The sequence below is a fragment of a genome, unplaced genomic scaffold, assembly GCF_019419815.1.
Source record: "Pyrus x bretschneideri cultivar Hongxiangsu unplaced genomic scaffold, Pyrus_bretschneideri_v1 Contig19, whole genome shotgun sequence".
In the NCBI taxonomy this organism is placed as follows: Eukaryota; Viridiplantae; Streptophyta; class Magnoliopsida; order Rosales; family Rosaceae; genus Pyrus; species Pyrus x bretschneideri.
Window position 1 is genome coordinate 7,143,444 of NW_025999490.1, and position 104,585 is coordinate 7,248,028.

At 37.5% G+C, this 104,585-nt stretch overlaps 14 protein-coding genes, 2 non-coding genes and 2 pseudogenes across 19 annotated transcripts; 10 read left to right on the forward strand and 8 right to left on the reverse strand.

Annotated features, from left to right (window-relative positions):
* The first annotated feature begins 501 nt into the window (after nt 1-501).
* On the forward strand, nt 502-4,759 carry LOC103963131 (oligopeptide transporter 3). The gene is made up of 6 exons (XM_048582462.1): nt 502-1,182; nt 1,703-1,800; nt 2,541-3,110; nt 3,232-3,487; nt 3,594-3,776; nt 3,877-4,759. Exons 1-6 carry the CDS (start codon nt 655-657, stop codon nt 4,489-4,491), a joined length of 2,250 nt encoding a protein of 749 aa, XP_048438419.1. The 5' UTR covers nt 502-654; the 3' UTR covers nt 4,492-4,759.
* A 512-nt stretch (nt 4,760-5,271) lies between these two features.
* LOC125476390 (SNF1-related protein kinase regulatory subunit beta-2-like) lies at nt 5,272-8,727 on the reverse strand. The gene is made up of 4 exons (XM_048582463.1): nt 8,504-8,727; nt 7,697-7,872; nt 7,429-7,591; nt 5,272-5,776 (listed from the first exon to the last, which is right to left on the reverse strand). Exons 2-4 carry the CDS (start codon nt 7,813-7,815, stop codon nt 5,450-5,452), a joined length of 609 nt encoding a protein of 202 aa, XP_048438420.1. The 5' UTR covers nt 7,816-7,872; nt 8,504-8,727; the 3' UTR covers nt 5,272-5,449.
* A 5,961-nt stretch (nt 8,728-14,688) lies between these two features.
* LOC125476391 lies at nt 14,689-18,897 on the forward strand (annotated as a pseudogene).
* Nucleotides 18,898-19,454: 557 nt separating this feature from the next.
* LOC103962232 (SNF1-related protein kinase regulatory subunit beta-2) lies at nt 19,455-23,095 on the reverse strand. The gene is given in 5 exon segments (XM_048582539.1): nt 19,455-19,958; nt 21,604-21,791; nt 21,872-22,046; nt 22,677-22,723; nt 22,726-23,095. Coding segments are annotated over 5 exon segments (882 nt in total). The 5' UTR covers nt 22,871-23,095; the 3' UTR covers nt 19,455-19,631.
* Nucleotides 23,096-28,841: 5,746 nt separating this feature from the next.
* LOC125476392 (oligopeptide transporter 3-like) lies at nt 28,842-33,062 on the forward strand. The gene is made up of 6 exons (XM_048582464.1): nt 28,842-29,480; nt 30,000-30,091; nt 30,844-31,413; nt 31,535-31,790; nt 31,897-32,079; nt 32,180-33,062. The coding sequence occupies exons 1-6, from the start codon at nt 28,953-28,955 to the stop codon at nt 32,792-32,794; spliced, it is 2,244 nt and encodes a 747-aa protein (XP_048438421.1). The 5' UTR covers nt 28,842-28,952; the 3' UTR covers nt 32,795-33,062.
* A 545-nt stretch (nt 33,063-33,607) lies between these two features.
* LOC125476393 lies at nt 33,608-37,061 on the reverse strand (annotated as a pseudogene).
* Nucleotides 37,062-43,002: 5,941 nt separating this feature from the next.
* On the forward strand, nt 43,003-47,224 carry LOC125476394 (oligopeptide transporter 3-like). The gene is made up of 6 exons (XM_048582465.1): nt 43,003-43,642; nt 44,162-44,253; nt 45,006-45,575; nt 45,697-45,952; nt 46,059-46,241; nt 46,342-47,224. The coding sequence occupies exons 1-6, from the start codon at nt 43,115-43,117 to the stop codon at nt 46,954-46,956; spliced, it is 2,244 nt and encodes a 747-aa protein (XP_048438422.1). The 5' UTR covers nt 43,003-43,114; the 3' UTR covers nt 46,957-47,224.
* A 542-nt stretch (nt 47,225-47,766) lies between these two features.
* Nucleotides 47,767-51,219, reverse strand: LOC125476395 (SNF1-related protein kinase regulatory subunit beta-2-like). The gene is made up of 4 exons (XM_048582466.1): nt 50,996-51,219; nt 50,189-50,364; nt 49,921-50,083; nt 47,767-48,271 (listed from the first exon to the last, which is right to left on the reverse strand). The coding sequence occupies exons 1-4, from the start codon at nt 51,188-51,190 to the stop codon at nt 47,945-47,947; spliced, it is 861 nt and encodes a 286-aa protein (XP_048438423.1). The 5' UTR covers nt 51,191-51,219; the 3' UTR covers nt 47,767-47,944.
* A 1,398-nt stretch (nt 51,220-52,617) lies between these two features.
* On the reverse strand, nt 52,618-54,667 carry LOC103961353. The gene is made up of 2 exons (XM_009374231.2): nt 54,217-54,667; nt 52,618-53,139 (listed from the first exon to the last, which is right to left on the reverse strand). The coding sequence occupies exons 1-2, from the start codon at nt 54,650-54,652 to the stop codon at nt 52,805-52,807; spliced, it is 771 nt and encodes a 256-aa protein (XP_009372506.2). The 5' UTR covers nt 54,653-54,667; the 3' UTR covers nt 52,618-52,804.
* Nucleotides 54,668-58,487: 3,820 nt separating this feature from the next.
* On the forward strand, nt 58,488-59,623 carry LOC103943792 (nuclear transcription factor Y subunit B-3-like). The gene has a single exon (XM_009354149.3). The coding sequence runs from the start codon at nt 58,788-58,790 to the stop codon at nt 59,406-59,408; it is 621 nt and encodes a 206-aa protein (XP_009352424.2). The 5' UTR covers nt 58,488-58,787; the 3' UTR covers nt 59,409-59,623.
* A 184-nt stretch (nt 59,624-59,807) lies between these two features.
* Nucleotides 59,808-59,881, forward strand: TRNAI-AAU. The gene has a single exon. It is a non-coding gene; the product is annotated as a tRNA-Ile (tRNA).
* Nucleotides 59,882-60,005: 124 nt separating this feature from the next.
* LOC103959552 (nudix hydrolase 2) lies at nt 60,006-62,582 on the reverse strand. Its single transcript, XM_009372229.3, has 8 exons — nt 62,311-62,582; nt 62,155-62,220; nt 61,848-61,988; nt 61,513-61,590; nt 61,366-61,416; nt 61,236-61,270; nt 60,717-60,825; nt 60,006-60,388 (listed from the first exon to the last, which is right to left on the reverse strand). The coding sequence occupies exons 1-8, from the start codon at nt 62,467-62,469 to the stop codon at nt 60,182-60,184; spliced, it is 846 nt and encodes a 281-aa protein (XP_009370504.1). The 5' UTR covers nt 62,470-62,582; the 3' UTR covers nt 60,006-60,181.
* Nucleotides 62,583-62,732: 150 nt separating this feature from the next.
* LOC103960444 (nudix hydrolase 2-like) lies at nt 62,733-64,418 on the reverse strand. 3 transcript variants are annotated; one of them, XM_048582467.1, is made up of 3 exons: nt 64,235-64,418; nt 63,887-63,952; nt 62,733-63,355 (listed from the first exon to the last, which is right to left on the reverse strand). In XM_048582467.1, the coding sequence occupies exons 1-3, from the start codon at nt 64,400-64,402 to the stop codon at nt 63,110-63,112; spliced, it is 480 nt and encodes a 159-aa protein (XP_048438424.1). In that variant the 5' UTR covers nt 64,403-64,418; the 3' UTR covers nt 62,733-63,109. The 3 variants fall into 3 exon arrangements, with proteins under 3 accessions (XP_048438424.1, XP_048438426.1, XP_048438425.1); XM_048582469.1 differs by lacking the exon at nt 62,733-63,355 and adding an exon at nt 63,512-63,772; XM_048582468.1 differs by lacking the exon at nt 62,733-63,355 and adding an exon at nt 63,512-63,808.
* A 160-nt stretch (nt 64,419-64,578) lies between these two features.
* LOC103958332 (trihelix transcription factor GTL1) lies at nt 64,579-66,847 on the forward strand. The gene is made up of 2 exons (XM_009370922.3): nt 64,579-65,069; nt 65,665-66,847. Exons 1-2 carry the CDS (start codon nt 64,579-64,581, stop codon nt 66,410-66,412), a joined length of 1,239 nt encoding a protein of 412 aa, XP_009369197.2. The 3' UTR covers nt 66,413-66,847.
* A 691-nt stretch (nt 66,848-67,538) lies between these two features.
* On the forward strand, nt 67,539-69,938 carry LOC103957446 (nuclear transcription factor Y subunit B-3). The gene is made up of 2 exons (XM_009369941.2): nt 67,539-67,681; nt 68,919-69,938. Exons 1-2 carry the CDS (start codon nt 67,612-67,614, stop codon nt 69,704-69,706), a joined length of 858 nt encoding a protein of 285 aa, XP_009368216.2. The 5' UTR covers nt 67,539-67,611; the 3' UTR covers nt 69,707-69,938.
* A 17-nt stretch (nt 69,939-69,955) lies between these two features.
* On the reverse strand, nt 69,956-70,027 carry TRNAT-CGU. Its single transcript has one exon. It is a non-coding gene; the product is annotated as a tRNA-Thr (tRNA).
* Nucleotides 70,028-72,177: 2,150 nt separating this feature from the next.
* LOC103956009 (sister chromatid cohesion protein PDS5 homolog A) lies at nt 72,178-85,060 on the forward strand. The gene is made up of 34 exons (XM_009368262.2): nt 72,178-72,511; nt 73,631-73,834; nt 73,937-74,118; nt 74,638-74,764; nt 74,863-75,081; nt 75,186-75,402; nt 75,491-75,636; nt 75,732-75,877; nt 76,477-76,626; nt 76,747-76,795; nt 76,876-77,067; nt 77,985-78,167; nt 78,513-78,667; nt 78,747-78,873; nt 78,977-79,126; nt 79,222-79,281; nt 79,500-79,636; nt 79,754-79,871; nt 80,025-80,159; nt 80,250-80,449; nt 80,623-80,779; nt 80,883-81,029; nt 81,441-81,521; nt 81,627-82,064; nt 82,142-82,288; nt 82,389-82,496; nt 82,623-82,702; nt 82,903-82,954; nt 83,053-83,139; nt 83,266-83,303; nt 83,458-83,520; nt 83,616-83,764; nt 83,981-84,396; nt 84,513-85,060. Exons 1-34 carry the CDS (start codon nt 72,419-72,421, stop codon nt 84,561-84,563), a joined length of 5,004 nt encoding a protein of 1,667 aa, XP_009366537.2. The 5' UTR covers nt 72,178-72,418; the 3' UTR covers nt 84,564-85,060.
* Nucleotides 85,061-85,799: 739 nt separating this feature from the next.
* On the forward strand, nt 85,800-88,604 carry LOC103954479 (protein C2-DOMAIN ABA-RELATED 11). 2 transcript variants are annotated; one of them, XM_048582471.1, is made up of 4 exons: nt 85,800-85,947; nt 86,561-86,705; nt 87,596-87,691; nt 88,021-88,604. In XM_048582471.1, the coding sequence occupies exons 2-4, from the start codon at nt 86,595-86,597 to the stop codon at nt 88,306-88,308; spliced, it is 495 nt and encodes a 164-aa protein (XP_048438428.1). In that variant the 5' UTR covers nt 85,800-85,947; nt 86,561-86,594; the 3' UTR covers nt 88,309-88,604. The 2 variants fall into 2 exon arrangements, with proteins under 2 accessions (XP_048438428.1, XP_048438427.1); XM_048582470.1 differs by lacking the exon at nt 85,800-85,947 and having other exon boundaries at nt 86,541-86,705.
* Nucleotides 88,605-104,585: the final 15,981 nt, after the last annotated feature.

Sequence of the window (104,585 nt, forward strand, 5' to 3'; positions counted from 1 at the left end):
GTCGGGATGTGACAATCTATTTGTATCATTTGTTCAATATAGTAATAAGAAATATTATTATTTTCATCTATTTGTATCTCTCTAACATAAATGGAATTTAAAAGTGTGAGTGGACTTTGTCTTTATTAAATTAATAATACAAATAGATAATAAATGCAACATTATTAATAATAAAAAAAACAGTATCCTAGGACGAGAACACTAACATTACAAGGATTTGGATCCTCTTCTGAATTTAGGAGGCTGAGCTTCCTGAGCAAAGCATAAGGCAGTTGGATCAAAATCCAATGATTATAATTATTATAACGTTTAGAGAACCTTATGTTTATAATCATTAGATTAAAATCTAACGATTCGTGTGATTTGCTTAGAAAGCTTAGCCTCCGAAGTTCAGGAGGAGAGGATCCAAATCCACGTTACTGGACAAAAATGTCAGGAAGGACACAAAATCTTGTAGCCATGGATTATATATCTTATAAATATGAGTGCATATCTAGTCTCTTGGTCTTACTGTCGATACTTAAATTCCAAGCAACCACCGCAGAAACAAACAGAAACACACGTCAACTAGTCCACTATACTTCACATCTACTTCAGAACCACAACTAGTCCACTGAGAGAAAACAGAGGGAGAGAACTTTCAACTTTGTTTCAATGGCGTCCAAGAACCACAGCGACCCAGAGAAGGGGCCTAACGGCACTAACGGCGCCGGCGACCATTACCCACATCAATCGGACGGTCACGAGCCATGCAAAATAGAAGAGGTGGCGCTGGTGGTGCCGGAGACCGACGACCCGACGATGCCGGTGATGACATTCAGGGCATGGTTCTTGGGGCTGACTTCCTGCACTATCCTAATCTTCCTCAACACCTTCTTCACCTACCGCACGCAGCCGCTGGCGATCTCCGCCATTCTTATGCAGATTACTACTCTGCCCATCGGGAAGTTCATGGCCTCCGCCCTCCCCCGCCGCGAGCACAGCCTCCTTGGGTGGCGGTTCAGCCTCAACCCCGGGCCCTTCAACATAAAGGAGCATGTTATTATTACCATTTTTGCGAATTGTGGGATTTCTTACGGTGGGGGTGATGCCTACTCGATCGGCGCAATCACCATTATGAAGGCTTATTACAAGCAGAGCTTGAGCTTTATCCTTAGCCTCGTTCTCGTCCTCACCACTCAGGTTCCACCACCACTCGTCCCTTTTTCGGCTTTCATTCTTTATATTTTATTAACGCTTTCTGAATTTCATATTTGTCGGGTAGAGATTTTGGAAAATTATGATTTTACCATGCATAGATTATAGTCTAATGCCTACTTTTTGTTCATAAAGAATGGATAATAATTGGATCCACTTAATTGCACTCCACTCTCATCATCTTTGCTATTAACGTATTTTCACTTTACGAATTTTATAATCGAAATTGTTTTTTTTTTTAACCATCATTTTAAAAATCGTCTCTATAAAAATCAAATCGTTTATAGTTGTATACATGTATCAAATATATTGCCCTTTAAATTTAGAAAAAGGTTCATTATTTGTAATTTGATATGAAAAGAAAAGAATCATGTTTGTGGGTAGATGCTAGAAAATCAAGAAGCCAAATTGTTGGGCTTCTTCTCCAATTCGAAGTGATTTTACTCTTTGAACTAATGTTTTTGTGAATAAATTTTAAATTCTGGGGTTTGGTGATCTGTTGCAGATAATTGGGTATGGATGGGCTGGGATTCTCAGGAGGTACTTGGTCGACCCGGTGGAAATGTGGTGGCCTTCCAACCTTGCTCAGGTTTCTCTGTTTAGGTAAAGACTTGGTTATTGTCATGCGTCGTATCTTAATCAATTTTCGTTCCCTTTGGTGGTTCTTGAGAATAAAGGCTCAAGATAAAGTTGAATTCTTTGGTCCTCAGTGAACTAGGATAACTAAACTGACTGGTGATAACTCAAAAGAACATAGTATTTCATTCCTCGATTCTTGGCCAACCAAATGGAGTGTAATAGTTTCAACAATTTCACCATTTCTTGTCCAAACTTGCTTTTTTTCTTTTGTAAACGAATATGTTTTTGGATGAACAGGATTAGGAAAGAAAGTAGGTAAAACAAACTGCAGTCATATTCTAATTTCCCTTTTACATCTTTATGGTAAAGTGTTGTTGGTTTCCCTGCCAGTTTCCAATGAAATCATAAGCCATGTGTTGTTGCATGTTCAATGGTTGAGTTTCTTGGGAACAATGTTTCATCATGCTCTGTCTCTTGAAAGATTGGAATAATATTTGTCACAACGTATAACCGCTCCAATTGTAAAGTTATAATAATAAAGGTCCATTTTAAGATGAACGACTTTCTCAAATTGTGAATCTTGCTTTGATGGGGAATTTTCTTGTAGGAAAAGCAAAACTTTTGCTGTAAAAGTAATCCTTCAATGGGCATAAAGTATAGAATTTGAATGTGTGTCTGTTGTTACTGGTTTGGTGCTATGGTTTTGTTCACATCAATGACTTTGTTGCTGTTTCTGTTTTGCTGTTGTTGTAACTTGTCCACAGAGCACTCCATGAAAAAGACCATAAAGCGAAAGGCCTTACCCGGATGCAGTTTTTCCTTATTGCCTTGACAGCAAGCTTTCTCTACTATGCACTCCCTGGCTATCTTTTCCCCATCTTGACGTTCTTCTCATGGGTCTGCTGGGCTTGGCCACACAGTATCACAGCTCAGCAGATTGGCTCAGGTTACTATGGACTTGGTGTTGGTGCCTTCACCCTCGATTGGGCTGGGATTTCTGCTTATCACGGCAGCCCCCTCGTCACGCCATGGACTTCCATTCTCAATGTTGGGGTTGGATTTGTCATCTTCATCTACATCATTATGCCTCTTTGTTACTGGAAGTTTAACACTTTCGATGCTCAGAAGTTCCCTATATTTTCCAGCAAGCTATTCACTTCTACTGGGCATAAATACGACACTACCAAGATCTTAACACCCCAGTTTGATCTTAATATTGATGCCTATAATAGTTACGGCAAGCTTTATCTTAGCCCCCTTTTCGCTTTGTCCATTGGATCAGGATTTGCAAGATTTAGTGCAACCCTCGTTCATGTGGCACTGTTTCACGGAAGGTACTTTCAATTCTTAAATGACATAGCTTCTCTTAGTCTCTACATATTGTTAGATCTGCATAGCACGCTAGATAGATATATTGAATTAACTGACAAAGTGATCCTTTATTCCTTTTCCTAGTGCTATTTTGAAGCAAAGCAAATCGGCAATGAAGAATGCGAAAATGGATATCCATGAGAAATTGATGAAAAATTACAAACAAGTGCCTGAGTGTTGGTTCCTTGTTTTGTTAGCGGTGAGCATCATCCTGTCCTTGGTGATGTCTTTTGTGTGGAAAGAAACTGTGCAGCTGCCATGGTGGGGTTTGCTGTTTGCCTTTGTCTTGTCTTTTATCGTGACCCTCCCTGTTGGAGTCATTCAAGCTACCACTAACCAAGTAATCTTTCGATTTCTTGAATTTCAACCACCTTTGTTCTTGCATGTACTAACAAGCTGTGAAATATCATTCTAAACTCCGAATCATTTGTGTGACTTCTGTGTAGCAACCTGGATTTGATATCATAGCACAATTCATGATTGGGTATGTTCTACCAGGAAAACCAATTGCAAACTTACTTTTCAAAATTTATGGACGAATCAGCACTGTCCACGCTCTTTCTTTCCTGTCTGACCTCAAACTTGGGCACTATATGAAGATTCCACCTCGGTGCATGTACACTGCTCAGGTATTTGATTCAGCACAGAAAATTGTGCTTAACCTTTCTGTTCTTGTTAAAGGTGGTTTTTCACCTTATTAAACTGACATTTAATGATGTTTGTTCCCAGCTGGTGGGAACTCTAGTTTCCGGTATTGTGAACCTCGCAGTTGCATGGTGGATGCTGGAAAGCATCGAGAACATATGCGATGTTGAATCCCAAAATCCAAACAGCCCGTGGACTTGTCCTAAATACAGAGTCACCTTTGATGCTTCTGTTATATGGGGTCTGATTGGACCAAGGCGACTATTTGGACCCGGAGGATTGTATAGGAACTTGGTGTGGCTATTCCTTGTTGGAGCTTTCTTGCCGGTTCCAATCTGGGTAATGAGCAAAATCTTCCCAGACAAGAAATGGATTCCCTTGATCAACATGCCAGTCATCCTTTATGGCTTTGCGGGGATGCCGCCTGCAACTCCCACTAACATAGCAAGCTGGCTTATCACTGGAGGTATCTTCAACTACTTTGTGTTCAAATACCACAAACGCTGGTGGCAGAAATACAACTACGTCCTGTCTGCAGCGTTGGATGCTGGTACAGCTTTCATGGGCGTCCTCCTCTTCTTCGCCTTGCAGAATCCAAAGCACGAATTGAAATGGTGGGGGACTGAACTCGATCATTGTCCTCTAGCGACATGCCCCATTGCACCAGGTATTCACGTCGACGGATGTCCAGTTTTTTAAATAGCCAAAAAATAGTGGACACCAAGACATATATTTGAAGGATCAAACCTATGAGGAGGACGGATCTCGTCGTAGTTGTGGAGGAAGAGGAGATTGTACGTACACTCTTAGCAACTGTGGATTTCAGGGTTGGGAGTTGGTTCTAGTTTTTATTGCTCTCTAGAATAACTAGAAATGTATCATTCAGATGAAATGTATGGGTGTTATTGTTAATTACATAAGAATCAATTTAATCTGAATGAATGGGTAATACATATGTTTCTGTGCACTTTTAGCCAAAGGTAAATAAATCCAACCGCATGGGAAAGACTCAATGCACCTTCGTAATTTATTGGGTACATGTAAGTCTTTCTCCAATCGAGTAACAGAAGTAGCGTGATATTTCTAAGACATTGTATGGGAAAGGATGTTAACTTGCAAATGAATTAGACACAAAGAAAACGTATCCCTTCCACGTAGGTTTGGAAGGGAGAAGTTTTCTTCCTTTTCGATCCATCTTGTACCTTCGATCCGTTTCGAAGTTCAATATGTATTGAATTTGGTAAATTATCCACTTCAGTCTAATACAAGCCACCAAAGGGTAATTAAATCTTCCAAAATACGTACTTTTTTTAAAGCAAATATTATACGAGAGAGAGAGAGAGAGGGTGGAAGTAGAAAATTTGAAGAGAATGCAGATAGGGTGATAAGGGTAGTCAACAAAATTCATTCTTTCACCCTTTTTCTTGTACAACTGAAGAGAAACAAACAGCCAATAAGCGCGAGTGAAAGAATTAAGTATGCAAAAGAAGATGGATCAATGGTCATTAAGCAATGGAATTGTGTGAAAATACAAATCCTTCCTCAACATAACCGATGCCACGAAAATGGCATTTGACTTTGAAATTCATATAAAGCTAACTACATAATGGGATCCGTGGAGTCCAGGCAGACACTTAGTGTATGTTTTTTTTCTCTTTTATCTCTGCAAGGACTTGTAGAGAACCACTGTAACATACTTCGCTATAAACCTCTCTGTTGTCCCGAGTGCCACCACAGATGGTCCACTCTTCCCTCTCTGCATGTAAAGATGGTTGAGTACCACATGTTGAGGTCTTGACAAAGGAGGCGGCATCTCCATGTAAGATGAAGGTGCATTCAACAGTGTCATTTGTAGGTGTGGAGGAACCGATGGGGGCTCCTTCGCAAAATCTTCAGATCCAAGCTGCAGGTTGTTGTAACTTGAGTCCGGCGACTGGGGAGGTTCAAAGCCGGAAATGCTTCCGATGTCTTCTGGAACATAATCCTGCAGAAGAACCAACAATATCAAACAGCTTACAGAACTTGCGCATCCAAGCCCAGTTTTCAAACAATTTCAACACTAATACTTAAAACTATAGGTCAAGACCCAGGCAACCAATAAATGAGAAAATACGAGTGCATTCTGTTTACATCTGTCATGCCACTATAGAGATTTAGAACTGATGGCAGTAATTTAGAAAATATAAAAGAAAAGGGTAACACAACATATTGATTAAAAATCCTCATAAAAAATGTGCAATTTCAAAAATCACACACACACACATAATGAAAAAGTGCTAAATTACATCAACTGAATGTCATTTTGTCTGATCCATAAGCTCGCGCTCTTCGCCAACATTTAAACAATAACAAAATTATCATTTCAAGCACTTTTTTTTAATCACGGCATATAAATTTCTCATCATCTCCAAGTTTGACTAAAAGTAGAGCGGTGCAACAGAAAGAAGTTTTAATCGGTTGTAATTTGATCCTTCTCTTATTAGTCCTGTAGACGAAAGCTATAACTACCAACTGACACGGGATCCCCAATCCTGATGTCCTCGGGACATCGGGATGGGGGCGTGTCACCTACTCTCTATGTAATATCCAAACGAACACATGAAGGAAAGGGATAATTACAGCTCACCGGAAAAGACAAAGATTTCCATGAACAGGACCATATGAAATATCATTTTGTCGTTTGACAGAGACCTAGTCTTCCCCATCTCGAGTAGAGTTGAAAATAAGTTTCAGGAGGTTTTAACAATTTGGTAGGAGTTATACAAGATATAGGAAATCCCTGGTGTTTGTCTTGTATCAATGTGTTTCAAGTTAGAAGCCAACCCCAAGTCCAACCTGATCTACTTAATTGGGCTCAACGTGATTTTCCTCTTTTGCAGACAGCTTTGTGCAGGCTTAAAAACAGAAATTTGGATAGAGAGCTTTACGAACAGAAAGTAGATACACAATGGTGGCGAAAAAGCAGTCTACTTAAAAGGTAAACATGAATTTAACAGCTAAGCTATGTTGAAGGTATTAATTATTGAGGCTTTCAAAGCACATATATAACAACACAAATTGTTACTAAAGAAATTAGACTCTAATGACGTGAAACTTGAATGGAACGTATAAAAGGAAAGTTTATATGCATGGACTATGGTATATGATATATCGGTTGTATGAATATGAGAAATATCGTCAACACAATATAACTGATATTCCCTAGTCCATACAGCCTAATATCATCATTGAATAGTTAAAGGAAATCAAAATCCTGAAAAGTAGGATTTGCATAAACAGAATTAAGTTGAGACTGGAAAAAAAAAAACATAAATAGATTAAGCTAAAAAAGGGGTACTTAAATGCTTTAACAAATTCGTATGAATGCAGTTTCTGAATGATGATATTACAATAAACATCAAGCAATCCCTAACTCTGAAATGAGCTTTTCCCTGCTAAAGAATAGAGGACATTTCAAAAAAAGGTTATACTCATTATTCCCTTATTCAATCCTACAAGAAGGTTACACTACTTATAAGATCTGACTAGGAGTTTCCTTTATCTGGTTTAGATTATGAACAGTTATAAGCAATTATAATGGGGTTGTTACACTCATCCAAAACACGTATCAACCTAAGAAGAGATGACAACCATTACCTGCAAGTCCAAAAGGTTGTAAGAATTCCCAGCATCATCTTGGGCCAAGGGCAAGTCAGGGGAACACCTCCACTGCCCATCAACAATAAACCTATATTGGTAAACACCAGATGGCAGTACTTTCAAAATAGTGAAGTCCTTCCCTGATCTCTGTAAAGCCCATCTGAAAACCAAGATAGAATAAAGAACTCAAGTAAGAGTTCACATAGTGCAAAAACTATATTCACAATCTAAACCACTTATTATTCTTTCTATTATTTTCGAAAACCTTGTCTTCCAATTATCCCATGATCCCTCCACAGCTACATCCTTCCCACCATAGCTCCATGTAATCATAGTCGGAATTCCTTGCTCACAGCACATGTCTTCAAACCCCGATGTTTGCATTCACGAGTTGTTTGGGATTTGTATCTCATCTGGTCTTTGTAAGGGAACCACAGGGACCTGGAAAAAGAATAATAATAATAATAATTGAACAAGAGGAAAAATATTATGGATCGCCGTAGATCAAATACATCAGTGTGAGTAACAGGCAAGGGTACAAGTAAGATAAACATATTTCAGGGCATTGACTGAGAGTATCATATATACTGGAGCAGAAGCAGATTACCAATGGTATTTCTAAAGGATCTTAGCATTAAAAACTTTTAGTGCTAGTATCTGGTAGTGCACCAAGAGACAGATTCATGTAAAACGGATATTCCAATTCAGAATTGGAGGAGGAGGAAGGATGTTGGTATCAAAATTATTACTTGGTTCGCGCAATCAGTTCCCCAACGATTAACCACTCATGTTTCAGTTTCTGCTACAACAATGATCCAAAATACAGACTTGTCACAAAGAAACAAGAAATTGTATGATTTGGGCCGCCTCTTAGCAAGTTATCAATAAAAAGGAATGAAGAATTGGACAGCATAATTCACAGAGCCAGTTCTAAGCTGAATCACAAAAGCCCCCAATTCTAGGAAAAAAAAGCAATTCGATGGCAGTTGGGTAAAATTGAATCTCGGTGGAAAAATTAAGAAAAGCAAAAACCTTGAAAACAAGTAAGATGAGGAGAGAAAAAGGAACTGACTTGGGGAGTGAACATCAAAGGGGAGTGAGTGGCCCTAGGGCTATGAGGAGGTGATTGACCCATCAACTCAGCGGAGCCATGAACAAGACGGCCGCCGTGGGCAGGGCCCTCCTGCAAGATGCCGACGGCACCGCTGTCTTCCTCGGCCGCAGAGGGGCTTCCACCACCATCTTCTCTCCCATTCACATTCCCCATCCCAATTGCTTGGATATGACCTCTGCTAGCAACAAGCACCAAGCACCAAGCCAAGAAAATAAAACTACAGATGCATAATAAATACCCACTTTGCAGAATTGGAATCCAATCTCATACGATGCAACCTTAAATCCCACAAAGCTCACGAATTTAGATTGATTGGGCGTCAAAACGAAAAGAAAGAGCCCAGCAAAGAGAACCCCCCCGTTTAATATAAATAGAGAGAGAGAGAGAGAGAGAGAGAGAAAGAGAGCAAAAGAGAGATTTATTAGATTAAGAAGAGGGAGCATTAAGCAACAACAAACACAAAGGAAAAAGGTGGGGGCGGGTAGGGGTAGGGGGTAGGGGTAGGGGTAGGGGCAGGGGGGGCAGAATCGGCAGATGGAAAGAAGAAAAGTGAAAAAAGGGAGGGGAATGGAGGATGGAGGACGGAGGGTAAGTAGTAAGTAGTAAATTAATTGATGGGTGAGTAATAATCGCAATCGTAATAATGATATTAAAGAAAGAATAATAATGGATGGAGAAAGAGGAAGTAATAATCTCCGATGAGTTTGGAAGATGGAAATGGAATGGTAGCCCAATGCCCAATCATTTTGTTGGTTTGATGGGGAAATGCCCTTGCTCCTCACGTCATCACATTTTGACAGAGTCCTTCTTTTCCCTTTTATCCAACCCTTTCTCTGCCTCCCACTTCTCACTCCCCCAAGACACTTCATTTTGTGGTTTCTTCCCTTTTGGGTTTGGGGAATGGACTTTTCCCATTGGAGTAATTACTAATGCATATATTATGTAGGCAATTATATGGTTGCTCAAAAGTAAAAAAGAGAATGCACAAACGTGAATAAGGTCAGTTGATTAGGATAACATAATCATACATTTCTACTTAAGTTGGAATTCCGTATATTAGAATAATTTCGAGTTGCCTTGTGAAAATGAAAGAAGAAATAGAGTTTTGTTTCTTAGCAAAAAAGGAATAAAGGTGAGAGTGCGTGTTGGGTTGGGTTGGGTCGGGCCTTTTGATATTAGATTAACTAGGTTCCAAAAGGGCATACAGGATTGGTCCAATCACCCTCACGCACTCATTGGCCGGCAGACCTATCTCATCGTCCCCTATATTTTCAGACAAAAGGCCTCTACCCCGTAAAGCGATCTGAAAAACGGGAAAAGCGGCGAGAGCTTTAATTCGAGAATTTGTTTTTCAGTGCGGCATTTAATCAAACAGATAGCGAACTACAGCGGCAGCCTCGTGAGTGACCAATCTCTGCTTTGTTTCATCGTATGATCTAAATCCTTTGCTGCTGTTGGGTTTTTTTTTTTTGTCAACACCTACCGATGATGACCGATGATGTCGTTTTCTGTTTTCCTTGATAAAATTCCTTGATAAAAAAGCAGTCTTAATTTTTTTTTTCTTTGATAAAATTCCTTGCTTTGTCTTATAAAATATGATATTTATCTTCCGAAGCATTTACACACATGATATCTGTCGTCACACTTTTCCTATAAAGGTATATACTTTATATCTGATAAGTACGATGTGTACAAAGCCTTGCATATCAATGCTGTGACTGAAGCGCCATCCAGGATCCCTGTCTAATATGCAATGGATCTGTACGATCATATCTTATTGTTGTTGCTTGCTTCCTCAACGCATGCTTGTGAAGGTTTAGAGGTCAAATGCTGGAACCTTATCGTGCCGGCGGTGTAGGTTCGGATGCCATTACCAACGGACGATAGTTTGAGTCCTTTGTGCCTCCTGACGGAAGCGGGTCGGCATTGTGCATTCTTTGGTATTCCAAGTACTCGAACACAACACGTTTTGTCCAAGTTGGGAATTGCATGTAGATTGGAAGGAAGATCGATCATGAAATCCCCAAATTCGTCTGTGACGCCTTGTGCCAAACTGGATTTTCTTCTCCCACTGACACGGCAATTGACGGACACCAAAGCACCTGCAGATTTTGACCAAATAAAAACAGATGGTGAATATACACATCGATTGATTGAACAATGGTTTTGTAGTTAATTGGAAATTAATATTATGATTAATTGAATTTGTAAATTAAATGATCATAACATGACTTAATTATATATATGATTCTGTCTTATTGGGCCAAATATATCGCTAGCTCATTTTGAATGTTATTTTCGATGAAATTATTTCGACGAATTAATTAAAAAAAAAACACCACAAAATGTGTAAAACGGTGTTTTTGCTTTTCATCCAAGTCAAATAAAATAAGAATTCACTAATAAATAAGTTGAAGTCCACCAACAATTTTTATTTTCTATCCTACATTAATATATATAATCATCTATTAGAAACTGTAACCCATCGGACTCAATGTGTATGTTGCCGCATGGAACACTCTCTCCCCCTTACTGATGCACTCCTAACCAAATGAGTCTTCATAATTTTTATTTTTAGTTATTCATTTGTACCAGTGAGCCAACATATGGTTCTTACTCCAGCCAACCTCAGTGATCCAAAATAGTAAGAGCATATTGAGCTATGCAATGTGTCATCTTATTAATTAAAATTAGTGGTTTTCTAAGCTCAGAAATAACATGATTCGTAGATTGGATACGCCTTTTTGCCTCATCTACAACTATTACTAGTTTCTTTCCAAGGGGAGATCATCACTACTTATATATAGAGTCTATAGACTATATAAACTAATTCCTCTAATTCCATAACACACAATACAAAATACATATATCTTTTAAATACAAAATTATTGTAATAAATATGATTCACGTGAATTAACTATGACAAGGCGTCCGTTACCTAGTTTGCATACGAATTCAAATATTTGTATTCGCTTATTTGCGCTCGTTAGACCATTTTTAATATATATATATATATATATATATATATATATATGTATATATATATATATGTATGTATATAGTAGCTTAAAATTTAATTTTAATAGAAAAATATAAAGTTTGTGTTTTTTATATATACCGAGTAAAATGTTAAGTATCAACTATTTGAATTTCATGCCAGCAGGCAGCAGGCCACACAAACACAATTCCATAACACGTCAGATACTACAATGCCTTTGTGGGCCCCAGTGTCCTCCACGTAGTAGGTATTCTGTGAACTCTATTTCTGACAGATCACTTGTAAAGCCAAGCTGGCTTTTTGTCGCCACAAGCCCACCTGTGCAAGACGTTCGAGTACACCCATCCAGGATCTCTCTCTCTCTCTCCTTCTCATTTAAAAAAAAAAATACACACAAGTATGTAGACAAATGCTAGTAATAAATAAATAGATCATTTTTAACTATAAATTTTTATGCAGTTTAAAGACTAAATAATTTTATATTTAATTATTTTTTACAAAAGTTAACTTTACATTTAGACTTACAATGCCTACAATTCCATAAGAAGTTTGTGCCAAATGAATATTTTGACTAAAAAAAATTCTAAAGCCAAGAGGATGGTCCAACATTTGCCAGGTGGATGCCATTATATTTGTCTTCGAACTGGAACAAACACGAGCACAACACAAGTCTTTGTCCTGCATGGCAACATGGACACATTTTATGTGGGTCCTGTGGAACCCATGTGCCATGTGGTAAGAACGAGACGTTTGGGTGTGGATAAGCTTCAGGGTAATTGGATAAATTTTTAGCTGTGACGGGAATACAGATAGTGTATCATTATTTTTATGTAAATGGTGAAAAATTTTAATTTTTAAGTTATTAACTTTTTAACACACATAATCTACAATTTCTATAGAGACACGTGGTATACCACATCGTATGACGGTCACACTGAAAAATCTCTCAGGTAAGTGATGCCCACACGCGCCGGTAAAATTTGCAACTTGCGACCATGTGTATTTTGCAAATTTAGACATAAAACTGCATGTCTATCTTACTTGGAAGAACCTTTTAACAATTGGAACCTCACGGTAGAGGTATTTAAAGTTCAAAAGATCGTACGAAAAAATCTAAATACATAACAATATGTGATTGATAATTAAAATGTCACAATAAAGATATTTAAGTCAATAAAATTGTATAATAAAGTCAAAACAAATAATAATACGTGATCAATTAATTATGACATTTTATGCAAAATAAGGCACGAAAGCTACGTGGGCATAAATTATTAAGAAATTATTGTGTAATTCAACAAGCTAAAAAACAATTATAAAATAATTTGGTATTGAAAGTTACGCCACGTGACTTTGATACCCGATATCAAACATGTATGCCATAAAAAGTTTTAAATTCAACTCATTTGGATTTTTGGACACACATAATTGGCATACAAACATAACGCTAAGACATTTTGTTATTGGGCACACGTATTACAGAGACTAAACACGAATAGTCTAGCGTACCTACCATTCAACGAGGGAATATATAACAATTCTATATTAGATATGCCATTTGAAGTCGATAAAACAAAAGATATGTCCTATGAAGTATGAACATTCTCCGATTAAAAATATACTATACAATTAATACAATATAATGTATTACTTTTGTTTAAAATTAGGGTGTAATATCTACACCCTTCTAATTTTCGACTGTTTGATCAAATGAATCGAAAAAAATCAAATGACAAAAAATAACAAAGGATGTTTAAATAGCACACCCCTAAAGTCAAAGCAAAAGTAGTGAAGTTAATTGTTAATGAATTTGACACGTAATAGTAATAGTACTAAAAAAATGTTATTCTTACTATCTATGTAACATTCCACATTGTTCAGGGGAGTAGATCATGTAAGCCTTATATGTATATTCTCATCTCTACCTAGCACGAGGTTTTTTGGGAGTTCACTGGCTTCGGGTTCCGTAGGAACTCCAAAGTTAAGCGAGTTTGCGAGAGCAATTCCAGGATGGGTGACCCACTGGGAAATGCTCGTGTGAGTTCCCAAAAACAAAACTGTGAGGGCGTGGTCAGGGCCCAAAGCAAACAATATCGTGCTACAGTGGAGTCGTGCCCGACATGTGGTAGGGGCCCGGGCCGGGATGTGATAATTTGGTATCAGAGTCAATCCCTGGCCAGAAGTGTGCTGACGAGGACATCGGGTCCCTGAGGTGGGTGGATTGTAACATCCCACATCGTCCAGTGAGATGTGATAATTTGGTATCAGAGTCAATCCCTGGCCGGAAGTGTGTCGACGAGGACGTCGGGCCCCTAAAGTGGGTGGATTGTAACATCCCACATTGCCCAGGGGAGTGGATCCTGTAAGTCTTATATGTATATTCTCATCTCTACCTAGCACGATGCCTTTTGGGAGTTCACTGGCTTCGGGTTCCGTAGGAACTCCAAAGTTAAGCGAGTTCGCGAGAGCAATCCCAAGATGGATGACCCATTGGGAAATACTCGTGTGAGTTCCCAAAAATAAAACCGTAAGGGTGTGGTTGGGGCTCAAAGCGAACAATATCGTATTACGGTGGGGTCGAGCCCAAAATGTGGTGGGGGCTTGGGTCGGGATGTGAGAATCTATTTGTATCATTTGTTCAATATAGTAATAAGAAATATTATTATTTTCATCTATTTGTATCTCTCTAACATAAATGGAATTTAAAAGTTTGAGTGGACCATGCATTTATTAAATTAATAATACAAATAGATAATAAATGCAACATTATTAATAATAATAAAACAGTATCCTAGGACGAGAACAGAAACATTACAGGGATTTGGATTCTTTCCTGAACTTAGGAAGCTAAGCCTCCTGATCAAAGCACACATGCTGTTAGATTTTGATCCAACGACTATAATTATCATAACGTTTAGAGGATCCTCATGTTTATAACCATTAGATTAAAATTCAACGACCCGTGTGATTTGCTCAGAAAGCTTAGCCTCCTAAGCTCATAAGAGAATCCAAATCCACGTTACTGGACACAAATGTCAGGAAGGACACAAAATCTTGTAGCCATGGATTATATATCTTATAAATATGAGTGCGTAACTAGTCTCTTGGTCTTACTGTCGATACTTCAATTCCAAGCAACCACCGCAGAAACAAACAGACACACACGTCAACGAGTCCACTATACTTCACATCTACTTCAGAACCACAACTAGTCCACTGAGAGAAAACAGAGGGAGAGAACTTTCAACTTTGTTTCAATGGCGTCCAAGAACCACAGCGACCCAGAGAAGGGGCCTAACGGCACTAACGGCGCCGGCGACCATTACCCGCATCAATCGGACGGTCACGAGCCATGCAAAATAGAAGAGGTGGCGCTGGTGGTGCCGGAGACCGACGACCCGACGATGCCGGTGATGACATTCAGGGCATGGTTCTTGGGGCTGACTTCCTGCACTATCCTAATCTTCCTCAACACCTTCTTCACCTACCGCACGCAGCCGCTGGCGATCTCCGCCATTCTTATGCAGATTACTACTCTGCCCATCGGGAAGTTCATGGCCTCCGCCCTCCCCCGCCGCGAGCACAGCCTCCTTGGGTGGCGGTTCAGCCTCAACCCCGGGCCCTTCAACATAAAGGAGCATGTTATTATTACCATTTTTGCGAATTGTGGGATTTCTTCCGGTGGGGGTGATGCCTACTCGATCGGCGCAATCACCATTATGAAGGCTTACTACAAGCAGAGCTTGAGCTTTATCCTTAGCCTCGTTCTCGTCCTCACCATTCAGGTTCCATCACCACTCGTCCCTTTTTCAGCTTTCATTCTTTATATTTTATTATCGCTTTCTGAATTTCATTTTTGTCGGGTAGAGATTTTGGAAAATTATGATTTTACCATGCATAGATTATAGTCTAATGCCTACTTTTTGTTCATAAAGAATGTATAATAATTGGATCCACTTAATTGCATTCCACTCTCATCATCTTTGCTATTAACGTATTTTCACTTTATGAATTTTATAATCGAAATTGTTTATTTTTTTAACCATCATTTTAAAAATCGTCTCTATAAAAATCAAATCGTTTATAGTTGTATGCATATATCAAATATATTGCCCTTTAAATTTAGAAAAAGGTTCATTATTTGTAATTTGATATGAAAAGAAAAGAATCATGTTTGTGGGTAGATGCTAGAAAATCAAGAAGCCAAATTGTTGGGCTTGTTCTCCAATTCGAAGTGATTTTACTCTTTGAACTAATGTTTTTGTGAATAAATTTTAAATTCTGGGGTTTGGTGATCTGTTGCAGGTAATTGGATGGGCTGGGATTCTCAGGAGGTACTTGGTCGACCCGGTGGAAATGTGGTGGCCTTCCAACCTTGCTCAGGTTTCTCTGTTTAGGTAAAGGCTTGGTTATTGTCATGCGTCGTATCTTAATCAATGTTCGTTCCCTTTGGTGGTTCTTGAGAATAAAAGCTCAAGATAAAGTTGAATTCTTTGGTCCTCAGTGAACTAGGATAGCTAAACTGACTGGTGATAACTCAAAAGAACATAGTATTTCATTCCTCGATTTCACCATTTCTTGGCCAACCAAATGGAGTGTAATAGTTTCAACAATTTCACCATTTCTTGTCCAAATTTGCTTTTTTTCTTTTGTAAACGAATATGTTTTTGGATGAACAGGATTAGGAAAGAAAGTAGGTAAAACAAACTGCAGTCATATTCTAATTTCCCTTTTACATCTTTATGGTAAAGTGTTGTTGGTTTCCCTGCCAGTTTCCAATGAAATCATAAGCCATGTGTTGTTGCATGTTCAATGGTTGAGTTTCTTGGGAACAATGTTTCATCATGCTCTGTCTCTTGAAAGATTGGAATAATATTTGTCACAACGTATAACCGCTCCAATTGTAAAGTTATAATAATAATAAAGGTCCATTTTAAGATGAACGACTTTCTCAAATTGTGAATCTTGCTTTGATGGGGAATTTTCTTGTAGGAAAAGCAAAACTTTTGCTGTAAAAGTAATCCTTCAATGGGCATAAAGTATAGAATTTGAATGTGTGTCTGTTGTTACTGGTTTGGTGCTATGGTTTTGTTCACATCAATGACTTTGTTGCTGTTTCTGTTTTGCTGTTGTTGTAACTTGTCCACAGAGCACTCCACGAAAAAGACCATAAAGCGAAAGGCCTTACCCGGATGCAGTTTTTCCTTATTGCCTTGACAGCAAGCTTTCTCTACTATGCACTCCCTGGCTATCTTTTCCCCATCTTGACGTTCTTCTCATGGGTCTGCTGGGCTTGGCCACACAGTATCACAGCTCAGCAGATTGGCTCAGGTTACAATGGACTTGGTGTTGGTGCCTTCACCCTTGATTGGGCTGGGATTTCTGTTTATCACGGCAGCCCCCTCGTCACGCCATGGACTTCCATTCTCAATGTTGGGGTTGGATTTGTCATCTTCATCTACATCATTATGCCTCTTTGTTACTGGAAGTTTAACACTTTCGATGCTCAGAAGTTCCCTATATTTTCCAGCAAGCTCTTCACTTCTACTGGGCATAAATACGACACTACCAAGATCTTAACACCCCAGTTTGATCTTAATATTGATGCCTATAATAGTTACGGCAAGCTTTATCTTAGCCCCCTTTTCGCTTTGTCCATTGGATCAGGATTTGCAAGATTTAGTGCAACCCTCGTTCATGTGGCACTGTTTCACGGAAGGTACTTTCAATTCTTAAATGCCATAGCTTCTCTTAGTCTCTACATATTGTTAGATCTGCATAGCACGCTAGATAGATATATTGATTTAACTGACAAAGTGATCCTTTATTCCTTTTCCTAGTGCTATTTTGAAGCAAAGCAAATCGGCAATGAAGAATGCGAAAATGGATATCCATGAGAAATTGATGAAAAATTACAAACAAGTGCCTGGGTGGTGGTTCCTTGTTTTGTTAGCGGTGAGCCTCATCCTGTCCTTGGTGATGTCTTTGTGTGGAAAGAAACTGTGCAGCTGCCATGGTGGGGTTTGCTGTTTGCCTTTGTCTTGTCTTTTATCGTGACCCTCCCTGTTGGAGTCATTCAAGCTACCACTAACCAAGTAATCTTTCGATTTCTTGAATTTCAACCACCTTTGTTCTTGCATGTACTAACAAGCTGTGAAATATCATTCTAAACTTCGAATCATTTGTGTGACTTCTGTGTAGCAACCTCGATTTGATATCATAGCACAATTCATGATTGGGTATGTTCTACCAGGAAAACCAATTGCAAACTTGCTTTTCAAAATTTATGGACGAATCAGCACTGTCCACGCTCTTTCTTTCCTGTCTGACCTCAAACTTGGGCACTATATGAAGATTCCACCTCGGTGCATGTACACTGCTCAGGTATTTGATTCAGCACAGAAAATTGTGCTTAACCTTTCTGTTCTTGTTAAAGGTGGTTATTCACCTTATTAAACTGACATTTAATTATGTTTGTTCCCAGCTGGTGGGAACTCTAGTTTCCGGTATTGTGAACCTCGCAGTTGCATGGTGGATGCTGGAAAGCATCGAGAACATATGCGATTTTGAATCCCAAAATCCAAACAGCCCGTGGACTTGTCCTAAATACAGAGTCACCTTTGATGATTCTGTTATATGGGGTCTGATTGGACCAAGGCGACTATTTGGACCCGGAGGATTGTATAGGAACTTGGTGTGGCTATTCCTTGTTGGAGCTTTCTTGCCGGTTCCAATCTGGGTAATGAGCAAAATCTTCCCAGACAAGAAATGGATTCCCTTGATCAACATGCCAGTCATCCTTTATGGCTTTGCGGGGATGCCGCCTGCAACTCCCACTAACATAGCAAGCTGGCTTATCACTGGAGGTATCTTCAACTACTTTGTGTTCAAATACCACAAACGCTGGTGGCAGAAATACAACTACGTCCTGTCTGCAGCGTTGGATGCTGGTACAGCTTTCATGGGCGTCCTCCTCTTCTTCGCCTTGCAGAATCCAAAGCACGAATTGAAATGGTGGGGGACTGAACTCGATCATTGTCCTCTAGCGACATGCCCCATTGCACCAGGTATTCACGTCGACGGATGTCCAGTTTTTTAAATAGCCAAAAAATAGTGGACACCAAGACATATATTTGAAGGATCAAACCTATGAGGAGGACGGATCTCGTCGTAGTTGTGGAGGAAGAGGAGATTGTACGTACACTCTTAGCAACTGTGGATTTCAGGGTTGGGAGTTGGTTCTAGTTTTATTGCTCTCTAGAATAACTAGAAATGTATCATTCAGATGAAATGTATGGGTGTTATTGTTAATTACATAAGAATCAATTTAATCCGAATGAATGGGTAATACATATGTTTCTGTGCACTTTTAGCCAAGGTAAATAAATCCAACCGCATGGGAAAGACTCAATGCACCTTCGCAATTTATCGGGTACATGTAAGTCTTTCTCCAATCGAGTAACAGAAGTAGTGTGATATTTCTAAGACATTGTATGGGAATGGATGTTTAACTTGCAAATGAATTAGACACAAAGAAAACTTATCCCTTCCACATTGGTAGGTTTGGAAGGGAGAAGTTTTCTTCCTTTTCGATCCATCTTGTACCTTCGATCCGTTTCGAAGTTCAATATGTATTGAATTTGGTAAATTATCCACTTCAGTCTAATACAAGCCACCAAAGGGTAATTAAATCTTCCAAAATACGTACTTTTTAAAGCAAATATTATACGAGAGAGAGAGAGAGAGAGAGAGAGAGAGAGAGAGAGAGAGAGAGAGAGGGTGGAAGTAGAAAATTTGAAGAGAAGGCAGATAGGGTGATAAGGGTAGTCAACAAAATTCATTCTTTCACCCTTTTTCTTGTACAACTGAAGAGAAACAACAGCCAATAAGCGCGAGTGAAAGAATTAAGTATGCAAAAGAAGATGGATCAATGGTCATTAAGCAATGGAATTGTGTGAAAATACAAATCCTTCCTCAACATAACCGATGCCACGAAATGGCATTTGACTTTGAAATTCATATAAAGCTAACTACATAATGGGATCCGTGGAGTCCAGGCAGACACTAAGTGTATGTTTTTTCTCTCTTTTATCTCTGCAAGGACTTGTAGAGAACCACTGTAACATACTTCGCTATAAACCTCTCTGTTGTCCCGAGTGCCACCACAGATGGTCCACTCTTCCCTCTCTGCATGTAAAGATGGTTGAGTACCACATGTTGAGGTCTTGACAAAGGAGGCGGCATCTCCATGTAAGATGAAGGTGCATTCAACAGTGTCATTTGTAGGTGTGGAGGAACCGATGGGGGCTCCTTCGCAAAATCTTCAGATCCAAGCTGCAGGTTGTTGTAACTTGAGTCCGGCGACTGGGGAGGTTCAAAGCCGGAAATGCTTCCGATGTCTTCTGGAACATAATCCTGCAGAAGAACCAACAATATCAAACAGCTTACAGAACTTGCGCATCCAAGCCCAGTTTTCAAACAATTTCAACACTAATACTTAAAACTATAGGTCAAGACCCAGGCAACCAATAAGTGAGAAAATACGAGTGCATTCTGTTTACATCTGTCATACCACTATAGAGATTTAGAACTGATGGCAGTAATTTAGAAATATAAAAGAAAAGGGTAACACAACATATTGATTAAAAATCCTCATAAAAAATGTGCAATTTCAAAATCACACACACACACATAATGAAAAAGTGCTAAATTACATCAACTGAATGTCATTTTGTCTGATCCATAAGCTCGCGCTCTTCGCCAACATTTAAACAATAACAAAATTATCATTTCAAGCACTTTTTTTTAATCACGGCATATAAATTTCTCATCATCTCCAAGTTTGACTAAAAGTAGAGCGGTGCAACAGAAAGAAGTTTTAATCGGCTGTAATTTGATCCTTCTTTTATTAGTCCTGTAGACGAAAGCTATAACTACCAACTGACACGGGATCCCCAATCCTGACGTCCTCGGGACATCGGGATGGGGGCGTGTCACCTACTCTCTATGTAATATCCAAACGAACACATGAAAGAAAGGGATAATTACAGCTCACCGGAAAAGACAAAGATTTCCATGAACAGGACCATATGAAATATCATTTTGTCTTTGACAGAGACCTAGTCTTCCCCATCTCGAGTAGAGTTGAAAATAAGTTTCAGGAGGTTTTAACAATTTGGTAGGAGTTATACAAGATATAGGAAATCCCTGGTGTTTGTCTTGTATCAATGTGTTTCAAGTTAGAAGCCAACCCCAAGTCCAACCTGATCTATTTAATGGGCTCAACGTGATTTTCCTCTTTTGCAGACAGCTTTGTGCAGGCTTAAAACAGAAATTTGGATAGAGAGCTTTACGAACAGAAAGTAGATACACAATGGTGGCGAAAAAGCAGTCTACTTAAAAGGTAAACATGAATTTAACAGCTAAGCTATGTTGAAGGTATTAATTATTGAGGCTTTCAAAGCACATATAACAACACAAATTGTTACTAAAGAAATTAGACTCTAATGACGTGAAACTTGAATGGAACGTATAAAAGGAAAGTTTATATGCATGGACTATGGTATATGATATATCGGTTGTATGAATATGAGAAATATCGTCAACACAATATAACTGATATTCCCTAGTCCATACAGCCTAATATCATCATTGAATAGTTAAAGGAAATCAAAATCCTGAAAAGTAGGATTTGCATAAACAGAATTAAGTTGAGACTGGAAAAAAAAAAACATAAATAGATTAAGCTAAAAAAGGGGTACTTAAATGCTTTAACAAATTCGTATGAATGCAGTTTCTGAATGATGATATTACAATAAACATCAAGCAATCCCTAACTCTGAAATGAGCTTTTCCCTGCTAAAGAATAGAGGACATTTCAAAAAAAGGTTATACTCATTATTCCCTTATTCAATCCTACAAGAAGGTTACACTACTTATAAGATCTGACTAGGAGTTTCCTTTATCTGGTTTAGATTATGAACAGTTATAAGCAATTATAATGGGGTTGTTACACTCATCCAAAACACGTATCAACCTAAGAAGAGATGACAACCATTACCTGCAAGTCCAAAAGGTTGTAAGAATTCCCAGCATCATCTTGGGCCAAGGGCAAGTCAGGGGAACACCTCCACTGCCCATCAACAATAAACCTATATTGGTAAACACCAGATGGCAGTACTTTCAAAATAGTGAAGTCCTTCCCTGATCTCTGTAAAGCCCATCTGAAAACCAAGATAGAATAAAGAACTCAAGTAAGAGTTCACATAGTGCAAAAACTATATTCACAATCTAAACCACTTATTATTCTTTCTATTATTTTCGAAAACCTGTCTTCCAATTATCCCATGATCCCTCCACAGCTACATCCTTCCCACCATAGCTCCATGTAATCATAGTCGGAATTCCTTGCTCACAGCACATGTCTTCAAACCCCGATGTTTGCATTCACGAGTTGTTTGGGATTTGTATCTCATCTGGTCTTTGTAAGGGAACCACAGGGACCTGGAAAAAGAATAATAATAATAATAATTGAACAAGAGGAAAAATATTATGGATCGCCGTAGATCAAATACATCAGTGTGAGTAACAGGCAAGGGTACAAGTAAGATAAACATATTCAGGGCATTGACTGAGAGTATCATATATACTGGAGCAGAAGCAGATTACCAATGGTATTTCTAAAGGATCTTAGCATTAAAAACTTTTAGTGCTAGTATCTGGTAGTGCACCAAGAGACAGATTCATGTAAAACGGATATTCCAATTCAGAATTGGAGGAGGAGGAAGGATGTTGGTATCAAAATTATTACTTGGTTCGCGCAATCAGTTCCCCAACGATTAACCACTCATGTTTCAGTTTCTGCTACAACAATGATCCAAAATACAGACTTGTCACAAAGAAACAAGAAATTGTATGATTTGGGCCGCCTCTTAGCAAGTTATCAATAAAAAGGAATGAAGAATTGGACAGCATAATTCACAGAGCCAGTTCTAAGCTGAATCACAAAAGCCCCCAATTCTAGGAAAAAAAAGCAATTCGATGGCAGTTGGGTAAAATTGAATCTCGGTGGAAAAATTAAGAAAAGCAAAAACCTTGAAAACAAGTAAGATGAGGAGAGAAAAAGGAACTGACTTGGGGAGTGAACATCAAAGGGGAGTGAGTGGCCCTAGGGCTATGAGAGGTGATTGACCCATCAACTCAGCGGAGCCATGAACAAGACGGCCGCCGTGGGCAGGGCCCTCCTGCAAGATGCCGACGGCACCGCTGTCTTCCTCGGCCGCAGAGGGGCTTCCACCACCATCTTCTCTCCCATTCACATTCCCCATCCCAATTGCTTGGATATGACCTCTGCTAGCAACAAGCACCAAGCACCAAGCCAAGAAAATAAAACTACAGATGCATAATAAATACCCACTTTGCAGAATTGGAATCCAATCTCATACGATGCAACCTTAAATCCCACAAAGCTCACGAATTTAGATTGATTGGGCGTCAAAACGAAAAGAAAGAGCCCAGCAAAGAGAACCCCCCCCGTTTAATATAAATAGAGAGAGAGAGAGAGAGAGAGAGAAAGAGAGCAAAAGAGAGATTTATTAGATTAAGAAGAGGGAGCATTAAGCAACAACAAACACAAAGGAAAAAGGTGGGGGCGGGTAGGGGTAGGGGGGTAGGGGTAGGGGTAGGGGCAGGGGGGGCAGAATCGGCAGATGGAAAGAAGAAAAGTGGAAAAAGGGAGGGGAATGGAGGATGGAGGACGGAGGGTAAGTAGTAAGTAGTAAATTAATTGATGGGTGAGTAATAATCGCAATCGTAATAATGATATTAAAGAAAGAATAATAATGGATGGAGAAAGAGGAAGTAATAATCTCCGATGAGTTTGGAAGATGGAAATGGAATGGTAGCCCAATGCCCAATCATTTTGTTGGTTTGATGGGGAAATGCCCTTGCTCCTCACGTCATCACATTTTGACAGAGTCCTTCTTTTCCCTTTATCCAACCCTTTCTCTGCCTCCCACTTCTCAACTCCCCCAAGACACTTCATTTTGTGGTTTCTTCCCTTTTGGGTTTGGGGAATGGACTTTTCCCATTGGAGTAATTACTAATGCATATATTATGTAGGCAATTATATGGTTGCTCAAAAGTAAAAAAAGAGAATGCACAAACGTGAATAAGGTCAGTTGATTAGGATAACATAATCATACATTTCTACTTAAGTTGGAATTCCGTATATTAGAATAATTTCGAGTTGCCTTGTGAAAATGAAAGAAGAAATAGAGTTTTGTTTCTTAGCAAAAAAGGAATAAAGGTGAGAGTGCGTGTTGGGTTGGGTTGGGTCGGGCCTTTTGATATTAGATTAACTAGGTTCCAAAAGGGCATACAGGATTGGTCCAATCACCCTCACGCACTCATTGGCCGGCAGACCTATCTCATCGTCCCCTATATTTTCAGACAAAAGGCCTCTACCCCGTAAAGCGATCTGAAAAACGGGAAAAGCAGCGAGAGCTTTAATTCGAGAATTTGTTTTTCAGTGCGGCATTTAATCAAACAGATAGCGAACTACAGCGGCAGCCTCGTGAGTGACCAATCTCTGCTTTGTTTCATCGTATGATCTAAATCCTTTGCTGCTGTTGGGTTTTTTTTTTTTGTCAACACCTACCGATGATGACCGATGATGTCGTTTTCTGTTTTCCTTGATAAAATTCCTTGATAAAAAAGCAGTCTTAATTTTTTTTTTCTTTGATAAAATTCCTTGCTTTGTCTTATAAATATGATATTTATCTTCCGAAGCATTTACACACATGATATCTGTCGTCACACTTTTCCTATAAAGGTATATACTTTATATCTGATAAGTACGATGTGTACAAAGCCTTGCATATCAATGCTGTGACTGAAGCGCCATCCAGGATCCCTGTCTAATATGCAATGGATCTGTACGATCATATCTTATTGTTGTTGCTTGCTTCCTCAACGCATGCTTGTGAAGGTTTAGAGGTCAAATGCTGGAACCTTATCGTGCCGGCGGTGTAGGTTCGGATGCCATTACCAACGGACGATAGTTTGAGTCCTTTGTGCCTCCTGACGGAAGCGGGTCGGCATTGTGCATTCTTTGGTATTCCAAGTACTCGAACACAACACGTTTTGTCCAAGTTGGGAATTGCATGTAGATTGGAAGGAAGATCGATCATGAAATCCCCAAATTCGTCTGTGACGCCTTGTGCCAAACTGGATTTTCTTCTCCCACTGACACGGCAATTGACGGACACCAAAGCACCTGCAGATTTTGACCAAATAAAAACAGATGGTGAATATACACATCGATTGATTGAACAATGGTTTTGTAGTTAATTGGAAATTAATATTATGATTAATTGAATTTGTAAATTAAATGATCATAACATGACTTAATTATATATATGATTCTGTCTTATTGGGCCAAATATATCGCTAGCTCATTTTGAATGTTATTTTCGATGAAATTATTTCGACGAATTAATTAAAAAAAAAACACCACAAAATGTGTAAAACGGTGTTTTTGCTTTTCATCCAAGTCAAATAAAATAAGAATTCACTAATAAATAAGTTGAAGTCCACCAACAATTTTTATTTTCTATCCTACATTAATATATATAATCATCTATTAGAAACTGTAACCCATCGGACTCAATGTGTATGTTGCCGCATGGAACACTCTCTCCCCCTTACTGATGCACTCCTAACCAAATGAGTCTTCATAATTTTTATTTTTAGTTATTCATTTGTACCAGTGAGCCAACATATGGTTCTTACTCCAGCCAACCTCAGTGATCCAAAATAGTAAGAGCATATTGAGCTATGCAATGTGTCATCTTATTAATTAAAATTAGTGGTTTTCTAAGCTCAGAAATAACATGATTCGTAGATTGGATACGCCTTTTTGCCTCATCTACAACTATTACTAGTTTCTTTCCAAGGGGAGATCATCACTACTTATATATAGAGTCTATAGACTATATAAACTAATTCCTCTAATTCCATAACACACAATACAAAATACATATATCTTTTAAATACAAAATTATTGTAATAAATATGATTCACGTGAATTAACTATGACAAGGCGTCCGTTACCTAGTTTGCATACGAATTCAAATATTTGTATTCGCTTATTTGCGCTCGTTAGACCATTTTTAATATATATATATATATATATATATATATATGTATGTATATAGTAGCTTAAAATTTAATTTTTAATAGAAAAATATAAAGTTTGTGTTTTTTATATATACCGAGTAAAATGTTAAGTATCAACTATTTGAATTTCATGCCAGCAGGCAGCAGGCCACACAAACACAATTCCATAACACGTCAGATACTACAATGCCTTTGTGGGCCCCAGTGTCCTCCACGTAGTAGGTATTCTGTGAACTCTATTTCTGACAGATCACTTGTAAAGCCAAGCTGGCTTTTTGTCGCCACAAGCCCACCTGTGCAAGACGTTCGAGTACACCCATCCAGGATCTCTCTCTCTCTCTCCTTCTCATTTAAAAAAAAAAATACACACAAGTATGTAGACAAATGCTAGTAATAAATAAATAGATCATTTTTAACTATAAATTTTTATGCAGTTTAAAGACTAAATAATTTTATATTTAATTATTTTTTACAAAAGTTAACTTTACATTTAGACTTACAATGCCTACAATTCCATAAGAAGTTTGTGCCAAATGAATATTTTGACTAAAAAAAATTCTAAAGCCAAGAGGATGGTCCAACATTTGCCAGGTGGATGCCATTATATTTGTCTTCGAACTGGAACAAACACGAGCACAACACAAGTCTTTGTCCTGCATGGCAACATGGACACATTTTATGTGGGTCCTGTGGAACCCATGTGCCATGTGGTAAGAACGAGACGTTTGGGTGTGGATAAGCTTCAGGGTAATTGGATAAATTTTTAGCTGTGACGGGAATACAGATAGTGTATCATTATTTTTATGTAAATGGTGAAAAATTTTAATTTTTAAGTTATTAACTTTTTAACACACATAATCTACAATTTCTATAGAGACACGTGGTATACCACATCGTATGACGGTCACACTGAAAAATCTCTCAGGTAAGTGATGCCCACACGCGCCGGTAAAATTTGCAACTTGCGACCATGTGTATTTTGCAAATTTAGACATAAAACTGCATGTCTATCTTACTTGGAAGAACCTTTTAACAATTGGAACCTCACGGTAGAGGTATTTAAAGTTCAAAAGATCGTACGAAAAAATCTAAATACATAACAATATGTGATTGATAATTAAAATGTCACAATAAAGATATTTAAGTCAATAAAATTGTATAATAAAGTCAAAACAAATAATAATACGTGATCAATTAATTATGACATTTTATGCAAAATAAGGCACGAAAGCTACGTGGGCATAAATTATTAAGAAATTATTGTGTAATTCAACAAGCTAAAAAACAATTATAAAATAATTTGGTATTGAAAGTTACGCCACGTGACTTTGATACCCGATATCAAACATGTATGCCATAAAAAGTTTTAAATTCAACTCATTTGGATTTTTGGACACACATAATTGGCATACAAACATAACGCTAAGACATTTTGTTATTGGGCACACGTATTACAGAGACTAAACACGAATAGTCTAGCGTACCTACCATTCAACGAGGGAATATATAACAATTCTATATTAGATATGCCATTTGAAGTCGATAAAACAAAAGATATGTCCTATGAAGTATGAACATTCTCCGATTAAAAATATACTATACAATTAATACAATATAATGTATTACTTTTGTTTAAAATTAGGGTGTAATATCTACACCCTTCTAATTTTCGACTGTTTGATCAAATGAATCGAAAAAAATCAAATGACAAAAAATAACAAAGGATGTTTAAATAGCACACCCCTAAAGTCAAAGCAAAAGTAGTGAAGTTAATTGTTAATGAATTTGACACGTAATAGTAATAGTACTAAAAAAATGTTATTCTTACTATCTATGTAACATTCCACATTGTTCAGGGGAGTAGATCATGTAAGCCTTATATGTATATTCTCATCTCTACCTAGCACGAGGTTTTTTGGGAGTTCACTGGCTTCGGGTTCCGTAGGAACTCCAAAGTTAAGCGAGTTTGCGAGAGCAATTCCAGGATGGGTGACCCACTGGGAAATGCTCGTGTGAGTTCCCAAAAACAAAACTGTGAGGGCGTGGTCAGGGCCCAAAGCAAACAATATCGTGCTACAGTGGAGTCGTGCCCGACATGTGGTAGGGGCCCGGGCCGGGATGTGATAATTTGGTATCAGAGTCAATCCCTGCCAGAAGTGTGCTGACGAGGACATCGGGTCCCTGAGGTGGGTGGATTGTAACATCCCACATCGTCCAGTGAGATGTGATAATTTGGTATCAGAGTCAATCCCTGGCCGGAAGTGTGTCGACGAGGACGTCGGGCCCCTAAAGTGGGTGGATTGTAACATCCCACATTGCCCAGGGGAGTGGATCCTGTAAGTCTTATATGTATATTCTCATCTCTACCTAGCACGATGCCTTTTGGGAGTTCACTGGCTTCGGGTTCCGTAGGAACTCCAAAGTTAAGCGAGTTCGCGAGAGCAATCCCAAGATGGATGACCCATTGGGAAATACTCGTGTGAGTTCCCAAAAATAAAACCGTAAGGGTGTGGTTGGGGCTCAAAGCGAACAATATCGTATTACGGTGGGGTCGAGCCCAAAATGTGGTGGGGGCTTGGGTCGGGATGTGAGAATCTATTTGTATCATTTGTTCAATATAGTAATAAGAAATATTATTATTTTCATCTATTTGTATCTCTCTAACATAAATGGAATTTAAAAGTTTGAGTGGACCATGCATTTATTAAATTAATAATACAAATAGATAATAAATGCAACATTATTAATAATAATAAAACAGTATCCTAGGACGAGAACAGAAACATTACAGGGATTTGGATTCTTTCCTGAACTTAGGAAGCTAAGCCTCCTGATCAAAGCACACATGCTGTTAGATTTTGATCCAACGACTATAATTATCATAACGTTTAGAGGATCCTCATGTTTATAACCATTAGATTAAAATTCAACGACCCGTGTGATTTGCTCAGAAAGCTTAGCCTCCTAAGCTCATAAGAGAATCCAAATCCACGTTACTGGACACAAATGTCAGGAAGGACACAAAATCTTGTAGCCATGGATTATATATCTTATAAATATGAGTGCGTAACTAGTCTCTTGGTCTTACTGTCGATACTTCAATTCCAAGCAACCACCGCAGAAACAAACAGACACACACGTCAACGAGTCCACTATACTTCACATCTACTTCAGAACCACAACTAGTCCACTGAGAGAAAACAGAGGGAGAGAACTTTCAACTTTGTTTCAATGGCGTCCAAGAACCACAGCGACCCAGAGAAGGGGCCTAACGGCACTAACGGCGCCGGCGACCATTACCCGCATCAATCGGACGGTCACGAGCCATGCAAAATAGAAGAGGTGGCGCTGGTGGTGCCGGAGACCGACGACCCGACGATGCCGGTGATGACATTCAGGGCATGGTTCTTGGGGCTGACTTCCTGCACTATCCTAATCTTCCTCAACACCTTCTTCACCTACCGCACGCAGCCGCTGGCGATCTCCGCCATTCTTATGCAGATTACTACTCTGCCCATCGGGAAGTTCATGGCCTCCGCCCTCCCCCGCCGCGAGCACAGCCTCCTTGGGTGGCGGTTCAGCCTCAACCCCGGGCCCTTCAACATAAAGGAGCATGTTATTATTACCATTTTTGCGAATTGTGGGATTTCTTCCGGTGGGGGTGATGCCTACTCGATCGGCGCAATCACCATTATGAAGGCTTACTACAAGCAGAGCTTGAGCTTTATCCTTAGCCTCGTTCTCGTCCTCACCATTCAGGTTCCATCACCACTCGTCCCTTTTTCAGCTTTCATTCTTTATATTTTATTATCGCTTTCTGAATTTCATTTTTGTCGGGTAGAGATTTTGGAAAATTATGATTTTACCATGCATAGATTATAGTCTAATGCCTACTTTTTGTTCATAAAGAATGTATAATAATTGGATCCACTTAATTGCATTCCACTCTCATCATCTTTGCTATTAACGTATTTTCACTTTATGAATTTTATAATCGAAATTGTTTATTTTTTTAACCATCATTTTAAAAATCGTCTCTATAAAAATCAAATCGTTTATAGTTGTATGCATATATCAAATATATTGCCCTTTAAATTTAGAAAAAGGTTCATTATTTGTAATTTGATATGAAAAGAAAAGAATCATGTTTGTGGGTAGATGCTAGAAAATCAAGAAGCCAAATTGTTGGGCTTGTTCTCCAATTCGAAGTGATTTTACTCTTTGAACTAATGTTTTTGTGAATAAATTTAAATTCTGGGGTTTGGTGATCTGTTGCAGGTAATTGGATGGGCTGGGATTCTCAGGAGGTACTTGGTCGACCCGGTGGAAATGTGGTGGCCTTCCAACCTTGCTCAGGTTTCTCTGTTTAGGTAAAGGCTTGGTTATTGTCATGCGTCGTATCTTAATCAATGTTCGTTCCCTTTGGTGGTTCTTGAGAATAAAAGCTCAAGATAAAGTTGAATTCTTTGGTCCTCAGTGAACTAGGATAGCTAAACTGACTGGTGATAACTCAAAAGAACATAGTATTTCATTCCTCGATTTCACCATTTCTTGGCCAACCAAATGGAGTGTAATAGTTTCAACAATTTCACCATTTCTTGTCCAAATTTGCTTTTTTTCTTTTGTAAACGAATATGTTTTTGGATGAACAGGATTAGGAAAGAAAGTAGGTAAAACAAACTGCAGTCATATTCTAATTTCCCTTTTACATCTTTATGGTAAAGTGTTGTTGGTTTCCCTGCCAGTTTCCAATGAAATCATAAGCCATGTGTTGTTGCATGTTCAATGGTTGAGTTTCTTGGGAACAATGTTTCATCATGCTCTGTCTCTTGAAAGATTGGAATAATATTTGTCACAACGTATAACCGCTCCAATTGTAAAGTTATAATAATAATAAAGGTCCATTTTAAGATGAACGACTTTCTCAAATTGTGAATCTTGCTTTGATGGGGAATTTTCTTGTAGGAAAAGCAAAACTTTTGCTGTAAAAGTAATCCTTCAATGGGCATAAAGTATAGAATTTGAATGTGTGTCTGTTGTTACTGGTTTGGTGCTATGGTTTTGTTCACATCAATGACTTTGTTGCTGTTTCTGTTTTGCTGTTGTTGTAACTTGTCCACAGAGCACTCCACGAAAAAGACCATAAAGCGAAAGGCCTTACCCGGATGCAGTTTTTCCTTATTGCCTTGACAGCAAGCTTTCTCTACTATGCACTCCCTGGCTATCTTTTCCCCATCTTGACGTTCTTCTCATGGGTCTGCTGGGCTTGGCCACACAGTATCACAGCTCAGCAGATTGGCTCAGGTTACAATGGACTTGGTGTTGGTGCCTTCACCCTTGATTGGGCTGGGATTTCTGTTTATCACGGCAGCCCCCTCGTCACGCCATGGACTTCCATTCTCAATGTTGGGGTTGGATTTGTCATCTTCATCTACATCATTATGCCTCTTTGTTACTGGAAGTTTAACACTTTCGATGCTCAGAAGTTCCCTATATTTTCCAGCAAGCTCTTCACTTCTACTGGGCATAAATACGACACTACCAAGATCTTAACACCCCAGTTTGATCTTAATATTGATGCCTATAATAGTTACGGCAAGCTTTATCTTAGCCCCCTTTTCGCTTTGTCCATTGGATCAGGATTTGCAAGATTTAGTGCAACCCTCGTTCATGTGGCACTGTTTCACGGAAGGTACTTTCAATTCTTAAATGCCATAGCTTCTCTTAGTCTCTACATATTGTTAGATCTGCATAGCACGCTAGATAGATATATTGATTTAACTGACAAAGTGATCCTTTATTCCTTTTCCTAGTGCTATTTTGAAGCAAAGCAAATCGGCAATGAAGAATGCGAAAATGGATATCCATGAGAAATTGATGAAAAATTACAAACAAGTGCCTGGGTGGTGGTTCCTTGTTTTGTTAGCGGTGAGCCTCATCCTGTCCTTGGTGATGTCTTTTGTGTGGAAAGAAACTGTGCAGCTGCCATGGTGGGGTTTGCTGTTTGCCTTTGTCTTGTCTTTTATCGTGACCCTCCCTGTTGGAGTCATTCAAGCTACCACTAACCAAGTAATCTTTCGATTTCTTGAATTTCAACCACCTTTGTTCTTGCATGTACTAACAAGCTGTGAAATATCATTCTAAACTTCGAATCATTTGTGTGACTTCTGTGTAGCAACCTCGATTTGATATCATAGCACAATTCATGATTGGGTATGTTCTACCAGGAAAACCAATTGCAAACTTGCTTTTCAAAATTTATGGACGAATCAGCACTGTCCACGCTCTTTCTTTCCTGTCTGACCTCAAACTTGGGCACTATATGAAGATTCCACCTCGGTGCATGTACACTGCTCAGGTATTTGATTCAGCACAGAAAATTGTGCTTAACCTTTCTGTTCTTGTTAAAGGTGGTTATTCACCTTATTAAACTGACATTTAATTATGTTTGTTCCCAGCTGGTGGGAACTCTAGTTTCCGGTATTGTGAACCTCGCAGTTGCATGGTGGATGCTGGAAAGCATCGAGAACATATGCGATTTTGAATCCCAAAATCCAAACAGCCCGTGGACTTGTCCTAAATACAGAGTCACCTTTGATGATTCTGTTATATGGGGTCTGATTGGACCAAGGCGACTATTTGGACCCGGAGGATTGTATAGGAACTTGGTGTGGCTATTCCTTGTTGGAGCTTTCTTGCCGGTTCCAATCTGGGTAATGAGCAAAATCTTCCCAGACAAGAAATGGATTCCCTTGATCAACATGCCAGTCATCCTTTATGGCTTTGCGGGGATGCCGCCTGCAACTCCCACTAACATAGCAAGCTGGCTTATCACTGGAGGTATCTTCAACTACTTTGTGTTCAAATACCACAAACGCTGGTGGCAGAAATACAACTACGTCCTGTCTGCAGCGTTGGATGCTGGTACAGCTTTCATGGGCGTCCTCCTCTTCTTCGCCTTGCAGAATCCAAAGCACGAATTGAAATGGTGGGGGACTGAACTCGATCATTGTCCTCTAGCGACATGCCCCATTGCACCAGGTATTCACGTCGACGGATGTCCAGTTTTTTAAATAGCCAAAAAATAGTGGACACCAAGACATATATTTGAAGGATCAAACCTATGAGGAGGACGGATCTCGTCGTAGTTGTGGAGGAAGAGGAGATTGTACGTACACTCTTAGCAACTGTGGATTTCAGGGTTGGGAGTTGGTTCTAGTTTTTATTGCTCTCTAGAATAACTAGAAATGTATCATTCAGATGAAATGTATGGGTGTTATTGTTAATTACATAAGAATCAATTTAATCCGAATGAATGGGTAATACATATGTTTCTGTGCACTTTTAGCCAAAGGTAAATAAATCCAACCGCATGGGAAAGACTCAATGCACCTTCGCAATTTATCGGGTACATGTAAGTCTTTCTCCAATCGAGTAACAGAAGTAGTGTGATATTTCTAAGACATTGTATGGGAATGGATGTTTAACTTGCAAATGAATTAGACACAAAGAAAACTTATCCCTTCCACATTGGTAGGTTTGGAAGGGAGAAGTTTTCTTCCTTTTCGATCCATCTTGTACCTTCGATCCGTTTCGAAGTTCAATATGTATTGAATTTGGTAAATTATCCACTTCAGTCTAATACAAGCCACCAAAGGGTAATTAAATCTTCCAAAATACGTACTTTTTTAAAGCAAATATTATACGAGAGAGAGAGAGAGAGAGAGAGAGAGAGAGAGAGAGAGAGAGAGAGGGTGGAAGTAGAAAATTTGAAGAGAAGGCAGATAGGGTGATAAGGGTAGTCAACAAAATTCATTCTTTCACCCTTTTTCTTGTACAACTGAAGAGAAACAACAGCCAATAAGCGCGAGTGAAAGAATTAAGTATGCAAAAGAAGATGGATCAATGGTCATTAAGCAATGGAATTGTGTGAAAATACAAATCCTTCCTCAACATAACCGATGCCACGAAAATGGCATTTGACTTTGAAATTCATATAAAGCTAACTACATAATGGGATCCGTGGAGTCCAGGCAGACACTAAGTGTATGTTTTTTCTCTCTTTTATCTCTGCAAGGACTTGTAGAGAACCACTGTAACATACTTCGCTATAAACCTCTCTGTTGTCCCGAGTGCCACCACAGATGGTCCACTCTTCCCTCTCTGCATGTAAAGATGGTTGAGTACCACATGTTGAGGTCTTGACAAAGGAGGCGGCATCTCCATGTAAGATGAAGGTGCATTCAACAGTGTCATTTGTAGGTGTGGAGGAACCGATGGGGGCTCCTTCGCAAAATCTTCAGATCCAAGCTGCAGGTTGTTGTAACTTGAGTCCGGCGACTGGGGAGGTTCAAAGCCGGAAATGCTTCCGATGTCTTCTGGAACATAATCCTGCAGAAGAACCAACAATATCAAACAGCTTACAGAACTTGCGCATCCAAGCCCAGTTTTCAAACAATTTCAACACTAATACTTAAAACTATAGGTCAAGACCCAGGCAACCAATAAGTGAGAAAATACGAGTGCATTCTGTTTACATCTGTCATACCACTATAGAGATTTAGAACTGATGGCAGTAATTTAGAAAATATAAAAGAAAAGGGTAACACAACATATTGATTAAAAATCCTCATAAAAAATGTGCAATTTCAAAAATCACACACACACACATAATGAAAAAGTGCTAAATTACATCAACTGAATGTCATTTTGTCTGATCCATAAGCTCGCGCTCTTCGCCAACATTTAAACAATAACAAAATTATCATTTCAAGCACTTTTTTTTAATCACGGCATATAAATTTCTCATCATCTCCAAGTTTGACTAAAAGTAGAGCGGTGCAACAGAAAGAAGTTTTAATCGGCTGTAATTTGATCCTTCTTTTATTAGTCCTGTAGACGAAAGCTATAACTACCAACTGACACGGGATCCCCAATCCTGACGTCCTCGGGACATCGGGATGGGGGCGTGTCACCTACTCTCTATGTAATATCCAAACGAACACATGAAAGAAAGGGATAATTACAGCTCACCGGAAAAGACAAAGATTTCCATGAACAGGACCATATGAAATATCATTTTGTCTTTTGACAGAGACCTAGTCTTCCCCATCTCGAGTAGAGTTGAAAATAAGTTTCAGGAGGTTTTAACAATTTGGTAGGAGTTATACAAGATATAGGAAATCCCTGGTGTTTGTCTTGTATCAATGTGTTTCAAGTTAGAAGCCAACCCCAAGTCCAACCTGATCTATTTAATTGGGCTCAACGTGATTTTCCTCTTTTGCAGACAGCTTTGTGCAGGCTTAAAACAGAAATTTGGATAGAGAGCTTTACGAACAGAAAGTAGATACACAATGGTGGCGAAAAAGCAGTCTACTTAAAAGGTAAACATGAATTTAACAGCTAAGCTATGTTGAAGGTATTAATTATTGAGGCTTTCAAAGCACATATATAACAACACAAATTGTTACTAAAGAAATTAGACTCTAATGACGTGAAACTTGAATGGAACGTATAAAAGGAAAGTTTATATGCATGGACTATGGTATATGATATATCGGTTGTATGAATATGAGAAATATCGTCAACACAATATAACTGATATTCCCTAGTCCATACAGCCTAATATCATCATTGAATAGTTAAAGGAAATCAAAATCCTGAAAAGTAGGATTTGCATAAACAGAATTAAGTTGAGACTGGAAAAAAAAAAACATAAATAGATTAAGCTAAAAAAGGGGTACTTAAATGCTTTAACAAATTCGTATGAATGCAGTTTCTGAATGATGATATTACAATAAACATCAAGCAATCCCTAACTCTGAAATGAGCTTTTCCCTGCTAAAGAATAGAGGACATTTCAAAAAAAGGTTATACTCATTATTCCCTTATTCAATCCTACAAGAAGGTTACACTACTTATAAGATCTGACTAGGAGTTTCCTTTATCTGGTTTAGATTATGAACAGTTATAAGCAATTATAATGGGGTTGTTACACTCATCCAAAACACGTATCAACCTAAGAAGAGATGACAACCATTACCTGCAAGTCCAAAGGTTGTAAGAATTCCCAGCATCATCTTGGGCCAAGGGCAAGTCAGGGGAACACCTCCACTGCCCATCAACAATAAACCTATATTGGTAAACACCAGATGGCAGTACTTTCAAAATAGTGAAGTCCTTCCCTGATCTCTGTAAAGCCCATCTGAAAACCAAGATAGAATAAAGAACTCAAGTAAGAGTTCACATAGTGCAAAAACTATATTCACAATCTAAACCACTTATTATTCTTTCTATTATTTTCGAAAACCTTGTCTTCCAATTATCCCATGATCCCTCCACAGCTACATCCTTCCCACCATAGCTCCATGTAATCATAGTCGGAATTCCTTGCTCACAGCACATGTCTTCAAACCCCGATGTTTGCATTCACGAGTTGTTTGGGATTTGTATCTCATCTGGTCTTTGTAAGGGAACCACAGGGACCTGGAAAAAGAATAATAATAATAATAATTGAACAAGAGGAAAAATATTATGGATCGCCGTAGATCAAATACATCAGTGTGAGTAACAGGCAAGGGTACAAGTAAGATAAACATATTTCAGGGCATTGACTGAGAGTATCATATATACTGGAGCAGAAGCAGATTACCAATGGTATTTCTAAAGGATCTTAGCATTAAAAACTTTTAGTGCTAGTATCTGGTAGTGCACCAAGAGACAGATTCATGTAAAACGGATATTCCAATTCAGAATTGGAGGAGGAGGAAGGATGTTGGTATCAAAATTATTACTTGGTTCGCGCAATCAGTTCCCCAACGATTAACCACTCATGTTTCAGTTTCTGCTACAACAATGATCCAAAATACAGACTTGTCACAAAGAAACAAGAAATTGTATGATTTGGGCCGCCTCTTAGCAAGTTATCAATAAAAAGGAATGAAGAATTGGACAGCATAATTCACAGAGCCAGTTCTAAGCTGAATCACAAAAGCCCCCAATTCTAGGAAAAAAAAGCAATTCGATGGCAGTTGGGTAAAATTGAATCTCGGTGGAAAAATTAAGAAAAGCAAAAACCTTGAAAACAAGTAAGATGAGGAGAGAAAAAGGAACTGACTTGGGGAGTGAACATCAAAGGGGAGTGAGTGGCCCTAGGGCTATGAGGAGGTGATTGACCCATCAACTCAGCGGAGCCATGAACAAGACGGCCGCCGTGGGCAGGGCCCTCCTGCAAGATGCCGACGGCACCGCTGTCTTCCTCGGCCGCAGAGGGGCTTCCACCACCATCTTCTCTCCCATTCACATTCCCCATCCCAATTGCTTGGATATGACCTCTGCTAGCAACAAGCACCAAGCACCAAGCCAAGAAAATAAAACTACAGATGCATAATAAATACCCACTTTGCAGAATTGGAATCCAATCTCATACGATGCAACCTTAAATCCCACAAAGCTCACGAATTTAGATTGATTGGGCGTCAAAACGAAAAGAAAGAGCCCAGCAAAGAGAACCCCCCCGTTTAATATAAATAGAGAGAGAGAGAGAGAGAGAGAGAAAGAGAGCAAAAGAGAGATTTATTAGATTAAGAAGAGGGAGCATTAAGCAACAACAAACACAAAGGAAAAAGGTGGGGGCGGGTAGGGGTAGGGGGTAGGGGTAGGGGTAGGGGCAGGGGGGGCAGAATCGGCAGATGGAAAGAAGAAAAGTGGAAAAAGGGAGGGGAATGGAGGATGGAGGACGGAGGGTAAGTAGTAAGTAGTAAATTAATTGATGGGTGAGTAATAATCGCAATCGTAATAATGATATTAAAGAAAGAATAATAATGGATGGAGAAAGAGGAAGTAATAATCTCCGATGAGTTTGGAAGATGGAAATGGAATGGTAGCCCAATGCCCAATCATTTTGTTGGTTTGATGGGGAAATGCCCTTGCTCCTCACGTCATCACATTTTGACAGAGTCCTTCTTTTCCCTTTTATCCAACCCTTTCTCTGCCTCCCACTTCTCACTCCCCCAAGACACTTCATTTTGTGGTTTCTTCCCTTTTGGGTTTGGGGAATGGACTTTTCCCATTGGAGTAATTACTAATGCATATATTATGTAGGCAATTATATGGTTGCTCAAAAGTAAAAAAAGAGAATGCACAAACGTGAATAAGGTCAGTTGATTAGGATAACATAATCATACATTTCTACTTAAGTTGGAATTCCGTATATTAGAATAATTTCGAGTTGCCTTGTGAAAATGAAAAGAAGAAATAGAGTTTTGTTTCTTAGCAAAAAAGGAATAAAGGTGAGAGTGCGTGTTGGGTTGGGTTGGGTCGGGCCTTTTGATATTAGATTAACTAGGTTCCAAAAGGGCATACAGGATTGGTCCAATCACCCTCACGCACTCATTGGCCGGCAGACCTATCTCATCGTCCCCTATATTTTCAGACAAAAGGCCTCTACCCCGTAAAGCGATCTGAAAAACGGGAAAAGCAGCGAGAGCTTTAATTCGAGAATTTGTTTTTCAGTGCGGCATTTAATCAAACAGATAGCGAACTACAGCGGCAGCCTCGTGAGTGACCAATCTCTGCTTTGTTTCATCGTATGATCTAAATCCTTTGCTGCTGTTGGGTTTTTTTTTTTGTCAACACCTACCGATGATGACCGATGATGTCGTTTTCTGTTTTCCTTGATAAAATTCCTTGATAAAAAAGCAGTCTTAATTTTTTTTTTTCTTTGATAAAATTCCTTGCTTTGTCTTATAAAATATGATATTTATCTTCCGAAGCATTTACACACATGATATCTGTCGTCACACTTTTCCTATAAAGGTATATACTTTATATCTGATAAGTACGATGTGTACAAAGCCTTGCATATCAATGCTGTGACTGAAGCGCCATCCAGGATCCCTGTCTAATATGCAATGGATCTGTACGATCATATCTTATTGTTGTTGCTTGCTTCCTCAACGCATGCTTGTGAAGGTTTAGAGGTCAAATGCTGGAACCTTATCGTGCCGGCGGTGTAGGTTCGGATGCCATTACCAACGGACGATAGTTTGAGTCCTTTGTGCCTCCTGACGGAAGCGGGTCGGCATTGTGCATTCTTTGGTATTCCAAGTACTCGAACACAACACGTTTTGTCCAAGTTGGGAATTGCATGTAGATTGGAAGGAAGATCGATCATGAAATCCCCAAATTCGTCTGTGACGCCTTGTGCCAAACTGGATTTTCTTCTCCCACTGACACGGCAATTGACGGACACCAAAGCACCTGCAGATTTTGACCAAATAAAAACAGATGGTGAATATACACATCGATTGATTGAACAATGGTTTTGTAGTTAATTGGAAATTAATATTATGATTAATTGAATTTGTAAATTAAATGATCATAACATGACTTAATTATATATATGATTCTGTCTTATTGGGCCAAATATATCGCTAGCTCATTTTGAATGTTATTTTCGATGAAATTATTTCGACGAATTAATTAAAAAAAAAACACCACAAAATGTGTAAAACGGTGTTTTTGCTTTTCATCCAAGTCAAATAAAATAAGAATTCACTAATAAATAAGTTGAAGTCCACCAACAATTTTTATTTTCTATCCTACATTAATATATATAATCATCTATTAGAAACTGTAACCCATCGGACTCAATGTGTATGTTGCCGCATGGAACACTCTCTCCCCCTTACTGATGCACTCCTAACCAAATGAGTCTTCATAATTTTTATTTTTAGTTATTCATTTGTACCAGTGAGCCAACATATGGTTCTTACTCCAGCCAACCTCAGTGATCCAAAATAGTAAGAGCATATTGAGCTATGCAATGTGTCATCTTATTAATTAAAATTAGTGGTTTTCTAAGCTCAGAAATAACATGATTCGTAGATTGGATACGCCTTTTTGCCTCATCTACAACTATTACTAGTTTCTTTCCAAGGGGAGATCATCACTACTTATATATAGAGTCTATAGACTATATAAACTAATTCCTCTAATTCCATAACACACAATACAAAATACATATATCTTTTAAATACAAAATTATTGTAATAAATATGATTCACGTGAATTAACTATGACAAGGCGTCCGTTACCTAGTTTGCATACGAATTCAAATATTTGTATTCGCTTATTTGCGCTCGTTAGACCATTTTTAATATATATATATATATATATATATATATATGTATGTATATAGTAGCTTAAAATTTAATTTTTAATAGAAAAATATAAAGTTTGTGTTTTTTATATATACCGAGTAAAATGTTAAGTATCAACTATTTGAATTTCATGCCAGCAGGCAGCAGGCCACACAAACACAATTCCATAACACGTCAGATACTACAATGCCTTTGTGGGCCCCAGTGTCCTCCACGTAGTAGGTATTCTGTGAACTCTATTTCTGACAGATCACTTGTAAAGCCAAGCTGGCTTTTTGTCGCCACAAGCCCACCTGTGCAAGACGTTCGAGTACACCCATCCAGGATCTCTCTCTCTCTCTCCTTCTCATTTAAAAAAAAAAATACACACAAGTATGTAGACAAATGCTAGTAATAAATAAATAGATCATTTTTAACTATAAATTTTTATGCAGTTTAAAGACTAAATAATTTTATATTTAATTATTTTTTACAAAAGTTAACTTTACATTTAGACTTACAATGCCTACAATTCCATAAGAAGTTTGTGCCAAATGAATATTTTGACTAAAAAAAATTCTAAAGCCAAGAGGATGGTCCAACATTTGCCAGGTGGATGCCATTATATTTGTCTTCGAACTGGAACAAACACGAGCACAACACAAGTCTTTGTCCTGCATGGCAACATGGACACATTTTATGTGGGTCCTGTGGAACCCATGTGCCATGTGGTAAGAACGAGACGTTTGGGTGTGGATAAGCTTCAGGGTAATTGGATAAATTTTTAGCTGTGACGGGAATACAGATAGTGTATCATTATTTTTATGTAAATGGTGAAAAATTTTAATTTTTAAGTTATTAACTTTTTAACACACATAATCTACAATTTCTATAGAGACACGTGGTATACCACATCGTATGACGGTCACACTGAAAAATCTCTCAGGTAAGTGATGCCCACACGCGCCGGTAAAATTTGCAACTTGCGACCATGTGTATTTTGCAAATTTAGACATAAAACTGCATGTCTATCTTACTTGGAAGAACCTTTTAACAATTGGAACCTCACGGTAGAGGTATTTAAAGTTCAAAAGATCGTACGAAAAAATCTAAATACATAACAATATGTGATTGATAATTAAAATGTCACAATAAAGATATTTAAGTCAATAAAATTGTATAATAAAGTCAAAACAAATAATAATACGTGATCAATTAATTATGACATTTTATGCAAAATAAGGCACGAAAGCTACGTGGGCATAAATTATTAAGAAATTATTGTGTAATTCAACAAGCTAAAAAACAATTATAAAATAATTTGGTATTGAAAGTTACGCCACGTGACTTTGATACCCGATATCAAACATGTATGCCATAAAAAGTTTTAAATTCAACTCATTTGGATTTTTGGACACACATAATTGGCATACAAACATAACGCTAAGACATTTTGTTATTGGGCACACGTATTACAGAGACTAAACACGAATAGTCTAGCGTACCTACCATTCAACGAGGGAATATATAACAATTCTATATTAGATATGCCATTTGAAGTCGATAAAACAAAAGATATGTCCTATGAAGTATGAACATTCTCCGATTAAAAATATACTATACAATTAATACAATATAATGTATTACTTTTGTTTAAAATTAGGGTGTAATATCTACACCCTTCTAATTTTCGACTGTTTGATCAAATGAATCGAAAAAAATCAAATGACAAAAAATAACAAAGGATGTTTAAATAGCACACCCCTAAAGTCAAAGCAAAAGTAGTGAAGTTAATTGTTAATGAATTTGACACGTAATAGTAATAGTACTAAAAAAATGTTATTCTTACTATCTATGTAACATTCCACATTGTTCAGGGGAGTAGATCATGTAAGCCTTATATGTATATTCTCATCTCTACCTAGCACGAGGTTTTTTGGGAGTTCACTGGCTTCGGGTTCCGTAGGAACTCCAAAGTTAAGCGAGTTTGCGAGAGCAATTCCAGGATGGGTGACCCACTGGGAAATGCTCGTGTGAGTTCCCAAAAACAAAACTGTGAGGGCGTGGTCAGGGCCCAAAGCAAACAATATCGTGCTACAGTGGAGTCGTGCCCGACATGTGGTAGGGGCCCGGGCCGGGATGTGATAATTTGGTATCAGAGTCAATCCCTGCCAGAAGTGTGCTGACGAGGACATCGGGTCCCTGAGGTGGGTGGATTGTAACATCCCACATCGTCCAGTGAGATGTGATAATTTGGTATCAGAGTCAATCCCTGGCCGGAAGTGTGTCGACGAGGACGTCGGGCCCCTAAAGTGGGTGGATTGTAACATCCCACATTGCCCAGGGGAGTGGATCCTGTAAGTCTTATATGTATATTCTCATCTCTACCTAGCACGATGCCTTTTGGGAGTTCACTGGCTTCGGGTTCCGTAGGAACTCCAAAGTTAAGCGAGTTCGCGAGAGCAATCCCAAGATGGATGACCCATTGGGAAATACTCGTGTGAGTTCCCAAAAATAAAACCGTAAGGGTGTGGTTGGGGCTCAAAGCGAACAATATCGTATTACGGTGGGGTCGAGCCCAAAATGTGGTGGGGGCTTGGGTCGGAATGTGAGAATCTATTTGTATCATTTGTTCAATATAGTAATAAGAAATATTATTATTTTCATCTATTTGTATCTCTCTAACATAAATGGAATTTAAAAGTTTGAGTGGACCATGCATTTATTAAATTAATAATACAAATAGATAATAAATGCAACATTATTAATAATAATAAAACAGTATCCTAGGACGAGAACAGAAACATTACAGGGATTTGGATTCTTTCCTGAACTTAGGAAGCTAAGCCTCCTGATCAAAGCACACATGCTGTTAGATTTTGATCCAACGACTATAATTATCATAACGTTTAGAGGATCCTCATGTTTATAACCATTAGATTAAAATTCAACGACCCGTGTGATTTGCTCAGAAAGCTTAGCCTCCTAAGCTCATAAGAGAATCCAAATCCACGTTACTGGACACAAATGTCAGGAAGGACACAAAATCTTGTAGCCATGGATTATATATCTTATAAATATGAGTGCGTAACTAGTCTCTTGGTCTTACTGTCGATACTTCAATTCCAAGCAACCACCGCAGAAACAAACAGACACACACGTCAACGAGTCCACTATACTTCACATCTACTTCAGAACCACAACTAGTCCACTGAGAGAAAACAGAGGGAGAGAACTTTCAACTTTGTTTCAATGGCGTCCAAGAACCACAGCGACCCAGAGAAGGGGCCTAACGGCACTAACGGCGCCGGCGACCATTACCCGCATCAATCGGACGGTCACGAGCCATGCAAAATAGAAGAGGTGGCGCTGGTGGTGCCGGAGACCGACGACCCGACGATGCCGGTGATGACATTCAGGGCATGGTTCTTGGGGCTGACTTCCTGCACTATCCTAATCTTCCTCAACACCTTCTTCACCTACCGCACGCAGCCGCTGGCGATCTCCGCCATTCTTATGCAGATTACTACTCTGCCCATCGGGAAGTTCATGGCCTCCGCCCTCCCCCGCCGCGAGCACAGCCTCCTTGGGTGGCGGTTCAGCCTCAACCCCGGGCCCTTCAACATAAAGGAGCATGTTATTATTACCATTTTTGCGAATTGTGGGATTTCTTCCGGTGGGGGTGATGCCTACTCGATCGGCGCAATCACCATTATGAAGGCTTACTACAAGCAGAGCTTGAGCTTTATCCTTAGCCTCGTTCTCGTCCTCACCATTCAGGTTCCATCACCACTCGTCCCTTTTTCAGCTTTCATTCTTTATATTTTATTATCGCTTTCTGAATTTCATTTTGTCGGGTAGAGATTTTGGAAAATTATGATTTTACCATGCATAGATTATAGTCTAATGCCTACTTTTTGTTCATAAAGAATGTATAATAATTGGATCCACTTAATTGCATTCCACTCTCATCATCTTTGCTATTAACGTATTTTCACTTTATGAATTTTATAATCGAAATTGTTTATTTTTTTAACCATCATTTTAAAAATCGTCTCTATAAAAATCAAATCGTTTATAGTTGTATGCATATATCAAATATATTGCCCTTTAAATTTAGAAAAAGGTTCATTATTTGTAATTTGATATGAAAAGAAAAGAATCATGTTTGTGGGTAGATGCTAGAAAATCAAGAAGCCAAATTGTTGGGCTTGTTCTCCAATTCGAAGTGATTTTACTCTTTGAACTAATGTTTTTGTGAATAAATTTTAAATTCTGGGGTTTGGTGATCTGTTGCAGGTAATTGGATGGGCTGGGATTCTCAGGAGGTACTTGGTCGACCCGGTGGAAATGTGGTGGCCTTCCAACCTTGCTCAGGTTTCTCTGTTTAGGTAAAGGCTTGGTTATTGTCATGCGTCGTATCTTAATCAATGTTCGTTCCCTTTGGTGGTTCTTGAGAATAAAAGCTCAAGATAAAGTTGAATTCTTTGGTCCTCAGTGAACTAGGATAGCTAAACTGACTGGTGATAACTCAAAAGAACATAGTATTTCATTCCTCGATTTCACCATTTCTTGGCCAACCAAATGGAGTGTAATAGTTTCAACAATTTCACCATTTCTTGTCCAAATTTGCTTTTTTTCTTTTGTAAACGAATATGTTTTTGGATGAACAGGATTAGGAAAGAAAGTAGGTAAAACAAACTGCAGTCATATTCTAATTTCCCTTTTACATCTTTATGGTAAAGTGTTGTTGGTTTCCCTGCCAGTTTCCAATGAAATCATAAGCCATGTGTTGTTGCATGTTCAATGGTTGAGTTTCTTGGGAACAATGTTTCATCATGCTCTGTCTCTTGAAAGATTGGAATAATATTTGTCACAACGTATAACCGCTCCAATTGTAAAGTTATAATAATAATAAAGGTCCATTTTAAGATGAACGACTTTCTCAAATTGTGAATCTTGCTTTGATGGGGAATTTTCTTGTAGGAAAAGCAAAACTTTTGCTGTAAAAGTAATCCTTCAATGGGCATAAAGTATAGAATTTGAATGTGTGTCTGTTGTTACTGGTTTGGTGCTATGGTTTTGTTCACATCAATGACTTTGTTGCTGTTTCTGTTTTGCTGTTGTTGTAACTTGTCCACAGAGCACTCCACGAAAAAGACCATAAAGCGAAAGGCCTTACCCGGATGCAGTTTTTCCTTATTGCCTTGACAGCAAGCTTTCTCTACTATGCACTCCCTGGCTATCTTTTCCCCATCTTGACGTTCTTCTCATGGGTCTGCTGGGCTTGGCCACACAGTATCACAGCTCAGCAGATTGGCTCAGGTTACAATGGACTTGGTGTTGGTGCCTTCACCCTTGATTGGGCTGGGATTTCTGTTTATCACGGCAGCCCCCTCGTCACGCCATGGACTTCCATTCTCAATGTTGGGGTTGGATTTGTCATCTTCATCTACATCATTATGCCTCTTTGTTACTGGAAGTTTAACACTTTCGATGCTCAGAAGTTCCCTATATTTTCCAGCAAGCTCTTCACTTCTACTGGGCATAAATACGACACTACCAAGATCTTAACACCCCAGTTTGATCTTAATATTGATGCCTATAATAGTTACGGCAAGCTTTATCTTAGCCCCCTTTTCGCTTTGTCCATTGGATCAGGATTTGCAAGATTTAGTGCAACCCTCGTTCATGTGGCACTGTTTCACGGAAGGTACTTTCAATTCTTAAATGCCATAGCTTCTCTTAGTCTCTACATATTGTTAGATCTGCATAGCACGCTAGATAGATATATTGATTTAACTGACAAAGTGATCCTTTATTCCTTTTCCTAGTGCTATTTTGAAGCAAAGCAAATCGGCAATGAAGAATGCGAAAATGGATATCCATGAGAAATTGATGAAAAATTACAAACAAGTGCCTGGGTGGTGGTTCCTTGTTTTGTTAGCGGTGAGCCTCATCCTGTCCTTGGTGATGTCTTTTGTGTGGAAAGAAACTGTGCAGCTGCCATGGTGGGGTTTGCTGTTTGCCTTTGTCTTGTCTTTTATCGTGACCCTCCCTGTTGGAGTCATTCAAGCTACCACTAACCAAGTAATCTTTCGATTTCTTGAATTTCAACCACCTTTGTTCTTGCATGTACTAACAAGCTGTGAAATATCATTCTAAACTTCGAATCATTTGTGTGACTTCTGTGTAGCAACCTCGATTTGATATCATAGCACAATTCATGATTGGGTATGTTCTACCAGGAAAACCAATTGCAAACTTGCTTTTCAAAATTTATGGACGAATCAGCACTGTCCACGCTCTTTCTTTCCTGTCTGACCTCAAACTTGGGCACTATATGAAGATTCCACCTCGGTGCATGTACACTGCTCAGGTATTTGATTCAGCACAGAAAATTGTGCTTAACCTTTCTGTTCTTGTTAAAGGTGGTTATTCACCTTATTAAACTGACATTTAATTATGTTTGTTCCCAGCTGGTGGGAACTCTAGTTTCCGGTATTGTGAACCTCGCAGTTGCATGGTGGATGCTGGAAAGCATCGAGAACATATGCGATTTTGAATCCCAAAATCCAAACAGCCCGTGGACTTGTCCTAAATACAGAGTCACCTTTGATGATTCTGTTATATGGGGTCTGATTGGACCAAGGCGACTATTTGGACCCGGAGGATTGTATAGGAACTTGGTGTGGCTATTCCTTGTTGGAGCTTTCTTGCCGGTTCCAATCTGGGTAATGAGCAAAATCTTCCCAGACAAGAAATGGATTCCCTTGATCAACATGCCAGTCATCCTTTATGGCTTTGCGGGGATGCCGCCTGCAACTCCCACTAACATAGCAAGCTGGCTTATCACTGGAGGTATCTTCAACTACTTTGTGTTCAAATACCACAAACGCTGGTGGCAGAAATACAACTACGTCCTGTCTGCAGCGTTGGATGCTGGTACAGCTTTCATGGGCGTCCTCCTCTTCTTCGCCTTGCAGAATCCAAAGCACGAATTGAAATGGTGGGGGACTGAACTCGATCATTGTCCTCTAGCGACATGCCCCATTGCACCAGGTATTCACGTCGACGGATGTCCAGTTTTTTAAATAGCCAAAAAATAGTGGACACCAAGACATATATTTGAAGGATCAAACCTATGAGGAGGACGGATCTCGTCGTAGTTGTGGAGGAAGAGGAGATTGTACGTACACTCTTAGCAACTGTGGATTTCAGGGTTGGGAGTTGGTTCTAGTTTTTATTGCTCTCTAGAATAACTAGAAATGTATCATTCAGATGAAATGTATGGGTGTTATTGTTAATTACATAAGAATCAATTTAATCCGAATGAATGGGTAATACATATGTTTCTGTGCACTTTTAGCCAAAGGTAAATAAATCCAACCGCATGGGAAAGACTCAATGCACCTTCGCAATTTATCGGGTACATGTAAGTCTTTCTCCAATCGAGTAACAGAAGTAGTGTGATATTTCTAAGACATTGTATGGGAATGGATGTTTAACTTGCAAATGAATTAGACACAAAGAAAACTTATCCCTTCCACATTGGTAGGTTTGGAAGGGAGAAGTTTTCTTCCTTTTCGATCCATCTTGTACCTTCGATCCGTTTCGAAGTTCAATATGTATTGAATTTGGTAAATTATCCACTTCAGTCTAATACAAGCCACCAAAGGGTAATTAAATCTTCCAAAATACGTACTTTTTTTAAAGCAAATATTATACGAGAGAGAGAGAGAGAGAGAGAGAGAGAGAGAGAGAGAGAGAGGGTGGAAGTAGAAAATTTGAAGAGAAGGCAGATAGGGTGATAAGGGTAGTCAACAAAATTCATTCTTTCACCCTTTTTCTTGTACAACTGAAGAGAAACAACAGCCAATAAGCGCGAGTGAAAGAATTAAGTATGCAAAAGAAGATGGATCAATGGTCATTAAGCAATGGAATTGTGTGAAAATACAAATCCTTCCTCAACATAACCGATGCCACGAAAATGGCATTTGACTTTGAAATTCATATAAAGCTAACTACATAATGGGATCCGTGGAGTCCAGGCAGACACTAAGTGTATGTTTTTTCTCTCTTTTATCTCTGCAAGGACTTGTAGAGAACCACTGTAACATACTTCGCTATAAACCTCTCTGTTGTCCCGAGTGCCACCACAGATGGTCCACTCTTCCCTCTCTGCATGTAAAGATGGTTGAGTACCACATGTTGAGGTCTTGACAAAGGAGGCGGCATCTCCATGTAAGATGAAGGTGCATTCAACAGTGTCATTTGTAGGTGTGGAGGAACCGATGGGGGCTCCTTCGCAAAATCTTCAGATCCAAGCTGCAGGTTGTTGTAACTTGAGTCCGGCGACTGGGGAGGTTCAAAGCCGGAAATGCTTCCGATGTCTTCTGGAACATAATCCTGCAGAAGAACCAACAATATCAAACAGCTTACAGAACTTGCGCATCCAAGCCCAGTTTTCAAACAATTTCAACACTAATACTTAAAACTATAGGTCAAGACCCAGGCAACCAATAAGTGAGAAAATACGAGTGCATTCTGTTTACATCTGTCATACCACTATAGAGATTTAGAACTGATGGCAGTAATTTAGAAAATATAAAAGAAAAGGGTAACACAACATATTGATTAAAAATCCTCATAAAAAATGTGCAATTTCAAAAATCACACACACACACATAATGAAAAAGTGCTAAATTACATCAACTGAATGTCATTTTGTCTGATCCATAAGCTCGCGCTCTTCGCCAACATTTAAACAATAACAAAATTATCATTTCAAGCACTTTTTTTTAATCACGGCATATAAATTTCTCATCATCTCCAAGTTTGACTAAAAGTAGAGCGGTGCAACAGAAAGAAGTTTTAATCGGCTGTAATTTGATCCTTCTTTTATTAGTCCTGTAGACGAAAGCTATAACTACCAACTGACACGGGATCCCCAATCCTGACGTCCTCGGGACATCGGGATGGGGGCGTGTCACCTACTCTCTATGTAATATCCAAACGAACACATGAAAGAAAGGGATACTTACAGCTCACCGGAAAAGACAAAGATTTCCATGAACAGGACCATATGAAATATCATTTTGTCTTTTGACAGAGACCTAGTCTTCCCCATCTCGAGTAGAGTTGAAAATAAGTTTCAGGAGGTTTTAACAATTTGGTAGGAGTTATACAAGATATAGGAAATCCCTGGTGTTTGTCTTGTATCAATGTGTTTCAAGTTAGAAGCCAACCCCAAGTCCAACCTGATCTATTTAATTGGGCTCAACGTGATTTTCCTCTTTTGCAGACAGCTTTGTGCAGGCTTAAAACAGAAATTTGGATAGAGAGCTTTACGAACAGAAAGTAGATACACAATGGTGGCGAAAAAGCAGTCTACTTAAAAGGTAAACATGAATTTAACAGCTAAGCTATGTTGAAGGTATTAATTATTGAGGCTTTCAAAGCACATATATAACAACACAAATTGTTACTAAAGAAATTAGACTCTAATGACGTGAAACTTGAATGGAACGTATAAAAGGAAAGTTTATATGTATGGACTATGGTATATGATATATCGGTTGTATGAATATGAGAAATATCGTCAACACAATAAACTGATATTCCCTAGTCCATACAGCCTAATATCATCATTGAATAGTTAAAGGAAATCAAAATCCTGAAAAGTAGGATTTGCATAAACAGAATTAAGTTGAGACTGGAAAAAAAAACATAAATAGATTAAGCTAAAAAAAGGGGTACTTAAATGCTTTAACAAATTCGTATGAATACAGTTTCTGAATGATGACATTACAATAAACATCAAGCAATCCCTAACTCTGAAATGAGCTTTTCCCTGCTAAAGAATAGAGGACATTTCAAAAAAAGGTTATACTCATTATTCCCTTATTCAATCCTACAAGAAGGTTATACTACTTATAAGATCTGACTAGGAGTTTCCCTTATCTGGTTTAGATTATGAACAGTTATAAGCGATTATAATGGGGTTGTTACACTCATCCAAAACACGTATCAACCTAAGAAGAGATGACAACCATTACCTGCAAGTCCAAAAGGTTGTAAGAATTGCCAGCATCATCTTGGGCCAAGGGCAAGTCAGGGGAACACCTCCACTGCCCATCAACAATAAACCTATATTGGTAAACACCGGATGGCAGTACTTTCATAATAGTGAAGTCCTTCCCTGATCTCTGTAAAGCCCATCTGAAAACCAAGATAGAATAAAGAACTCAAGTAAGAGTTCACATAGTGCAAAAACTATATTCACAATCTAAACCACTTATTATTCTTTCTATTATTTTCGAAAACCTTGTCTTCCAATTATCCCATGATCCCTCCACAGCTACATCCTTCCCACCATAGCTCCATGTAATCATAGTCGGAATTCCTTGCTCACAGCACATGTCTTCAAACCCCGACGTTTGCATCCACGAGTTGTTTGGGATTTGTATCTCATCTGGTCTTTGTAAGGGAACCACAGGGACCTGGAAAAAGAATAATAATAATAATAATTGAACAAGAGGAAAAATATTATGGATCGCCGTAGATCAAATACATCAGTGTGAGTAACAGGCAAGGGTACAAGTAAGATAAACATATTTCAGGGCATTGACTGAGAGTATCATATATACTGGAGCAGAAGCAGATTACCAATGGTATTTCTAAAGGATCTTAGCATTAAAAACTTTTAGTGCTAGTATCTGGTAGTGCACCAAGAGACAGATTCATGTAAAACGGATATTCCAATTCAGAATTGGAGGAGGAGGAAGGATGTTGGTATCAAAATTATTACTTGGTTCGCGCAATCAGTTCCCCAACGATTAACCACTCATGTTTCAGTTTCTGCTACAACAATGATCCAAAATACAGACTTGTCACAAAGAAACAAGAAATTGTATGATTTGGGCCGCCTCTTAGCAAGTTATCAATAAAAAGGAATGAAGAATTGGACAGCATAATTCACAGAGCCAGTTCTAAGCTGAATCACAAAAGCCCCCAATTCTAGGAAAAAAAAGCAATTCGATGGCAGTTGGGTAAAATTGAATCTCGGTGGAAAAATTAAGAAAAGCAAAAACCTTGAAAACAAGTAAGATGAGGAGAGAAAAAGGAACTGACTTGGGGAGTGAACATCAAAGGGGAGTGAGTGGCCCTAGGGCTATGAGGAGGTGATTGACCCATCAACTCAGCGGAGCCATGAACAAGACGGCCGCCGTGGGCAGGGCCCTCCTGCAAGATGCCGACGGCACCGCTGTCTTCCTCGGCCGCAGAGGGGCTTCCACCACCATCTTCTCTCCCATTCACATTCCCCATCCCAATTGCTTGGATATGACCTCTGCTAGCAACAAGCACCAAGCACCAAGCCAAGAAAATAAAACTACAGATGCATAATAAATACCCACTTTGCAGAATTGGAATCCAATCTCATACGATGCAACCTTAAATCCCACAAAGCTCACGAATTTAGATTGATTGGGCGTCAAAACGAAAAGAAAGAGCCCAGCAAAGAGAACCCCCCCGTTTAATATAAATAGAGAGAGAGAGAGAGAGAGAGAGAAAGAGAGCAAAAGAGAGATTTATTAGATTAAGAAGAGGGAGCATTAAGCAACAACAAACACAAAGGAAAAAGGTGGGGGCGGGTAGGGGTAGGGGGTAGGGGTAGGGGTAGGGGCAGGGGGGGCAGAATCGGCAGATGGAAAGAAGAAAAGTGGAAAAAGGGAGGGGAATGGAGGATGGAGGACGGAGGGTAAGTAGTAAGTAGTAAATTAATTGATGGGTGAGTAATAATCGCAATCGTAATAATGATATTAAAGAAAGAATAATAATGGATGGAGAAAGAGGAAGTAATAATCTCCGATGAGTTTGGAAGATGGAAATGGAATGGTAGCCCAATGCCCAATCATTTTGTTGGTTTGATGGGGAAATGCCCTTGCTCCTCACGTCATCACATTTTGACAGAGTCCTTCTTTTCCCTTTTATCCAACCCTTTCTCTGCCTCCCACTTCTCACTCCCCCAAGACACTTCATTTTGTGGTTTCTTCCCTTTTGGGTTTGGGGAATGGACTTTTCCCATTGGAGTAATTACTAATGCATATATTATGTAGGCAATTATATGGTTGCTCAAAAGTTAAAAAAGAGAATGCACAAACGTGAATAAGGTCAGTTGATTAGGATAACATAATCATACATTTCTACTTGAGTTGGAATTCCGTAGATTAGAATAATTTCGAGTTACCTTGTGAAAATGAAAGAAGAAATAGAATTTTGTTTCTTAGCAAAAAAGGAATAAAGATGAGAGTGTGTGTTGTGTTGAGTTGGGTCGGGCCTTTTGTTATTAGATTAACTAGGTTCCAAAAGGGCATACAGGATTGGTCCAATCACCCTCACGCACTCATTGGCCGGCAGACCTATCTCATCGTCCCCTATATTTTCAGACAAAAGGCCTCTACCCCGTAAAGCGATCTGAAAAACGGGAAAAGCAGCGAGAGCTTTAATTCGAGAATTTGTTTTTCAGTGCGGCATTTAATCAAACAGATAGCGAACTACAGCGGCAGCCTCGTGAGTGACCAATCTCTGCTTTGTTTCATCGTATGATCTAAATCCTTTGCTGCTGTTGGGTTTTTTTTTTTTGTCAACACCTACCGATGATGACCGATGATGTCGTTTTCTGTTTTCCTTGATAAAATTCCTTGATAAAAAAGCAGTCTTAATTTTTTTTTTTCTTTGATAAAATTCCTTGCTTTGTCTTATAAAATATGATATTTATCTTCCGAAGCATTTACACACATGATATCTGTCGTCACACTTTTCCTATAAAGGTATATACTTTATATCTGATAAGTACGATGTGTACAAAGCCTTGCATATCAATGCTGTGACTGAAGCGCCATCCAGGATCCCTGTCTAATATGCAATGGATCTGTACGATCATATCTTATTGTTGTTGCTTGCTTCCTCAACGCATGCTTGTGAAGGTTTAGAGGTCAAATGCTGGAACCTTATCGTGCCGGCGGTGTAGGTTCGGATGCCATTACCAACGGACGATAGTTTGAGTCCTTTGTGCCTCCTGACGGAAGCGGGTCGGCATTGTGCATTCTTTGGTATTCCAAGTACTCGAACACAACACGTTTTGTCCAAGTTGGGAATTGTATGTAGATTGGAAGGAAGATCGATCATGAAATCCCCAAATTCGTCTGTGACGCCTTGTGCCAAACTGGATTTTCTTCTCCCACTGACACGGCAATTGACGGACACCAAAGCACCTGCAGATTTTGACCAAATAAAAACAGATGGTGAATATACACATCGATTGATTGAACAATGGTTTTGTAGTTAATTGGAAATTAATATTCTGATTAATTGAATTTGTAAATTAAATGATCATAACATGACTTAATTATATATATGATTCTGTCTTATTGGGCCAAATATATCGCTAGCTCATTTTTTTTTTCCCTTGAATGTTATTTTCGATGAAATTATTTCGACGAATTAATTAAAAAAAAAACACCACAAAATGTGTAAAACGGTGTTTTTGCTTTTCATCCAAGTCAAATAAAGTGTAGCTTAATTAGCAGTATAAAGTCGATCGTGAATTGCTTTCTGTAAGGTGCAATGATCCATAGTTAATGGATGATAATACTAATACCGGTCTGCCTTGAACCCCATTTAATATGTCCAAATCAATTAGGAGAAGTTGATTTTCGCTGGTCCAACGTGAACATCAAAATGTCAGCTGATTGCTTTAAGGAGCAGTTATTCACAAAGACACAGAATATGTGTCTTCATAAAATATTCATAAAAAATAACGAAGGTGGTGGCTAAGAGTATATCATGTTTGATATATGAAGAAGAACAACTCCTTGGAGCTGGAGGAGACCACTTAATTCAAGTTTTAGTTTCATAACCCTAAAATTCAAACTTATAAACTTATAAATTATTGGCACGCTGAGCATGGATTCCTCAGCTCTTATATAATCTAAGATTATGATAAGGATACATCTAAGAGGAAAAATTAAAGGAAGAAAGACGAAAATGGAGTAGTGGTTTTATATTGTTGAAGTAGGTAGTCTAAATTGTTGCTATATGTATATAGTTGGTTATACTGCGTAAATGAAGTTTATCAATGATGAAACTACATGACAAATAATTAAAGGTATAAAGTTTGCCACAGAATGGATGAGACATAAACAACAACAACTCAACAAGTGAACGCGTACACAACTAATTGCATGATGTAGGAGATTAATCTATAAATGCCGTAAACATATATATGCAGATTCGTATCTAGATATATCAGGATTGTTGTAGCATTCAAGTATATAAATTAAACTACACACCTGATAGAGGCCATGCATGAAGATGAAGCTGATCACGATCAGTTTGATCAGGATGCAAAATATTCAAATTATTATGATTAATACAAGCCTCCTCGCAATGGACGGAGCCTGTAATAAGGACGGTGGAAAGCTTTTCTTCTCCATATCCAGCAACCTGCATCATATCTTCTTGGCTGGACATCAGCTGCTCTAACGGGTTATTATTAATTTCATCCTGTTGTACTTGTACCACTCCTCCTCCCCTTCCTCCTCCTCCTTGTCCTCCGTGATCATTAATAATATCCGCCATCGCCATTGAAATCGATCTTGTGACGAGGCTGCTGCCGATGATTAATAAGTTGAATAAAATGATGCAGCTCATCTTCAGAAGCTTGTTGGAGGCGCAAATATTGTAGTAGCTCATCTTCTTTGTGTTACCTCTACGTGAGTTGATCATCAGTACTCCTCCTTTGGTTTTGGTTTTGGTTTTATAGTAAGTTAATGCCCTCGCGATGGTCCCATTTAAATTCCACATAATACCCTCAATCACTGGTTAATATTACGTACCTTCGCAGTCCTTGTCTCCCACCTACATCCTGATAGAGTTACCCTTTTGCCCTTTAAATATATAGATGGATCTCTATGCATGCGCAGTGCGTATTGCATAAACCTCGTGGTCGTGGACATACCAACACCCAAAAAGGTTGTGGTTTTTGGTCATTTGATTAATGAAGTTACTGCCAACTAAACAGAACAAAAGGTTATTCAAAACAAGACGAAATGGAGGGTATATCTGTCTTAACGACCTTTAAAAGGCAGAAGAAGTAGGAGAGGTGGAGGGGAAGTTAATTTGTTGGTTGGTAGCCTACTCTTGTCTTCTACGTATTCTTTTGTTAATCAGATTTTAAGCGCAAAACACAAGCCGTTTACCAAGATTAAATTAATTAATTAACTAATGACGCACACACGTACGTCTCGATCGGCAGTTATACATATTGGATAGGTTTGATCCAAAACATGAACAAATATAATTTAACCTGAAAAGGATCAAAAGGTTGGAGAACTTTAGCCTCAGTTTAATCGATCGGTTAATCCTAAACCCAATGCATAAACTTGTATTCGTTTAGCAAAGAAAGAAGAAGTTTCTGTTTGGGTGGGTGAACTGACCATTACACTTACTTTGCAACCCTGCATTGTGTTATTGTTCTGTGTATATACTATAGCTACATTAGTTTCGCAATCACATATTGCACTTATGAAAATAAATAACGTTGAGACATGCACGTTGATATTATATATAACATTAATATTCTTAGAATATTGTTGGGGAAAATTGTTAACTGAAATTGTCAGTTGCTTGTTATCGTTGAACAACCTTCCCAAGCAGCCACACACACACACACACCAAATTTCCAAAAACTGAAAGTGATTTCTTATATTCAGTGAAAGAAAGTAACCTAGAGATTAGAGAATGAAGCAAAGCCTAAGAATACAACGTATTTATTTGTAATTCATGTATTACCTCTTGATGTTGATGATGCTGATGTAATTAACATCAAGATTGCGTAAGTTCTAAAATATTAATTTAGATGCGTTTTGGAAATTAACATGTTAGTTTCTAACTCAAAATATATTTATAAAACTTTGAACACAACTAAATTTGTATTTTTTTTCTTTCAAAATATGTAAATATTATGGCATCTGAACAATTCTTGAAAGTGACCCCTTAATTATTGCAAGTTGCACGAAATTTATGAATAAAAATGTCTGTGTCATGAATTGCATTTCTTGCATCACTTTAGTCGTACTTATTGTTACTTTAGATCATTTGTTTTCCTTTGCAGGTTTTAAACAAATATAAAAGGTCTTGCACCCGCAATTATTATATAGATTATAATTATTATTTTTTGAGAAATAAATCTTCAAAAATCTAATTATACACTACAATTTTTTTATATTTAATGCATAATTAACTTTTTAAAATGTCGAAAATAATATTTTTTTTTCTACTTAATAATACGATATTTAAATGTGAAAATGGCGCCAAACAACCATTAAGCAGCTTCATTTTGCTTGTTGAGTCAGACATATAAACTTGGAAGTGACAGCGCATCCCATTATTTTGTTGATGTTTAACCAAATTAATGTGCAATTTGGGCTGCGATGGTTATGATGGTTAACCAAAATGAGAATTGTGATTAGGACATAAATTATGAATAAGACATGAACATGATGCTCCACTTTGTTTTACCATTTAATTTATACCTTTAAAATTTAAAACTGTCTCCTCAAAGAAATAAATCATACGTTTAATACTGATATAGATCGTGATTAGCACAAATGAAAAGAAAAATATCAGATAAATAAATGCATGCAGTGTGCATATCCTTAATTAGTGCTTTGGGTCTGGAGAAGTGTTACTTGTAGCTCTAGCTCTATAACTTCATGGGCTTATTAGTAGGCCCTGAACCTATTGGATCAGGTAACTAATTCGGGTAGAGAATCTTGATAATTGGATGCATGTAAGCAGGGGATCCATGACTGAGGATAACCTTTAGATCTTTTTTGTGAGGATTTTAAAGATTCTTTAATCGTGTTTGTTTATTGTACATCGTACAATCAGTTTTCGTTAGGTACTATTTATATTTAATTTTAAATAAAATAATTTATAACCACACGATATACGATAAACACACATTATTAAAGAATCTTAAAATCCTCACAAAGAAGATCTGGAAATAATCCTCATTCGGAATCCATGATCATCAATTCATCATATTGTGCATATTACGTAGTGGAGTGGGGGTCCCTTGTCCTACTACTTGCATTTGCATGATGAAATATATATAACTCACTTTAACACTACGGATCGAAAAAAAATTAACACTCCGACTCTTTGAAGCTTTGTAAAGTGGAAGTGTGGAACCAATCTTTAAACACCAACAATTAACAAATAAAATTTAGAGTGATTACTTATGTTGATTAATAACATGTCCAAAGGCGCACCTTCCCATTCAAAAATTGCATGTGGATCATCAGAACCGTCTGAAGTGGACAATAAAGTACAATAGTGTCATCTGATCTTATTTTTATTGGAAAGGAATCTCCTTCGAATCTTTTCCTTATAATTCATAAAGTTCAGTAATTCAAATCATTGAAATTTGATTCAATAACTACAAATAGAAAGCTATTTTAAAAGTTATAATAATTTTAATCATTAAATGTATTAGAATAAAGGAATCCGGAGAAGATGATTTTTCATTTTTATTGGCCACTAATGCATGGTTGGTCCCACGCAACGAAATGAATTGGAAAGTCGTTCAAATCTGACGCAAAAAAAAGTCTCTAAGCCTAAAGTTGATGTATAAGAATAGGGATCTCTTCCGATCTTTTCCACCAAATTCATTCATTCGGATTATTGAAATTTGATCAAACGGTTATAAATAAGAAACTTCTTTAAAAATTATAATAACTTTAACTGTTAGATTAAATTTCCATGATTCTCATAAGTGAAGTTGGTGAACTTGATAAAAAGGATCCGGAGAGGGTCTCTTTCCAATGTACAATGCCCAACACAATTGAAATTGATGATGGAAAGAGGTGGTGGAATAAGGCTTTATGCTATAACCAACTTTAGTTTGTTTTTATTTTGATTTGCATGTCTCGTCTCTAATATTGGAATGCAGTAATCAAGTCGGATGAGGATAAGTACCGTTCCACAAGACATATGTAAAACAAATAATGTTATTTATATCATATTTTTATACTATATTTTTATATCATTTTAAATGATATTGAACAATTATACCATTTGAAAAAATTGTAAAACCCAAGAAAATGAAGGAAAAAGACTCCTCGTATACCACAATCATCATTTAATTAACTAGTTGTTCTTAATTATTAGTTTATTAAATAATGAACTAAATTTAAAAATCTAATTAATTCAAATAATGTGGCTATCTACATCAAATGTCACCTAAAATGGTATGAATAATATTACTCATATAAACAATTGTTATAGGGGTGAGACTTTTCTCCACTTCGATTATTACTTAACTGTAGCATCTTAAACCAATAATTACAAATAAGGCAACATTATATTATTACAGTCGCAACTCAAAGTTGTAGGATATCTCCTTCCCTGTGCTTTAGACGAGTGATGAGTCACGATGCATCATCTATATATCATGAATACGTGTGAGATCCTGAGCACAGGCCAGGTGTCAAAATCTTATCGATAAACGAACGGCCCAAGACCATCCCACATGTCACAGACAAAGCATTATAATCTCCCACACCACAACATCTAACACCAAACCAAGATTAGCCAGTACTACTCCAGTCTGAAAGCGTAGTCCACCCTCTCCAAGGGGCAAGAGCAGCAAATTTAGCAAATTATATTACCATCCTCCTTTGTCAATTCACTTTCATAATTTCTTAATAGCCTGATATCCTAATAGCTAGTCAAATTAAGAATAAAGATCGAGCACTTGTCTCTCGCTCTGCCCTCTCATAGGGCTCATACCTAGCCAGTATATTGTCACGTAAGGAAAGTGAACATTATATATACATATATACATATATATATATATATGGCTGACTCGGACAACGACTCTGGAGGAGGAGGAGGAGGAACGAGAGAACAGCAGAGAGAGCAGGACAGGTTTTTGCCGATTGCAAACGTGAGCAGGATCATGAAGAAAGGTCTGCCGGCCAACGGCAAGATTTCAAAGGACGCCAAAGAGACGGTGCAGGAGTGCGTCTCCGAGTTCATCAGCTTCATCACCGGAGAAGCCTCCGACAAGTGTCAGAGAGAGAAGAGGAAGACCATCAACGGCGAGGACCTGTTGTGGGCCATGACAACGCTGGGCTTCGAGGAGTACGTGGAGCCTCTCAAGGTTTACCTGCACAAGTTTAGAGAGATGGAGGGTGAAAAGATGACTGGTAGTACCAATACTAGTGCTGGAACGGGAACTGGAATGTCCGCAGGCCATGGAAGGCACGCTGATCGATATCATCGCGATCATGAGAGAGAGCAGCTGTATGTGCATGGTCATGGTGCTGCACGCGATAGTATAAATGGAATGTATGGTGTGATGTCAACGCAGTCCACGACCATGATGACGATGGGTCATCAACAACATCACCATCGTGGAGGTCATTTGTATGGATCTGGTGGTAAACCCTCCACAGGGCATGGGAGACCAAGGTAGGGTTAATTAAGTATATATAATGTTAATTTGGATATATATTCACAGTACTAATCGTGTTTTGTATGCAACGAACGCGCTTTCATAGGGGACCGATTAACACTTCGAACTGTTGCATACAAAACAGCTATAATTCATTGATCTGAGAAGTTTGTCTAGTTCAGGGATACCTGTAAACTGGATAATATTGGTATAACCGTACAGACATTCAGTTCGCTCGTTCTCTCTTTCTCTTGTTTCCTTTGGAGGATGAAAAAGTAGGTGTGCTATTCACCGGTAAGAATAATGTTTTAATGGATCACATCCCCGCAAATTCGTGACCATAATTCCAAGTTTGCAATGACCACATTTCGTATATTCGAACGCCGTTATGTATTGTTGTTCTAAATCATCCAATTGTCTGGCCTATTAGCTCAGCTGGTTAGAGCGTCGTGCTAATAACGCGAAGGTTGCAGGTTCGAGACCTGCATGGACCAACATCTTATCAACAGATTTTCTTTTTAACATTCATTTTAGCATGAATATGCGTGCCAGTTGTTTTTTATGTAATTTTTTTTATCCTCAACGGACAATGGCTAACACAAGTTAATCAATATAACCTTGACAAAGACTGGAGATAATTTGTTATTAAACCATGGTTCTTATTACATGGTGGTTGTTACACTGCATCAGTGTAGTGTATACTTCAGAAAGGCGAAAGGCATAAATTCGTCCATTAATTTTCTGGATTACAAAATAAATTGCCTTGCTCCGAAATTTCAAGGACCGATAGATGATCAAACTCCACCGTCTCTCTTGGGCGCCTTACTAGTATTATTCAAGTACAAGTAGCTCGCCTTTTGGTCATAAAAACTTGATGCAAGTAGTGGAGAAAATCCTGAATACTGCCCATCCATCTTTGTTTTGCATACGTCATTGATGTATTTCAGAAGCTCGTTATTCTGGACAAACGGTTGGGCTGCATACTCATCAAATGGCATCCACTGCAAAGCCATATTACACCACACGACTGTAAATACAATTCAAGAGCTTCTATAGGTGCTGTATTTCTTCATTTTCTCTAATTCACAGTCAAGATGGATACAGCACATCAATTAAATTTACAACACCACCAGACTTGTACGGAGTCACGAACGTAGAAATGTTTATCAGTAAATATACTTTATTCACAGGGGAAATTGGGAAAGAAAATGACAAGGACTTGAAGAGGTATGCACAGTTTAGATTCGTCCTATCTATCTGTAAAAGGGAGTTAATCACTGTCAAGATGGAAATAAATTTATGTCTTATCCTCCCTTAACTAAAAATTACCTGGGCTGCTTCAATCTCATGTTCCTGCGTTTGGATATCAAAGGAAAGGGGTCGCATCATGCACACAAAAAATAAATCTGACTTCTCAAAGAATGACTTGTGGCTTTGCCTGCAAATTGTAACAGTAATGGTATGAATACTATAACCATTCCAAAGAGCTAGAGGAACTACAAAGTAAACATGCAAAACTAGCGATGAGAATCATATAATAAGCTCAAGATAAAAGGAGTAGATTAATCGTTCAACGTTCTTAACATAATTGAGCCTGGAATATTGAGATTTATTTAAACCCAATAACAGTCATGGTAGCATGGTGCCATGCCCTAATTTATAAAATAAGTTTGAACTTTGTAGTCATGTATTAGTTTCATAATCATAGAATAATGTCTTATATGATTGTAAATTATTCACCAAAACTACATATTTTTAGTTAAGTAACTTGCGAGTCCCTCAATCAGACTGGATTTGATGATTAAACATACACCAACACAGTTTCTCTGAAGAAAACACGATAAGTACCTGAATGCTAGAACTTCTACAAACTCCGAGTCAATCTGAAACCACGGGAAACACAGAAGAATAAATTCGTTTAGGAAGCCAATATTTACACTCATATGTAAGGAAGTGTAAATTCAATGTAAATACTAACTCCAGTTTCTTCTTTGACTTCTCTCACAGCAGCTACACAGATATCTTCTCCCTTCACAAGAGAATGTTTTATATATTGGTTAGACTTGAACCACACTCCATTGCTGTGACAATCAAAAACAAAACTTCCAGGAACGCAGACACACACCTCGTCTACAACTCCAGTAGGGAACTTCCACACACCTGTCCCCTGTAAAACCCCGCTCTTTTCTTGGACTGCTAGCACCTACCATTGAATGTTTACAAAACCCAAAAGTTCCAGTCATTAAAGCAGAGTCATGGAGAATAACAAATGTTGTGAAAGGTTCCAAACATCCCATCGTCTCGGAAATAAAACAAATGGATCTCACATAAAATCTTAAAGACTAGAGTAACTCAAACTTGGGAGTTTTGAGAAGCAAAATACTTGAAATTGACATGAGAGGGATAAAATGAGAAATTGATAAAGGGGTTGGTACCATAGAATTGGGAATGTATGTATACCTGTCTGGTGGTAGGGTTGAGGACGAAAGCGCCAATTCCGACACGGTGGGTGGCATTGGAAGGAAGAGTGTGAGAGGATTGTGGAATCCAATACACGAGCATCAAATACTTAGGCTCTGCATGATGGTACCAGAATCCCTCCTGCAATTCCCAATCCGTTCCTGCCCAACATCTATTAACTACTAGTTGTACTTTTACACACACGTATATGTATGTAATGTAAGGAACACCACCTTAATTAATTAAATAATCAATTAATCAAATATTGAGCATGAATAAATCACAGAAGTTAGAATGGGAGATTGACCTTGACTGCAACTTCAACAAGATTGACTCGTTCTATAGGCAACTTGATCCAAACACCCTTTTTCCCCTGCACCCAACAATCAATCAGAACTATAGTTATAAATCGTTCAACTGGATATATGAGAAATTGAAATTCCTAGTAAAATTAATTAATTACCTGAAGCTTCCAGTGGGCAATAGAGGAGGTAAGCAATGAAAGGAAGGTGGCAGGATCAATGGGATCATTGTCGTTGATGTGGACGATGACACCTCCGTAATGGTCATGCATACCACTTAGAACAAGACTTTCTGAACTAGTTTCACCTTCAGCGGCCATTGATAATGTTGTTGTTCGATGTCTACGACGAAGCTGAGCCTCAGCCCTCGGCCCTCAACCAACACCAAACTCGAATAATGTTTTTAATGACTAAAATAGCCTTCTTATTTTCCTTCTCATTTATTTTCAATAAAATTAAATAAAAACGGAAGTAAAAAGAAAAAAAAAAGCAACACACATGGCTGTTGATTGTGAGCCTGTTTTAATTCCATTCCGGTAACAAATTTTCCTTCTATTTTGCCCCTTTGCCCCACTCCCAACTATGGAAAAATTTGGATACAATACAAACACGTATTCGGTACAAAATAGGCATCATTGTAAATACTCTAGACAATGCAGTTATCCATTTAACTAGGACTCTCTTCCGATGTTTTCATTGAATTTATCGGTATATTTTACAAATGATGAAATACACACAGTATAAAATCTTGCTTTCGTCGTGCAGTGCATAAGAGTGAACGACATGCTTCCCCCTAAATACCAGTTTGAATGTAGCTTCATGCTCGCAGGTAAAGATTGCAACTCATTGTACAAAGTAGTCAGATTTAAGTTTATAAGCTTACACATGGCTCCACCCAATTGATAGACAAGGACTTCATACAATTCATACCTGACGGTAACAACTTCCACAAACTCTGAGTCAATCTGAAACAACATAATTAATAACAAAAAAAAGTGAAATGAGAAATCGCATTAATAAGCTAATATGTACACTCACTAAATGGTAAGTCGGAAAACTAGTTACTCCGGTTTCTTCCTTCACTTCTCGGACAGCAGCTGCAAAGATATCTTCTCCCACCCAACTCTGAAGATCTGAGAATGGAAAACAATGCTTGTTGGAATGCACACACCTCATCAACGACTCCAGTGGGGAGCTTCCACACACCTGTCCCACGATATGTAGGAGTATGCAAGTCCAGAAAATTAATGTAGACATGAAAAATTCACTTATTCAGATGATTGTTCGATGGAAGGAACATAAACACACACACACACACAAATGAAGCGAGCAAGATGGAAACTACAGATTTATAACTACATAAAGATTAAGAAGTTCCCTTACTTTGAGTAAATTAAATGAAAATGAAAGAAAGAAGCGCTATGTGAACATTTGAGATAAAAGTGATAGTGGCGGCTGGGGCGTTAGAAATAGAAAATGCATATATCTCTCTGTTTTGATTGATGATAAAGGCACCAATTCCCACACGGTGTGTTGCATTTGTGGGAAGAGTATGAGGGGACTGAGGAATCCAATACACGAGCATCAAATCATCAGGCTCTGCATGGTATACCAGAATCCTTCCTGCAATTCACTCCTCCCCAATATATCGTAAGTAATCTATACATATACAGAACAAATTTGAATTATCAACATTAGCAAGAAGAAAGAAAAGCATGAACAGAATAGGAGCTTGACCTTGACCGCAGCTTCAACAAGATTGACTCGCTCTATTGCCAATCTGATCGAAACACCCTTCTTTCCCTGTACAAATATTAAGTTTGGCATATTTTTTTTTTCTTAAACTTGGTATTACTAAGGCTTTGTTAAAACTTAAAATTACTATAAGAATCCCAATGAACAGGGGCTACGCCGACCTAAGGGTAAGCCCAGATGCTTATGAGTTATGAATACTACTAGGCTTTCAGCAAAATAAAAAAGATAAGTACTTTAGTCTTTCTAATAAAAGTACTTATAACTGCAAAATTCTCTCCAATCGATCCAAGAAAGATTGGCGATGAAATTATGAAAGATTGAAGTAAATACCTGCAGCTTCCAATGTGCAATCGAAGAGGTAAGAGAGGATACGAAGGTAGCAGGATCCATGTGCTGAGTGACGTGGACGATCACACATCCGTAATGGTCATTCACTGCGCTAAGCAGCTTCTTCACCTCCCCTCCACCACCACCACGACTTTCAGTTTGGGCAGCCATTGATGATGATCGGCAAGCAGAGAGCTGACCAAATGTTTGGTAGTTTTCTTACCATATTAGCAGGAGAGAGTCAGTGGCCATTGTTGACCAAAATTAAAAAAAGAAGAGAGGAATGGGCACACGCGTGGCATGTGAGATGATCACGCAGTAGGCACGTGACTCCACTGACAAAATTGATGACCTCCGTAAATTCAAGTTTTAAAAGGGCCTTTTACCTCAATTTTACTTTCCATTTACCAAAATTCATTGCGTTTTCACCCACCGCTCTCAAGTTGTCGGCCCAAAAACCCTCGCTCGCGCCGCTGTTATCTTTCCCTGGCTTTACCTCCTTTTTATTTTTTCTTTGGTTTTTAAATAAATATGTAAAAGAAATTGAATTTCTCATTTTTACCGTGGTCGTCCCCGGGGGCGTGAGGTTTATGGCAGAGTTAACCGGCGGGCGGCACTTACCGAACTCGGACGCCTTTGGAGAGCAGATATCCCCGTTCCCTGAGAGCACGTACGACCTTGTGTTCGAGAATCCGACGCCCGCGGTTCCCTCGCCGCCCCAGAAGCTGCGTCCTGTCAGGGGCGGTGGCGGCAGGTCTCCGATGGACAGCGGAGGAAAGCTGGAGGATGTTGGTCCGGCTAAAGTTGGGTCGGGAGACGAGCTGGAGGACGAGTCCAGGTCAGTCTTTGTTTTCTTTTAACTCCAATCCAAAGCTTGAATCTTTTTGTTAACCAAACAAATAAAGATTGTTTCTTTATCTTTTTATTTATTTTTATCATAATTGTGTGAGCAATGGGGTAATTAGATTAATGGATTATGGTCCGTTAAATTATTTGATGTACTGCTGGTTTTTGTATACGGCATGTCGTGTTATATAAGCACATGATGATGGTTTGGTTTAGTGACTTACTCTCATCGATAAATAAGTGTATTGTTTTCCTAAACCCTGACCCATAAAATTAAAAGATAATTGGTGGTCTGTATATTCCTACATATAATGGTTGGTTGGTCTTTAGATTGTGGAGTGTGGAAACTAGGAGACGTGAGATTCTGACTTGTTGGCCATTTGAAGGTTGATTAGTGTTTATTTATTTGTTTATTTTACTAATCATAATTTGAAGTTTGATCAGTCTCCTAAACAGTTCAATAAAGACATTGCTTTTTTAACTAGTACCAGCTTAACAGAGTGTTGAAATGTATGTTGTTTTAATCAACCAAGTTAGCATTCCCTTACCATTTTAACTTTAACAGAGTGTTGTCCATTTTCGTTCAGTTCATCGGCGGATGATGATGATGATCGTGATAAGTGTTTGAAAGCACAAGGTGAAGAACCCATGAAACGGAAGAGAAAGACAAATGTGAGGACCGGAAACAGACTTGAAATTGAAAGGGTCGAGCTTTTTCTGGAAAGTCTGGTGAAGAAAGTGATGGAGCAGCAAGAGCAGATGCATAAGCAGTTGATAGAGGTGATAGAAAAGAATGAGCAAGAGAGATTAGCAAGAGAAGAAGCCTGGAAGCAGCAGGTGTTAGACAGACTGAAAAGGGATAAGGAGATAAGAGCCCAAGAGACATCTCGCAGCCTTGCGCTCATTTCCTTTATCCAGAATTATTTGGGCTCTGAAAATCAAGTCCCCCAACCATCACCATCACCATCACCAGTACCGGAACAAGCACCCGCACCAGCACCAGCACCAATACCATTATCGGTAGTACCTAATTATGATCTTCAACGGATGGAAGGAAATGGGAAGGCAGACAATGGCATGCAGAGAGACCTGATGTTGGTGAGTAGTGATGCAACGAATAGAAGATGGCCAGAAGCTGAAGTACAAGCCCTTATAACGCTGTGGGCTTCTTTCGAACACAAGTTTCACGTTGCAGGTACTCCAAAAGGACGCATATGGGAGGAGATATCTGTTAAGATGGGAGAAATGGGCTACTGTCCGGTCAGGAAGGAAGTGCAGGGAGAAATGGGAAAACATCAACAAGTATTTCAGAAGGTGCATGGGACCAGACAGTAAGCGTTCGGCAAATGCCAAGCTTTGTCCATATTTTCATGAATTGGAGTTGCTCCACAAAAGCGGACTCGTAAGTTTCGGGAATGGCTTTAACCGCACAAGCAACCAGAATGAGGCCAAGATTGAAAAACAGGAGCAAAAGAGTGAAAAAAGGAGTGATGACGGTATTCAAACCTCTCCTGCTTTTGATAACGGGGATGCAAGTGAAGGCAAGTTTCACAGAGAGAGAGAGAGAGGGATGAGTTGAGATGAATGCTGGGGCTCCCCCGCTCTGCTCTTTGATGGATGGCTAATATTATACGATTAGTGGTTTGATTGATGTTTGGGTCGGTCATTTTCTTCTTGAGAATTATCTTACATCTCTCTGGTGAAGGTTAATTTTGTTGTATCTTGATTGAACTTTTTATATGCTATTGAGTATTGACAATTAACTTTCTACTGCGACTGTCTGAAGGGCATGCATTTCGCAGAGGCGTGGTGTTTGCTTTGCTAATCGAAAGAGGGAGACGAACATAATGGCAGCCACCAAAATAGACCCAATTCCTTGATCCATATTTTCTTCAAGTGTTTAATTATGATACCAACACTCGAATAGTGATGAATGTTGAGGAATGGTGGCGGTGCTGTCATTTGCCATGCTGGTGTGTATGTAATGTGCATGATGTTTGTCCGTGTAGGGAAACAAAACCATGCCCTGCCTGACCAGAGTGTAAAGGAAATCGTCGCCTTGCCGGCCGTGGGGTTAAGAGTTAAGACGTACTCTTTCACGAAATTAAATTATTAAGTTCACTGTATATCTTTTCTTTAATAAATAAATCACATTATATATTTGAAGAACGGGTCCTGGACTGATGAACGTAAGCCCACAACTTTTTTACATTTGGGTCAAAAGAAAAAAATGAAAAGAAAGGCCCATGTAAGAATCACGCGATCCGGTTTCGACAGAGCGATCCGTCTCAAGTGTTGGACCATTTTACCGAACTCTAAAAATAAATAAATATAAATAAAATGAATACGCGGCGCTAGGATTGCCACGTGGATTATGTTTTAAAGCAGTATAAAGGTGGACCCTGGCCAAGTAATGGCTGGTTCAAACTTGACTCGAGTCTTCTCCTCTTTCAAAAACTGTTGAGAGAGAGAGAGAGAGAGAGAGAGTGAGACTGAGAGTGTGAGAGAAAGGCAGATCAGGGCAGGAAAATACAATGAAACGATCAGGAGGTTTCCATGGCTACCAAAAGACCGCGACCACCCCAAACACAACCTCTGCTTCTGGTAAAAACTATTCTTCCTTTTCCTATACTATATATAGTTTCCCTATTCCCTTCCCTACGTATTATTTCACATTTCCTACAATATATCTACACACACACACACACACTCTCTTCTTTGACATATATGTGTGTGTGGCACTATTTTTATATATCTATTGCATTGCATGTCGTTAGATGTATATATCTTGGTTAGTTTATAGCCTGTCGTTTGTCTGTCTCTTAAATCTATCTATAGGTGTACACTCTTATAAGGAAACACATGCATTTGTGTAGATCTTGCACCAATTTGATGATCATTTGTTTCACAAGTTAATTTTTAATTAGTTCTAATTCCATTTTAATACAGTTGAGAGGTTTCAGCTCTTTTTGTACTCATCCTTCGATATATCGCAGCTCCATTCTTGAAGATTTAATTATCATTTCATTCTGTTTTCAATTAATTGATCAGTGATCACACACAGACATCCTACCTGCTCCCTCTCTTCCAAAGTCGATCTATACATAGATCTGTTCAGATTCCTCGATATCTTGATATATATGATCACGATCTGATAATTATGCATTGTGGTTTAGAGTATTTATGAATCCCAACTTTGAGAAAGAATGAACAATATATGAGCTTGTAATTAATTGAGTTACTTTTATTATTACTAATTAGTTTTACGATGAAAACTCAATTTTTTTCATTTGAAAAAGATATTGCTGATCTGTCCTCTTAGGCTCGTAGCTAGAGAAGAGAAGACAGTTTACAAGTGGCAACCATCTTACATGCAATCTGTGACTCCATACCGAACAAGTGGCCTCCATGCATGCATATACATATACGATCACACATCCCCCGGCCCCACTCCACTTCACTCTCCATCCGTCCGCCTTAGACTTCTTGTCTCTGCCTGTATTCCACAATATTATTCTAATTTCCCATGAGTTTTAATTATTCTTATATCGATTCAGGAAAGACAAAACCCTAGTTATATATAATACTGAAATACGTCATTCCTTCTCCTTAATTTGCCTTCCAAAAAGAAACGTACGTACCGCGGGAACTAAATAGTCAAATTTCTATAGGTTTTATTTGTTTTTAGACATTTTGTTTTTCATTTTCTGTCTGTACATTCATGGCCTTTTGTACAAATGAAAATAATATTAATGAACCAAAACAAACATAAACGTACTGCAAGTATTATCCATTTTCACGATCATTCGTACACTCATATATTAATTGAGAGTCCATGCAGTGCTGAAACTATCAGATATCAACCTGAGGCAGGCTGAGATGAACCAATACAGCATGGGGATGGGGAGACAGACTACGGCCACCACCAACGTTAACAATGTTTTCAACAACAACAACGTTAACCACCCCTCCAATGCCAATACCACTAATGGCACTGCCGATGATAACGAGTGCATGGTGCGAGAGCAAGACCGTTTTATGCCGATAGCCAATGTGATAAGAATCATGCGCAAGATCCTTCCCCCACATGCCAAGATCTCTGACGACGCCAAGGAAACCATCCAAGAGTGCGTCTCCGAGTACATCAGCTTCATCACCGGGGAGGCCAACGAGCGCTGCCAGCGTGAGCAGCGGAAGACCATCACTGCTGAAGACGTGCTGTGGGCCATGAGCAAGCTCGGCTTTGATGACTACATCGAGCCACTCACCCTCTACCTGCACCGCTACCGCGAGATGGAGGGCGAGCGTGGGTCCTCCACCACCTCTTTGATGAGAAGCGAGTCCTTGGCCAAGGGGGCGGGTGCTAGTAGTGGTACCAGCAGCAGGTCAATGGATCACCACCAGTACTATGGCACCTCTATGGCGGCTGCTTTTCATCATCAGCATGGCCATGGCCTTTTTGGTTACATGCAGCCGTCCGATGTGTCCGTCTCCAACAATAATGCGAATGCTGCAGCAGCATCTGGATCGTCCACCCAGCTCCAGGGTGGTGGTTCTGCCGCAATGCCAAATGGTGATCACCATCAGCCACATGCAAATGGTGCAAATGGTCCAAGTGGTGGAGTGTGAATGCATGAAATGAAATCACCAAAGTGCTGACTGGTGAACTGAATAATGTAATGTTAGGTCGGTCCTGCGACGACAAGTAGTACTGTAATAAAATTAAGGACGCTGAGGTTTTAGTTGTCTGCATTAATTGGGGTGTTTTTGCTTGAATCTTAATCGATGACCGCACTCCATCCGGCATTGTCTCTACGTCTAAACCTTGCAAAGATAGTCGGGACCAAAAAAAAAAAAAAAAAAAAAAAAGAAGAAATTAGCTCCCAGCGAGGATCGAACTCGCGACCTTTCGCTTACGAAGCGAACGCACTACCACTATGCTATGGAAGCCAATTGGTCATTTTTTTAAAACTTTTTTATAATTAACATTTGCAGATGAACTGCTGCGAAACATCATACACAAACTTAAACTACTTCTGTTATCTGTTCACGCTTAATAATTTGTTAACGGTTTAGTGATATTCCTCTTCACGTGAGAAGTCTTAGGTTCTATTTTCGCCAAAGACAAATTTGAACCACATTATTACTAGCCCACTGTAAGGTTTAGTCTACATAATATCGTTTGTTAAAAAAAATAATAATAATTTAACGTGTAGAACAAACTATGATGTGACATGAAACGTGAGAGTCGACTGGACTTTCATGTGGAGACTGGAGAAGCCATCATCAAGTTAAGGAACCATATATACTTGAATAGTTCAAATTTGTTTGGATACCCTTCAGAATTCTCCAACCTTTTTTTCATGACTAAAGCGGTTGCCAACTTGCCGTCGTTTACAGCTTTTCTTTCTCCTGGTGTTTATTCTCAAACCCCGGCAGCTTCTTCAATGCATTCCCCATCTCTCCCTTGCACCCTGTCAACCACAGATGACCCGGCTCGCTGCACCTTTTGTTCACCGCATAGCAAAACATAATCTGCATTCACAACTCCAGTTTCCAAACCCGAACCAAAAAAAAGGCCTTTGGTAGCGTCTATTAAGGGCCCCATACCCCTTTTTTCAAATACATTGAATTTTACTTATTTATTTAACAAACGGTATTATCCACACTAAGGGAAAAAGGTGGGTTTAGCCCTCACATTAGGTTACCAATAATGTGGTTTAAATTCGCCTTTGGTGAGAATAGCACCTCAGTCTTTTCACTTACAAGTAAAGAAGAATACTACTAAACTGTAGTATTAAGTGGCTAAATACATTGAATTTGATACTTTAGAATAAGAGCACTTTTATATGGTATTGAGACCGAAATAAAATATATAGAATAAAATTAGGGGGTTTTAACGAAATAATCTTGGTATTGTTTACTTGAACGAAAAATGATATTTATACTCTAAAAAGTCACTCCTAGTATTATTCACTTACAACTTAAACCGTATGAAAACCGACCGGCTGCGTCAATTTAACAAATGTGACCGGCCGCGTCAATTTAACAATTGTGACACAGCTGTCCATGTTTCTTCGACCAAACGAGGTATCAAACTGTCCACTTTCAAGTACCATGCTCAAAAGCATGTTACGATGTTGGCATTGCATTGATTCTCCCCATGCATTTGTTGCTACCTATGATTTGGTATTTTTTCGTATTACTTTTCATTTGGTATTTTACAACTTTATCCAGTCAAAAACTCATAAGAGCTTATCTTTGTGATTAAACAAGCACGATCAAATTTCTATGTAACTTATTAGGAATCTAATTTTGTTCATAAATGATATTTAGATGGTGAAAACAAGCAGTTATGACACGTGCATGGTAAACGTTCTTTAATCACAAATTTGTAGACAAGTAAATGCACCCTAACATGCACATGACGATTGTTCTTGCAACAATGATCTAGGGTACCTGGCTCATTTAGAATTTACTATGAGTTATATTCATCTTCTACTTACAAGTAAAAAAATGTTAAGTTATAGCCCTTGTAGATAGTAAGTAAGATATTGAATTATTTTTCAGTTTCTTGTAAATACATCGTTGTAATAAAATTTTTGAGTAAGTCAATTATTTTTGAAAACTTTCTTTTTTTCCTTTCAGAAAATGTCCAAGCAATCAAAACTGGGACTTGGCCCGCCACGAGAGGTGTGCATTTTAGTGCAATATTTCCTAGCGTCGTCCAAAAGGTTTCAGAATGGAACAAGCTCTAATGTTAGGGAAATCAAAATTTCAAACTAAATTTGTAAACTAAATAACATGTTATTAATAAAAAATAAACACGTTAATTAATATTTAAATAATAATCCAATCATCAACATCCACCTCATTTGATATACAAAATTTAGTGTAAAAAATTATTTTCTCTAGTATTATCTTCTTTTTTTTAAAAACAAGAGAAAAACAACAAAACGGTGTTTGCCAACTAAAAAATGGAGAAATGTGGTCAACAGGGACATGACTGGGAAATAACTAAAATATAGCGGCAATAAAGGAAATGTGCCATCTATAATAAGAGTTGTTAATATATAAAGGGGTAGGGGCAGTACTTGCGAAGTCAAAAAATTTCTCTTACATTCGCAGTTCATTTCGCATCGTTGTTCGAAAGGGCCAACCCCCCGAGACTCGAGAGAGAGAAACAAACTCGGGCACACTCAGTGAGTCGCGGCCCAGAAAAAATAGACAGACAAACAAGAAGCTCCTCTTCCTCCACTATCTTGATTCTCACCCTTATCGACTCCATGAGGGAGGTCTCACTGCCCTGAAACGACAGCGTTTGCTCCCTCCCACGAAGAGATGGCCCAAAAGCTCGAGCAGCTGCTCAAGGAGGTGGGATCGAAGCTCGAGACCCCTCATTCTTCCAAAGACGCTCTCGTCAAGCTCTTAAAGGTTTTGCATTTCTCTAATTCCTTATTTTGTGTACCCAATTTTTCTTCTCCTTCGGAATTATTACTCAAAAACTTCTCCTGTTTCGTGGAAATTGACGCTCGGTAACGTTTAGTTATTTTAGTTATTTTCTGTTTGGTTGCTACGAAACAGGTGAAAAGAAAGCGAAAGCTAGTATTAGAAATTTTGAGTTCCGTTCACTTTTTCTCCATGGTAATTTCTTCGTCGAGATTGAAATTCTCGGCTACAGCATATAAATTAACTAGTTCAATTAGGGTTTTGGTGAGGAGATTAAACATAGTTAGCCTTAAGATTTCAAATTACACTTCTTTTTTGGATTTTAGGGATTCGACCGAGTGTTCAGTGAACTTTCTCTGTTTAGAAGTTTTGATTTTCTTAAATTTGAACAAGTTTGGGGGACAATTTCTCTGATTTAGGGTTAATATTCATGCCCTCGTGCTGTGTGGCTTTAGTGGTGGCTAGTTATGTCTGTGGTATTTAGATGCGAAACAAGTGAGTGGAAGAAACAAAATCGGGATTCCAAGTATTATGTTCACTTGTGAGACTGCTCCAGATTTACACGTGGAAAGATTCTAGATTTTCTTGATAACTGGGAAAAAGTACATGACTTGACATTGAAGTTCAATTATTCTCATGATTTGTTAAATTTAAGCACATCTGATGGCCAAAAAAGCATTTTTGCTAGTTGTTTTGCAATGTGCCAACTATCAGTCCAAATGTGAAAGCATATTGTACCCATTCTATGTGATAAATATTTCAGTGACCTAATGACTATAAGAATTTTAATTTGTTTATAGCTAGTGGAATAGAAATATAGGTTTGTTATTCTGAATTGCAAAATGACTATAAGAATCATGGAAATTTCAATGTTATTTTATATTTTCTCGTGATGATAAGAACAGATCTTTATGATTTCATCTTTTCTGTTAACCCATTGTTCCACTAATTAATGTCTGTTGCAATTTTTCAGTTTTAAACAATACTCTAAACATTCTTCTGATAATCAGTAAAGTGGATGCATATAATTGTGTGACTTGTGTAATTTGCATGTAAATTTAGGTTGAATTTTATTATTATTGATTATTTTCTTCCAACTTGCAGCAAGCTGCATCATGTCTTTCGGACTTGGATCAATCACCTCCAGTGTCTACGTTGGAGTCAATGCAGCCTTTACTTAATGCAATTGTCAAGCCAGAACTGTTGAAGCATCAAGATAGAGACGTCAAGCTTCTAGTAGCAACTTGTATTTGTGAGATAACTCGGATTACTGCACCTGAAGCTCCTTATAGTGATGAAGTACTAAAGGTGCATTTATTTATTAAGTCAGCTGGTTTAAGGATATACTGTGTTTTCATTTTGTCAATGTGTACTCTCAGTCTCACCTGATTGTTCCGAATATCTTTGCAGGATATATTTCACTTGATTGTGGGAACTTTTAGTGGATTGAAAGATACAAGTGGTCCATCATTTGGTAGAAGAGTACTCATTTTGGAGACTCTTGCCAAATATAGGTCATGTGTTGTAATGTTGGACCTCGAATGTGATGATCTGGTGAATGAAATGTTCAGTACATTTTTTGCAGTTGCCAGGTTTGTTTTGTTTCCTGTAATTATATGTATATGAGTTTGAACTTTGAAGTATCTTGTTATCGTATCCTTCAAAGCATATGATCATCTCTCTAAGGTGTTCCTTTCTTTTCACTATGTTTCATGAGTTAATTTACTTTGATTAAGTTACTGGAACTCTATAATCTATGTTGCTATATATTTCCAAGATAATGTCTATAGATCAGTCTGATAATGGGCATCAATTGGTTGGTTAGTTTCAAAAATAGCTTTCCTATAATGATAGAACAAAGATGCAATACTTGAAACAAGAGAACCTTTATCTTATAAAATGTGAATCCTTCAAATAGAAAGTTAACATGGGATACAACTAGTAGCAACACATGTTATCTGCTAAAACTTAAAAGTGCCCTGGGAAGGGGTGGTTGGGTTGCTGTTAATTGGTTGACTGCATTTCTTTCTTCTTTCTAAATGATTATTTTTGAAGGAATAGTTTCTGCTTCAATTTAATAATTAATGTTTTGAAATTTGTCACATATGCAGAGATGATCACCAAGAAACTGTTTTGTCATCGATGCAAACAATCATGGTTGTGCTCTTAGAAGAGAGCGAGGAATTGCGAGATGATCTTTTGTTTATTGTATTGTCTATATTAGGTCGTAATAGAAGTGTAAGAATCTTCTCTATTCTCTGGTCTGTGGAATTAATTTTATAGTTTTTCTGGGTCAAGTTACATTGTGTGCTGACCTTGTGAAATTCAAATACTAGGATATCACTGTGGCTGCTAGGAGGCTTGCCATGAATGTTATAGAACAGTGCACAGGAAAGCTTGAATCTGGCATTAAACAATTTCTTATATCATCAATGTCAGGAGACAACAAGTCTGAGAATCATCAGATTGATTACCATGAAGTCATCTATGATGTATATCGTTGTGCTCCCCAAATCTTATCAGGAGTTGTCCCATACCTGACAGGAGAGTTACTGGTATATACTAATCCAATGTCTGACATTTCAGCTCTTCATACTACATGACATGGATATTTTTAGTTGGATGAACAAATTTAAAGGAAAATTTTGAACGTCTGCAGACTGATCAGCTAGAAACTCGTTTAAAAGCGGTTAGTTTAGTTGGAGACCTATTCTCTCTGCCAGGCTCTACCATCTTCGAAGCCTTTCAGCCAATCTTTTCAGAGTTCTTGAAGAGGTTGACTGATAGAGTTGTGGAGGTTCGCATGTTGGTCCTCCAACATGTCAAGAGCTGTATGCTGTCAAATCCTTTCAGAACTGAAGCTCCCGAAATAATTTGTAAGTTCTTTGGAGTATTTAGATGCATGCTGTCAAATCCTTTCATATCCTTCACCTGCTGATTGTGGGCTGAAATAACATTTTCTAGCTGCCCTCTGTGACCGGCTATTGGACTTTGAAGAAAAAGTACGAAAGCAAGTTGTTGCTGTAGTTTATGATGTGGCATGTCATGCCCTTAGTTCCATTCCACTAGAAACTATAAAACTGGTTGCAGAGCGCCTTCGAGATAAATCTGTATATACACTTGTCCCCCATATCTTTATTTGTGTCCATTTAGTAATTTTTTTTTCCTGTCCATTTTTCATAATGCTCCATTTTCCCCTTCTCAGCTACTTGTTAAAAAGTATACCATGGAGAGGTTAGCTGAGATATTCAGGGTTTATTGCGCAAAGTGCTCTGATGGTCCACTCCTATCCAGTGATTTTGATTGGATTCCTGGGAAGATTCTGAGATGTTTTTATGACAAAGATTTCAGGTAAGCCCTTCAGGGTTTCAGTTGTTTATTGGAAGTTTGCGTAGTCCAATACGTCATATACATATTTGTTATATATAGGCTTTTGCTGTTTTCATTGTACAGCAGTAGCAGATTGTGATAGGAGGAACCAAGTAATGATAGGTTCAAGATCTTGATGTATATCTAGTTCGTCCTTGTTGTGAGATTTTTATTTATTTATTTAATATATTAATTAATAAAATGCGTTATAAGAAAATTCTGATTCACTCTCTGACTTTTTTTGTTTGTCAAATGGTTTGATTGAAGATCTATTAACTACTTTTCTACGTGATGATTTGCCTATTTAAAATAACCAAGGTTCCTAGATCGACACTTGACACAGGTTGTAATCTACTAATACTATGCATGGGTAGTCTATCATGTTTGTTGTTGAGATTCAGGTTCTGACAACTGCAAGTGCAGAAACTCAAATTGTTTACAGTGAATGGTCATGATTGTATTGATGACCAACACATTAGATTTATTGTCGAGTGGTAGCTTTAATAGTATTTTATATTTTGGGGTTTTCCCACTTGCTACCTTCTTTTTGAGTCTGAATGTTGAGCACTTCAATTTTGCAGATCTGATACAATTGAAAATGTTCTCTGCGAGTCCCTGTTCCCAACTAACTTTTCAGTAAAAGATAAAGTTAAACATTGGGTGAGGGTCTTCTCAAGATTTGATAAAGTTGAGGTTAAGGCTCTTGAGAAGATTCTGGAGCAGAAGCAAAGGTATGTTGTTAATGCTTGGATTGGATACCAAGCTACGACTTTCAATAATCCTCAACTTTTTGATCTTGGTATTTGATGATTTGTAAACTGATTTTCAGGGGATTTCTTCTTGGATTGCAGGTTACAACAAGAGATGCAGAAGTATCTGGCACTTAAGCAGATGCATCAGGTTAGCAAATACTCCAAGTTTGAACTGTGCAATGTCATATGATGTCCCAAGCAATGTGACTCGTTGTGATTCAAATGCAGGATGGTGATGCTCCTGAGGTCCAAAAAAAAATTCTCTATTGCTTCCGTATAATGTCACGGTTGTTTGCTGACCCAGTTAAGGCTGAAGAGAATTTTCAATTTCTTGATCAACTGAAAGACGTTAACATCTGGAAGATCTTAACAAATCTTGTTGATCCAAACACTGGCTCCCAGCAAGCTTGCACCTTACGGGTAAGGAGTAACTCACTCACTATTGTAATGTTTTATAGTAAGTTCTTTAACGATAAAAAGCGGCAAAAATGGTTTGCACTAGCAAGGCAACCTCTATCTGAAATCAAATGCCTCATGTTTTACTCTCATTCTGCCATTGCATCAACATAATGGGTGTCAATCTCACCACATTGGACATATAATTGTCACGTCAACAACTTTAGCTAGTTGATACCCCCACCTCCAACAGGGCAAAACACACACACACAAAGACAACTAATTTGCTGCCTATATGCATTAAACTTCCTATCATATCCCACCTTCACATAGCTTTACAATTCTATGACCCGTCTAGTTTTTCTCCATTGTTCTTGCTTGATACAGCTGTAGTGGAAATTGTTCAAGGAGGTTAGAGCAAGTTGGGTTATTGCAAAGGGTTGTTTCGAGCTTCTAAGCACCAAGGCTTTAGGAAGGGGAAGAAAGCTAAAGCTTTGTGGGGCTGTGAGGTTTATTAGGGAGTGGGAGTAGAGGAACTATGGGGTAGAGTAAGATACTGGGCAGCCCTGTGGGCATCAGTTTTGAATGAGTTCAGGGAGTTCAGGGATTATTCTCTTTCTTATATAGTGAATGGATGTCTTAGCAGCTGTAAAATGAATGTGGTTCAGCTTTAGTTAACTTGTAAAGTAGTCCTACTTGAGAGGTCCTAGCTAGTTTTGCTAGTTGTTTGATTTCTTATCCATTTGTTGTAATTCCTTCTATTGTTTTCATAAAATTCTATCATTTTGTCTCCAAAAAAAAAAAAAAAAAATAGCCTGGTATAGGATATGATTTCTGAACCTAATTTTCTCTCAGGTTTCTTATTTTGTATTAGGACATGGAAACTGCATGTTGAGGTTGTATTTAAATTGATATTCATCCAAACCTTATTTTATTTGCAGGATGATTTGCTTAGGATTCTAGGTGAAAAACACCGACTATATGATTTTCTTAGCACTTTCTCAGTGAAGTGTTCTTATCTACTTTTCAACAAAGAGCATGTAAAGGAAATTCTTCTGGAGGTTCTTGTACACAAATCTACCGCAGATATGAAATATGTGCAATCTTGCATGAATATTTTGGTGGTAAGGATACAATTCTTACTATCGCTTTTGTAGACAAATCTGTTAAATGTTTGCTCTGATTACTATCTGCTCAAGCTAGTAAACAACACTTTTCCCCTGGTCTGTGGATCAACAACTATGTCCCAAATTTCTGCGTACTTTTGCTTTCTTGTATTATTATATTATCTGTCAGGGACCTCAGGGTCAAATTTTTTTATCATTTGAGATTGGAGGTTCTTACAATGTTATCATCTTTGGCCTCATATATTATAGTTAGCAAGAGTTTCCAGTTTCATTCCCCCAAAATTTGATGTTATTTGAGCATTTTCAAGTCTAAATCCTAATTCTCTTCTAATGCATTTTCAGATTCTTGCACGCTTTAGTCCATTACTACTCAGTGGGACAGGAGAAGAACTAGTAAATTTGCTTAAAGACGATGATGAAACCATAAAAGAAGGGGTTTTGAATATTTTAGCAAAGGCTGGTGGTACCATCCGGGAGCATCTTGCAGTGTCATCAAGGTCCAATTGTTGGAATTTGAACTATTATGCTATTCCCCTCGTATATATTGCTCATTGTTGTCCTATATTTATGTTGCAGTTCCATAGACCTTGTATTGGAGAGGTTGTGTTTGGAGGGCAGTCGAAGACAGGCAAAGTATGCTGTACATGCCCTCGCAGCGATAACAAAGGATGATGGACTTAAATCACTCTCTGTTCTATACAAGGTTTAAGATTAGTGTTACTTTATGTGCACAATTAGATCCTCTTAAATTGTATAATATTATGATAATGTTAGCAGTTGGGAAGTTGATATTTCTCAATTTGCAGAGGCTTGTGGATATGCTGGAGGAGAGGACACATTTGCCTGCTGTACTACAATCTCTGGGGTGTATAGCTCAGACTGCAATGCCAGTTTTTGAAACTAGAGAGAAGGAAATTGAAGAGTTTATAATTGAAAAGATCCTAAAGTGCAATAATGTATGCCTCTCTAATTCACTGAACTTGTGATATATCTTTAATTTTATGACACAATGATAATTTGTTTTCTTGCGTATGAATGCTTTACTTTTCAGAAATCAGGTGACTATAAAATTGCATCCTGGGATGACAAAAGTGATCTTTGTTTGCTAAAGGTTGGTCAATTTTGAGAGATTTTTATTTTTATTTATCGTATAGAATTGTGTGGGTTTAATTTCTTTGTTCATTTTGATCCTCCAAAAGGAATTAGGTAACTTTTCCAGGATATATTAGTGTAATACAGTGACTCTTTGGATTTAATACCTTTTGGCAAGCTCCTTATACATTGGGTTGCTCTTTCATTTTTCTTGGTTTTTTCTTTTTTGAATTGTAGATATACGGGATAAAGACATTAGTAAAAAGTTATTTGCCTGTCAAAGATGCTCATGTTCGCTCTGGCATTGATGGTCTGCTGGAAATCTTAAGAAACACACTTTCTTGTGGAGAAATATCAAAAGACATAGAAACAAGGTAAGTTCAAAATTGTACATTTTCTGGTTATGGTTGAATCAGGTTGATCAATCTACTTCAGTTTGTTGTTTGTAATATGCGGCGTCAAATTTCACGTAAAGCTTTTGTGATCTACAGTGCAGTTGACAAGGCTCATTTGAGGCTTGCTTCTGCAAAGGCGATTCTTCGTCTGTCCAAGCACTGGAATCATAAGATACCTGTTGATATCTTCTACTTAACCTTGAAGACTTCAGAGGTGGAGTTTTTCTGGTTAATCTTTTCAGTATTACTTGCTGTATTTTTTGTTTTTGTTATGTTTTTCCTAATACAATTACTTAATTGTCGTATTCATGCAACTAGATGTCTTTTTTTGTCTTTATTTATTTGTTTATTGTTTTTGGTCTTCTAGATTAGTTTCCCTCAAGCTAAGAAAATTTTCCTGAACAAAGTTCATCAATACATGAAGGACCGGCTTTTAGATGGAAAATACGCTTGTGCATTCTTTTTTAACACATCTGGATCAAAGTCAGTGGAGTTTCAAGAGGTATCGATACTAGGATTTATTCATTCAGAGTAATCATCCTTGTTTTAGCATGTTTATTGGCTGAAGTTTGTATTTTGGTTGAAATGGCAGGAGAAACAGAATCTCGCAGACATTATTCAAATGTATCACCAAACAAGGGTGCGGCATCTCTCCATGCAGCAATCTGATGCCAATTCATTGACTGCTTATCCGGAGTACATCCTCCCATACTTGGTTCATGCCCTTGCACATCATTCTTGCCCTAATATTGATGAATGCAAGGATGTGAAAGCATTTGAGCCGATATACCGGTATTATATTCCCTCTTACATGAATTTATAGATATGTTTTATATGAAATCAGAGCTGAAATGATTGACAAAATGAGACTGAATTATTCTATATCTGTAGTTAAATGGTATCTTGGCATTTATTTTATTGTTAATGCTCATTCTCACTGAGTTGTCGTTTTCTGTATTTTACAGGCAATTGCACTTATTTCTGTCTATGTTGGTGCATAGAGATGATGATGTCAAGTCAGAATCTAGTAGCAACATTGAAAAGGAGGATATTTCTGCTATAATCTCTATCTTTCAAAGTATCAAGTGCTCTGAAGATATATATGATGCAACAAAGTCAAAGGTTGATTGATACTGTTTTCTTTATTCAGGTTCTCCTGAGCATATTCAATCATCGGTCCCTCCCCCTGTTCAAGCTTACTTATGTGGTACTTTGAAATTTTCAGAATTCACATGGTATTTGTGACCTTGGGCTGTCAGCTACCAAGCGCTTATCCCCAAAGGAGTATGATTTACAAGGATTGCCTGCATCAGTTCCTCTACCTTCTATGTTGTACAAACAGTATGACAAGAAAGAAGGAGATGACTCTATGGTAAGGGATCCCTTTTCCTTTTTAAGTCGCTTGCTGGATAAGGCAGGTAATGTAATGATCAAGAGCAGGTGCCTTGCCTATGTGTTGAGCATGCGGTTATAGTTTCTGGAATGAGAGATTAAACCCACATTTTAGACTTAGAAAGTGGACTATTCTGATTTCTTGCTTGTGTACAAGAGTTGAGAACTCAAAACAACATGACTTCAAAAGAAAAATAGCGTAATTATTTTCAAGAATTAGTCACTTTCCATGATATGTGATTGAGCCAGACTGCTTAAGATATTCTAATGCTTTGTGCTAAACTACTTGGGTTAAAGTTAAACCAACATCAAGTTTTTCTTGTAATATTTTGCTAATTTTGGTCATATTCTCAATTTCTTATGATACCAATTTAGTGCTTGTGTTTGATAGGCCAGTGAAGGGAAAACGTGGTTGGCCGAAGACTCTGTGCTGGCTCACTTTGAATCTCTTAAGTTAGAGTCTAGTGAGACGGTATGTTATAATACTGAAGAACACTTGCACTCTTGAAATATGCTGTGATATTTGGTGTATCATTGATCTTTTAGTAACTTGTATGCGTTTCTTTCATCACAATAGGGACTTTCAGAGATTGCTGAAGATGAACTTATGAAAGATGGTGAAAGAGATGGAGGTGAAGTGCCTTTAGGAAGAATTATAAAGCGCTTAAGATCTCAAAATTCCAAGGCTAAAAAGGCAAAAAAGAACAAGGCATCATCAGCTGATGCAGAGAATGCTGAAAATAGTGTTGATATATTGAAAATGGTCAGGGATATAAATTTGGATAATTTGGAAAAGCCTTCTAAGTTTGTGTCAAGCAACGGTCATGAAAATCTTCCAAGCAAGAAATCAAGAATGGATCTAAAGCACGAAAAGGAAAACAAAAGAAAATCTACTGAGGCAACGTCTGTCCCCATTCCTAAACGTAGGAGGTCATCATCCGCTCATGGTGCTTTCAGATCACCTAGAAGTACTTCAAAGTCTCCTCTAAGTGCTTCAGTAGACGATGTAGACAATGTAATAATTTTATCATTTCAATCCATCGACATGAATGCTAGGATTCACCACAGCTCTAAAATAAAATGTCTATGCAGAGAAAACTGGTACAAGGCACCAAGTCAGATTTGTTGGTTTCATGCTTCCGGAAGAATGCTACCTCCTCGTCACAACTTAAAGGCAGAGCCTCTGACCATGGTCTTAATGATGAGACAAATGAAGTTGGAGAAGCCAGTGACCATGAAGTGAGTTCTCTTCCAACTTTTTTTTATTCAAAATGCATAACATCATGGTTCTCTTAGCTGTTCAACATTGTAATAAACTTATGTTCTACCTTTATTGCAGGAGCCTAATGTGCTGGAGGCTGACAAGGATGACCTAAATGGTGATTTCAACTCTCCTGCAGGATCCATCAAGAAGCGGAAAAGAAAGAGCATTTCTGGTTTGGCAAAGGTAGTTGATTTACACCTTCATATCCAACATCACAGTGGTGGTGTCATTAAAACTGGCACACCTTCCATTATGGTATCATTAGTATGTCGTTTCTGAACTGATGCAGTTTTCTATTTTCATCCGTAGTGCAAATTCAAGGAAAGTGGAAAAGATGTCGAAGACTTGATTGGTTGCAGAATAAAAGTTTGGTGGCCAATGGATAAGCGGTGAGTGCTCTAATAGATAATCTGCAGACAAGACATACAGATTGAAGCTTTCCTTTTTGCTGATTATTATACCCAAAAACTGTCCCTTTCATTTCTAATTTCCGTCTTACATTGCTACTATATGATTATGAACTAGTTTATAAGAACTAGAATATAAATAAGCACTAAAATACTTATTTGGCTTATTTTAAAATCTACAGATTTTATGAAGGCACAGTGAAGTCGTTCGATACGTTAAAGAGGAAGCATGTGGTAAGCTGCACTTTCTTTCCCTTATCATCTCTTGGATATATAGATAGCCTGTTGTAAATGTGCACAAATAATTTTCACTTGTTTATGTCATATGGAAGATACTGTATGAAGATGGAGATGTAGAAGTACTACGGTTAGAAAAGGAACGGTGGGAGCTCATTGACAAAGGTCGCAAGCCCACAAAGGTGTGAAAAGTTTTGATCAGAATTCTCTCCTCTAGCTGATAGCGTTCTGCAGTTCTACTTCACATTTCCAGTAAAGGAACAAATCATGACATAATTCTGACACATTACATGTTTCCTCATTTACAGAAGTTAAATTCGTCAAATAAATCCCCCTCAAAAGAAGTGTAAGTATGGTCTCTCTGATGCAAGCCTGTAGATTATATGTTCTTCAAAGTGATTCACCTAACGATTTTGGGGAATATTTGTTAGCCTTGAACGGGATAGTGGTATTGATGTCTATGGTATGCCATCTCATTTTCTTCTCTTTTATTATTACAGGTCCCCTGGTCAAAAGAATAAGCGCCCAGGTGGTTCGCGAGAGAACAAAAAACCAATTAAAACGTGAGTGAAGTTTGCATCCCTTGCTTATTTGTCTGGTACTTTTTCTTTTTCTTAATAATGAAAATTGTAAATGTGATTGGTCTCTGATTTTGTAGAGTTAAAAGGAGAAGAACACCAAAGAAAAACTCGGCTGGGAAGAAGGGTGTATCAAAAAGAAATCATTGGGGAAGTAGGGACAAAGAGAGTTCTGAAGTATCGAATGATGAGGCTGCCCTTACATCTAAAATTGATGAAATCGACTCAGGTAAGATTTCTCATCAGTTTTCATCTTGATGCCATAGTGCTTGTGACATATGATATACCTATCTGTAATGGCAATGACGTTTGGTGCAAAGGTCTGGGTGGACCTGTAAGAATTCTGACATGTAATGAAACGTAACGATGGCTGATCCATGTTTTGTTTGTGTAATGATTCCATGTTTTGTTTGTGTATCTAATCTTGAATCAATTTCTTTTGCAGGTAGTTCAGAAGAAGAGAATGCTGAAAAAGTGGACGAGAACGTGACAGATGAGGGGGAATCTGACACGGAAGTGAAGTTTGTTTCTGAAGGACAAGGGAAAGATGCAGAAGAAAGTCCAAATGATACCGAGGAATCTGATGAAGAGAATCCTGGTTCGGAAGGGATCCCTGCTGAAGACATGGACAGTATCCCACAAGATGCCGAAAATGGAAATGAGGAGATGCAACACTCAGAAGAGAAAGAAGCAGATGAACTAAGTGGAGGGTCAAGAGGGGTTAATGAGGAAGATGCGTCAGATTCTGAAAGGACTCAAGAAAAAGATGATATTTCTGGTAGTCCCTTGGAGAAATCCCATGTAGAGCCTTCAAGTCTTTCTGATGCCGGAGATGACGAACTTTCTGATGATGAGCCTCTTGTACTCGCCTCCAGCCTTGCTTTTTTTATATACAAAACGCTAAAGCTGTGTTAGTGGCATTTTAAAGTGAAATTCTTAGTTTTAATCGTCTTGTTTCTTGTGTGCCATGGATGCAGGGCAAGTGGACGCAACGAGTAGTGAAAAAAGGTTCAAAGCGAGTGCGATAAGTGGTGGAGCCACTTTGTACCACTTTTACCTTGGGTTGGCTGCGAGGCTGTGAGTAATCTGTGGCGTTGCAGTATGGCGTGGGCGGTGAAAGAAGAATGAAGAATGAAGAAGGGTGGCCGGCAGCATTGATGTAGAATGTAAAAAAGACAAGCGTAGGCATATAATATGCATATCCCACTGACTGTAGGTGAAGAAGTGTTAAATGGTTGTAACATTTTGGGTATCTTTAACGACAGCAGCGACTGTACGTACTGGACCTGGGACTTGGTAATGGTTAGCTGATAGATTTTGACATGCGATGAATGGGCTCTAGTCGAGTCTGAGTATAGTCTAGTTGACGCTAGTTTACCACCACAATTTATGCTTGAATGGCCGCGACATGTACAGTAGAGTTTATACGTGGGGATAATCGTGTGTTGTGTTTGTCTGTTAATTCTTGCTTGAATCCTAATAACATCCATGGAAGTGATAATTGGAGGGCTTTGTTTTTTTTCTTCTTCTTGAGTTTCATGTGAATGTTGGATTCGTTTTTCGGATTAGCTAGCTTTGTTTGCAGACAGCCGAGGGCAATTGAGCTTTCTAGTGATAATTGTTCACATGGAATGGAATCAAATGGAAAGACGCAAGTTTGTTTGTTTATATATTCTTCACCCACTCACCCACAAGGGCCACTACACCACCATTATGTACCATATATACCATCACCATGTGTTTTAAGTTCATCTTTGATTTCGTATGCTAATGTAAGGAAAGGCATCCCTTCATATCCCTTCCACCTAATTCACCAAGTTAGGGCATCCGGATCATTGAAATTTGGATCCAACGGCTAATGTTATCATAACTTTTAAAGTGAGCTTCTGTTTGTAGCCGTTGGATCAAATTTCAATGATCCAGATCCTCGAACTTGATGGATTAGGAGAAAACGATCCCTTTCCCTAATATAATACAGCAATTATTGGCAAGCAATTATTATTTACGTTTCCAAAATGAATGAAATGACATCAAGAGTCAACTCATCAGACGGTCCCACTAATCTATAGCACACTCGGATCGGACTAGAGCAGATGTTGTGTGTGTCCTACCTTTGGTCAAGTCTTGACTGGCACGTGCCTGCGTTAATCCACTACTGATGCCATCATCAACTCCTCAGCCAACCTTAGTGACCGGTTACCTGGTATTCCCGCTTCCGCTGGCTGTCCAAGTGTCTCCTTATTTTGACGGTAAATAAAACCAGAAAACCCATTACTAATACTAAACCAGAGGGAGAGCGGGAGAGCGGGAGGAGGAGAGGGCCATAAAATCCAGTTCCATAGGATCAATTCAATATTAATTCTTGTTCATAAATCCTTAAAAACAAATCTCTACTGCCACTGCCTGTGGCTGGTAAGTCAAGTGAAGTGCTTCTCTTTCTTTCTTTCTTTCCTTGGTTTTTGCTTTTCATGCTATGCTTCTAAATTACTGCACTTGTTCTCCACATATGATAATACAAATTAACTACTTAATTTTTTTTTTTTTTTAGTTTAATTTGTTCAGTGAGTGAGTGCTGGGTGGCCAATGGCTTTTATTTCCTTGCAATGTTTTGGTTTTGCTGCCTTTGAGTTTCTTGTTAATAATATATATAAATTTTTTTGGATATAAAATGTGACATAGATAATCTGGTTATTGGTTGCTAAAACAAGCTTCTTTTTTCCTTTTCTGTTTTTAATTTTCTGCAAAGCCTCTGTCTTTTATTTTCACACACAAGTCAAGCGAACTATATGTATATTATTTATCGGTTTATTTTATGTGATCGATCTAAGATATTCTTGAATAGTCACACAGTTTTTTCTCAAATACACATGTTGTTTTAAACTTGATTTTAAGGTTATGTGGAATTGTTAGTAACTCCGCCTTTTCGTTTACTGAGTTTTTCTTCTTCTTTCACAAATATTCTGTAAAGTTCCATGGAAATTGTTTTCTTTTGGTAAATGGTTAGATATGTCTGAGTCATGTGCAGAAGTTGGCAAATTTCTGGAAAGTGGAAAGGAAGTATGGGAGATTCATTGGGTTTGATAAAAGTTACAGTCGTGCAAGGGCAAAGACTGGTAATCCGGGATTTCAAGAGCAGCGACCCTTATGTTGTTGTCAAGTTGGGCAATCAGGTGAATTTGATGTCCTTTTTTTTTTTTTTTCTCAACCGTTTTCATGAAATTCATAGTTTTGCTTTAATACTACGCGGCATGCACAGAGACACATATTCTTGTTCACAGACACACATGACTTTGTAGAACTCACCCTGAGCTGAGTGCATTGTATTGTCTTCAGGAGAATTTGTGTTACTGTCCTCATAAGCTTACTTGATAAATAACCGGGAAAAGAGTGGGACTTGAAAAGAGGATGGGAGACGGGGGAACTCAAACAAGTAACCTGTCTTTATATTCTAGGAAGGATGAGTATCAGTTAACCTTTTAACCGACGTTGAATCTAATTTCCTACAAAATATGTTGAGTGAAAGTAACGTTACGCAATCTATCTTCTAGGCTTAATGACCTGGACCAACAGATTCTGTTGATATGATTATGGTAGCAAGAGGGCTACCTCGCTTCTTTATTGTTTAGCCCTTCAACTAGAAGAAGTTAGTTTTACCAACTGATTGAGAACCTTTCATATTTCACTCAGTCTTTACTATGGCCAGATTAATCTTGGTCTGGATGTATGATTCCAATTTCCTTCAAATGGTTTATCAAGAGACCAAATTGCTTGAATTGATTCCTTCACATGCTAAGATTGTAGTTTTTTTCCTTTCGATCGCGCACTCTTCAACGATATGCGGAATTGGAATATCCTGTTGTCTTTACTTCAAATTTCGTGTATGAGGCCTTCACAGTTCTAGCATTACTATAGACTAGAATATCATTTGAGCGTTTCTTTGAGGGGCCTGTTTGTAAACAGGCTCAGAGTATCTTACGTATTAATTACTTTGGATGTGCATAAAGTTGTTTTACAATAAAAGTTGAACTTTGAAGCGACTCATTAGTATCATCTGTACCAGGGGGCTAAAACCAAGGTTATCAACAGTTGCCTCAATCCAGTTTGGAATGAAGAGCTAAGCTTCTTCCTTAAGGAGCCGATTGAAGTTCTAAGTTTGGTAAGTTGGGCATTTGAATTTGATGGTGGCCAGTTCTTCTGATGAGCTTAATATATTATGTTGTAGTGTTTGATAGTGTTTTGCCAAAATTAGACCATTATTTTTCCTTAATTTGTACATGTTTCGTTATTTCAGTTTTGGTTTTAGTCCAGTTAATTTTTAAATTTTAATTTTCAGATTTTATTATGTTCACTGTTGTTTTGAAGTCAATATTCCTGAGTAATTTGCTGATGATTGATTATATAGTTGGTGAAGATGACTTGGGAAATACTATTCCCGTTACAACTCTTTTAGGCTTGTATGACATGACAAAAGGTCTTTTTCCGTAGGAAGTGTTCGACAAAGACTTTCTGAAGACGGATGATAAGATGGGACATGCTCACCTCAGCCTTCAGCCAATAGTCTCCGCAGCTAGATTGAGACAGATTTTGAGTGTTTCATCCGGTGAGACAACATTAAGGAAGGTTGTCCCAGATGGTGAAAATTGCCTAGTTAGGGAAAGCTCCATCGCTTGTGTAGACGGTGAGGTGGTGCAGAGTGTTTGGTTGAGGCTTTGTGACGTCGAGTCAGGGGAAATAGAACTGAAAATCAAGTTACCTAAAGCGCTGGTTGCTTAGTGCAGAATTCAGGATCGGCTTAGGTGTAGACCTCTTAACAGTGGGGAGAATATAGCTTGGTCATTTTCTGTTGCAACTCCTCTAGGAAAACCTAGTATGAATATGTACTAGGCTACTAGCCCAGCTGCCCAAGGGGGGGGGGGGGTTGGTTGTTTGAACTTGTGAAGACTCATTAATCTGGAATCCTGTGCATGTATAAATGTAATCTAGGTTTTATGGATAATGTAGAAACTCGAGGTTTTGCTTATTGATTAAGGGAGTAGCTGATCACATTCTCATCTATTTTCTCTTGTTCATGACTTTCTCCTTCTAATTAAGTAAACATGCAAAAGAACGACTCTATTTTTCATCGTTGACTCGACTGAACTGAAAAACCTACTGCAAATATGGAGTTAGGTCAGTTGATCAATACAGTATGCTCACCCCTTCCGTCCAAGCTTGAATCCACCCCTCTATGTTAGAGTATTATTTTGTCAAGAAAGACTCCTTTTCAAGTGAAACGTTTTTTTTTGTGACGGAGGGAAAATATCTTATGGGGGTCAGTTTGTATAATAGAATATTCGAACCACCACTGCAGTGGTAAAATGCACGGTATGGGACGTGTAGGTCCGCGTGTCTTATTATATGTATTAACGGGTATAGTTGAAGAGGTTGCATTGCATTCATGCATTGTTTTCAATAATGATTTGATATTTGGCTATATGATTCTATGACACTTAATTTAATATTGGCAATTTACTGTGGTAATGTTATGTCCCTACTGAGCTGTTGAAGCTCATCCCTCTATTGTTATGCAAGTATACGAACTAGACATTCAAAAAGTAGACGGGATGAGATCGGATTAGATGTGAGAATATAATGTTTATTCATCTATTTACTGTAGGTTGTAAAGAATTCTTGATTTGTTTAAGAATCATGAATTATTTTTACAAGAGGAATTTTTTTTCCAACCCGTTTCAGTTTCCTTTTAATTATTTAGTTTTTTTTACTCATGTTTCGGATTTGAGTTCGAGTTTTTATTGTCGACCCCGGGTTCGGGGCGTGACATTTTTCGTGAGCAGAAAGGAGAACTTTATAAGGTGTTTCAAAGCGGTTTTATGATTTATTGAGTAACAAATGTACACTTAGTAGAATATTTAAGCCGAAAACTAAAAATAAGTGAAAAATACAATAGTGAGGACCAAAACATCGTCAAATGGGGTTCCACCCTACAAAATCTCATTGGAAAGTCTTCCCTTAATTTTCAAAATTTCGCGCTAAGGTGAAGGTGAAAATAAATAGATTGAATGATGATTAATGAGAGATATAGTCTTAAAATCACATGTAGGTGAGACTTAAACAAAAAATAACAAAATTTTGTTTTGTTTAATAATTTTTCATCATCTTTTGGTTGACAAAGAGTGTTCTATTAATATGTAGTTTAGATTTATATAAAATAAGAATTAACAAACAAAAAAAAAAAAAAAAAAAAAGGAGAAGTCACATGTGACATTCTCTCACCCTCAAGAATTTGAATCATTTTTTTACATTTTTGTTAATTTTTATTTTATTTCTCTTACCAATACAACAAACTATCATATTCATGTTCTTCAAAATATATTTTTCTGTGCGTGGAGCCCGACTCGTTTTTTGAGCACTCGGGAGTTCCCCTCGTTTTGCGTGCACAGAGCCCACCTTGTCTTGTTTGCCTGGGTTCTTGTCGTCATGCATGTGAGGTGTCTGTATCGTTGCATGCCAGAAGCCTACCTATTTTACGTCCATGAAGCTTGCGTCGTTTTGGCGTGCACGGAGCTAGCCTCGTTTTTCGTGCGCAAGGCTGGCCTCAATTTGTGCAATGTGTCTCGCCTTATTTTCCATGCATAGAGCTCACCTCGTTTTGTGTGCCAGAATCTCGCCCATTTTTTCTGTGAGTGGAGCCTGCCTTATTCATCGTGTCATGGTTCTCCTCGTTCTGTGTGAGCTGAGTCCACCTCGTTTTGCTTGCGTCGAGCGTGCCTAACACCCATGTTTTTTTTTTCGAAAAAAATGCAGATTTTTTTTTCTCAAAATATTTTTCCTGAGAATTAATTTAAACTATTTAAGAAATTTTGAAGCAGTTTTACGGTTGATTGAGCAACAAATGTTTACTTAGTAGAATATTTAAGCCAAAAACTAGAAAAATAAGTGAAAAATACAATAGTAGGACCAAAACATTGTCAAATGGGGTTCCACCCTCAAGAATCTCAACGGAAAGTCCTCCTTTAATTTTCAAAATTTCACGCTGAGGCGAAGGTGAAAATAAATAGATTGAACGGTTATTTATGTACAAATTTGCAAAATTGACTAAAAAATTTGAGATACCCATGTTTTTTTTTTTTTGTGAAAAATGCAAATTTTTTATTTTCACAAAATATTTTCCATGAGCATTAAGGAGAACTTTATAAGGTGTTTCAAAGTGGTTTTATGATTTATTGAGTAGAAAATGTACACTTAGTAGAATATTTAAGCCGAAAACAAAAAAAATAAGTGAATAATATAGTAGTGAGCCCCAGAACATTGTAGAAAGGGGTTCCACACTAAGAATCTCAACGGAAAGTCTCACCTTAATTTTTAAAACTTCACAATGATGCGAAGGTGAAAATAAATAGATTGAATGGTGATTTATGTACGAATTTGCAAAACCGACTGAAAATAATGAGTGTTAACCCACGTTTTTATTCTGAAAAATGCAAATTTTTATTTTCGTGAAATATTTTCTGTGAGCATTAAGGAGAAGTTTGTAAGGCGTTCCGAAGCGGTTTTATGATTTATTGAGCAACAAATGTATACTTAGTAGAATATTTAAGCCGAAAACTAAAAAAATAATTGAAAAATACAATAGTGAGGACCAAAACATTGTCAAATGGGGTTCCACCCTCAAGAATCTCAACAGAAAGTCTTCCTTTAATTTTCAAAATTTCACGTTGAGGCGAAGATAAAAATAAATAGATTGAACGATGATTTATGTACGAATTTGCAAAATCGACTAAAAACCGTGAGTGGTAACCCACGTTTTTTTGTAAAAAATGCAAATTGTTTATTTTTGCGAAATATTTTTCATGAGCATAAAGGAGAACTCTATGAGGCGTTTTGAAGCAGTTTTAAAATTTATGGAGCAACAAATGTACACTAAGTAGAATATTTAAGCCGAAAACTAGAAAAATAAGTTAAAAATACAATTGTGAGGACCAAAACATTGTCAAATGGGGTTCCACCCTTAAGAATCTCAACGGAAGGTCTTCCTTTAATTTTCAAAATTTCACACTAAGGCGAAGGTGAAAAGAAATAGGTTGAACGATTATTTATGTACAAATTTGCAAAACCGACTGAAAACAGTAACTCACGTTTTTATTCTGAAAAATGCAAAATTTTATTTTCGCGAAATATTTTCCGTGAGCATTAAGGAGAACTTTATAAGGTGTTTCAAAGCGGTTTTATGATTTATCGAACACAAAATGTACACTTAGTAGAATATTTAAGCCGAAAACTAAAAAAAATAAGTGAATCAAACAATAGTGAGGCCCAGAACATTGTCAAAAGGGGTTCTACACTCAATAATCTCAACGGAAAGTCTCATCTTAATTTTCAAAACTTCATAGTGAGGCGAAGGTGAAAATAAATAGATTGAACGATGATTTATGTACGAATTTGCAAAACCGACTGAAAATAGTGCACCCGCGTTTTTTTTCTTCTGGAAAATACAAATTTTTATTTTCGCGAAATATTTTCCAGGAGTGAGGACCAAAACATTGTCAAATGGGGTTCCACCCTCAAGAATCCCAATGGAAAGTCTTCCTTTAATTTTCAAAATTTCCCGCTAACGCAAAAGTGAAAATAAATGGATTAAACGATGATTTATGTACAAATTTGCAAAACCGACTGAAAACAGTAACTCACGTTTTTATTCTGAAAAATGCAAATTTTTATTTTCGCAAAATATTTTCCATGAGCATTAAGGAGAAGTTTATAAGGTGTTCCGAAGCGGTTTTATGATTTACTGAGCAACAAATGTACACTTAGTAAAATATTTAAGCTGAAAACTATAAAATAAATGAAAAATACAATATTGAGGACCAAAACATTGTCAAATGGGGTTCCACCATCAAGAATCCCAATAGAAAATCTTCATTTAATTTTCAAAATTTCACGCTGAGATGAAGGTGAAAATAAATAGATTGAACGATAATTTATGTACGAATTTACAAAACCGGCTAAAAACTGTGAGTGGTAACCCACATTTTTTTTTGTGAAAAATGAAAAATGTTTATTTTTGCGAAATATTTTTCATGAGCATAACGGAGAACTTTATAAGGTGTTTCGAAGCGGTTTTAATATTTATTGAGCAACAAATGTACACTAAGTAGAATATTTAAGCCGAAAACTAGAAAAATAAGTTAAATATATAATAGTGAGGACTAGAACATTGTCAAATGGGGTTCCACCCTCAAGAATCTCAATGGAAAGTCTTGCTTTTATTTTCAAAATTCCACGCTGAGGCGAAAGTGAAAATAAATAGATTGAATGATGATTTATGTACGAATTTGAAAAACCGACTAAAAATCCTGAGTATTAACCCACGGTTTTTTGGTCAAAAATGAAATTTTTTATTTTTGCAAAATATTTTCCGTGAGCATTAAGGAAAACTTTATAACCTCTTTGGAAGCGGTTTTAGGATTTATTGAGCAACAAATGTATACTGAGTAGAATATTTAAGCCGAAAACTGAAAAAATAAGTGAAAAATACAATAGTGAGGACCAAAACATTGTCAAATGGGGTTCCACCCTCAAGAATCTCGACGGAAAGTCTTCCTTTAATTTTCAAAATTTCACAGCTGACGCGAAGGTGAAAAGAAATAAGTTCAACGATTATTTATGTATGAATTTTCAAAACTGACTAAAAACCGTGAACGTTAACCCACCTTTTTTAGTGAAAAATGCAAATTTTTTATTTTTATGAAATATTTTCCTTGGGCATTAAGGAGAAATTTATAAGGTGTTCCAAAGCAGTTTTTATGATTTATTGAGCAGAAAATGTACACTTAGTAGAATATTTAAGCCGATAACTAAAAAAAATAAGTGAAAAATGCAATAGTGAGGACCAAAACATTGTCGAATGGGATTCCACCATCAAGAATCTCAACGGAAAGTCTTCATTAATTTTCAAATTTCACGTTGAGGCGAAGGTGAAAATAAATAGATTGAACGATGGTTTATTTACGAATTTGCAAAACCAACTAAAAACCGTGAGTGGTAACCCACGCCTTATTTTTTTTTTTTTTGTGAAAAATGAAAAATGTTTATTTTTGCGAAATATTTTATGTGAGCGTAAAGGAGAATGTTATAAGGTTTTTTGAAGCGGTTTTACTATTTATTAAGCAACACACTCAGTAGAATATTTAAGCCAAAAACTAGAAAAATAAGTTAAAAGTACAATAGTGAGTGCCAAAACATTGTCAAATGGGGTTCCACCCTCCAAAATCCTAACGGAAAGTCTTCCTTTAATTTTCAAAATTTCACACTAAGGTGAAGGTGAAAATAAATAGATTGAACAATAATTTATGTACGAATTTGCAAAACCGATTAAAAATTATGAGCGTTAACCCACGTTTTTTTTTTTTTGTGAAAAATGCAAATGATTTTATTTTCGTGAAAAATTTACCGTGAACATTATGGAGAATTTTATAAGGTGTGTTGAAGTAGTTTTAATATTTATTGGGCAACAAAAGTACACTTAACAAAATATTTAACCCAAAAACTTGAAAAATAAGTGAAAAATACAATAGTGAGGACCAAAACATTGTCAAATGGGGTTCCACCACCAAGAATCTCAACGGAAAGTCTTCCCTTAATTTTCAAAATTTCATGCTGAGGCGAAGGTGAAAAGAAATAGGTTCAACGATTATTCATGTACGAATTTGCAAAACGGACTAAAAACCGTGAACGTTAACCCTTGTTTTTTTGGTCAAAAATGAAAATTTTTATTTTTGCAAAATATTTTCCGCGAGCATTAGGGAAAACTTTATAAGGTGTTTGGAAGTAGTTGTATGATTTATTGAGCAACAAATGTATACTGAGTAGAATATTTAAGCCGAAAACTGGAAAAAAAATGTGAAAAATACAATAATGTGGACCAAAATATTGTCAAATGGGGTTCCACCCTCAAGAATCTCAATAGAAAGTCTTACCTTAATTTTCAAAACTCCACATTGAGGTGAGGCAAAGGTGAAAACAAATAGACTGAACGGTGGTTTATGTACGAATTTGTAAAACCGACTAAAAGCAGTGAATGTTAACCCATGTTTTGTTGGTCAAAAATGAAAAATTTTATTTTTGCAAAATATTTTCTGCGACCATTATGGAAAACTTTATATGGTGTTTGGAAGCGGTTTTATGATTTATTGAGCAACAAATGTATACTTGGTAGAATATTTAAGCCGAAAACTGAAAAAATAAGTGAAAAATACAATAGTGAGGATCAAAACATTGTCAAATGGGATTCCACCCTTAAGAATATCAACGGAAAGTCTTATCTTAATTTTCAAAATTTCATGATGAGGCGAAGGTGAAAACAAATAGATTGAACGATGATTTATGTACGAATTTGTAAAACCAACTAAAAATCGTGAGTGTCAACCCACATTTTTTTGGTCAAAGATGAAATTTTTTATTTTTAGGCAATATTTCCGTGAGCATTAAGGAAAACTTTATAAGGTGTTTGGAAGCGGTTTTATGATTTATTGAACAACAAATGTATACTTAGTAGAATATTGAAGTCGAAAACTGAAAAAATAAGTGAAAAATACAATAGTGAGGACCAAAACATTGTCAAATGGAGTTCCACCCTCAAGAATCTCAACGGAAACTCTTACCTTAATTTTCAAAATTTCACGATGATGCAAATATGAAAACAAATAGATTGAACAATGATTTATGTATGAATTTATAAAACGACTAAAAATCGTAAGTGTTAACCCACGTTTTTTTTGTCAAAAATGCAAATTTTTATTTTTGCGAAATATTTTCCGCGGGCATTGAGGAAAACTTTATCAGGTGTTTGGAAGCGGGTTTATGATTTATTGAGCAACAAATATATACTTAGTAGAATATTTAAGACGAAAACTTAAAAAATAAGTGAAAAATACAATAGTGATCACCAAAACATTGTCAAATGGGGTTCCACCCTCAAGAATCTTAATGGAAAATCTTACCTTAATTTTCAAAATTTCACGATGAGGCGAAGGTGAAAACAAACAGATTGAACGATGATTTATTTACGAATTTGTAAAACTGGCTAAAAATCGTGAGTATTAACCCACGATTTATTGGTCAAAAATGAAATTTTTTATTTTTGTGAAATATTTTCCGTGAGCATTAAGGGAAACTTTATAACGTATTTGGAAGCGGTTTTAGGATTTATTGAGCAACAAATGTATACTTCGTAGAATATTTAAGCCGAAAACTGAAAAAATAAGTGAAAAATACAATAGTGAGGAACAAAACATTGTCAAATGGGGTTCTACCCTCAAGAATTTCAACGGAAAGTCATACCTTAATTTCCAAACTTTCACAATGAGGCAAAGGTGGGAACAAATAGTATGAACGATGATTTATGTACGAAATTTGTAAAATCGACTAAAATTTGTGAGTGTTAACCACTTTTTTTGGTCAAAAATGAAATTTTTTTTCTTTTTTTAAATATTTTCCGCAAGCATTAAGGAAAACTTTTTAAGGTGCTTGGAAGCAGTTTTATGAATTATTGTGCAACAAATGTATACTTAGTAGAATATTTTGACCGAAAACTGAAAAAATAAGTGAAAATTACAATAGCAAGGACCAAAACATTGTCAAGTGGAGTTCCACCCTCAAGAATCTCTACGGAAAGTTTCCCCTTAATTTTCAAAACTTCACATAGAGGCAAAGGTGAAAATAAATAGATTGAATGGTAATTTATGTACGAATTTGCAAAACAGACTAAAAACCGTGAATGTTAACCCATGTTTTTTGGTCAAAAATGAAAATTTTTATTTTTGAGAAATATTTTCCAGAGCATTAAGGAAAACATTATAAGGTGTTTGGAAGCAGTTTTATGATTTATTGAGCAACAAATGTGTACTTAGTAGAATATTTAAGCCGAAAAATTGAAAAAATAAGTGAAAAATACAGTAGTGAATACCAAAACATTGTCAAATGGGGTTCCATCATCAAGAATCACAACGAAAAGTCTTACCTTAATTTTCAAAATTTCACTATGAGGTGAAGGTAAGAACAAATAGTTTGAATGATGATTTATGTACGAATTTGTAAAACCGACTAAAAATCATAAGTGTTAACCCACGTTTTTTTGGTCAAAAATGAAATTTTTTATTTTTGTAAATATTTTCCGCGAGCATTAAGGAGAACTTTTTAATGTGTTTGGAAGTGATTTTATGATTTATTGAGCAACAAATGTATTGTTGGTAGAATATTTAAGCCGAAAGCTGAAAAAATAAGTGAAAAATATAATGGTGAGGACCAAAACATTGTCAAATGGGGTTCCACCCTCAAGAATCTCAATGAAAGGTCTCACGTTAATTTTCAAAACTTCACATTGAGGCGAATGTGAAAATAAATAGATTGAACGGTGATTTATGTACGAATTTGCAAAACCGACTAAAAGTCGTGTAACACCCACGTTTTTTTTTGGTCAAAAATGAAAAAAAATTACCTTTGCAAAATATTTTTCGCGAGCATTAAGGAAAACTTTATAAGGTGTCTGGAAGCAGTTTTATTATTTATTGAGCAACAAATGTATATTTAGTGGAATATTTAAGCCAAAAAATGAAAAAAAATATTAATTGAAAAATACAATAGTGAGGACCAAAACGTTGTCAAATGGGGTTCCACCCTCAAGAATCTCATTGGAAAGTCTCACCTTAATTTTCAAAACTTCACATTGAGGCGAATGTGAAAATAAATACATTGAATGGTGATTTATGTACGAATTTGGAAAGCCGACTAAAAGTCATGAGTGTTAACCCGTGTTTTTTTGGTCAAAAATGAAATTTTTTATTTTTGTGAAATATTTTCCACGAGTTTTAAGGAAAACTTTATAAGGTGTTCGAAAACGGTTTTGTGATTTATTAAGCAACAAATGTATACTTAGTGGAATATTTAAGCTAAAAACTGAAAGAAGTAAGTGAAAAATACTATAGTGAGGACCAAAACATTGTCCAATGGGGTTCCACCCTCTAGAATCTCAATGGAAAGTCTCACCTTAATTTTCAAAGCTTCACATTCAGACGAAGGGGAAAATAAATTCATGGAACGGTGATTTATGTACGAATTTGCAAAAATGCAAAAAAAATTTCTTGAAATATTTTCAGTAAGCATTAAGGAAAATTTGTAAGGCATTTGGTAGTGGATTTGCGATTTATTGAGCAACACATATATATTTAGTAGGTTATTTAATTTGAAAACTAAAAAAATAAGTGGAACATATAGCAATGAGGCCCAAAACATTGTTAAAATTGGGTTCCACCCTCAAGAATATTACCAGAAAGTATTACTTTGATTTTTTAACTTCATGTTGAAGTGAATCCAAAAATAAATTGTTTGAACGACGATTTATGTACAAATTTGTAAAAACCGACTAAAAACCGTGAGTGTAAACCCACGTTTTTTTGCCAAAAATGCAAATTTTTTATTTTTGTGAAATATTTTCTGTGAGCACTAAGGAAAATTTTATACGGCATTTGGAAGTGGATTTATGATTTATTAAGCACCAAATGTATATTTAGTAGGTTATTTAAATTGAAAACTAAAAAAATAAGTGAAAATATATAGTAGTGAGGTGCAAAACATTGTTAAAATGGGGTTCCACACTCAAGAATATAACGGAAAGTATTACTATAATTTTCAAACTTCGCGGTGGGGCGAAGGTGAAAATAAATAGTTTGAACGACAATTAATGTACAAATTTGTAAAAACTGACTTAAAACCGTGAGTGTTATACCAAATTTTTTGTCAAAAAAAACGCAAATTTTTTATTTTTGCGAAATATTTTTCGTGAGCATTAAGGAAAATTTATAAAGGATTTGGAAGTGGATTTACAATGTATTGAGCAACATATGTATATCTAGTAGACTATTTAAGACGAAAATAAAAATAAAAAAAGTGAAAAATATAGTAGTGAGGCCCAAATCATTTTTAAAATGGGGTTCCACCCTTAAGAATATAACGGAAAGTATTACTATAATTTTCAAACTTCACGGTGAGGCGAAGGTGAAAATAAATAGTTTGATCGATGATTTATGTACGAATTTGTAAAAACTGACAATAAACCGTGAGTGTTTAACCCACGTTTTTTTTGTCAAAAATGCAAATTTTTAATTTCTACAAATTATTTTCTGTAAGCATTAAGAAAAAATTTATAAGGCATTTGGAAGCAGATTTACGATTTGTTGAGCAACAAATGTACAGTTAGTAGACTATTTAAGTCGAAAACTAAAAAAATAAGTGAAAAATATAGTAATGAGGCCTAAAACATTGTTAAAATAGGGTTCCACTATCAAGAATATTAATGGAAAGTATTACTTTAATTTTCTAACTTCACGTTGATGCGAATCTGAAAGTAAATTGTTTGAACGACGATTTATGTATGAATTTGTAAAAACCAACTAAAAACCGTGAGTGTTAACACACGTATTTTTTTCAAAAAAGCAAATTTTTTATTTTCGTGAAATATTTTCCGTGAGCATTAAGGAAAATTTATATAAGGCATTTGGAAGCGGATTTACAATTTATTGAGAGCCAAATGTATATTTAGTAGAGCATTTAAGTTGAACAAAAATAATAATGAAAAATATAGTAGTGAGGCTTAAAACATTGTTAAAATGGGGTTCCACCCTCAAGAATATTAACAGAAAGTATTACTTTAATTTTCAAACTTCACGGTGAGGCGAGGGTGAAAATAAATAGTTTGAATGACGATTTATGTACAACTTTATAAAAACCGACTAAAAACCGTGAGTTTTAACCCATGTTTTTTTGTCAAAAATGCAAATTTTCTGTTTTTGTGAAATATTTTCCGTGAGCATTAAGGAAAATTTATAAGGCATTTGGAAGTGGATTTAAGATTTATTGAGCAACATATGTATATTTAGTAGACTATTTAAGTTGAAAACTAAAAAAATAAGTGAAACATATAGTATTGAAGCCCAAAACATTGTTAAAATTGGGTTCCACCCTATAGAATATTAACGGAAAGTACTACTTTAATTTTCAAACTTCACGGTGAGGCGAATGTGAAAATAAATTGTTTGAACGACGATTTATATACGACTTTGTAAAAACTGACTAAAAACCATGGGTGTTAACCCACGTTTTTTGTCAAAAATGCAATTTTTTTTTTCACGAAATATTTTCTGTGAGCATTAAGGAATATTTTATAAGGCATTTTGAAGCGGATTTCTGATTTATTGATCAACAAATGTATATTTAGTAGACTATTTAAGTTGAAAACTAAAAGAATAGTGAAAAATATAGTAGTGAGGTAAAAAATATTATTAAAATAGGGTTCCACCCTCAAGAATATTAACGGAAAATATTACTTTAATTTTTAAATTTCATGGTGAGGTGAAGGTGAAAATAAATAGTTTGAACGACGAGTTATGTACGAATTTGTAAAAACCGACTAAAAACCACGATTTTTGTCAAAAATGAAATTTTTTTATTTTCGCGAAATATTTTCTGTGAACATTAAGGAAAATTTTATAAGGCATTTGGAAGCGGAATTGTGATTTATTGGGCAACAAATGTACATTTAGTAGACAATTTAAGTCGAAAACTAAATAAATTAGTGAAAAATATAGTAATGAGGCCTAAAACATTGTTGAATAGGTTCCATGCTCATCAATATTAACGGAAAGTAGGTATTCCTTTAATTTTCAAACTTCACCGTGAGTCGAAGGTAAGGGTGGGCGCAGTGTGATTTGGTGTTGTTTCGAGGGAAACCGCAACCGAAACCGAAACTTTTTGCATGAAACCAAACCAAACCGTTTGGTTTGGTTTGGTGCGGTTTCAAACGGTTTCGGTTTGGTTTTTGAGAAAAAAATGTACAATTTAAAATATGCACCTATTTATGCATAAGACTGTCAAACTTGCATGACATCTCTACCCCTAATAGACCATTCTCCTCAGATTTAGCTTATAATTCCTGGGTGGTGCGTTCTACTTCTAGCCATTTGGACTTAGTTGGTGATTTTATGACAATTCTTGCCAAGTATTTTCCAACAGTAGTAATTAGTGCAAGGAGTAGAGATAAGGTAATGATTAAGTCATCAATATAATCTCAAGAAAATTTGAAATGTTCATCAATAAACAACCTGTTGCACATAAAAGAATTTTCTCATTTAGTTTGGTTCTACCGGTAAAAGGATTTGTACAGTTAAGAATGTATATTATGCTGGAAGCCATGAGATGGATATAATGGTCCCACCAAGGCCACTAAAGCCCTGCGATGGCATGAACCACACTACAACCATGGATAAAAAGGTCAGTGAGGTTGCAGAGATGTAAGCAGCCAGGTCGCATGTAGAGATGCAAGCATTGAGTTCAGGGCACTGATGTCAACTGTGGAAGAGATGAAGATGAGTTTTAAGAAAGAGAGAGACAGGCAGATGCAAGCAGTGAGTTCAGGGCACCGATGTCGAATAGTGGTGCAAAATTGGATGACTAGTCTAGTTGAACTAAAGAAAACATAACATTCAATATATGGTGCGGTTTCGGTTTCAATTTCAGTGCGGTTTTGAAAACCCAAAACTAAAACCAAATCGTTTTCTTTACCGCGATTCTGTTTTGAAACCGTAACCGTTTCAAAATCGCAAAACCAAATTGTTCGGTGCGGTTCGATTCGGTTCGTGTTTCAGTTTCGATTTTCGGTTCCAAGTGCCCACCCCTAGTCGAAGGTGAAAATAAATAGTGTGAACGATGATTTATATACAAGTTAGTAAAAACCAACTAAAAACTGTGAGTGTTAACCCACGTTTTTTGTCAAAAATGCAAATTTTTTATTTTTGTGAAATATTTTTCATGAGCATTAATGAAAACTTTATAAAGCATTTTGAAGCGGTTTTTTTTATTTTTTGAGCACTAAATGTCTATTTAGTAGAACATTTAACAGCGAAAGCTAAAAAAATAAGTGAAAAATGTAGTTATGAGGCCTAATGTAACAACCCGTCCCTAATTTTACGATTTTATTAATTTTAAATGTGTGATTTGACCAAAATGCCTCTAGAGGTGATTGTTGACTTTTGTTGACCATTATTTCATGACATGTATGAGCTATTATTTTACAGTATTCCTATAGTACTCGACGGTACAAACGCATAGGCGCAAGTAGAATCAAATTTGGAGCTACGATGTAGATTTTACGAAATTACAAAGCAGAAGGGCATTTTAGTAAATTCACCATTCTAGATATTCATCCTTATTATTTTATTATTTTCTTATAGGATATATGTGTCTCTGGGACCCACCCACGTGGGTCTCCTCTCCCATTTGTCCCTGTGTCCTCTCTTCCCACTCTCCCGGACATCTCTCTCTCTTTTAAACTCTCAAACCCTTTTCTCCCCTATCTTTTTAAACATTATTTCTCTTTCACTCAAACTATATCTCTCTCCTCTTGGTAAAACTTCACCGAGCCATCACCACACATTCGCCATTCCGGCGAATTTCAGACCACCACCTCATCTCTCTCTATCATTCGCCCTGCACCTAGCTCCCTCAACCACTTTCATACTTTCATCTTGGCAAGCATAGTACGGCCGTGAGGCTGAGATCACCACCATCAACGTCGCTATACTTGTTACCCCCGATGAGATCTGCGAGCTTCTCAACCCAGAAACTAGGACTTCGAGCTATAAATGTAACCCAGCCATTGAACCTGCACTGTAAAATGGTCGTATCACCATTCATTTCCTTCCCCGACCATGGTGAGCCTTAAGACCTTCACTTCCTTCTTATTTCGAAGCCTTATATTGTTTTTCAAGCTTAAAATGAGATTTGGGGGTGATATAATGCAAAAAGCATCTTGGGGAGTTTTTCCCCCAAATTTTTCGGTAAATGATGTAGCCACTTTCAGGCCTTTTTTAGGCCAACGCCGGCCACGACTGGGCTTCCAATGGGTATAGTTTTGTTCCCTACATTCCTAGCTTTTATTTGGTTCTTAAATCACTGATTTTGGCTGAGAAATTAGCTCAAACGGAGCTCTGAAAGTTAGACGAAAACTTGCAAAATTGCAGGAACTCGCGAGGAAGGTCAGTACAGTCGTACTCGCAGGCACGTGGGTGCTTGTGGATGCATGTGGGTGGTCGGCTCGTGGAAGAACCCTGAGGTTCCTCCTTAGGTTTCTCAACGTGCCAAACCCAAATACGCCGTCCGTTTTTCAAAATTCGACCTTTTAAAAATAGTTTCTTTATTAACCGTACTTTGTACAAATACACGAATTTACATTAGCACGTTATATATATTTATGTAAATGGTTTCGTTTCTAGGTGAACCACATCGCAATAATCTTTGTAGCCTACGAGGCGGGTTCGACCCAACGACATGATTTGCGAGTGGAGCTTTGCATTTTAAATATTATATATTTATTTAGTTTCCATTTATATATTTGATAAAGAATTTTCCACATTACGCTTAGATCAAAATAACGTTTATAAGAATTAGCGTATTAACAGAATTTATGGAATTATGCTACATTCTATGGGATGCACTGGTATGTGTATTATTATTGATGCCTTAATTGGATTTATGGTCATGAATATTATTGCATTGATTAGAATTATCGAATTATTGATTTACCATTATATGATTATAATTACATTATCTGCTCATCGTGTCTACATTGGTGTTTGTACTCGTCTGGGCTAGGGCTAGGCTTCACGTGTATGTTCACATTGCATCGCACCCTCACTTTGGGATCCATTGTAGGTGCCAGTCATGTCCTAGACTGCTATGGGCAATTAAGACTCGTATGTGACGCGCATAGCGTCAGTCTTCACGTGATTGTAGTACTAAAGCGTAAATCATTATTACGCCCAGTCCTATTCATGTCAAAATACCTCTGCATGAACTCGTGTGTCAACATATGTCGATGAGCACCCGATATTATATGTTCGTTCATTCAAGTTATGGTGATTACTGATGGTCATGCATTTTATATGCTGAATATCGTGAATTGTTGCATTATGGTGATATTACTGTTTATGATAAACGTTTTCATAGTATATGCAGTATATATATTTGGAAACTATACTTGTTTTACGGCGAGGGGTTATTACATTTTCAAAAAGGTTTTACAAGCTGTATTTTTAGGCCCACTTACCCTTGTTTTTCACCCCTCCAAGTTTTAGTGGCTGAGTTTTCGTGTCGACAAAGATTCTTGACAAATCTTGGTTTAGGAGTTTACCTTCGATGGTAGAATTCTCATTCTACTTTACTATACTTTACTTATGCTTTGACATCACGTGTGAAATGGGTTCATTCCCGCTCACATGCGCACTCTTGCATTTAGGCACTTTTAGGTTTAAATTTATTTATATTTTCCACATCACAACACTATATGGCTTCGTAGCCTTTCTGGTGTCGACTAGCACAGCTCGATTCAGAGTCCAGGTGGACATTCCGGGTTTGGGTGTGTCACCCAAAACATTGTTAAAATTGGGTTCCACCCTCAAGAATATCAATGGAATGTCTAACCTTAATTTTCAAAACTTCACAATGAGGTGAAGGTGAAAATGAATAGATTGGATGACGATTTATGTATGAATTTGCAAAACGGACTAAAAACGTGAGTGTGAACCCACGTTTTCTGTCAAAAATGCAAATTTTTTATTTTCGTGAAACATTTTCCATGAGCATAATGGAAAACTTTGTAAGGCATGTGGAAGTGGATTTATGATGTATTGAACAACAAATGTATATCTAGTAGAATATTTAAGCTAAAAACTAAAAAAAATAAGTGAAAAATATAGTAGCAAGACCCAAAAATAGGGTTCTACCCTCAAGAATCTTATACGTTAAGTCTTACCTTAATTTTCAAAACTTCACGATGAGGCAACGGTGAAAATAAATAGATTGAACGATGATTTAAATACGACTGGGCGATGATCGGTAGCGGGGTATTGATCTTTCCCAATTCCATTTTTTTCATTTATTTTCTGCTTTTTTGTTTATTCCTTTGAGTTTTTTGTTCGTACATTACTTTATCTGAGTAACCA

Coding starts and splice junctions, on each gene's coding strand:
- LOC103961353 (XM_009374231.2), bottom strand. CDS start 54,652: ATGATCAACTCACGTAGAGGTAACACAAAGAAGATGAGCTACTACAAT. Junction 53,140..54,216: donor TCATGCATGGCCTCTATCAG/GTGTGTAGTTTA, acceptor CAAAATCTGCAG/GTGCTTTGGTGTCCGTCAAT.
- LOC103943792 (XM_009354149.3), top strand. CDS start 58,788: ATGGCTGACTCGGACAACGACTCTGGAGGAGGAGGAGGAGGAACGAGA.
- LOC103954479 (XM_048582470.1), top strand. CDS start 86,553: ATGTGCAGAAGTTGGCAAATTTCTGGAAAGTGGAAAGGAAGTATGGGA. Junction 86,706..87,595: donor TTGTCAAGTTGGGCAATCAG/GTGAATTTGATG, acceptor CATCTGTACCAG/GGGGCTAAAACCAAGGTTAT. Junction 87,692..88,020: donor CGATTGAAGTTCTAAGTTTG/GTAAGTTGGGCA, acceptor CTTTTTCCGTAG/GAAGTGTTCGACAAAGACTT.
- LOC125476392 (XM_048582464.1), top strand. CDS start 28,953: ATGGCGTCCAAGAACCACAGCGACCCAGAGAAGGGGCCTAACGGCACT. Junction 30,092..30,843: donor GCTCAGGTTTCTCTGTTTAG/GTAAAGGCTTGG, acceptor ACTTGTCCACAG/AGCACTCCACGAAAAAGACC. Junction 31,414..31,534: donor GTGGCACTGTTTCACGGAAG/GTACTTTCAATT, acceptor TCCTTTTCCTAG/TGCTATTTTGAAGCAAAGCA.
- LOC103963131 (XM_048582462.1), top strand. CDS start 655: ATGGCGTCCAAGAACCACAGCGACCCAGAGAAGGGGCCTAACGGCACT. Junction 3,488..3,593: donor TTCAAGCTACCACTAACCAA/GTAATCTTTCGA, acceptor ACTTCTGTGTAG/CAACCTGGATTTGATATCAT. Junction 3,777..3,876: donor GGTGCATGTACACTGCTCAG/GTATTTGATTCA, acceptor GTTTGTTCCCAG/CTGGTGGGAACTCTAGTTTC.
- LOC103960444 (XM_048582467.1), bottom strand. CDS start 64,402: ATGGCTGCCCAAACTGAAAGTCGTGGTGGTGGTGGAGGGGAGGTGAAG. Junction 63,953..64,234: donor TTGCACATTGGAAGCTGCAG/GTATTTACTTCA, acceptor ATATTTGTACAG/GGAAAGAAGGGTGTTTCGAT. Junction 63,356..63,886: donor TTGTTGAAGCTGCGGTCAAG/GTCAAGCTCCTA, acceptor ATCGTGGGACAG/GTGTGTGGAAGCTCCCCACT.
- LOC103956009 (XM_009368262.2), top strand. CDS start 72,419: ATGGCCCAAAAGCTCGAGCAGCTGCTCAAGGAGGTGGGATCGAAGCTC. Junction 75,878..76,476: donor TTTTATGACAAAGATTTCAG/GTAAGCCCTTCA, acceptor TCAATTTTGCAG/ATCTGATACAATTGAAAATG. Junction 83,304..83,457: donor AAATCCCCCTCAAAAGAAGT/GTAAGTATGGTC, acceptor TTATTATTACAG/GTCCCCTGGTCAAAAGAATA.
- LOC103959552 (XM_009372229.3), bottom strand. CDS start 62,469: ATGGCCGCTGAAGGTGAAACTAGTTCAGAAAGTCTTGTTCTAAGTGGT. Junction 62,221..62,310: donor TTGCCCACTGGAAGCTTCAG/GTAATTAATTAA, acceptor TGTTGGGTGCAG/GGGAAAAAGGGTGTTTGGAT. Junction 61,417..61,512: donor CTACTGGAGTTGTAGACGAG/GTGTGTGTCTGC, acceptor TCTCTTGTGAAG/GGAGAAGATATCTGTGTAGC.
- LOC125476394 (XM_048582465.1), top strand. CDS start 43,115: ATGGCGTCCAAGAACCACAGCGACCCAGAGAAGGGGCCTAACGGCACT. Junction 44,254..45,005: donor GCTCAGGTTTCTCTGTTTAG/GTAAAGGCTTGG, acceptor ACTTGTCCACAG/AGCACTCCACGAAAAAGACC. Junction 45,576..45,696: donor GTGGCACTGTTTCACGGAAG/GTACTTTCAATT, acceptor TCCTTTTCCTAG/TGCTATTTTGAAGCAAAGCA.
- LOC103957446 (XM_009369941.2), top strand. CDS start 67,612: ATGAAACGATCAGGAGGTTTCCATGGCTACCAAAAGACCGCGACCACC. Junction 67,682..68,918: donor AAACACAACCTCTGCTTCTG/GTAAAAACTATT, acceptor GAGTCCATGCAG/TGCTGAAACTATCAGATATC.
- LOC103958332 (XM_009370922.3), top strand. CDS start 64,579: ATGACCTCCGTAAATTCAAGTTTTAAAAGGGCCTTTTACCTCAATTTT. Junction 65,070..65,664: donor GAGCTGGAGGACGAGTCCAG/GTCAGTCTTTGT, acceptor ATTTTCGTTCAG/TTCATCGGCGGATGATGATG.
- LOC125476395 (XM_048582466.1), bottom strand. CDS start 51,190: ATGGGGAATGTGAATGGGAGAGAAGATGGTGGTGGAAGCCCCTCTGCG. Junction 50,365..50,995: donor CTTTGATGTTCACTCCCCAA/GTCAGTTCCTTT, acceptor TTCTTTTTCCAG/GTCCCTGTGGTTCCCTTACA. Junction 48,272..49,920: donor ACAACCTTTTGGACTTGCAG/GTAATGGTTGTC, acceptor GTTCTTCTGCAG/GATTATGTTCCAGAAGACAT.
- LOC125476390 (XM_048582463.1), bottom strand. CDS start 7,815: ATGCAAACATCGGGGTTTGAAGACATGTGCTGTGAGCAAGGAATTCCG. Junction 7,592..7,696: donor TGGGATAATTGGAAGACAAG/GTTTTCGAAAAT, acceptor CTTGGTTTTCAG/ATGGGCTTTACAGAGATCAG. Junction 5,777..7,428: donor ACAACCTTTTGGACTTGCAG/GTAATGGTTGTC, acceptor GTTCTTCTGCAG/GATTATGTTCCAGAAGACAT.